This window comes from Schistocerca gregaria, chromosome 6 (assembly GCF_023897955.1).
Source record: "Schistocerca gregaria isolate iqSchGreg1 chromosome 6, iqSchGreg1.2, whole genome shotgun sequence".
Classification (NCBI taxonomy): Eukaryota; Metazoa; Arthropoda; class Insecta; order Orthoptera; family Acrididae; genus Schistocerca; species Schistocerca gregaria.
Window position 1 is genome coordinate 527,465,513 of NC_064925.1, and position 144,179 is coordinate 527,609,691.

Consider the following 144,179-nt stretch of genomic DNA (forward strand, 5'->3'; position numbering starts at 1 on the left):
ACAGAGCATGCACAATGTCGGCACTAGTACCGTGTATATCCACCTTTCGCAGCAACGCAGGGTGCTATTCTCCCATGGAGACGATCGTAGAGATGCAGGATGTAGTCCTTTGGAACGGCTTGCCATGCCATTTCCACCTGGCGCCTCAGTTGGACCAGCGTTCGTGCTGGACGTGCAGACAGCGTGAGACGACGCTTCATCCAGTCCCAAACATGCTCAATCGGGGACAGATCCGGAGATCTTTCAGGCCAGGGTAGTTGACTTACACCTTCTAGAGCACGTTGGGTGGCACGGGATACATGCGGACGTGCATTGTCCTGATGGAACAGCAAGTTCCCTTGCCGGTGTAGGAATGTTAGAACGATGGGTTCGATGACGGTTTGGATGTACCGTGCACTATTCAGTGTCCCCTCGACGATCACCAGAGGTGTACGGCCAGTGTAGGAGATCGCTCCCCACACCATGATGCCGGGTGTTGGCCCTGTGTGCCTCGGTCGTATGCAGTCCTGATTGTGGCGCTCACCTGCACGGCGCCAAACACGCATACGACCATCATTGGCACCAAGGCAGAAGCGACTCTCATCGCTGAAGACGACACGTCTCCATTCGTCCCTCCATTCACGCCTGTCGCGACACCACTGGAGGCGGGCTGCACGATGTTGGGGCGTGAGCGGAAGACGGCCTAACGGTGTGCGGGACCGTAGCCCAGCTTCATGGAAACGGTTGCGAATGGTCCTCCCCGATACCCCAGGAGCAACAGTTTCCCTAATTTGCTGGGAATTGCGGTGCGATCCCCTACGGCACTGCGTAGGATCCTGCGGTTTTGGCGTGCATCCTTGCGTCGCTGCGGTCCGGTCCCAGGTCGATGGGCACGTGCACCTTCCGCCGACCACTGGCGACAACATCGATGTACTGTGGAGACCTCACGCCCCACATGTTGAGCAATTCGGCGGTACGTCCACCCGGCCTCCCGCATTCCCACTATACGCCCTCGCTCAAAATCCGTCAACTGCACATACGGTTCACGTCCACGCTGTCGCGGCATGCTACCAGTGTTGAACAGTGCGATGGAGCTCCGTATGCCACGGCAAACTGGCTGACACTGACGGCGGCGGTGCACAAATGCTGCGCAGCTAGCGCCATTCGACGGCCAACACCGCGGTTCCTGGTGTGTCCGCTGTGCCGTGCGTGTGATCATTGCTTGTACAGCCCTCTCTCAGTGTCCGGAGCAAGTATGGTGGGTCTGACACACCGGTGTCAATGTGTTCTTTTTTCCATTTCCAGGAGTGTATTTTCGACGTTAACACATTTCTCTTCTTCAGAAACGCTTTTCTTGTCATTGCCCGTCTACATATTATACCCTATCTACTTCGGCAATAACCACTTATTTTGCGGCCCAAGTAACAATTCTCATCTACTACTTATAGTGTAGTCGATGTACTTGAGGACAATATTGTGAAAATGGAAGAGGATGTAGATGAAGATGAAATGGGTGACACGATATTGCGTGAAGTGCTGGACAGAGAACTGAAAGACCTGAGTAGAAACAAGGCCCCAGGAGTAGACAACATTCCACAGAAACTACTGACGGCCTTGGGAGAGCCAGTGCTGACAAAACTCTACCATCTAGTGAGCAAGATGTATGAGACAGGCGAAATACCCTCAGACTTCAAGAAGAATATAAGAATTCGAAACCCAAAGAAAGCAGGTGTTGACAGACGTGAAAATTACCGAACTATCAGTTTAAAAAGTCACAGCTGCAAAATACTAACACGAATTCTTTACAGACGAATGGAAAAACTGGTAGAAGCCGACCTCGGGGAAGATCAGTTTGGATTCCGCAGAAATGTTGGAAAACTGACCCTACTACTTATCTTAGAAAATAGATTAAGGAAAGGCAAACCTACGTTTCTAGCATTTGTAGACTTAGAGAAAGCTTTTGACAATGTTGACTGGAATACTCTCTTTCAAATTCTAAAGGTGGCAGGGGTAAAATACAGGGAGCGAAAGGCTATTTACAATTTGTACAGAAACCAGATGGCAGTTATAAGAGTCGAGGGGCATGAAAGAAGAAGCGTTTGGCAAGGGAGAGAGACAGAGTTGTAGCCTGTCACCGATGTTATTCAATCTGTATATTGAGCAAGCAGTAAAGGAAACAAAAGAAAATTTCAGAGTAGGTATTAAAGTCCATCGAGAAGAAATAAAAACGTTGAGGTTCGCCGATGACATTGTAATTCTGTCAGAGACAGCAAAGGACTTGGAAGAGCAGTTGAACGGAATCGATAGTGTCTTGAAAGGAGGACATATGATGAACATCAACAAAAGCAAAACGAGAATAACGGAATGTAGTCGAAATAAGTCGGGTGATGCTGAGGGAATTAGATTAGGAAATGAGACACTTCAAGTAGTAAAGGAGTTTTGCTATTTGGGGAGCAAAATAACTGATGACAGTCGAAGTAGAGAGGATATAAAATGTAGACTGGCAATGGCAAGGAAATCGTTTCTGAAGAAGAGAAATTTGTTAACATCGAATATAGATTTAAGTGTCAGGAAGTCGTTTCTGAAAGTATTTGTATGGAGTGTAGCCATGTATGGAAGTGAAACATGGACGATAAATAGTTTCTGCAAGAAGAGAATAGAAGCTTTCGAAATGTGATGCTACAGAAGAATGCTGAAGATTAGATGCGCAGATCATAAAACTAATGAGGAGGTATTGGATAGAATTGGGGAGAAGAGGAGTTTGTGGCACAACTTGACAAGAGGAAGGGACCGGTTGGTAGGACATGTTTTGAGGCATCAAGGGATCACAAACTTAGCATTGGAGTGCAGCGTGGAGGGTAAAAATCGTAGAGGGAGACCGAGAGATGAGTACACTAAGCAGATTCAGAAGGATGTAGGTTGCAGTAGGTACTGGGAGATGAAGCAGCTTGCGCAGGATAGAGTAGCATGGAGAGCTGCATCAAACCAGTCTCAGGACTGAATACCACAACAACAACAACTTTAAGTGTCTCGCTTCCTGATCTAACACCCTCAACATCATCTGATTTAATTCGTCTACGTTCCATTATCCTTGTTTCGCTTTTGTTGATGTTCATCTTGTATGCAACTGTCCATCCCGTTCAATGGCTCTTCCAAACCCTTTGCTGACTCTGACAGAATTACAGTGCCATCGGAAAACTTCAAATATTTTATTTGTTCACTCTGAACTTTAATTCCTTCTCCAAATTTTGTCATTGGGTTCCTATACTGCTGGCCAAATGTACAGACTGAATGACATCGTGGATAGGCTGCAACCCAGTCTCACGGCCTTTTCAACCACTGTTTGCCTTTCATGTGCCTCAACTCTTATAACTTATGTCTGTTTGCTGTACAACGTGAAAACAGCTTTCCGGTTCTTTGATTTTACCTCTGCTACCTTCAGAACGTCTAAGCGAGTATTCCAGACAGCATTGTCAAAAGCTTTGTCTAAGTCTGCTAATGATATAAATGCAGGTCTGCCTTCCCTTAACCTATCTTCTAAGAAAAGTCGTAGGGGGAGTACTGCTTCACATATTCCAACATTCTTCCGGAAATTTTGTGGACATTTTTCTGGACTTTTCCCGGAATGTAAAGTCATCTTTCCCGAGGTTGGCTTCTACCAGTTTTTCCATTCTCCTGTAAAAAACACGTGTTAATATTTTGCAGCTGATAGTTCAGTAATATTCACACCTGCCAGAACCTGCGTGCTCTGGAATTGGAATTGTTGCACTCTTCTTGAAATCTGAGGGGATTTCGCCTGGCGCACACATCTTGCAGACCAAATGGAACGGTTTTGTCAAAGCTGGCCTCTGAAGGCTATCCGTAGTTCTGACGGAATGACGTCTACCCCTTGTTTGGACTTACATCTTTCAGTGCTCTGTCGAACTTTACGCGTAGTATCATGTCTTGCATACCATCTTCATCTAAATCCTCTTCCCTGTCAATAATATTCAAGCACACCCTCTTTTGTACAGACCCTCTACGTACTCCTTCCACCTTTAAGCTTTCTCTGTTTTCTTAGTATTGGTTATCGATCATAAGTTTATAAATTATTGAACATAGCAATATTACAACAAAACAATAAGTAGAAGCATAATACAAATTTTGCTTTGGGCGTTGTGTGGGTTTCTTCCGTCATAAGAAACTCTGAAATATTTGAGTCTTAACCGACCATCGTTGCGGCTTCCTTTTTTCTGTTGCAAAGTACTCCATGTTTGTAAATTTGTAATAAAGTTCATGATAACAAGAATGTGCTGGATGGGATGTTCATCTCAGATTATAATAATGAGCAGGCGCTAGGAAGGATGGCTTCGGTAGAGTAGTTTTCCCCCTTCCTTGTTCAGTATGCTACCAAATGATTCTGCTTAGTTCGTGTGAAACCTTATTGTACGATGGTTGAAATGGCTCTAAGTACTATGGGACTTAGATCTAGAACTATTTAAGCCTAACTAACCTAAGGGCAGAACACACAACCATGCCCTAGGGAGGATGCGAACCTGTGACTGTAGCAGCAGCGTATTGTATATGTTCTTATTCTATGTGTATGAGTAACAAATGTTGAAAACCACTCATCGACTTTGAATCACGTAAGATGCCATGTGTCTGATCATCCACTTTCTTCTACTTCTTCTTCTCTTCCTTGCTTTTTCCCATTTCTTTACGGGGTGATAAATATCCGGTCAAGCATTATCTTTAGTGATTTTCGATGTCAATCAAGTATTTATGTTTTGTAGTGTATAAAAATATTTCTGATTAGTAGAGAGAGTCGTGAAATAACAAAGCGTCATTGAAACACAATAAAATGTCAATAAGCATTCTTTTCGAAGTAATCATTTTTAACATTTACTGAGTTTCCATCGCTGCTTGGCAGAACCGAAAACTAGGCCATCAGACTGACTGACTGTCAGTCTAGCTCTATGGTTTAATTTTGCCTTGTGAGTTGCCTCTCCAGATGCTACTAGCATCTTCTTCTAATGTTGATGGTGTTAGGACAGCAACCAGCGACAAATTTACTTTCAGTTCCTTTATTCAAAGGGTACTGTTACCAGTTTCGAATCTTTGTGATTTATCGTCAGGCTGTTTTAGAGATTCATTGTCCTAAAATATAAAAAGTAACAATGAGTGACACAGACCAACAAAATGAAATCAATATAATTAAAACAGTTGCTCATAATAATGGATATAAATCCGTAATAATAGAATAACTTCACAACAAAATGCTGACAAAAATCACAGATCCACTTCACAGCAGTGACTTCAAGCTAAATCAGTGTGCCACAGAAGCCAACCCTAAATATGCTGCTCTCCCATACATAGACCCACTGTCATACCAAATAGCAAACTTATTTGAAAATAAAAATATCACAATCAGCTTTTCCACAAATAATAAATTACAACAAAAAGTAATCCATGATGTAAATACCTCCAAGAGTCCATACCGTAAATCAAAAATATACACGCACAAAATTCTGCATTGGACAGACAGACAGCCTAGCGGTCTACGGCGCTGCTGTCATGGACTGCGCAGCTAATCCCAGTGGAGGTCAGCCGGAACGGTAACTCAGCGTGTTCGGTCGGAGGGTTAGCTGCTAACCTGAGTTAATAGATCAACAACGAACTGAAACGGGTGTCTTTCGACGTCTGCCCCGAGCATATACAACGAACGAAAACGAACAAAATGAGATTTTTTTTTAAAAAAATTGCGGTCTAAGGCGCTACAGTCATGGACTGTGCGGCTGATCCCGGCGGAGGTTCGAGTCCTCACTCAGGCATGGGTGTGTGTGTGTTTGTCCTTAGGATAATTTAGGTTAAGTAGTGTGTAAGCTTAGGGACTGATGACCTTAGCAGTTAAGTCTCATAAGATTTCACACACATTTGAACATTTTTTTGACAGACAGGTAGAAGTTTTGAAATCAGATACAACACATTGATGCTTTAAGACTTGGTAACTTGAACAAATCTGCATTTGCAGCCCATATTGCTGAAGAAAACCATTCAGTGGGAAACATTGAGAACAAGTTAAAAATTTTACATCTAGCAGAAAAAGGAGCCACTATCAATATATTACAAAAACAGCACCCCAGACTATATCCTTAATGAACAAACAGAGTTAGCTAACACCCCTTTCCTGAAAAATTACCAAAAATTATTTTCCAACCTCCAAAGCAAATAATATCAGTACGCTTATCTGCAGATCAAGTAACAAATTTATATGTTACTATAATTCTCATGATACTAAATGTAATTAAATAATGTACAATTTTACCTATACAGTACTAAAAAAACAACTTTTTAATAAATGTAACAGTATCAACTCAAAAAATCAATATCTCTGTAGTAGTGCAAAAGGCATTTCAGTTGCGTAAGTGAATGTATGATCCTTTCCAAACGTAGGACATCTTCAAATGTTACGATATATCATAGAATCTTTGAAACTCATATGTTTGTAAGCTTTTTGCGTGTATCAAAACATGTGGTGCGCGGTAGAAATCTTCTCGGCGACAAATCTAATGTGGTCAGTGAGAAAAATTTAAGTGTGCAACAATAAGAATGCAGTGGGAATGTATTCACATCTGTTGGACAAATGTCATGAAAACGAACACCCCAAACAGACATTTCACATAAGTCACATGCAACGAAAATTTGTAACGCAACCATCTGTGTATGGCGTGCTTATAATTATGTAATTTATATTTTAGGACATATAACACCCACGATGCATATATTTTTTATTAGAGTGGAATATGAACGTGTGGATAACGTTCATTCAATTATGTAATTATTTATTAAAAAGATGATAATTATGTAAAACAGAGACAATATTTGTCTCACATTCTTTGTTAATCAATGTAATTTTTTTCTTTCGTTTTGTACCCTTTTGTCACTTCTTCTGATGTACATCGCCGACGCAAGACGCGAATCGATTTGAGGTCTGTTAAAGGAAAAACATTTAATGTAAAATTATTGTACTTTTATGTTCATTTGCTGGTAAAACAAACAGAGCCAAATGCGTTAAAACTATTTATGATTAATTATTGAAAATTTGCTTCCTGTTTTAATTATAATTTTTTGTTAATTGTTTTATCATAGCTGCAAGTAGCGCAGCCATTGTTAGTTGGGATTATATAGCAACTTCGTCTGTACTTCTAGTTGAAAATAGCATGGATCTGTGTTAAACTAATTTACAAAACAATTTAATAATTTTTTTTATCGGTGGCATCAATTTAATTGATTTATTGGGGAAAGGAAAATCTTAATTAAAAAAGGAAATCCTCTATCTTTTGTTGGCCGCCATTTTAACTTTTATCACAGCGGTAAATTTAAATTACTTGAAACTGCAAACTTTCAGTATTCCGATGTGTAAGAAATAAATGTGTACCGTTGGTACTGAACTCTATTTATAAACGAAAAAATTAATCGAATCAGACAGCATTTTCTAAGAACAGTGCTGATGGTATTTATTGTTGAACAAAATTTCACTGCTGATGTATGTGGCCAAAATTAAACTATGCAGGAATCACGAAGAAAAATATTTCTGGTAGCATACGTCAGTGTTGTGTTCGGGTGGTATTCTGTGGTTCCTTTTCATGATCAATTTGCTAAGAATAATAAAATCCATCGAAGACAGAAGATCTGTAATTTTAGTGATATGAACACAGCTTACAATCAACACTATTACACTAAGTCAGGTGGAATTCTTGTGCAATTTGAACAAAATAATTATTCGGGAGATGTTGTAGTTTGAATAATGCATTATACATGTGTATAATATTGTCAGTATCATTTACAAAATCAAATCAATGCAACTGCTAAAAAAACAGAGTGAATTCAAATCGCAGAATACCATAGAGTATCATATCATCCATATTCATTGCACTTGTCGATGTTGATGATACACAAAAACCGCCACAGACAATTAAACTGAAAAAAAAAACACCTCATGTCATAAGGAAAGCGTGTAAACCGACTGAAGATGAATCACAACAATTCGAAACCGGTAACGCTACCCTTTGAATAAAGGAACTGAAAGTAAAATTTGTGGTTGGTTGCTGTCCTAACACCATCAACATTCGTCTTCAAATAACAGCCATGGTCTCCATCATGTCATCATATGACAAAATTGCATCTTCTTCTAATATTTCAATGTTGAAAACTCCAATAATTAGCCTCGACTTTGCTTTCCAGCTGTGGAACTTTCGAGTCTCGTTAACCGCGACCCGCCCCGTGGCCGCCTGGCGCTTACCTGCCCCTTGTGGATCCAGCCGCTGCGCGCTGCCTCTCCCCCCCCCCCCCCCCCCCCCCCCCCCCCCCCGGGAACCTGTCGCTGTCTGCCGGCAGAGACGAAGCGGCAGGTGGAAGCCCCGGAAGCCACCTTGCTGAGGCGATGCGAGCGGCTGCCGCATCGGTTGGCCCGCGAGCAATTTAAATAAATTCGTTACAAACGAGCGGCGCCGTTACCCACTCGCAGCAGCCCTTGAAAGGACGCTGTTACTCTCGTGTGCCGGGGCACAGACGTCGCTTTCAGACAGCCACGTATCGCCGGTAATTTTGCGACAACGGTAGGCACCGGCTCGAGAAGCATTTCAAAAATAGATGCTTCACTAGAAGAACTTTTTTTGAGGAGCAAATTGAATACATTCAGCTGTAAAAGAAAGGGACGAACTACTACATCATAACAGCATTCTAATGCACGAAAAATAAGTACAGTTTTATGACAATCGCTGCAGATAACAAAAATATAATTGTGCACATTCTGGGGTTATAATTGAATTTAATAATAGCTACAGAAGCTGATCCTGGGCAGACTATTTACTATTTATTAGGTTGGTGCATAAGTTCGTAGCGTTTTTGCTTTGCCTGCTGGTATTCCGGTTGCTATATGTTTATTTATCGATTCTCGTAATGTTGTTGTTGTTGTGGTCTTCAGTCCTGAGACTGGTTTGATGTAGCTCTCCATGCTACTCTAGCCTGTACAAGCTTCTTCATCTCCCAGTACCTACTGCAGCCTACATCATTTTGAATCTGCTTAGTCTATTCATCTCTTGGTCTCCCTCTACGATTTTTACCCTCCACGCTGTCCTCCAGTACCAAATTGGTGATCCCTTGTTGCCTCAGAACATGTCCTACCAACCGATCCCTTCTTCTACTCAATTTGTGCCACAAACCCCTCTTCTCTCCAATTCTGTTTAATACCTCCTCATTACTTATGTGATCTACCCATCTAATCTTCAGCATTCTTCCGTAGCACCACATTTCGAAAATTTCTATTCTCTTCTTGTCTAAACTATTTATCGTCCATGTTTCAAATGGTTCAAATGGCTCTCAGAACTATGGGACTTAATATCCATGGTCATCAGTCCCCTAGAACTTAGAACTTGTAAGTAGGCTGTTTAGGTTTTCTTATTGGTAACGCCACATAGCACTCTGTATGAAAATCACTGGCTGTGCCGTGTGCATCTGTGGCTGGTTTGCATTGTTGTCTGCCATTGTAGTGTTGGGCAGCGGCAGCTGGATGCTAACAGCGCGTAGCATTGCGCAGTTGGAGGTGAGCCGCCAGCAGTGGTGGACGTGGAGAGAGAGATGGCGGAGTTTTGAAATTTGTAAGAATTGGTGTAATGAACTGATATATATATTATGACTATTAAGGTAAATACATTGCTTGTTCTCTATCAAAATCTTTCCATTTGCTAACTGTGCCTATCAGTAGTTAGTGACTTCTATAGTTTGAATCTTGGCAGTAGTGGCGCTCGCTGTATTGCAGTAGTTCGAGTAACGAAGATTTTTGTGAGGTAAGTGATTTGTGAAACATATAGGTTAATGTTAGTCAGGGCCATTCTCTTGTAGGGATTATTGAAAGTCAGATTGCGTTGCGCTAAAAACTATTGTGTGTCAGTTTAAACACAGTCTTGTAAAAATTTTTCTAAGCGGACGTTTCAAACTACTTAAACCTAACTAACCTAAGGGCGTCACACAACACCCAGTCATCACGAGCGTTCATGTTTCACTTCCATACATGGCTACACTCCATACAAATACTTTCAGAAACGACTTCCTGACACTTGAGTCTATACTCGATGTTAACAAATTTCTCTTCTTCAGAAACGCTTACCTTACATTTTATATCCTTTCTACTTCGACGATAATCAGTTATTTTGCTCCCCAAATAGCAAAACTCCTTTACTACTTTAAGTGTCTCATTTCCTAATCTAATTCCCTGAGCATCACCCGACTTAATATGACTACATTCCATTATTCTCGTTTTGCTTTTGTTGATGTTCATCTTATACCCTCCTTTCAAGACACTGTCCATTCCGTTCAACTGCTCTTTCAAGTCCTTTGCTGTCTCTGACAGAATTACAATGTCATCGGCGGACTTCAAAGTTTTTATTTCTTCTCCACGGATTTTAATACCTACTCCGAACTTTTCTTTTGTTTCCTTTATTAGTCGCTCAATATACAGATTGAATAACATCGGGGAGAGGCTACAACCCTGTCTCACTCGCTTCCCAACTGCTGCTGCCCTTTCGTACCCCTCGACTCTTATAACTGCCACCTGGTTTCTGTACAAATTGTAAATAGCTTTCCTCTCCCTGTATTTGACCCCTGCCACCTTCAGAATTTGAAAGAGAGTATTCCAGTCAACAATGTCAAAAGCTTTCTCTAAGTCTACAAATGCTAAAAATGTGGTTTGCCATTCCTTAATCTAGCTTCTAAGATAAGTCGCAGGGTCAGTAATTCAGTATTGCTTCACGTGTTCCAACATTTCTACGGAATCCAAACTGATCTTCCCCGAGGTCGGCTTCTACCAGTTTTTCCATTCGTCTGTAAAGAATTCGCGTTAGTATTTTGCAGCTGTGACTTATTAAACTGATAGTTCGGTAATTTTCACGTCTGTCAGCACCTGCTTTCTTTGGGATTGGAATTATTATATTCTTCTTGAAGTCTGAGGGTATTTCGCCTGTCTCATACATCTTGCTCGCCAGATGGTACAGTTTTGTCAGGATTGGCTCTCCCAAGGCCGTCAGTAGTTCCAATGGAATGTTGTCTACTCCGGGGGCCTTGTTTCGACTCAGGTCTTCCAGTGCTCTGGCAAACTCTTCACGCAGTATCGTATCTCCCACTTCATCTTCATCTACATCCTCTTCCATTTCCATAATATTGTCCTCAAGTACATCGCGCTTGTATAGACCCTGTATACACTCCTTCCACTTTCCTGCTTTCCCTTCTTTGCTTAGAACTGGGTTTCCATCTGAGCTCTTGATGTTCATACAAGTGGTTCTCTTATCTCCAAAGGTATCTTTAATTTTCCTGTAGGCAATATCTATCTTACCCCTAGTGAGGATTTCTACTAGCCCTCGTCTTTTTACCTACTTGATCCTCTGCTGCCTTCACTACTTCATCCCTCAAAGCTACCCATTCTTCTTCTACTGTATTTCTTTCCCCCATTCCTGTCAATTGCTCCCTTAAGCTCTCCCTGAAACTCTGAACAACCTTAGGTTCTTTTAGTTTATCCAGGTCCCATCTCCTTAAATTCCCACCTTTTTGCAGTTTCTTCAGTTTCAATCTACGGGTCATAGCCCATAGATTGTGGTCAGAGTCCACATCTGCCCCTGGAAATGTCTTACAATTTAAAACCTGGTTCCTAAATCTCTGTCTTACCTTTATACACTCCTGGAAATGGAAAAAAGAACACATTGACATCGGTGTGTCAGACCCACTACACTTGCTCCGGACACTGCGAGAGGGCTGTACAAGCAATGATCACACGCACGGCACAGCGGACACACCAGGAACCGCGGTGTTGGCCGTCGAATGGCGCTAGCTGCGCAGCATTTGTGCACCGCCGCCGTCAGTGTCAGCCAGTTTGCCGTGGCATACGGAGCTCCATCGCAGTCTTTAACACTAGTAGCATGCCGCGACAGCGTGGACGTGAACCGTATGTGCAGTTGACGGACTTTGAGCGAGGGTGTATAGTGGCCATGCGGGAGGCCGGGTGGACGTACCACCGAATTGCTCAACACGTGGGGCGTGAGGTCTCCACAATACATCGATGTTGTCGCCAGTGGTCGGCGGAAGGTGCACGTGCCCGTCGACCTGGGACCGGACCGCAGCGACGCACGGATGCACGCCAAGACCGTAGGATCCTACGCAGTGCCGTAGGGGATCGCACCGCCACTTCCCAGCAAATTAGGGACACTGTTGCTCCTGGGGTATCGGCGAGGACCATTCGCAACCGTCTCCATGAAGCTGGGCTACGGTCCCGCACACCGTTAGGCCGTCTTCCGCTCACGCCCCAACATCGTGCAGCCCGCCTCCAGTGGTGTCGCGACAGGCGTGAATGGAGGGACGAATGGAGACGTGTCGTCTTCAGCGATGAGAGTCGCTTCTGCCTTGGTGCCAATGATGGTCGTATGCGTGTTTGGCGCCGTGCAGGTGAGCGCCACAATCAGGACTGCATACGACCGAGGCACACAGGGCCAACACCCGGCATCATGGTGTGGGGAGCGATCTCCTACACTGGCCGTACACCTCTGGTGATCGTCGAGGGGACACTGAATAGTGCACGGTACATCCAAACCGTCATCGAACCCATCGTTCTACCATTCCTAGACCGGCAAGGGAACTTGCTGTTCCAACAGGACAATGCACGTCCGCATGTATCCCGTGCCACGCAACGTGCTCTAGAAGGTGTAAGTCAACTACCCTGGCCAGCAAGATCTCCGGATCTGTCCCCCATTGAGCATGTTTGGGACTGGATGAAGCGTCGTCTCACGCGGTCTGCACGTCCAGCACGAACGCTGGTCCAACTGAAGCGCCAGGTGGAAATGGCATGGCAAGCCGTTCCACAGGACTACATCCAGCATCTCTACGATCGTCTCCATGGGAGAATAGCAGCTTGCATTGCTGCGAAAAGTGGATATACGCTGTACTAGTGCCGACATTGTGCATGCTCTGTTGCCTGTGTCTATGTGTCTGTGCTTCTGTCAGCGTGATCATGTGATGTATCTGACCCCAGGAATGTGTCAATAAAGTTTCCCCTTCCTGGGACAATGAATTCACGGTGTTCTTATCTCAATTTCCAGGAGTGTATAATCTATCTGAAACCTGTCAGTATGTCCAGGCTTCTTGCATGTATACAGCCTTCTTTTATGATTCTTGAACAAAGTGTTAGCTATGATTAAGTTGTGCTCTGTGCAAAATTCTACCAGGCGGCTTCCTCTTTCATTTCTTTGCCCCAGTCCATATTCACCCACTATGTTTCCTTCTCTCCCTTTTCCTACTACCGAATTCCAGTCACCCATGACTGCCAAATTTTCATCTCCCTTCACTATCTGAATAATTTCTTTTATTTGATCATGCATTTCTTCAATTTCTTCGTCATCTGTAGAGCTAGTTGTCATATAAACTTGTACTACTGTAGTAGGCATGGGCTTCGTATATATCTTGGCCACAATAATGCGTTCACTAAGCTGTTTGTAGTATCTTACCTGCATTCCTATTTTCCTGCTCATTATTGAACCTACTCCTGCATTACCCCTATTTGATTTTGTGTTTATAACCCTGCAGTCACCTGACCAGAAGTCTTGTTCCTCCTGCCACCGAACTTCACTAATTCCCACTATATCTAACTTTAACCTATCCATTTCCCTTTTTAAATTTTCTAACGTACTTGCCCGATTAAGGGATCTGACATTCCACGCTCCGATCCGTAGAACGCCAGTTTTCTTTCTCCTGATAACGACATCCTCTTGAGTAGTCCCCGCCCGGAGATCCGAATGGGGGACTATTTTACCTCCGGAATATTTTACCCAAGAGGACGCCATCATCATTTAATCATACAGTAAAGCTGCATGCCCCGGCAAAAATTACGGCCGTAGTTTCCCCTTGCTTTCAGCCGTTCGCAGTACCAGCACAGCAAGGCCGTTTTGGTTATTGTTACAAGGCCAGATCAGTCAATCATGCAGACTGTTGCCCCTGCAACTACTGAGAAGGCTGCTGCCCCTCTTCAGGAACCACACGTTTGTCTGGCCTCTCAACAGATACCCCTCCGTTGTGATTGAACCTACGGTACGGCCATCTGTATCGCTGAGGCACGCAAGCGTCCCCACCAACGGCAAGATCCATGGTTCATGGGGGGGGGGGGGGGGGGGGGGGGTTGAGGGGGGGGGGGCCTTCGTTCATATGATTTTGAATTTATTCTATAGATGTTTGATAAAGAATCTAGGATAAACCTCTCCTTTTATCTCCCCTTTTTGTATGCTATTCTCAGTATTTGGATAATATAGGTGTTACTCAAAATACTACCAATGTAGATTTTATCATCAATAGTTGCCGTCACTGTCAAGATGACTCACTTCCCTACTTTAAGTTTCCACAAAGTTTGTTAATTGGGGTTTTCTGTCCTTGGGGCGTTACAAAGGAATTACCAGAGCAGCCAAGAGAGAAAGATAAATTAGAATCGTGGAGATTGTTGAACTGTGGAAGCCCGCTCTAGACTGCAGCTGACAAGCGTGGCTCGAGGCTAATCAGAAAACGAGCGCACACAGGGGCCAGATCTACGTTCTGAATATCTTGAAACATGAAGAAATCAGAGCGATTTGTTGGCTGAGATGGGCAGCACTGAAGTACTTGTGTGTCCCGTTCCAGTCACAAACTTTCCGCTCTCCTAAACACAGGGAGTCTCTTTAATGGAACATCAGAAACCGCGTTTTTACCCTGTCAGCAGGCAGAACAATGGGTGGCTTTCCCACTGCAATGAATACAGATGAGGGTGTAGAGGTGAAGATGCAAGTGAGGTCTGCTTTCGAATGTCGTGCGGGATTAGCCGAGCGCTCTTATGCGCTGCAGTCATGGACTGTGCGGCTGGTCCCGGCGGAGGTTCGTGTCCTCCCTCGGGCATGGGTGTGTGTTTGTCCTTAGGATAATTTAGGTTAATTAGTGTGTAAGTTTAGGGACTGATGACCTTAGCAGTTTAGTCCCATAAGATTTCAAACACATTTGAACATTTTTTTTGCTTTCGAATGTGAGGCTAGGACGTTTTCACAAATGCCATAATAATTTCACGACTGCTGACAGATTTCATACTTGGCGCGTATTTCATTTCACATTTTGACACAGTTACTGATGTGGTCATATAGGCACTTCACCTTGTTACAAGACTCAGTAAGACTGCAGTTCATTTCAACAACAGAAACGAGTTGAACTGTAATGTAATGATCCCAGCAACTAGGGCTTTGTAACAAAACATGACCAAGATGCAAGTTCCCACCTGTGATAGCACTATAAAGCGCGAAATTTATCAGCTGAAGCATGATGAAATTCTCCGCTTCATTGAATGCAAAGTTTCTGAAATTACAGACGGACAGACTGTGACGAGCTCAGAAGGATATTGATTGAGCATTATGAAGTATGTAGTATTAAAACAGATACTCTCAAAGATTTTAGATATAAGTTTGGGTTTAAGGACTACGGTAAGTTTTTCGCTAAACCATACTGTCCTCCACTGACTTATAAAACGCAGGCGCAACAACAAGTCGGAGAGATGTTGGAACAAGAGGCTTTGGACCAGCAAGAAGTAGTTATAACAGTGATGTATACCTGCAGGCTGAAGCGATGAATGAAAATTTGTACCAGGGCAGGGATTCGAACCAGGGGCTCCTGTTCATCAGGCAGCTACGCTAACACTACGCTACCCTGGCACAATTGCTTAGCACAACTGCACAGAGTACCATAGTATGCCGCCTTCTTCAATCCAAAGTCTCATTCACGCGTCAGCCCACTTTCCAGCTGTATTGGAATAAGACCTCAGCATGGGATCCTACCTGAAAGCCACGCATAAGAGCTTTAATCAAATGGAGCTGCATGGTTCCAGAGACCTACTCAAGTCCCAAATATCTGTGATGTATGTATGGCGTGAATAGGAATTTGCACTGAGGAGAGAGGCATGCTAAGGTAGTCGATGAAACTGTGTGAAGCCACTGTGCCAGAATGGTAGTGGTTAGCACATCTGCCTAGTGAGTATTTGAATCCCAGCCTTGGTACCAATTTTCATTAACCGCTTTAGTCTTCATACATGCACCATAGAGATTCGAGACTTGGGAGGGTCGAACCATATAGTTTCATTTGATTAAAGCAAATGTGACTGGGTTTCAGGCAGGATCCCCTGCTTTGTTCGATGCTGAGGTGCTACTCCAATACAGCTGGAGGGTCTCTGCAGTTCTGTTCGAGTTTAGGGGGAATACCAAGTGATCTGAAGTGTGAATGGGAATTCGGATTGAAGAGGGTGGCGTGCTAGGGTAGTCTGTGCAGTTGTGCTAAAACCACTGTGCCAGGGTGGAATAACGGTTAGCACTTCTGTCTAATGGGCAAGAGACCAGGATCGAATCGTGGCTTTGGCAAAAAATTTTATTCGTTGCTTCAGTGTGTATGTATACATCATAGATGTTTGAGACTCGAAAATGTCTCTGGAACCATACAGATTCAGTTACAACATTCCCTTACACATGGTTGCAAAAAAAAAAAAAAAAAAAAAAAAAAAAAAAAAAAAAAAAAACGGTACAGTCAGACTCGTGTTGGTGTTCCGCAAATAAATATAATTATTCTGCCTGAAAAAGACCATCCTGAGGCTCTAGAAGAGTTATTACACAAATTCCAAAGGAAGAGCGTGTTCTCAGCAGCAGGTCTGAGGGCGAGTTTTTGGAAACCTGAAATGGATCCCAGTTGACACTAGTATACTGCGTTTTTATAAGATGGAAGATTCTATCCTTTTAAGAAGCTACCATTTGGTCTGCTAAAATATTCCAGTGTGTTCACATGAACCCTAGCTCAACACTCAACGAAGAAGGTGAAAAGTTCCTCAACAAGTATATAGATGACCTACTTTGCGTATGTATTCCAGAAATTCAGGTATTATTTGCATGGAAGAACCACCATCGTATTCACAGATCGCAAGGCCCTAGAATTTCTGACGACAGCGAAACTCATGGCAGGCTATATCGTTGGGCTCTCTACCTTCAGGAATTTTTATTTGAAATTCGGCACATTCGCAATACGGACAACGTAGTTCCTGATGCAGTACTGTACTCACGCATCGGACTAATTCAGGGTGTCGGAGAAGAAATAAATAAAAACAAGTTTGAAATCCTGCACTTCAAAGACGTGTCGTACGGCAATTTCATTCGTGATGTGCTGCAAATCGTTGATGAAGAACAAGATAACGATCCGGTGCTACGAAAGATGAAGAAGTAGTTCGGAAATAAGGATTTCCTGAGCTGAGACAGTTTTATGTGCTGAGAAACAAAGCATTATTCCGCTGTAGAAATCAAAACGATTTTACATCGACGGTGTGTTTACCAGAGTTATTAATAAATAAGTTGCTATGGTGCAACCACCTAAGATAAGCACACTATAGTCCGGGCAAGTGCACTAGTAACCTAAAGGAGTCGGTACGCATTGAAGTAAGGACCAGTGCGTGAGGAAGGTACTGGCAGTTTGCTGAAATTCCAAAAGGCCTAATCTTCTTCTACAAAGGTACCTGTTCCCTTTTCTCCCATCCTGAAGGAATTACCTGACTATGCAGCCATCGACGTGTGGGGTACATTTCTGATATATATCCTCGTAGCCATCGAATTAGTGTCCACATATGTGACACTAACACCTGTGAGAAAGTCTATCAGATGTTCTGTGTCAAAGGCGTTCATCAGAAACTTCCTAGCTATGGTTGAACATGATAAAAATATGCTTTCAGCTAAAGGGAAACAGTTCGTTTCTAAAACGTGGAAAGCTACGTTATGAAGAAAAAAATTAAGGTGATTTTTACAGCCATGTACCACCCACAAGCGAACACAACTGAGAGAATTATACAAGACCTGGGAAAGCTACCTCGAACCTATCGGAATAAAAGGCACGACACATGGGATGAAGCCGGCCGGTGTGGCCGTGCGGTTCTAAGCGCTTCAGTTTGGAACCGCGTGACCGCTACGGTCGCAGGTTCGAATCCTGCCTCGGGCATGGATGTTTGTGATGTCCTTAGGTTAGTTAGGTTTAAGTAGTTCTAAGTTCTAAGGGACTAACGGCCACAGATGTCAAGTCCCATAGTGCTCAGATCCATTTGAACCATGGGATGAATTTGTCGGGGATGAACGAAAAGATCGCCTAGCGAAGTTTTACTAAACAGGAGTCTGGAGGACAGAATCGGAGATGCGATTCTATTCCCACTGCAGCAACCGTCAAGGCATAGATACGTGATTAAAGAAACAACTCCCATGATAAAGAAAGCGGCATTGCAGCGGCTGAGGAGAAGTAGATATTGGTAAGAAAGCACCGCTTCTCCAGTAAAGTAAAGCTACGCACACACACACACACACACAACATTTCACATAAACTATTAATCTCAGGCGCAACTACACAATTTGGAAATCGTAATTTTTGTGTAAATGTTTTGCCTAGATTAAGTTGTATATAGTTGCGGGTGACAACGTGTAAAGAAAAACAGACACAATAAAAACGTAATACAGCAGGAAAACCACACCATGTGGTAAGGACATATGAATATACTATTTTATGTGTTCCTCGAAAACCTGTAATTACGATTTAGAGACTAATATTTGTATGTATTTAAACAGTAAAGAACATTCCTTGTGTTTAACAGCCATAACAATAACAAAAAAAAACACTGATGATGTTGCAACTGCAGTGCAACATGTCTGGGACAAAAAACAAAATGGTGTTTTGCCATAGGCGGCCCCCACTCAAAAACATATGTTACAGCTTGAGGATGATTTTTAAGGCGGTTTTCCATCTGCCTCGGCGAATGCGGGCTGGTTCCCCTTATTCCGCCTCAGTTACACTATGTCGCCGATTGCTGCACAAACACTGTCTCCACGTACGCGGACACCATGATTACTCTACCATGCAAACATTTGGGGTTACACTCGTCTGGTATCAGATGTTGCCGGGGGTCCACTGGGGGCCGAACCGCACAGGAACCCTGTATTCAGTGTGGGGCGGAGATAGGGTGGGTGGACTGCTGTGGCCTGTCGTGGCGTTGTGAAACCACAGAGGGCTACGGCGGGGCGAAGCCTCTTCGTCGTTTCTAGGTCCCCGGTTGAATACACAACACTCACACCTATCAATCAGTATGATTTTTACTAAAAACTGTTATTTTGATCTTATACTACGTAAGTTACTGTTCACATTAATCTTTGTGCAAAATGATTCAAAACAAGAAAAATCATAAAGTGTTATTTGTTGCTGCCTCATTCAGTCAGCCACACAACTGTGAGCAACAGTTGCTCCATGACTTTTGCCTTACATTTACTCTGGAAAATAATTGAGTGTATTATGAAGTACTTGTTATGGTCAGAGTGTTTAAAAAATCAAGTAAACTGTGCATGTGAATAAATCATGTGTTGGTTGGTTAAAAAAGTAGAATTGATTCACATAACAAATTTGCAAGATTAAATATGTAAAGTACTATTTGTGACACAGATCCAATAATATATACAAACAAGCAGCAGATAAACAAGCAGCAAGATGATTATATTTTTTGACGGGTCCAGTATTCGGCGGTTATCACAGCAGTTCCGCTGGCTGCAGCAAGATCACAGATAGTGCGTGCCGCCGATAAGTTCCTGCAGACTAGCATATGTCGTTCCTCCTGTACGTCACCACACTAACAAGTTTCCTCCTGAAGCCGCACTTCCTGAGGTTGACTTTGCACCTTGACACCCCAACTCGCAGTCTGTTAAAAGTCTTCCAGGTCACGTATGGCAGGTGTGAACCTTCGGCTATTTCCTCCTTGACCGTTACGTGGTTGTCTTCAGCTAGGCAGTCTCGCCAAAGCTCCTCTCTGCGAGTTCTGGGAGATGAACGAATTGCCATAGTTTTCTGTAGGAAGCTTTTTCTTGACCTCAGCCTTGGCAGTTGCAGGTCATACACGGACAAAGGATGTCTAGGGTCGATTTCTTGTTTTGTCTCCTCCACTTCTGTTGCAGCTTGCCTTCGAATGCGTGGCGGTGCTATACCCATAAGCTTATTGACAAGAGTAGGTCGTAAGCAGCCTGTAACAATGCGTCCTCTCTCGTTCAGAGCTGTATCTACATGTTTAGCATCAGCAGTGTTTTGCCATACGGGTGCTGCGGCGGAGAAACATAGTGCCAAGGCAGATGAAAGCACTTTTAGCTGGGCACCCCAGGGGGTTCCTGTAAGTTTGCGGATGATGTTCTTCCGCGCTTTTACTTTGAGGCTCGTTTCTTCACAGTGGGCTTTGAATGTGAGGGAACGGTCCATCTTCACCCCACGGTATTTAGGAGTTTCGCAGTGGAGTAGTTGTTCTCCTCTTCAAGTGATGTTCAGTTTCCTTTAGGCTTCCCTGTTTCTAAGATGGGGTGCACAAACTTGGGTCTTACCAGGGTTCGGTTTCAGTTGGTTTTCATCGTAATACTTGGCCAAATTTTTAAGAGCTGTTGCCAGTTTCACCTCTACTTCCTCAAACGTTTCACCTTGGGTAGCGAATGCAGTATCATCAGCGTATATGAATGCCTTAGTTGAAGAGTACAAGGAAGGAGCCTCCACGAAGATCGTGCAAGGATCATTATTGACAAAGAGAGGGTAAGTTTTAGCACGATCGGGTGTACCGTGGAGGGAGGGAGAATCCTGGCAGCGAATCCTTCCACCACCAGAACTCCCCCGCCCCCAAAAAAAGCAGCTGAGGTAACTTATTTCGTCGCGCAGGACAACACCGTTGCGGCGGGGTGTCTGTCAGCTCAAGATTGCCAACAGAAGGATTTGGGACGGCCGATACGCCGTTGACAAAAGGCGCGTGCTAGAAGCGGCCTGCTGAGGCTTAGCGCGTGTAACGGTGACAGGTGGTTTGTCCCAGCTGAATCCTCTCGCCATACCTGCTGCCGGGACCTTCCGTCAAGTGAACCTACTGGCGGAGCCGGTCCTACAGATTTCGCACGCTATAATTAGCAAATATCCATCACATTACCTTCCATTAGGAGTGTGGAATGCACTCAACGACTGCGATGTGACTTTCAAAAAATGGAGCACAGCTATCAGTCGTCCTTGCCTGTCAGTCTTTATTAAAGCAAATCCAGATTTCGGCAAGTGCCTAGCTGTTATCAACGCACTATTTCATAGTTTCAGTACATGTCCTATTACATACTAGTGCTCCATAATTTTGAAATTAGTAAATACATATCATCTACATCTACATCTACATGGTTACTCTGCAATTCACACTTAAGTGCCAAGCAGAGGGTTCATCGAACCATTTTCATACTACTTCTATACCATTCCACTCTCGAATGGCACGTGGGAAAAAGGAACACGTAAATCTTTCCGTTCGAGCTCTGATTTCTCTTATTTTATTAAGATGATCTTTTCTCCCTACGTAGGTGGGTGCCAACTAAACATTTTCGCATTCGGAAGAGAAAGCTAGTGATTGAAATTTCGTAACTATATCTCGCCGCAAAGAACACCGCCTTTCTTTCAGTGACTGCCACGCCATCTGGCGATCATATCAGCGACACTCTCACACCTATTGCTCGATAACACGAAACTAGCTGCCCTTCTTTTGCACGTTTTCGATGTCCTCCGTCAATCCTACCTGCTAAGGATCCCACACAGTGCAGAAGAGGACGGACGAGCGTAATGTAGGCTGTCTCTTTAGTGAGTTTGTCGCGTCTTCAAAGCGCTCTGTCAGTCTTTGTTTCGCCTTCCCCACAATATTATCTATGTGGTCTTTCCAATTTAAGTTACTCGTAATTGTAATTCCTAGGTATTTAGTCGAATTGACAGCCATTAGATTTCTGCGATTTATCGTATACCCGAAATTTATCGGATTTCTTTTAGTACCCATGTGGATGACCTCGCACTTTTCTTTGTTTAGTGCCAGTTGCCACTTTTCGCACCAATTCTTTCTAGATCATTTTGTAATTGGAACTGATCGTTTGATGATTTCACTAGACTGTAAATTACAGCGTCATCTGCAAACAATCTAAGGGGGCTGCTCAGATAGTCACCTAGATCATTTATGCAAATCAGGAACAGCAGAGGACCAATGGCACTACCTTGCGGAACGCGAGATATCACTTATGTTCTACTCAATGATTTACCGTCTATCACTACGAACTGTGATCTCTCTGAGAGGAAATCACGAATCTAGTCACAGAACTGAGACGATATTCCGTATGCACGCAATTTGATTAATAGTCGCTTGTGAGGAACGATATCAAAAGCCTTATGGAAATCTAGGAACATTGAATCGATCTGAGATCCCTTGTCGACAGGTCTCTACCCCACATGTAGATCATAACATACTTCTTATAGCATGAGTATTTAACACATTGCAAGTGAATGTAATACTATGACAGATATAATCAGACAATGTTTTTTAACCTTCAGGCGTCATTAGTTTTAAATTTAATTCAGGCACAGAAAAACACGGTATACACAGCAAATGTTTAGTGCAAAGAAACTAGTATATTATATAAAAGAAAAAGAAAAACTCTTTAGCCTAGAATTGTTATATTTAACGCATGTCTGGTGCACTGATTTATAAATCTGTCCATATTATCAATTTTAGTGAGATGTAGTCTGCTGCTTTCTTTGGAACTACAATCATCACATTTTGCTTGAAGTCTGAGGGTATTTCACCTGTTTCATAATCCAGTTCCAAAGAAAGCAGGTGCTGACAGGTGTGAATATTACCGAACTAGCAGTTTAATAAGTCACGGCTGCAAAATATAGAAGAATGGAAAAATTGGTAGAAGTCGACCTCGGGAAAGATAAGTTTCTACTGCAAAGAAATAAAGGAATACACAAGGCAATACTCAGCCTATGACTTATCTTAGAGCATAGGTTAATGAAAACAAACCTATGTTCGAAGCATTTGTAGACTTAAACAAATCTTTTGACAATGTTGACTGGAATACTCTCTTTGAAACTCCTAAGGTAGCAGGGATAAAAAATACAGGGAGTGAAAGGCTATTTGCAACTTGTACAGCAACGAGACGGCGGATGTTAGAAGCGTGAAAGGGAAGCTGTGGTTGAGAAGAGAGTGAGGCAGGATTGTAGCCTATCGCCAATGTTAATCAATCAGTACATTGAGCAAGCAGTAAAGGAAACAAAAGAAAAATTGGAGTGGCAATGAAAGTTCAGGGAGAAGAAAAAAACTTTGAGCTAAGCCAATGACGTTTCAATTCTGTCAGAGACAGCGGACTTGGAAGAACAGCAGAAAGGAATGGACAGCGCCTTGAAAGGATGATATATGATCAACATCAACAAAAGCAAAACAAGGATAATGGAATGTAGTTGAATCAAATCAGATGACACTGAGGGATTATATGACGTAAGGAGACAATGAAAGCAGTGGAAAGATTTTGTTATTCGAACAGCAGAATAACTGGCGATGACTGAAGTAGGGAGGATGTAAAATGTAGATTTGCAATGGCAAGAAAAGCCTTTCTATAGAAAAGAAAGTTGTTAACTCTGGATATAGATTTAAGTGTTAAGAAGTCTTTCTTGGAAATATTTGTATGAACTGTAGATATACATGGAAGTGAAACACGGACGATATATAGTTTAGGCAAAAGGAAAACATAAGATTTTGAAATGCCGTGCTACAGAAGAATGCTGCAGATTATACGAGCTAATCACGTAACTAACGAGGAGGTACTGAAAAGAATTAGAAAGAAAAGAAGTTAGTGGCACAATTTGACTAGAGGGGATTATTTTATAGGACACATTAACATTTTATATTAAATTTTCATGTTCTGAAAATTACTTACCTTGAAGAGTTACAGATCTGTTAAATTACTCAAAAGATTTTACGTATGTGATCAAACTAAGAACATGCTCCTAGCTGCAATAAGGTAATATAGTTTTTAAATACTATAGACGACAGGTATGTTTCGGCTTATTGCCATTATCAAGTGACCTGTAAAAATAGCACTTTATTGAACATAGATAACTGCTGAATGACGCGCCTCTCTCTAGTACAGGTGTAGCCTACAATGAAATAGTTAAAACTGAAGGGGAATTACTATCATCATTGATAAAATTTGCAATATGGGAACGAAATATAAATGCCAAGTTATAGGCAAAAAAGGAGCAAAAGTTAAAACAGAATACTCTTAAATGTGAGGAAAAAAATAACTAGAGAGACTTACTTGCTTAAACGTAAGGAGGGAGATAATGTATGGCTGAAAAGTCACCGAAAAAGTGCTAAGATATGGGAAATTAAGAAGTTTTATCCGTTATACTAAGAACCGTACATTATAAGAAACATCCCACATTCCATGGTAGTAAATGCAGTACACACAATTAGGGGGAAGGATGTATGGAAAAGCAGTATGCATGATGGGGAAGCACACAGACCGCCTTACGCAAGGATTAGAAGAAACATCAGCAAAACAAGGGACAAAGTAAGCATATGTAATAATAATAATATTAATAACAATTCAAGGTATTGTGATCAGTGGACAAAGTGCCAGGCGCGTGGTATGGAAAGGATTATGTAGCAGAGGATAGGCGACCCATCACATACGATGGTTGCCCAGAAAGTAATGCAGCACATTTTTTTTCGCCAGTTCTTTATTGAACATAATGAGAATCACACAAAAGAATGGTGTTTTATCTACGCACCCTATTTTTCTACGTAATGACCAACCCGTTCTATGACCTTCCTCCAGCACGAAACAAGGGCGTGCATGCTGTTCAAAATGGTTCAAATGGCTCTGAGCACTACGGGACTTAACATCTGAGGTCATCAGTCCCCTAGAACTTAGAACTACTTAAACCTAACTAACCCAAGGACACCACACACATCCATGCCCGAGGCAGGATTCGAACCTGCGACCGTAGCGGTCGCGCAGTTCCAGACTGAAAGTTTCGAGAACATACCTTCACCGAAGAGTCAAGCAGTATATTGCTCCCTCCTACGTATATCTCGCGAAGAGACCATGAGGATAAAATCAGAGAGATTAGAGCCCACACAGAAGCATACCGACAATCCTTCTTTCCACGTACAATACGAGACTGGAATAGAAGGGAGAACCGATAGAGGTACTCAGGGTACCCTCCGCCACACACCGTCAGGTGGCTTGCGGAGTACGGATGTAGATGTAGATGTAGATGTCTAGAACCGTTCGGCCACACGGGCGGCGTGTATGCTGTGTCGGTACCAATCCTTGTCCGTGGCCCAAGCAAGTGGAAATCCGAGGGGGCTAGGTCACGGCTGTCATTTGTTAACAGCCGTGGACGGTCCTCCTCGACCGTTGCAAATCGTGGAGCTCCGCCGAACCGCCTCCTAATGACCTCAACCTCCGTGCCGAGAGACTAACTGCACTAACCACAGTTTCTTCCTCGGAAGTGAGAAATTCAATAATGGCAGTTTGCTTGTAACGTACATCACCTACAGAAGCCATTCTGAAACTCTCTTTGAAGCTACGCTATTTGTCGGAAGTGACGGAAATTGGCGCGCTCATTCAGCAGACATCAAACAATACATACGTAACATTTCGCATTCGTAGCATTGTTTTCGGCTGAGAAAAAACCGTGGTGCATCAATTTCTGGGCAGCCCTCGTATAAAAACTAAACTGTAAAGGTGGATTCATATGTTTACTCAAACAAACTAAGCTGGATGTACTCGTCGACTTCATTGGCATATGTTAACAAAAATCCGTGCATACAGATCTGTTTTTATGAGAGGAGTGCAAACAAATATAAACCTGAAAAGTGACTTGTATACCCGAAGTAGGATTGTTGAACCAAGTCCAATTGATTCTCTGATGTGAGCGAAAGTCTGGAGCAGGCAGTTTGTTATCAACTTGGTGCTTAATTAACTAAATTCTTTGAGGAGATGGAAGCACTAATGATAAATAATAAATAGGGAGTGAGGTTGACCAGTAACAAAGTCTGGAGCAGGCAGTTTGTTATCAACTTGGTGCTTAATTAACTAAATTCTTTGAGGAAATGGAAGCACCAATGATAAATAATAAACAGGGAGTGAGGTTAACAAAGTTAATTATAAAGAATATTCGGATTGTCAAGCTGCGGAAAACAGATGTAAATTTAGTGGCGTATGGTTGTAAAGAAATATGTTGATCGTCAGGGTAGCTCAGACTGCCAAAACGGAGAACGTACACCAGTGAAGAGGGGCCAATGAGAACTGTTTAAGATAAGAAGAATAGTGAGTAAACAATTCTGTGCCTTATCAGCGGCAAAAAGAAATGCATGTGAGAGCATATCGGAATTACGTCACTAAGGAAGGCTGTTGGGATTAAGAGAAGGAGAAGATACTATTAATCGTTGCTTTAAGACGTACGATTTGATGGAGAGATGTAAAGGAGTATTGTTTAATGAAGATAACCCAGTGCGCTTACTACTACTGTAGCCGAAGCGCGAGATTTAAGGGAACGTAAGTCGTAGTAAGCATGATCGTATTCATATTTTGATTTTTCAAAATAAATAAATAAATAAATGTGTGTGAAATCTTATGTGACTTAACTGCTAAGGTCATCAGTCCCTAAGCTTACACACTACTTAACCTAAATCATCCTAAGGACAAACACACACACCCATGCCCAAGGGAGGACTCGAAACTCCGCCGAGACCAGCCGCACAGTGCATGACGGCAACGCCTGAGACCGCTCGGATAATCCCGCGATTTGACTTTTCACAGAAACTGATTTACCCAATTAGAATTGATGCGTAATGTTATATAGAACACACTTAGTAAATGGCTAGTCCAGTGAATTGAGGTCACAAAGAAGAACGGTACAGAATTTTAAATAAGACTGGAGTTATTGTGTTGCTGTTTAACTCTGAGAATATCTGATTCGGTTTCGTACCAACTAATGATTGATAACTTGCCTTTCGTGGAAGCTTTTATGTAACTCGTAGATGAAGTGTAGTGAGAATTGGATAACATACCGTAATTAAAGTTTCACATAATTTTAAGTTCCGATTTAGCCTTACGTCCCCGAGAGAAAGGTCTGTAAGACCGAGTACTACCAAACAGAATGAAGAGAAATGGTAGTTTTAGACGATTAGTATTTGCATTAGCAAGAGTAATGACAAAATGGAAGTAGTAAAAACGATGTACAAGCAGTACAAAAATGTAAGAAAGGAAAGAATGACTTTGCGGCTGTAAACATTGAATACGAAGAATGTCAGTAACATGCTTTAAGCAAGTATTCATCATTTTGATTTGCAGCTCCTTGTGTTTCCAGTTAAAAATTGTTGAATGTGAGGTCCGCCAGTTATGCAAAACGCCGTTTTCTTCAGTACCCATAAATGTTTCGGCACCACTGTGCCATCATCAGTGGGTTTTCGTTTTTATTTGTTCTGCAATGTGAACATTTTTGTTAAATGATTATAAAATTATGTACATCTTTAGTTCAAACAACAAATCTTTTCTTTTGTAAATACCTTTACATTTGGTGTGTATGAATTTTCTGGATTCCATTCTTCGCATCATGTTTTACTACGTTATTTGTCGAAAATACTTGTTATACGTACGTGAGAATCACAACACCTCATCATGATGCGATGAATGGAAGTGCTTGCCTCACGAAAACGTTAGTAAAAACGAACATGGGCGCGAAAACATCGCGAAAAACTAAATTACGTTATAGAAGATAGGTTAACTCCCAGCAAAAAACTTTCTCATCAACATCGTTTGGTTGCAGATGACAAGCTACCTGTAGTAATTAACACACAAGGAATCCAGAAAATTCATGCTCACAAAATTTAAAGGTATTTACAAAAGAAACAATCTGCTGTATGAACAAAAGATGCACATAATTTTATAATCATTTAGCAAAAATGTTCACACTGCACAATAAATAAAAATGAAAACCCACTGATGATGACACAGTGGTGCCGAAATATGTTTGGGTACTGAGGAAAAAAAACGATGTTTTGTATAACTGGCGGACCTCACATCCAACAATTTTTAAGCAAATAGTTTAAGATAAGTGCAGATTTATGTCTTGAAAATCATTATTATGTCGATGTCGTACTAGTAGCAAAGACACCAAAGCCATAGCCCGTTAGCTTAAAATTTCGCCACACTGTCCTAACGGAAACATTCGTCGTACGTCACGCATTGATTTCTGGGGTTATTTCACGGAATGTTGCTTGTCCGTTAGCACTGAAAACTCTTCATAAAAGCCGCTATGTTTTCCGTGGCGAGAGGTAATGCCCCAAATTTGGTATTCTCGGCGCACTCTTGACACTGTGGATCTTGGAATCCTGTGCTCTCAACTATTTCCGAAATGGAATGTCCCATGTGAGTGTCCCATTTCGGGAACCTCTTGACATGAGTCACCTGGGCACGAATGACAGCTCAGCCAACGCACTGCCCTTTTATCTCTCGAGTACGCGATACGACCGCCATCTATATATTTCGCTATCCCATGACTTTTTTATCACCTCGGCGTAATAATGTAGTTGTCGCTCTGTGTATAAAGAGGTAAACTCCTCGCTGCGAACCACTTGTAAGCCAGCTCACACATCTTACCGACTGTGTCTGTAGTCAGCATAATTTTGACATTAATAAACATCACAGGTCTTGTTGAGCCTTGTATTGTCTTTGATAATTAACACTGGCCACGATGGAAAATACCTTATTCTTATGTTTTTTAGAGTGGGAAATCCAAATATGATACTTAAAAAACTGTATCACCTACCATTTATTCACATTTTACAGTTAAATTTACTAAATTAAGCGATTTTTAAATAATTTACCAGCTTTTATATAGTTAAAATAATTTAAGAAGGAGGTGTATTGAATGTAGATGACGTTGGTAGCACTGCTGAAAAACATTAGCTGGCACCAAAAGGTCGATTCTATTTTTGTGCTAACAGATGGTGTTTGGTTTACTGTCAACCTAACCTCACTTTCCCGTTTCCTCTACATGTGCTCAGTACAATGTCTAATCGTGGTTGTAAAACTGTGCCGACAGTTGTTGTTATATTTGTGGTGAATTTGTGATTAAAGAATATCAAAGAAACATTACAGACTTAGTGAAAAAGGTTTACCTATCATACTTTGGATCTAAACGTAGTGATCAAGATAAATCTTGGGCGCCGCGTAACGTATGTCATGTGTGTATTGAAGATCTGAGAAAATGGTCCAAAAAGAAAAAAAAACCTTTAGATTTGCTGTTCCTATGATATGGAGGAAGTCAAGAAATCATTTCGATGATTGCTACTTTTGCAGTGTTAATATTACTGCTCATAATTCGAAAAACAAGAAGGTAATAAGCTTCCCAAACTTTCCGTCCGCCATCCAACCAGTAGCGCATGGTGTAGATTTGCCGTTTCCTCAACCACCAGATGATTTAAATTCTATTCCAACGGAAGAATTTTCTGATGTACTATCTGATTTAGATGAACCAGATGATGACGAATTCCATTGTAATTTAGAAAGTCTAGAGCCGAAACTGCTTACTCAGACCGAGCTTAACGATTTGGTTAGGGATCTGGACTTAACGAAAGAAAAAGCTGACTTGCTTGGCTCTAGGTTAAAAGAAAAGAAGTTATTGGCAATTGGAACCAGCATATACGCGTATAGAAAGAGAGAGCAGCAATTTTCCAAGTTTTTTTCAAACAAGAAGGTGATTTAATGTACTGCTCAAACATTCAGACATTCCCGGTTTGATAAATGAGTTTGGTACTGAATACAAAAAGGAAGTCTGTAGGCTGTTTATTGATTCATCCAAAACTAGTTTAAAGGCTGTTTTATTACACAATGTTAACATGTATGCATCTATACCTGTTGGACATTCTGTACATATGAAAGAAAGCTATGAAAACCTAGAAATAGCGCTACATAAAATAGGCTATTCTGCTCATGGTTCGAAGATATGTGGCGATCTAAAAGAAACATGCACGCTCCTTGGTCAGCAAGGTGGCGTTACTAAATTTCCGTGTTTCTTGTGTGAATGGGGCAGGAGCGCTAGGGATCAACAATAGTGCAGAAAGAACTGACCTGTGAGGGAGTCTTTAAAACCTGGTGTGAAGAACATTCTACGCAAAAATTTTGTAGATCCAAAAAAGTACTCCTGCCTCCTCTACATATAAAGTTAGGCCAAATGAAACAGTTTGTAAAGGCTTTGCCTAAAGATGGACCATGTTTTAAGTATCTCTACCAAAAGTTTCCACACCTTTCAGAAGCTAAACTAAAAGAAGGCGTCTTTGTCGGACCCGACATTAGGAAATTGATGTTAACTTTGAATCCACAATGACCTTAAATGAGAAAGACGCATGGGCCTCATTCAAGCAAGTCGTTACAAAGTTCTTGGGACATGAAGAAGACTCAGAATATGTTTCTATTATAGCTACGTTGTTAAAAAAATTTAAAACTTTATGATGTATAATGAGCCTGAAAGTTCACTTTTTGAACAATCACCTTGATTACTTCCCGGACAGTGTGGGAGATGTTAGTGAGGAGCAAGGAGAGCGTTTTCACCAGCACATTAAAGTGATGGAGAAACGCTACCAAGGCGGCTGGAACACCAGCGTGAAGGAGGCACTGTTGGTCGCTTCACCGAGAAGTTCAGCAAGCGACTCATCGTAGAAAAAGCTACACAAGAAGCTTCAAAGAAAAAAGAGAAAGAGAATACAAACCAATTACAACTGACAAGTGAAACCTCTGTTAACACATATTATTATTTTAAGTAGATTACTGTAAACACAAACGATGCTTATGTTCTAACAAAGCGTTTCATTAATTTCCCCATTTACCGTATAGTATAGGATAATTATACCATCATCATCATCATTTAAGGCTGATTACGCCTTACAGCGTTCAGTCTGGAGCATAGTCCCTCTTATAAAATTCCTCCATGATCCCCTATTCAGTGCTAACATTGATGCTTCTTCTGATGTTAAGCCTATTACTTCAAAATCATTCTTAACCGAATCCAGCTACCTTCTCCTCCTACCCTCTACTGCTGAACCCATGAGTCTCTTGGGTAACCTTGCTTCTCCCATGCGTGTAACATGACCCCACCATCCAAGCCTGTTCTCCCTGAATACGACATCTATAGAGTTCATTCCCAGTTTTTCTTTGAGTTCCTCATTGTGGACACCCTCCTGCCATTGTTCCCATCTACTAGTACCTGCAATCATCCTAGATACTTTCATATCCGTAACCTCAACCTTGTTGATAAGTTAACCTGAATCCACCCAGCTTTCGCTCCCATACGACAAAGTTGGTCGAAAGATTGAACGGTGCACAAATAACTTAGTCTTGGTACTGACTTCCTTCTTGCAGAAGTGAGTAGATCGTAGCTGAGCGCTCACTGCATTAGCTTTGCTACACCTCGCTTCCAGTTCTTTCACTATGTTGCCATCCTGTGAGAATATGCACCCTAACTACTTGAAACCGTCCACCTGTTCTAACTTTGTTCCTCCTATTTGGCACTCAATCCGTTTATATTTCTTTCCCACTGACATTACTTTCGTTTTGGAGATGCTAATCTTCATACCATAGTCCTTACATTTCTGATCTAACTCTGAAATATTACTTTGCAAACTTTCAATCGAATCTGCCATCACAACTAAGTCATCCGCATATGCGGGACTGCTTATTTTGTGTTCATATATCTTAATCTTATCCAGCCAGTCTATTTTTTTCAACATATGATCCATAAAATATATTAACAACAGTGAAGACAGGTTGCAGCCGTGTCTTTCCCCTGAAACTACTCTGAACTATGAATTCAATTTACCGTCAACTCTAACTGCTGCCTGACCATCTATGTAAAGACCTTTAATTGCTATTCCATAATCTCGTAGAACAGACAGTAACTTCCTCCTAGGAACCCGGTCATATGCCTTTTCTAGATCTATAAAGCATAGATACAGTTCCCTTTTCCGCTCGCAACAATTCTCCAGTATTTGCCGTAAGCTAAAGATGTGATCCTGCGAACCTTAAAGAGGCCTAAACCCACACTGATTTTCATCCAATTTGTCCTGAACTAATATTCGCACTTTCCTTTCAACAATACCTGAGAAGATTTACTCACAACGCTGATTAAAGAGATACCTCTGTAGTTGTTACAATCTTTTCTGTTTCCATGTTTAAAGATTGGTGTGATTACTGCTTTCGTCCAGTCTGATGGAACCTGTCCCAACTCCTACGCCATTTCAATTATCGTGTGTAGCCATTTAAGACCTGACATTCCACTGTATTTGATGAGTTCCGACTTTTTTCATCCACCCCAGTCGCTTTATTGCACTGCAGTTCTTATACTATATAATAAAAAAGCATATTGTTCGAAAACTATGGGTAATACAAAAAACTAAGACTAGATTTGGATTCAGCTCATAAAAATCTATAAAGATCATCTATAAAAGTAGAAAAAGTTTAAAAAAAATTTTTTGGCCATTGTAATTTAATAAGTGATGAATAGGTGGGGCCAAGAATTGAACCTCGTGGAACACCATATATAATGTTTCCCACTCCTAACTCGGTTTTGTTTTTGTGATGTTAGCCGCTAACGTCAGTCCACAGGTCTATTTCGTATGACGCCGTCCAGTGGAGAGGGTTGCCAGTGAGATGGTATCCGATCGGACCCGTGAACCACGTTTGAAGCAAGATAAAGGGTGCACGTTTAGTAAGCTCGGGTGAGCGCGCACAGCGAACAAGTGATTTGACGCCCGTCGCCGGGCGGATGTCGGCTGCGCGGCCGGCGGCCAGGGGGCCGTTGGCCGTGGCAGGTGCAGCGCGCCGCCGCCAGATGACTTCTGGCGCCACATCCGCCACCTGTCTGCTCCACAACAACCCAACCGTCGCCACCCGCAGACACCAGCCACCAGCCACCATGCCAGGGTCCCCGCGCCGCCACTTACCTGACCCGGGCTAAGCGCAGAAATCCCCGTATCCAAGTGATGGAAATCATCTCTCATTCTCGCCTCCTCCTCTCTCCCGCCCCCCCCCCCCCAGAAAAAAGCCTTACTATTAAGTCTAATTTCTCCGATTTTCTCGTTGTGGTAATTTTTGGGAGGACGTAATATGTCGGTTTCACATCAGTGCGTATTTACAGGAACGACTGCAGCATGACCGAGCTCATCACCCTTAGCTACAGACTTCTACATCTACATCTACACTCCTGGAAATTGAAATAAGAACACCGTGAATTCATTGTCCCAGGAAGGGGAAACTTTATTGACACATTCCTGGGGTCAGATACATCACATGATCACACTGACAGAACCACAGGCACATAGACACAGGCAACAGAGCATGCACAATGTCGGCACTAGTACAGTGTATATCCACCTTTCGCAGCAATGCAGGCTGCTATTCTCCCATGGAGACGATCGTAGAGATGCTGGATGTAGTCCTGTGGAACGGCTTGCTATGCCATTTCCACCTGGCGCCTCAGTTGGACCAGCGTTCGTGCTGGACGTGCAGACCGCGTGAGACGACGCTTCATCCAGTCCCAAACATGCTCAATGGGGGACAGATCCGGAGATCTTGCTGGCCAGGGTAGTTGACTTACACCTTCTAGAGCACGTTGGGTGGCACGGGATACATGCGGACATGCATTGTCCTGTTGGAACAGCAAGTTACCTTGCCGGTCTAGGAATGGTAGAACGATGGGTTCCATGACGGTTTGGATGTACTGTGCACTATTCAGTGTCCCCTCGACGATCACCAGAGGTGTACGGCCAGTGTAGGAGATCGCTCCCCACACCATGATGCCGGGTGTTGGCCCTGTGTGCCTCGGTCGTATGCAGTCCTGATTGTGGCGCTCACCTGCACGGCGCCAAACATGCATATGACCATCATTGGCACCAAGACAGAAGCGACTCTCATCGCTGAAGACGACACGTCTCCATTCGTCCCTCCATTCACGCCTGTCGCGACACCACTGGAGGCGGGCTGCACGATGTTGGGGCGTGAGCTGAAGACGGCCTGACGATGTGCGGGACCGTAGCCCAGCTTCATGGAGACGGTTGGGAATCGTCCTCGCCGATACCCCAGGAGCAACAGTGTCCCTAATTTGCTGGGAAGTGGCGGTGCGGTCCCCTACTGCACTGCGTAGGATCCTACGGTCTTGGCGGGCATCCGTGCGTCGCTGCGGTCCGGTCCCAGGTCGACGGGCACGTGCACCTTCCGCCGACCACTGGCGACAACATCGATGTACTGTGGAGACCTCACGCCCCACGTGTTGAGCAATTCGGCGGTACGTCCACACGGCCTCCCGCATGCCCACTATACGCCCTCGCTCAAAATCCGTCAACTGCACATACGGTTCACGTCCACGCTGTCGCGGAATGCTACCAGTGTTAAAGACTGCGATGGAGCTCCGTATGCCACGGCAAACTGGCTGACACTGACGGCGGCGGTGCACAAATGCTGCGCAGCTAGCGCCATTCGACGGCCAACACCGCGGTTCCTGGTGTGTCCGCTGTGCCGCGCGTGTGATCATTGCTTGTACAGCCCTCTCTCAGTGTCCGGAGCAAGTATGGTGGGTCTGACACACCGGTGTCAATGTGTTCTTTTTTCCATTTCCAGGAGTGTACATCTGCATCCATACTCCGCAAGCCACCCGTCAGTGTGTGGCACAGGGTACTTTGTGTATCTGTGGTGTGCGTACTGTAAGACCTTCGGTACACACACCATCAGATTATTTGACTTGTCGCTCTAACGAAGTAGGCGAGTGTTAGCAATGTGTCTCGTGGTCATATCGTGGCGTGTTTATCTTCTGCCTTTAGGTCAGATCATAGAAATGCCCCTTGCACCCTTAGAGTAGCAGATTGACGGTGACCAACTTTAAAGAGAACTTGATTAAGGCATCTGACATTCCACGCTCCGATCCGTAGAACAACAGTTTTCTTTTTCCTGATGACGACGTCCTCCTGAGTATTCCCCGCCCGGTGAGCCGAATGGGCGACTGTTTTACCTCCGGAATATTTTACCCAAAAGGACACCATCAACATTTAACCATACAGTAAAGCTGCATGCCCTCGGGAAAAATTACGGCTGCAGTTTCCCCTTGCTTTCAGCCGTTCGCAGTATCAGCACAGGAAGACCGTTTTGGTTAATGCTACAAGGCCAGACCAGTCAATCATGCAGACTGTTGCCCATGCAACTACTGAAAATGGTGCTGCCCCTCTTCAGGAAACACACGTTTGTCTGCCCTCTGAACAGATACCCCTCCATTGTGGTTGCACCTACGTTACGGTTATCTGTATCTCTGAGGTACGCAAGCCTCCCCACCAGCGGCAAGGTCCATGCAAGGTTCATGCCTATCTTCAGGTGCCTGAAGTATTTTCCATGCAATTTTTCCGTTGCCCATCTTGCATCTGCAAGGAAATCCCGAATATAGTCTCAGATCTGGTCCCGTGATTGGTAAGCTCGTCTTTAGTTCACAAGACGTCAGTACGGAGCTGTATAGAATGCCTTCCTGAAGTCTAGGAACACGGCATCATCCTGGGCGACTGCGTCTGCGGCACTCTAGACCTCGTGGGACGAACATGGAACACACACCAGTGACGGCTGATGTGTAGAGCACAAGAGCACGTTAACACCCTAATTTTTGGTATCTTGTGGACTTTTTTGGATATTTTTCTTTGAATATTGTTAAACGTAATGCAGATGCGGCTATCTTAATCACACTGCACTACATCTACCGCGCTATGGTGCACTGTTGCTCTAGACACTGTGAACCTTAGCATCAGTGTCGCGATCACAAATACCGTTGTGCACGGTTTAAGGAGTCTTTGTGCATGCGCGAGTGTTATGACGATTTGCCTTATAGGCCAAACACATACGGATTTGATAAAAAATGTGCGCGGTTCAGGGCGTGCACAGCTAGCCCTTACTAGTCAACGGTGGCACATTTCTCAAATATACCAATTCACTCACTATATAGTAAAATTAGATTGGACATCAGTATATGCTATACTGATAGAAAATCCTGTTTTGTGGGATTCTGAATGTAATACAGTGTACTAAGTTTTGAATTTTATTATACGGTAATCCATTTGAGGCACTGAGAACAATAAAGCACATCATCGTCGATTGTGAGACTGTAGCATTTATTTATGCTTCTGATATATGTTGGCCTTATGGTGCATCAGATTTACCTGTACTATAGGCCTACATTGCATCCATATATGAACATTCACGAAAACCTGTCTCAGTGTCTTCTCTGATATTCGCTTAAATATGGGGTCGAAGACGCTGTGCTTTTGGCTCTTATGGAGTCAGCGCCTCATTTGTACTCTAGTCAAGTGACATTGTTGGTGGATAGTACTACTTCAATTTAATCATTTTCGCAAACGGCAGTTTGATTTTGAAAATCTGTTTCAACTGTTAACAGTAAAGAAAATTGCCTAGAAAAGTTAGCCGCAAAGGAACTAGGGCTCCCCAGGCCAGATCAGTCGTCTGGGAAATTGACGAAATCAAATAAGAGTGACTACGAGCGAACCTTTACCAAAGAAGTGTATAATAAGCACGACTTGTTGTGTAGGTGCAGTGAAAGCTCAATTTTCAGTCTGGAATTTAATTCGTTACTAATACATGCATTAGTTATCTTACACTTAAGTCCGAAAAGATAAAAAAAAAAGCATGAAAACTCCCACTTACACGAAAATCCGAAACAGAGAGTAGTGGACGCTTAAACATTATGTCTTTCTTGCCACAAACTCTACTTAACTATTTACAAAACAACACTTATCGCTTCTTTCAAATGGTTCAAATGGCTCTGAGCACTATGGGACTTAACATGTCAGGTCATCAGTCTCTTAGAACTTAGAATTCCTTAAACTTAACTAACCGTAGAACATCACACACATCCATGCCCGCGGCAGGATTCGTACCTGAGACCGTAGTGGTCGCGCGGTTCCAGACTGAAGCGCCTAGAACCGCTCGGCAACACCGACGGTGCTTCTTTCATCTCGCGTGATGATTTGTATTTGTGTAAAGCCCCAACTTGAACCGTAGTTCGTAGTCCCATGTCAGACTGTAGTTCCTAGTAGCTTGCAGTGGGCAGCGATTGTTAAATAGAAACGAAATTACTTCAGCCCCCAAGGAAGCGTAGCAGACCAGCCAATGTGCTGTATATTTTTAAACGATTTATCAGATAGTGTCAGCAGCACTCACAGTTTATACTTCAGAAAAGAGGCACTTTGTCAGAAGAGAGTACATGTTTCGGCTTTCCTGCGGCCTCACTTCTGCTATGGTACGGGTAACAATTGTTTCCCAGTGTGGGAGTAAATTGGTGCGGTAACTGCAAACGCACTCCAAAACTAAAGTACGCGGGACAGTACGAATCTTCTACATCTACAGAAATACCCTGCAAATCACTTTTAAATGCCTGACAGAGGGTCCATCGAACCGTCTTCACAATTCTCTGTTATTCCAATCTCGTGTAGCACGCGGAAAGAATGACCACCTATATCTTTCCGTACGAGCTCTGATTTTCCTTATTTTATCGTGGTGATCGTTTCTCCCTATGTAGATAGGTGTCAACAAAATATTTTCGCATTCGGAGGAGAAAGTTGGTGATTGGAATTTCGTGAGAAGATTCCGTCGCAACGAAATCCGCCTTTCTTTTAATGATTTCTAGCCCAAATTCTGTACCATTTCTGTGACACTCTCTCCTATATTTCGCGATAATACAAAACGTGCTGTCTTTCTTTGAACTTCTTCGATGTACTCCGTCAGTCCTACCTGGTAAGGATCCCACACCGCCCAGCAGTATTCTAAAAGATGACGGACAAGCGTAGTGTAGGCAGTTACATTTTCTAAGCGTCCTGCCAATAAAACGCTTCCTTCCACACAACATTTTCTATGTGTTCCTTCCAATTTAAATCGTTCGTAACTGTAATACGTAGGTATTTAGTTGAATTTACGGCTTTTAGGTTAGACTGATTTATCGTGTAACCGAAGTTTAACGAGTTCCTTTTAGCACTCGTTCGATACAGTTCCGCACTGTCGCCTGATAAACAAAGTAAGAGCCTACGGAATATCAGACCAGCTGTGTGGCTGGATTGAAAAGTTTTTAGCAAACAGAACACAGCATGTTGTTATCAATGGAGAGACGTCTACAGACGTTAAAGTAACCTCTGGCGTGCCATAGGGGAGTGTTATGGGACCATTGCTTTTCACAATATATATAAATGACCTAGTAGATAGTGTCGGAAGTTCCGTGCGGCTTTTCGCGGTTGATGCTGTAGTATACAGAGAAGTTGCAGCATTAGAAAATTGTAGCGAAATGCAGGAAGATCTGTAGCGGATAGGCACTTGGTGCAGGGAGTGGCAACTCACCCTTAACATAGACAAATGTAATGTATTGCGAATACATAGAAAGAAGGATCCTTTATTGTATGATTATATGATAGCGGAACAAACACTGGTAGCAGTTACTTCTGTAAAATATCTGGGAGTATGCGTGCGGAACGATTTGAAGTGGAATGATCATATAAAATTAATTGTTGGTAAGGCGGGTACCAGGTTGAGATTCATTGGGAGAATCCTTAGAAAATGTAGTCCATCAACAAAGGAGGTGGCTTACAAAACACTCGTTCGACCTATACTTGAGTATTGCTCATCAGTGAGGGATCCGAACCAGATCGGGTTGACGGAGGAGATAGAGAAGATCCAAAGAAGAGCGGCATGTTTCGTCACAGGGTTATTTGGAAACCATGATAGCGTTACGGAGATGTTTAACAAACTCAAGTGGCAGACCCTGCAAGAGAGGCGCTCTGCATCGCGGTGTAGCTTGAATGCCAGGTTTCGAGAGGGTGCGTTTTTGGATGAGGTATCGAATATATTGCTTCCCCCTACTTATACCTCCCGAGGAGATCACGAATGTAAAATTAGAGAGATTAGAGCGCGCACGGAGGGTTTCAGACAGTCGTTCTTCCCGCGAACCACACGCGACTGGAACAGGAAAGGGAGGTAATGACAGTGGCACGTAAAGTGCCCTCCGCCACACACCGTTGGGTGGCTTGCGGAGTATAAATGTAGATGCAAATGTAGATGTAGAATGACCACACACTTTGCGTTATTTAGGGTCAAATGCCACTTTTCGCACCATTCAGATATTTTTTCTAAATCGTTTTTCAGTTTGTTTTGATCTTCTGATGACTTTATTAGTCGATAAACCTCAGCGTTATCTGCAAACAACCGAAGATGTCTGCTCAGATTGTCTCCCAAATCGTTTATATAGATAAGGAACACCAAAGGGCCTGTAACACTACCTTGGGGAATGCCTGAAATCACTTCTGTTTTACTCGATGACTTTCCGTCAATGACTACGAACTGAGACCTCACTGACAGGAAATCGCAAATCCAGTGACATTACTGAGACGATATTCCACAAGCACGCAATTTTACTACGAACTGCTTGTGTGGTACACTGTCAAAAGCCTTGCGGAAATCCAGCAATACGGAATCGATCTGAAATCCTTTGTCAATAGCACTGAGCACTTCGTGTGAATAAAGAGCTAGTGGTGTTTAACAGGAACGATGTTTTGTAAACCCATGTTGACTGTGCGTCAATAAAGGTAATTCATAATGTTCGAGCAGAATATGTGTTCTAAAATCCTGCTGCATATCGACGTTAACGATATGGGCCTGAAATTTAGTGGATTACTCCTATTACCTTTCTTGAATATTGGTGTGACCTGTGCAACTTTCCAGTTTTTGGGTACGGATCTTTCGTCGAGCGAACGGATGTATATGATTGTTAAGTATGGAGCTAATGCATCAGCATACTCTGAAAGGAACCTAATTGGTAAACAGTCTGGACCAGAAGACTTGCTTTTATTAAGTGATTTGAGTTGCTTCAACGAGCATATTTACTTCTACGTTACTCTTGTTGGCAGCTGTTCTCGATTCGAATTCTGGAAAATTACTTCGTCTTCTTTTGTGAAGGCATTTCGGAAGGCTGTGTTTAGTAAATCTGCTTTGGCAGCACTGTGTTCGATAGTATCTCCATTGTTATCACGCAGAGAAGGCATTGGTGGTTTCTTCCCGTTAACATACTTCACATACGACCAGAATCTCTTTGGATTTTCTGCCAGGTTTCGACACAAAGTTTCGTTGTGGGTTGTTCGGTTGGTTTGGGGGAGGGGACCAAACAGCGAGGCCGTCGGTCCCACCGAATTAGGGAAGGATGGGGAAGGAAGTCGGCCGTACCCTTTCAAAGGAACCATCCCGGCATTTGCCTGAAGCGATTTGGGGAAAGCATGAAAAGCCTAACTCTGGATGGCCGGACGCGGGTTTGAACAGTCGTCCTACCGAATGCGAGTCCAGTGTGCTAACAACTGCGCCATTTCGTTCGGAGAATCTCGTGGGTAAAATGCTTAAACTGCACAGAGATGCGTGATGAAATTCTTTCAGTGTATGGGCCAAATTCAATGTCGCGTCCAGTGAAATGGTGACATAAATTTTATCAAGGTCGGACAGACGTAAGTGATGTTGATCGGCAAGGTGGGCCGTCAGGTCAGTATCTGACACACATGACGGTGTCCAGGAAATCGAGATCTCATCCGCAGCAATCGTACATTTTCCAGCGAGGAGGACGTTGACACAGCGCTTGTTGAACGGCGCCATGACAAGGGAGTGAATTTGAGGAACTAAGCGATTGATAGAACGTTCAGACCGCTCATTACAGGGACATGGTGACTGTGTTGAAAAGCAATGTCAAATGTTTGCATCACTTTGATGTGCAGTGCTCTACTGAACAAAACTTACTTGGCCCGCCATAATAATTTGTAACTTTCTTTTTGCTGTCCTCCCATGTGTACAGTACATGGAGGTGTTGTTAATAGGAATGTATCATCGCTGAAAGATCGCAACACGATGCAGAATAACCTACAAAGATTTACACTTAGTTTATTGATCAATAGCCCTGTTTAGACGTACATCCGTGTGAGATAACGCTCATATCGACAAACGATGTAATCAAATTCTGCAGCTTGTCACATCGTATAAACACCTAGGAAAAATCTACATCTATAAGCATACTCCATAAGCCACTGTATGGTGCATGGAGGAGGGTGCCATGAAGCACTATTAGCCATTTCCGTTTCTGTTCCAATCGCAAGTAGAGAGAGGGAAAAACTACTATATACAGAGCCCGACAGAAAAATGTGTACACAATTAAGGGCCGAAAAGTATTTCTTATGTGTTTATTTTACATTTAATAATTAAAACACATGTTGTACAACCTTCAGTTTAGCACATGGTTACTTTAAATGTTCAAGATATTCACCGTACACATAACAGAACGACGAGCGGTCGCCGCAAATAAGTTGAGTCAATGGTACAGTGGAGATCGCTGCACATGTCACTGTAATCTCCTGGTGAAGTTCCTCCAGCGTGCGTGGCTTACGTCGATAGACGTTATCTGTCACAGTTGCCCACAAGTAAAAGATGTCGTTATCCTGAAGGAAGTCTTCACAAGACGTGCGCGATGGGGGCGCGAATTGTCGTCCAAGAAGACGAATGCCTCCTCGCTAATATGCTGCCGATACGGTTGCGCTATCGGTCGGAGGACAGCATTCACGTATCGTACAGCCGTTACCGCGCCTTCCATGACCACCAGCGGCGTACGTCGGCATCACATAGTGCTACCCCAAAACATCAGGGAACCTCCACCTTGCTGCACTCGCTGGACAGAGTGTCTAAGGCGTTCAGCCTGACCGGGTTGCCTCCAAACACGTCTCCGACGATTGTCTGGTTGAAGACATTTGCGACACTCATCGGTGAAGAGAACGTGATGCCAGTCCTTAGCGGTCTACTCGGCATGCTGTTGGGCCCATCTGTACCGTGCTGCGTGGTGTCGTGGTTGCAAAGATGGACCTCGCCATGGACGTCGGGAGTGAAGTTGCGCATTGTGCAGCCTATTGCAAACAGTTTGAGTCCTGTGACTGCACGAAAAGCATTATTCAACATGGTGGCGTTGCTGTCAGGGTTCCTCCAAGCCATAATCCGTAGGCAGGGGTCATCCACTGCAGTAGTAGCCCTTGGATGGACTAAGCGAGGCATGTCGACATTTTCTGCATCTCTGTATCTCTTCCATGTCCGAAAAACATCGCTTTAGTTAGTCCCAGACACCTGGACACTTCCCTTCTTGGGAACGCGATCGAACCGCGGTATTGACCGTCTAGGCACGGTTCAACTACAGACAACACGAGCCGTGTACCTCCTTCCTGGTGGAAGGACTGGAACTGACCGGCTATCGGATGCCTTCCGTCTAACAGGCGCTGCTCATGCATGGTTGTTTACGTTTTTGGGCGGGTTTAGTGACATCTCTGAACAGTCAAAGGGACTGTGTCTGCGATACAACACTCACAGTCAATGTCTATCTTCAGGAGTTCTGGGAACTGGGGTGATACAAAACATTTTTGATGTGTGTACTTTCACGAAACTTCAATCACCAATTTTCTTCTCAGAATGCAACAGTATTTTGTTCACTCCACCTACTTATGGGGAATGACTATCTTAATAAAATAAGAGAAGTAGTAGCTGACACGGAAAAATGTAAGTGCTAGTTTTGCCATGTGCTATGCAAGAATGGAACGGTGGGGTAATACACTCCTGGAAATTGAAATAAGAACACCGTGAATTCATTGTCCCAGGAAGGGGAAACTTTATTGACACATTCCTGGGGTCAGATACATCACATGATCACACTGACAGAACCACAGGCACATAGACACAGGCAACAGAGCATACACAATGTCGGCACTAATACAGTGAATATCCACCTTTCGCAGCAATGCAGGCTGCTATTCTCCCATGGAGACGATCGTAGAGATGCTGGATGTAGTCCTGTGGAACGGCTTGCCATGCCATTTCCACCTGGCGCCTCTGTTGGACCAGCCTTCGTACTGGACGTGCAGACCGCGTGAGACGACACTTCATCCAGTCCCAAACATGCTCAATGGGGGACAGATCCGGAGATCTTGCTGGCCAGGGTAGCTGACTTACACCTTCTAGAGCACGTTGGGTGGCACGGGATACATGTGGACGTGCATTGTCCTGTTGGAACAGCAAGTTCCCTTGCCGGTCTAGGAATGGTAGAACGATGGGTTCGATGACGGTTTGGATGTACCGTGCACTATTCAGTGTCCCCTCGACGATCACCAGAGGTGTACGGCCAGTGTAGGAGATCGCTCCCCACACCATGATGCCGGGTGTTGGCCCTGTGTGCCTCGGTCGTATGCAGTCCTGATTGTGGCGCTCACCTGCACGGCGCCAAACACGCATACGACCATCATTGGCACCAAGGCAGAAGCGACTCTCATCGCTGAAGACGACACGTCTCCATTCGTCCCTCCATTCACGCCTGTCGCGACACCACTGGAGGCGGGCTGCACGATGTTGGGGCGTGAGCGGAAGACGGCCTAACGGTGTGCGGGACCGTAGCCCAGCTTCATGGAGACGGTTGCGAATGGTCCTCGCCCATACCCCAGGAGCAACAGTGTCCCTAATTTGCTGGGAAGTGGCGGTGCGGTCCCCTACGGCACTGCGTAGGATCCTACGGTCTTGGCGGGCATCCGTGCGTCTCTGCGGTCCGGTCCCAGGTCGACGGGCACGTGCACCTTCCGCCGATCACTGGCGACAACTGTGGAGACCTCACGCCCCACGTGTTGAGCAATTCGGCGGTACGTCCAGCCGGCCTCCCGCATTCCCACTATACGCCCTCGCTCATAATCCGTCAACTGCACATACGGTTCACGTCCACGCTGTCGCGGCATGCTAATATTGTTAAAGACTGCGATGGAGCTCCGTATGCCACGGCAAACTGGCTGACACTGACGGCGGCGGTGCACAAATGCTGCGCAGCTAGCGCCATTCGACGGCCAACACCGCGGTTCCTGGTGTGTCCGCTATGCCGTGCGTGTGATCATTGCTTGTACAGCCCTCTCGCAGTGTTCGGAGCAAGTATGGTGGGTCTGACACACCGGTGTCAATGTATCCTTTTTTCCATTTCCAGGAGTGTAGTCTGAAAGTAGATTTATGAACCCTCAGTGAAGCACTTTAATATGAATTGTGTAGTAGTCTTGAGGAAACAAATGTCTATTTATTACAGGAGCCTACAAGAAACTATTTTATGCATGGATAAGTTATGTTTTTGTCCACATGTCACACATTTGTGTTACGAAAGCCTCTTCTACTGCGAATGATAAAGGCGTATATCATGATCGTACTAAGATACAGTAACACCCAGCTTTTATACAAACGTTCCCGTGAGTATCAGTGGTACATTTCACGCAGCCTGGGTGAGCCAGAAGGTGCAGACGCGAACGTGTGGCGGGTGAGATGGTAGTATAGGCGTCTCGCCGTCGTTTCTGCCTGCTGCTGCTGTTGCCACTGAGTGATGTCACTTGTCACCAATGCGGCCCCTCCAGAGAATGGCAGCCGGGTGCGGTAGGTGCTTAATTACCCATGCCGCTTTTCCCGGCCACCTTCATTCTTTTAAATACAATGAGCCTGTCCTCCCTTTGACGCTGACTTGGAAATTTCTTGCCAGGATGGGCCAAGAGGTCACCGTTTTAATTAATAGCTCAAGGATGATTACGGAAAGTGAAACTGACGAAGCCATACCACTTTCCCCCCGACGGTGGAGTTGTAAGCTCGGCAGCGGACTACAACGCATATCGTACCACAAAGCTGCTCTTCTATACCATAAAGCTCTCTTATACAGTTTTGAACGTTGGTGTGTTGAAAGTACCTGGGCATGTTAAAGCTAAATATCTAAAGAATATGTTGCAAAAGATCCCCAACCTATCTGCAGATACTTCTGCACAATACACATCATTCCAAGTATCAGACTGCAATGAAGATTCCAAATTTACTACAGACTTTCTAGTTACATATTTAATTCCTCTCACTTCATGCATACTTCATGAATCATACATATTTAGCACTTCTGTCATCTGTCAAATGTAATCAGAGAGAACTGATGGTGGCACACTACCGCAACGCGTTATCCATTTGAAGAAATAAAATGCAATCTACATAGATAGTTTTTGTACATATGCGTCATGGCCGGAGACCTTTACGTTGTCAATGTTATTTCTCGTACTTCTGTTCCAAGTATTGGAGTAGTTTTATGTGTTACTGCCGGCGTCTGAATTTCAGTATTTCTAAGCACAGTCACAAAATGAAATAAAGGAACTAATAATCACGAAAGATGGAAAAATCCGAACAACAGAACTCTTACCATAACTCAGGTCATTAGAGAGTAATCAGGAACGCCATCTTCCGATTTCCTTGGATGATTCTTTCAGTGCAGAATGATTTGAGCAATCAATATATCCCAATGACATCGTGTACCGTCGCAGGTGCACGAGATAAGCATCACAGCCACTTGAAGAAATATAGCGACTAGCCACTTCTTGTGCTGTGTTATTTATGACAAAAAACGTTTCAGGAGTCCACATATCTTCAGTTACAGTTACACATTTATGTCTTGGTCAGCATAACGTTTTTATCGAGTGCCTTTCGCGTGTTGCAGCTGCCCTTTTCAAAATAAAATAATCACTTAGGTGTCAATTTTCCTGAGTTACGTATTTACGCCTAATTAGGAGACAGCGGCACCTTACTCTGTTCTATAATTTTTGGCTCCTTTTTATCACTTCATATGCATGGGATAAACGCTTTTACAATCACTGATGCATTGGCGCAGTGCAGCATTAGCTATATGCTCGACCAATGTGTTTGCTTGTATAGAAAATCATACCTAAAGTTACAATATTCACTGACCAAAGCTACTTCTGAAGTTAGTTATGTTTGTAGACATAATACTGCATCTTAAAATTTAGTACATCACACTGTATGATTAAAAATTGGCTTAGCATACAATGTATGTACCGTAATGAATCGCACTACAAACCACAGAATAAAAAAAGTGCACCTACCTATAAATTCGGTCCGAGTCATTTTGCTCTGTTCTAACCTTGTTCCTCCTATTTGGCACTCAATCCGTTTATATTTCTTGTCAGTGGAGAAGAAATATAAACAGATTCAGTGCCAAATAGGAGGAACAAAGTTAGAATAGGTGGACGGTTTCAAGTACTTACGATGCATATTCTCACGGGATGGCAACATAGTGAAAGAACTGGAAGCGAGGTGTAGCAAAGCTAATGCAGTGAGCGCTCAGCTACGATCTACTCTCTTCTGCAAGAAGGAAGTCAGTACCAAGACTAAGTTATCTGTGCACCGTTCAATCTTTCGAGCAACTTTGTTGTATGGGAGCGAAAGCTGGGTGGATTCAGGGTACCTTATCAACAAGGTTGAGGTTACGGATATGTAAGTAGCTAGGATGATTGCAGGTACTAGTAGATGGGAACAAAGGCAGGAGGGTGTCCACAATGAGGAACTCAAAGAAAAACTGGGAATGAACTCTATAGATGTAGCAGTCAGGGCGAACAGGCTTAGATGGTGGGGTCATGTTACACGCATGGGAGAAGCAGGGTTACCCAAGAGACTCATGGGTTCAGCAGTAGAGGGTAGGAGGAGTCGGGGTAGACCAAGGAGAAGGTACCCTTATTCGGTTAAGAATCATTTTGAAGTAATAGGTTTAACATCAGAAGAGGCACCAATGTTAGCACTGAATAGGGGATCATGGAGGAATTTTATAAGGGGGCTATGCTCCAGACTGAACACTGAAAGGCATAATCAGTCATAAATGATGATGATGATGATGATGATGATGACCTATAAATTCAAGATAAATCTATAACTCAATACAGGGTGTTACAAAAAGGTATGGTCAAACTTTCAGGAAACATTCCTCGCACACAAATAAAGAAAAGATGGTATGTGGACATGTGTCCGGAGACGCTTAATTTCTATGTTAGAGCTCATTTTAGTTTCGTTAGTATGCACTGTACTTCCTCGATTCACGCTTAATTTCCGTGTTAGAGCTCATTTTAGTTTCGTTAGTATGTACTGTACTTCCTCGATTCACCGTCAGTTGGCCCAATTGAAGGAAGCTAATGTTGACTTAGGTGCTTGTGTTGACATGCGACTCATTGCTCCAGCATCAAGCACGTCAGTACGTAGCATCAACAGGTTAGTGTTCATCACGAACGTGGTTTTGCACTCAGTGAAACGTTTACAAATGGCAGATGCCTATTTGATGTACGGATTAGCACGGGGCAATAGCCGTGGCGCGGTACGTTTGTATCGAGACAGATTTCCAGAACGAAGGTGTCCTGACAGGAAGACGTTCGAAGCAATTGATCGGCGTCTTAGGGAGCACGGAACATTCCAGCCTATGACTCGCGACTGGGGAAGACCTAGAACGACGAGGACACCTGCAGTGGACGAGGCAATTCTTCGTGCACTTGACGGTAACCCCAATGTCAGCGTCAGAGAAGTTGCTGCTGTACAAGGTAACGTTGATCACGTCACTGTATGGAGAGTGCTACGGGAGAACCAGTTGTTTCCGTACCATGTACAGCGTGTGCAGGCACTATCAGTAGCTGATTGGCCTCCACGGGTACACTTCTGCGAATGGTTTATCCAACAATGTGTGAATCCTGATTTCAGTGCGAATGTTCTCTTTACGGATGAGGCTTTATCCCAACGTGATCAAATTGTAAATTTTCACAATCCGCACGCAATTGTGCAATCACGTCATCAACACAGATTTTCTGTGAACGTTTGGGCAGGCATTGTTGGTGATGTCTTGATTGGGCCCCATGTTCTTCCACCTACGCTCAATGGAGCACGTTATCATGATTTCATACGCGATCTCTACCTGTGCTGCTAGAACATGTGCCTTTACAAGTACGACACAACATGTGGTTCATGCACGATGGAGCTCCTGCACATTTCAGTCGAAGTCTTCGTACGCTTCTCAACAACAGATTCGGTGACCGACGGATTGGTAGAGGCGGACCAATTCCATGGCCTCCACGCTCTCCTGACCTCAACCCTCTTTGACTTTCATTTGTGGGGGCATTTGAAAGCTCTTGTCTACGCAACCCCGGTACCAAATGTAGAGACTCTTCGTGATCGTGTTGTGGACGGCTGTGATACAAAACGCGATTCTCCAGGGCTGCATCAGCGCATCAGGGATTCCATACGACGGAGGGTGGATGCATGTCCTCGCCAACGGAGGACATTTTGAACATTACCTGTAACAAAGTGTTTGAAGTCACGCTGGTACGTTCTGTTGCTGTGTGTTTCCATTCCATGATTAATGTGATTTGAAGAGAAGTAATAAAATGAGCTCTAATATGGAAAGTAAGCGTTTCCGGACACATGTCCACATAACATATTTTCTTTCTTTGTGTGTGAGGAATGTTTCCTGAAAGTTTGGCCGTACCTTTTTGTAACACCCTGTATAAGTGGTAGCTACACCATTAACAAGGACGTATTAATGTTAGGATCAGCGTTCTTCTTTCATGAACTGCTATTCAGCATCTATTTCTTCGCCACACAGTGTTTTAGAAATAATAGCCGATCTATTGTAACGACAGTTTTCAGTAACGCATGACTGAACTTACTTTTTCAACGCAATTTTTGCAAAATTGTGATTTTCATCGTCTTCATCATCGTCATTATTCCCGATCTTTGCATTTCGCAAGCAAACCACTTGCCTACGTAGCTATCCAGTCCAGATTGACTTATGCCAGTGGCTCTCCTAACTCCCAATCTCCACAGAAGCTTCCTAGGCTAGCACTTCAGGAAGAAAGGATGGTTCAAATGGTTGAAATGGGTCTGAGCACTATGGGACTTAACATCTTAGGTCATCAGTCCCCTAGAACGTAGAACTACTGAAACCTAACTAAACTAAGGACATGACACTCATCCATGCCCGAGGCAGGATTCGAACCTGCGACCGTAGCAGTCCCGCGGCTCCGGACTGCAGCCCTAGAACCGCATGACCACGCGGCCGGCAAGAAAGGATGGTGCAAAGAAATGGTTAAGACACAGACTACGCGACTATTCCCAAAATGAATGTGTCATCATGCAGTACAGTGAGCACCTATTTGAAACATTCTGACCGATTGAAACCGTGTGGGAAATAGGAGGGTGGTACTGGCAGAAGTGAAGCTATGAAGTCAGATCCTAGATAAGTAAATTTCCCATGAGAGGGGTCCAGGATACAGTTACAATCTGGCAGAAAGTTTCAAGAGTGCACACAACGGGGTGGGGTGAAATATTTATTCTGAATCTGCCATCATTCACGTCATACGCTCAGCTTACGGATGCGATCGGTCCACCTGTCCACACCTTACCTGGTATTCTAAACATATTTTGACAGTCAGACGATATTCAGTAGCTAGTTTTCGTAACAGATCATAGTCCATTCGAAGCATATCCTTGAGCCGTATTCGCCTGCAGATTTTTCTAGTGTTGGGAATATCTTTATCTCTGGCCTGATGTCTTCGTCGCACATAGAACTAATCTCCTCCAACCTTCGATTTCCCTCAAAAATTTCTTTTCTGTGGTTTTAGTTTCTGAAAATGTACTTCGCTGTTATAGCGAAGAGTTGGGACGGTCATTGTCTTGTAGAGTTTGATCTCGGTGTCTGTGCGCTAAGTTTTCGTTAGTATTCCTCTGTCTGTATCGCGCATACGTGAGAAATTATCGTTCTGTCGATGCCTCGGTTGTATACAGATGTGATATTAAACTTCCTGGCATATTAAAAATGTGTGCCCGACCGAGACTCGAACTCGGGACCTTTGCCTTTCGGGGGCAAGAGCTCTACCATCTGAGCTACCGAAGCACGACTCACGGCCGGTACTCACAGCTTTACTTCTGCCAGGTTGTGGCTAAGCCATGTTTTCGCAATATCCTTTCTTTCAGGAGTGCTAGTTCTGCAAGTTTCGCAGGAGAGCTTCTGTAAAGTTTGGAAGGTAGGAGACGGATACTGGCAGAAGTAAAGCTGTGAGTACCGAGCGTGAGTCGTGCTTCGGTAGCTCAGATGGTAGAGCACTTGCCCGCGAGTGGCAAAGGTCCCAAGTTCGAGTCTCGGTCGGGCACACAGTTTTAATCTGCCAGGAAGTTTCATATCAGCGCACACTCCGCTGCAGAGTGAAAATCTCATTCTGGAAACATCCCCCAGGCTGTGACTAAGCCATGTCTCCGCAATATCCTTTCTTTCAGGAGTGCTAGTTCTGCAAGTTTCGAAGGAGAGCTTCTGTAAAGTTTGCAAGGTAGGAGACGGATACTGGCAGAAGTAAAGCTGTGAGTACCGGCCGTGAGTCGTGCTTCGGTAGCTCAGATGGTAGAGCACTTGCCCGCGAAAGACAAATGTCCCGTGTTCGAGTCTCAGTCGGGCACACAGTTTTAATCTGCCAGGAAGTTTCATATCAGCGCACACTCCGCTGCAGAGTGAAAATCTCATTCTAGATGTGATATTGATTGAAATGGTAACATTGTCATCGGGATCTAGCGATCGCAATACTTTTGGTGAAATAAACGTTTATTCCGGTATTGGTCTCAAAAAGTTTTTTTTTTCTTTTAATTTGATAGGTGCCTATGTCAGATATAAAATACTTGGCTATGAACAGCACGTCAATGTGAATTACAGTATCGTAAGCAGAAGACTAGTTTTTATATTACATACTGTGATATAAAATATTTTTACGTCCTAGTTCCCTTTCTCTGAAAGCCATAGCTGTAGATGAAGCTTTTGGCATGTGACAGTTGTGCGTTTGGTTATGTAATGCAGCAGACTGACAGCTTTCTGTACATTATTCTCAAGGAGGGAGACAACAGCTCGATGATCATCAAACAGCAAATTATTAATGATGTTGAAGTTGAATACTTGCTGGAGATATATTTTTTCTATTGCAGCAGTATATCGTCTAAGCACAGGAGTAATAAGACTAGGTCAGGCAGATGCCTCGCCCAGCGTACTGATTGGAAATAATGGGCCTTATAATCTATTCGTTTGAAATGCCTGGGACAATGGAAGTTTATTTGTATAGGCTTTGAAATCGCACATCACTTGTTATGGAAGACGCTCACTTTCAACCAATTTTCTGCAGCTTACTGTGCTCCATCCTGTCGAATTCCTCAGTGTAATGAATTAGTGCAATATAAAAGATTATAACTGCTTCTTCCTTCTGTAAGCTGTTTGCACAGTTCAGCGTGCATCTATCCATGAATAACCTTTATGGAAACCATTTTGTTCATCTGTTAATAAATATTACATTATCTTTTAAATTCTTGTAGCCATGATCCTTGCTTATATTTTATACCACATATTCTACAGACTCTCCCTATTCTCTATATGGATTGTCGTTTCCCGTACATGTTCATTGAATGCAACAGTCTACATTCTAAAGCTGGCCGCGGTGGCCGAGCGCTTCTAGGCGCTGCAGTCTGGAACCGCGCGACTGCTATTGTCGCAGGTTCGAATCCTGCCTCGTGCATGAATGTGTGATGTCCTTAGGTTAGTTAGATTTAAGTAGCTATAAGTTCTAGGGGACTGATGACCTCCGATGTTAAGTCCCATAGTGCTCAGAGCCATTTGAACCATTTTTTTCTCATTCCAAGAAGTAACGATCACGTGATCATGTTTGGAGAATTCTAAATTAAATTTCTCTGTACTAGTAGCCTTAATATTTTTTTTTAGTCTGAATAGGGCATCTTCAAGTTCTTCAGATGTTATGCTTCAGTGTGGTCTATGTTTCCATGAACTTCTTTCTCACTGTGATCTGTGGGCAAACTTTTGTAGTGTTGCAGTATTATATAGATGTTGATTTGAGCTGTTTATTTCTTGCGTTTACTAAGACATTCATCGTCACCAGTAACGATACAGGGTACGAATGGTTGGCGTTGTTGACGAGTCAATTGAAGACGAACAAGTAGAAATGCACGTGTGGCCACCCGCTGATTTTCCGTGATTTTGGGTTAGAGCATCAGGTATCCATACACCCGATTTTTGAACCTTCCCTAGTCCATTGCAACTGTCGCACAATGGTGAAATGATCACAGTTAATCACATTTACCAGTTCTCGAGTACACTGACTGGGATCATTGCGGATTAACACTTTTAAACGATCTTCGTGCAACCCCGAAGGTGTTCCTGAACGTGAAGAGTTACTACAGTCAAAACGGTCGTGCATAAAACTAGAAAAGTTTTTCTATTCGTGCTCTGCCCAGTGGCATTATCCCCACACACGGTGCAAAAGTTTCTGACTGACTCCATTGCTGTCGTAATTCTACTGAACTCAAACAGAAGAACATGCAAGATATACTCCAATATTTCCTCATGGCACTCCGTTTTCTAGTGTCCACAGATCCACTCACTCTCTCTAAACGACAAAATGAACTCAGATAACAACAATGAACAACAAATAAAAAATGACAGTCGGTAAATAAATCCATAGCAACTAGTATACTAATATCCAAAACAAAAATGCTACGAATTTATATATCAGCCAGTTATATCAGGATGAAATCAACCGTTTTTAATACAAACTAAAGTGGTACACTCATAATCGTGTTTCAGCTGTGAAAAGTTTCCGAACACTTTGCTTTATCTCTCTTAGTTCCATGGAGCATGTCAGATCTCACTGTTATTGCAAAATACTTAACTTGAAAATAGTGGTCCACCTACACTGGCTATAATTAAATTTTAAACACGGTAAAAGATACGGTTTACTTTACCTTTAAGTAGAGTGTCTATGCAGACTACAGCGACGAATAGAAATTTGTATCAAGGCTGGGATTCGAACCCACGCCTTGGTACAAATTTTCAATCGTCTCCACAGTGTAAACGTTTGAGACTTGGAAAGGTCTCTGAAACCATACAATTCCATTTGCTTAATTAGGATTCACCAATTCCGCTCCTTCTGTCAACACAAGTTCCAGCTAGCTAATAGCTATTGAATCTGATTCGTGGTATCTGCCTACCTATCACGTCCGCAAAATCCATGTCCCATCCCTCATTTGCAACACCAGAAAATCTGCTAAAAATTCCATGTCAGTGAACCGAAAAGTACTTGCAAATTTCTACAAAATTTCAGCACTGCAAGAAGAAGTTTGTCTGCAGTTATTGTCCACCAAGTTCCCGACGTCAGAAACCAGCAGCGCCGTCAAACACCTCCTCCCGTGTCACACAGGGACCGCGGTTAGCCTTTTGTGCCCCGAGGGGCTGCCGTTCGCCTGTCAATAACTAGAGCCGAAAGCTTCTCTCAAACTTATTTAAACATTCAGGGCTTTCAGCCAGTGTAGCCTGAGGCACGGGAGATTGGCTTTTGACTCAAAAGCGAACACTCTCATTGGTCATTCCCTCTCTGCCACTAATAGCACTTCCCTGGCAGGCAATCTTGCAATATTGTTTCCATTTTAATGGTACTGCAGGAATACCTATCGTCACTGCAAAGTTTGTAACCCTTTAGCCAGCGTAGCAGAGTCGAAGCCCAACATTGGGTATGCACTGTGATCTCTGTATGCTGATCTGTGAGCCGGCGACAAAGGCGAGCTACAATAACCTAGGGGACAGGAAGCGTCTACCTTGGGAGTGCTACGGATACCGCTTCTTGCTTCTCCCACAACTCATATCGCACCCCAAGGCAAAATTATCTGCAAGGTAGAACACGATAGGGTTGAAAATTTTAGTAAAGGGAGAAATGACAGAGGAAGTCATATAGTGTTCAATTTTGGATCCAGTCCTATTCCTCATACAGGTGTGAGCGTGTAGGTGCTATTCTGTCATTCAGCGCAATGGATTAATCTGAGATGTGCCCTTTACCCTGTGGCTCCTGCAAGATGCAATTTCCACCCTCACACTACTACAGAAGTCAGACAGACTCTCCTAACGTTCTAAAGAGAAATACCTGAAAAACTTTCAGCAATAAATATCTTCTGGAGTAGTCCACCGTAAGGAAATGACTCAAAAATTCAGTTCTTACGTAACTAGAGGGATACTTGGGTACTGGAGTAGTGCTAGTTATTGTAAGAAAAACATGAAACTAACGAGAATTATTATTTATTTTGCAATAATTCTGAGAAATCACAATGGCACTTTTAGTTATGAACTGAACAAGTTATATCCGGGTTCTTTTCGGAATGTGAAGTTACCTCTGACGGATAGGATTCGCTAATGAAATTTCTATACAAAGTTTAAGACTGTTATTGACTTAGCAGAATGGCTGAGAGCCACGCCTACTCAATTTGAATAATTATCCGTTAGAATGTTGCTAGGTACGGTCGAGGCTGTCGCGTGTGAAATGCAGTGAAGTGTACTGTTGTGGAGGAAATATGGGGATCGCGAGAGCTGTAGCGCACAATACCATAATCTGCAATGATTGCTGTCTGCGCCGCTCGCTGCTGATAAATAAGATAACTCTGGTTCTATCTGGATTGACCTTCGCCAATCAAACTCTCCGTAAGCCTTGATGAAGTCAAGGACTCCTGTTCGCCCCTAGTCTAACTACTGGCGTGGTACACTGGTCAGATAACCAGTCCACCGCGATGCCACTCAAAAATTTGCTCGCACTCGTTTAACTATAACTCTGTCCGTTCACACCGCACAATATGTGTAGCAGCCAACACAGTGAACAACGCTTAATCGCAAGGACTCAGTATAGAGTCGCACTCCGATTCACTCTCGACAAAGGTGCTCTCCCAGTGAAGTACTGAGGAGAAAATTGTTCCTCGCTCTTTGAGTACACATACGAGCGCACATGCTCTCGTGTTCTCGTTCCAAGAGCGACAACGGAACGGCCCCTCTCCATGCCAGACGTGAAAGGGTATATCTGTTGGTCTCTTGCATTACTCCTTCAGCTCAAGGCGTCAGGAATATCGTCTGCCAATCAGCATTGCTCTTCTAAAACTGGAGAATGACGTTTCGTTTCAGGCGATCGGTCCGGAAATCTGTAGCATCGGCGTTTGGTGTTTGCCAGCTCCATGTGAAAGCCTCTGAAACTGCGTGCTGTGTTTGTAAAGAATGCCTAGGCTGCTCGCTCCCACACAATGTAGCGGAACGAACGGAAAGCCCCTGCGACAGTTGTGTCTTGAATTTGTGTGTGTATGGCAGCCTCGAGTATTTCAATCTCCGTGTGCACTTGCGATTTACTAGTTATTTGCATATCGTTTACATGAATTCATACAACATTGACTTTATCTTATCAAGTTTGGGTTCGAATGAAGTGTCTTGATGTGTGGAATATGATTGTGAGGGTGGAATATGTAAGCAATGAAGGTCAGGAGACCACGACGTCTTACACAGTTTGTAACTGCATGTATTTTATGTTTAGTATCTTAATATGTAAACATACCAGCGTGTTAGTTGTTTTTCTCTGTATCAAACAGTCTTTCCACAAATACAACTTGATGTTTTCTGCACAGCCATAACTGCACCACTAAGTCGGCTGCACCAGTCAGTGTAGACTAACTGTTTTATGTCCACGCCTCCACACCTAAACACCTGACCTGGTGCTCTGGGGAAAATAAGTATTAATTGCTTTATCTTACCACATGTTCTCGGAGGTATTAACCGATCTAAGAACATACAACTTGTAATAGCTATAATTATTAGTCTGTATATGATGTAACTGGTGATGTAACGTTGTTGAATACGCTTTCCCCAGTCAGCAATAGAAATATCCGCACTTATGCCCTTTACACAATGTATATAGGAAAGATGTTCCACTTAATATTCAATAAGTGGAATTGGTATTTTTCTTTTTCAGACAATGGTAGTGTTATATATTATTAGAGAGAAAGCAACAGAACAGATTCTGAATTGTGTTTTTCAAACAATTGTTAAGTGGTTACCTGAAAACGTAATTTTGAGAAAATGTATTGTATTCCGTTCTCTACACAAATAGAGCCATATGAAGAACCAATGTAGAACATGTACAAGAGATAGTAAATAGGATAGAATGCCAAATATTTTTGGGTGTGCATGTTGATGAAAACATACTGCTGAGGTTCTCCAACATTTATATTCAGCTGCTTCTTCTCTTCGTATTATTGTTAGTCATGTAAACAAAAGAATCAACCTCTTTGCATATTGTGCATATTTCCATTCAATAATACCTCACGGGATAAGTGTCCAGGCTAGCTCATCATCTAGAAAGGGAGTACTAATTCCATGAAAAGGAACAGTAAGAGTAATAATTAATGTGCACCGGCGGACGTCATGTAGGTACCTCTTCAAGGATTTAGGGTTTATAACTGCGTCATCACAATGTATGTACCCAATAATGAAATTCGTTGTAAGTAATCCATAACAACAGTAATCCATAAGAGTAGTGATGACAACCTCTACAACACTGAAGGAAAGAATTATCTTTATTGCTCATTATTAAAGTTCTGAGTGGCTCAAGAGGAGATCAATGTGCAGCAATAAAAAACTTTGAATCATTTGGTCAATAACGTAAAATGTCTGACACGTAGAACAGCGGGTTCCAACAACTCCTTCTATTCCATGGACGAATTTCTATTTAAAAACTGTTACTCAGTATAAAAAAGAATTGTATTGATGCGAAGTTGATCGAGTAGGACTAGAAAGTAATGCGGTCATTAATGATAACGCTAATCACGTATATACAACCTATAAATTGACTTGTTCCACAAAGATTAAGGGAAGGCAAACCTACGTTCCTAGCATTTGTAGACTTAGAGAAAGCTTTTGACAATGTTGACTGGAATACTCTCTTTCAAATTCTAAAGGTGGCAGGGGTAAAATACAGGGAGCGAAAAGCTATTTACAATTTGTACAGAAACCATATCGCAGTTATAAGAGTCCAGGGACATGAAAGGGAAGCAGTGGTTGGGAAGGGAGTGAGACAGGGTTGTAGCCTCTCCCCGATGTTAGTCAATCTGTATATTGAGCAAGCGGTAAAGGAAACAAAAGAAAAGTTCAGAGTAGGTATTAAAATCCATGGAGAAGAAATAAAAACTTTGAGGTCTGCCGATGTCATTGTAATTCTGTCAGAGACAGCAAAGGACTTGGATGAGCAGTTGAACGGAATGGATAGTGCCTTGAAACGAGGATATAAGATGATCATCAACAAAAGCAAAACGAGAATAATGGAATGTAGACGAATTAAGTCGGGTGATGCTGAGGGAATTAGATTAGGAAATGAGACACATAAAGTAGTAAAGGAGTTTTGCTATTTGGGGAGCAAAATAACTGATGATGGTCGAAGTAGAGAGGACATAAAATGTAGACTGGCAATGGCAAGGAAAGCGTTTCTGAAGAAGAGAAATTTGTTAACATCGAGTATAGATTTAAGTGTCAGGAAGTCATTTCTGAAAGTATTTGTATGGAGTGTAGCCATGTATGGAAGTGAAACGTGGATGATAAATAGTTTGGACAAGAAGAGAATAGAAGCTTTCGAAATGTGGTGCTACAGAAGAATGCTGAAGATTAGATGGGTAGATCACATAACTAATGAGGAAGTGTTGAATAGGGTTGTGGAGAAGAGAAGTTTGTGGCCCAACTTGACCAGAAGAAGGGATCGGTTGGTAGGACATGTTCTGAGGCATCAAGGGATCAGCAGTTTAGCATTGGAGGGCAGTGTGGAGGGCAAAAATCGTAGAGGGAGACCAAGAGATGAATACACTAAGCAAATTCAGAAGGAGTAGGTTGCAGTAGGTACTGGGAGATGAAGAAACTTGCTCAGGATAGAGTAGCATGGAGAGCTGCATCAAACCAGTCTCTGGACTGATGACCACAACAACAACAACATGTTGTTATGACAAGAATAACGAAGAATGTTGTACGTATTTTCAGTGTCGGGCGGTACTGTACCCTTTCAAGCTAACTTCGCAAAAAATTTGTTTAATGTATTGTTCGTTGAGCATATCTGCAAAATGAGATTCTGAATCTGTTACACTTTAAATTTCAGTAGGCACCCCCACAAGACACGTCAGCCACCTTTCCACTGAACGAATATTAAAATACCTAGTCTAAGTGATATGGTGTAATGGTAACACTCTGCAAACTCTTTCGGTGTTCAAACTCTCGTCCACCTAACCAAATTTAGATTGTCTCAGATCGATTAAGGAAGATGCCAGAACATTTCCTCTGGAAGAAAGATTATTCGCTTTCCCTGTTTTCCCCAACACGAGCTTCTGTTCCGGCTTCGATGATTCGTGGCCTGTTGGACAACCCCCTTCCCTTCCTCCCTCTTAACGAAATCTCCACATTCTTTTGCTTAACGGTGATTGCAGCGTAGCCCGTTTATTGAGCTATCGAGGTCACCGCGACTGTAGTTTACACTGGAGTAAAAGCTACACTTTTCAGTAAGTCTTCTTTTTTACGATATTGTTTCAAATACGAAACAATTCACAGTCCCAGTAGCAATGCTTGCAAAAGTATAGCGATTTGTTCTTTCTTGTTTCATTACTGAACAAAGCAAATCGGTAATAAGCAAAGCAACAAATGTAAAACACACTCTTTAAACTGTCACATGGCATAACGACAGTAGCAGTCCATGATCAACCGTCACAGACCAGGGAAAGGTAGGTTTTACTGAACTGTTGCTCAACAAAGAGCAGTCCGAATTTCCTCATGATTTCGTATTATCTATCTACATCTAGTTCACATTTCAGTGGCCTCCAATTGATTCCCTTCTTCTTCTTCTTCTTCTTCTGTTTTTCTAGTTCTTCCCCTCCTACTTTGCACTTCTCGTTTTTATCTCCTACTTCTTCTTCTCCTCCAGTAATTACCTTTAATTCTAGTTACTCCCCCTTCTGTTGACTTTCCCTTTTCGAACATTAGGAAATACTTCGAACAAACGGTCTATCAACACATAACTACCACGGATTCACAAAACATCATTCTTGTGAAATACAACTGGCTGCTCATTCACACCAGGTAAGGACTGCTATCGGTAGGGTGTCTCAAATTAATTTCATCTTTCTACACTGAAGAACCGAAGAAACTTGTACACCTGCCTAATATCGTGCGATGTGGCATGGACTCGATTAATGTCTGAAGGAGAGCTGGAGGGAACTGACACCATTAATCCTGCTGGGCTGTCTACAAAACGGTAAGAGTACGAGGGGTCGGAGATCTCTTCTGAACAGCACGTTGCAAGGCATCCCAGATATGATCAATGGTGTTCATATCTGGTGGGTAGCGGAAGTGTTTAAACTCAGAAGTGTGTTGCTGGAGCCACGCTGTAGCAATTCTGGACGTGTGGGGTGTCGCATTGTCGTGCTGGAATATCCCAAGTCCATCGGAATGCACACAATGGAAATGAATGGATACAGGTGATCAGACAGGACGCTTACGCACGTGTCACCTGTCAAAGGCGTATCTAGATGTATCAGGGGTCCCATATCACTCCAACTACACACGCCTCACACCGTCACAGAGCCTCCACCAGCCTGAACAGTCCCCTGCTAACGTGCAGGGTCCGTGGATTCTTAAGGTTGTCTCCATACCCGTGCGCGTCCATCCGCTCGATCCAATTTCAAACGAGACTCTTCACACCAGGCAATATGTTTTCAGTCATTAACAATCAAATGACGCTGTTGACGGGCCCAGGCGAGGCGTATAGCTTTGTGCCGTGATATCATCAAGGGTAGACGAGTTGGCCTTAGGCTCTGAAAGCCCATATCGATGATGTTCCGCTGAATGGCTTGCACGTTGGCACTTGTTCGTGGCCCAGCACTGAAATCTGTAGCAATTTGCAAAAGGGAAGCACTTCTGTAACGTTGAATGATTCTCTTCAGTCGTTGTTGACCCCGGCCGCAACGATGTTTTACCGTATTCCTGATATTCACGGTACACTAGTGAAACGCTCGTACGAAACCACGTTCAAACTCACATTAATCTTGATAACACGCCATTGTAGCAGCAGTAACCCATCTAACAACTTCGCCAGACACTTGTTGTCTTAGATATGCGTTGCCCACCGCAGCGCAGTATTCGGCATGTTTACATATCTCTGTATTTGAATACGCATGCCTATACCAGTTTTTTTGGCGCTTCAGTGTAGATTTGTAAAAATGGTTCAAATGGCTCTGAGCACCATGGAACTTAACATTTGAGGTCATCAGTCCCCTAGAACTAAGAACTACTCAAACCTGACTAACCTAAGGACATCACACACATCCATGCCCGAGGCAGGATTCGAACCTGCGACTATAGCGGACCCGCGGTTCCAGACTGAAGCGCCTAGAACCGCTCGGCCACTCCGGCTGGCCGATTTGTAATACGTTCCCCACAAGTGGTTTCTAATCAAATCGCATGTCCATGAAGCATCGCCTCAGTTGTGCGATTGAGTTCGGTATTTCCTGTCAGAAAGCTCGCAGTTCGTAGTAAATAGTGGAAAGTCATCGCGTGATGGAGAAGTGATATGTGGGGTTGGTTTGGGTTGTTTGGGGAAGGAGACCAAACAGCGAGGTTATCGCTCTCATCGGATTAGGGAAGGACGGGGAAGGAAGTGTGCCGTGCCCTTTCAAAGGAACCATCCCGGCATTTGCCTAGTGCTATTTAGGGAAATCACGAAAAACCTAAATCAGGATGGCCGGACGCGGGATTGAACCGTCGTCCTCCCGAATGCGAGTCCAGTGTACTAGCCACTGTGGGGCTCCCAGTAAAGTGTTACAGACCCTCTTTTGTTCGTAAACTACGCAAACGTTTCAGGAGACAATCTCAGCCAGCCTCTTAGATTTTTTTCAGGTGATGCTGTCGTTTACCGTCTAGTAGAGCGATCAGAAGACCAAAAGAAACGGCTAAATGATTTAGACAAGATATGCGCGTGGTACTAAATGTGTCAGCTGACCTTCAACAACAAAAAGTCTGAGATCTTCTTGACGAGTACTAAAAAAATCACATTAAATTTCGATTACACGATAAACTACACACTTTAAATACGAAGGAAATACAATTAGGAATAATTTAAATTGTGTCAATCACATAGATAATATTCCGAGGAAGGTGAACAAAAGACTACGATATATTGGCAGAATACATAGAAGATGCAACAAATCTACTGAAGTGTCTGTCTACACTACGGTTGTCTGCCTTCTTCTGCAGTATGTCTATTGCAGTGCTGCATGGGATCCTAACCGGATAGGATCGACGAAGGATGACAAAAAAATTCAATGCAGGGCAGACCTTTTCGTATTATCGCGAAATAGGGGATATATAGTGACTCTGATATGATACTGGATTTCGGGTGGCAATCATGAAAGGCATTTTTAGTTACATCGAGATCTTTTTCAAGAAATTTCAGTCACCAGTTTTCTCCTCCGAATGCACAACTTTTTTCTTGGCTTCTTCATACATATGAACAAATAACCATTGTAATAAAATAAGAAATATTAGAACTCGCACGGAGAGATTTAGATGTTACATTTCCTTCGTGTTATCCGTTAGTGGAAAGGTTGAGAAGTAGTCTACAAGTCGCTCTACCAAGCACTCAATCTACACTGCAGATCAGTCGTGTGGATGTAGATGTAGATGTGCTTCTTCATTTGTTGGCTGCCCATCACAAAACTGCGTCCGCAAGGAAACGGCTCCCAGGGGACGTGTCCCGGCTGCCGCACCCTACTTACATCACTGACTGTAGGGGCCAAAGATCACTTCCTTACAGCGGACTGACCTTTCGATTCGGTAAAAGTGCTGTTATGGAGTCGGCGACTGTTGCGTAGCGTGCCGATGTTGGTAACAGCTCGCATAATGAGAGATGGGGCCTGAATAGGACGAGTCGTGAGTCGGTTGTCAGAGGGAGTGAGAACGCCCTATCATAATTTTCTATGATAAGTAAATCAAATTAGCTGGTATTTTCTTCAGTTAGGTTAGACTGTAACCATATCGTCGTAATGTTTTGCAAAATCAGAAATAAGAAGTACAACCTCGGACTACACTACGCACAAGTCTATCACGGCAGTCATATTCTCACGTTGAGATTCTCTGGCTCCGCCAACAAGCAAGAAAATTGTCAAATTCCAACCGAACACAGGCCTCAGACTATCCTACACGTAAAATGTGTCAGCCAAACTAGGTTTGTTACCTTCGCCAAATCTCAACCAGACAATCGCATTCCACTTTAACCTAGGACTCGGACTTCTTTGCAGATCAGTACGCCAGCACATCTGCACTACTGGCCATTAAAATTGCTACACCACGAAAATGACGTGCTACAGACGAGAAATTTAACCAAGAGAAAGAAGATGCTGTGATATACAAATGATTAGCTTTTCAGAGCATTCACACAAGGTTGGCGTCGGTGACGACGACTACAACGTGCTGACACGCGGAAAGTCTCCAACCGATTTCTCATACACAAATAGCAGTTGACTGGCGTTGTCTGGTGAAACGTTGTTGTGATGCCTCGTGTAAGGAGGAGAAATGCTTACCATCACGTTTCCGACTTTGATAAAGGTCGGAATGTAGCCTGCTGCGATTGCGGTTTATCGTATCGCGACATTGCTGCGCGCGTTGGTCGAGATCCAATGACTGTTAGCAGTATATGGAATCGGTGGCTTCAGAAGGGTAATACGGAACGCCGTGCTCGATTCCAACTGCCTCGTATCACTAACAGTCGAGATGACAGGCATCTTACCAGCATGGCTGTAACGGTTCGTGCACCCACGTCTCGATCCCTGAGTCAACAAATGGGGAAGTTTGCAAGACAACAGCCATCTGCACGAAAAGTTCGAAGACGTTTGCAGCAGCATGGACTATCAGCTCGGAGACCATCTCTGCGGTTACCCTTGACGCTGCATCACAGACAGGAGCGCCTGCGATGGTGTACTCAACGACTAACCTGGGTGCACGAACGGCAAAACCTCATTTTTTCGGATGAATCCAGGTTCTGTTTACAGCATTATGATGGTCGCATCCGTATTTGGCGACATCGCGGTAAACGCACATTGGAAGCGTGTATTCATCATCGCCATACTGGCGTATCACCCGGCGCGATGGCATGAGGAGTCATTGGTTATACGTCTCGGTCACCTTTTGTTCGCATTGACGGCACTTTGAACAGTGGACGTTACATTTCAGATGTGTTACGGCCCGTGGCTCTAACCTTCATTCCATCCCTGCAGGATAATGCACGACCGCATGTTTCAGGTCCTGTGCGGGCCTTTCTGGATACAGAAAATGTTCGACTGCTGCCCTGGCCAGCACATTCTCCAGATCTCTCACCAACTGAAAACGTCTGGTCAATGGTGGCCGAGCAACTGGCTCGTCACAATACGCCAGTCACTACTGTTGATGAACTGTGGTATCGTGTTGACGCTGCATGGGCAGCTGTACCTGTACATGCCATCCAAGCTCTGTTTGACTCAATGCCCAGGCCTATTAAGGCCGTTATTACGGCCAGAGATGGTTGTTCTGGGTGCTGATTTCTCAGTATCTATGCACCCAAATTACGTGAAAATCTATCACATGTCAGTTCTAGTATAATATATTTGTCCAATGAATACCCGTTTATCATCTGCATTTCTTCTTGGCGTAGCAATTTTAATGGCCAGTAGTGTAGTTGTTTCCGATACCGAATAAATAGGAAAATCGACAACCAGCCTTAAAATTCTTATTAACCCGAATATTAAAGTTACTGTGGTGTCCTCTGCATCAAAAGCAAATGTACACAATGAGGAACTTCTGCCAAAAGCAATCATTAAACGCAACGATTCCCATTGATTATTGTATACTGTCACCCAGTTGGCTACGGCCAATGCCAGCGAAATGCCAACAACAGAACGTAATGCAAGTGTCAGAACCATAACTGCACTTTAACCTTCGATTCTTTCAACTGTTCCGCTGGCAGACTTACAGTGAGATGACAAAAGTCATGGAATAGCGACATTCGTACAGACAGGTGGCGGTAGTATCGCGTACAAAGGGTATGAAAGGCAGTGCAATAGGCAGAGCTATCGTTTGTAGCCGGCCGTAGCTGGGCGCTTCAGTCCGGAACCGCGAGACTGCTACGGTCGCAGGTTCGAATCCTGCCTAGGGCATGGCTGTGGGTGATGCCCTTATGTTAGCTAGGTTTAAGTAGTTCTAAGTTCTAGGGGCCTAATGACCTCAGATGTTAAGTCCCATAGTGCTGAGAGCCATTTGAACCATTTGTCGTTTGTACTCTATTGATTTATGGGCAAGGTTTCCGACGTGATTACAGGTGCGCGATGGTTATTAATGGACTCTGAACGCTTAGGACTTTCCATTTCGGAAATCGTTGGGGAATTCAATATTTCCAGATCCACATTGTCAAGAGTGTGCAGAAACACCAAATTTAAGGCATCACCTCTCACACCGCTAATGTAGTAGCGAGACTGAGAGCAGAGACGTTTTCGTAGAGCTGTCAGTGTTAACACAAAGGCAACACTGAGTGACGTAACGGCAGAAATCAATGTGGGACTTGTGATTCTTCAATTTCTCCAGGCGTATTTTATGACGAAATAAATCTCGGGTGAACAGCCTGGTATGAGTGGGCATCGGACACAATATTTCGGCAATCGACCACGTTGCCATCATCAGGTGCGCTGATGTACATCGATTGCCGAAATATCGTGTCATATGGCCACTCATACCAGGCTGCTCACCCAAGATTTATTTCGTCAATTTGGGACTTGACTACGAACGCATCCGTTAGGACAGAGCTCTGAACTTTGGCGTTAAAAGGTTATGAGAGCAAACTAACTACGCATGTGCCTTTGATAACAGCACAACATCGCCTATAGCGTCTCTGCTGATCCGCCACCACGTCAGTTGGACCCTAGACGAATGGAAAACCGTGGGCTGGTCAGATGAGTCCCCATTTCAGTTGGCAAGAGATGACGGTAGGGTTCGAGAGTGGCGCAGATCCCACGAAGCCAATGTGGCAGTGGCTTCATAATGGACTGGATCCCCTGGTGCAACTGAATCGATCATTGACTGGAAATGGTTGTGTTCGGCTACTTGGAGACCATTCGCAGCCGTTCGTGGACTTCATGTTCAGAAGAGAAGGAATTTTTATTGATGGCACCACGTCAGAGGGCCACCATTCTTCGCGACTGGTTTGAAGAACGTTCTGGTTGATTCGAGTGAACGATTTGGCCATCCAGATCGTCCTGCATGAATCCTATCATACACATGAGACACAATCATGAGGTCAGATCGTGCAAAAAATCCTGCATCAGCAATACTGGATGCCTATACAGGGTGGTCCATTGATAGTGACAGGGCCAAATATCTCACGAAATAAGCGTCAAACTAAAAACTACAAAGAACGAAACTCGTCTAGCTTGAAGGAGGAAACCAGACGGCGCTATGGTTGGCACGCTAGATGGCACTGACACAGGTCAAACGGATATCAACTGCGGTTTTTAAATAGGAACCCTAATTTTTTATTACATATTCGTGTAGTACGAAAAGAAATATGAATGTTTTATTTGGACTACTTTTTTCGCTTTGTGATAGATGGCACTGTAATAATCACAAACGTGTAAGTACGTGGTATCACATAACATCCCGCCAGTGCGGACTGTATTTGCTTCGTGATACATTACCCGTGTTAAAAAATGGCTGTGAGCACTATGGGACTTAACATCTGAGGTCATCAGTCCCCTAGAACTTAGAACTACTTAAACGTAACTAATTTAAGGACATCACACACATCCATACCCGAGGGAGGATTCGAACCTGCGAAAGTAGCGGTCGCGTGGTTCCAGACTGAAGCGCCTAGAACCACTCGGCCACTCCGGCCGGCACCCGTGATAAAAAGGACCGTTTACCAATTGCGGAAAAGGTCGATATCGTGTTGATGTATGGCTATTCTGATCAAAATGCCCAACGGGTGTGTGCTATGTAGGCTGCTCGGTATCCTGGACGACATCATCCAAGTGACCGGACCGTTCGCCGGATAGTTACGTTATTTAAGGAAACAGGAAGTGTTCAGCCGCATGTGAAAAGTCAACCACGAGCTGCAACAAATGATGATGTCCAAGTAGGTGTTTTAGCTGCTGTCACGGCTAATCCGCACATCATTAGCAGACAAATTGCGTAAGAATCGGGAATCTTAAAAGCGTCGGTGTTGAGAATGCTACATCAACATCGATTGCACCCGTACCATATTTCTATGCACCAGGAATTGCATGGCGTCGACTCTGAACGTCGTGTGCAGTTCTGCCACTGGGCACAAAGGAAATTACGGGACGATGACATATTTTTTGCACATGTTCCATTTAGCGACGAAGCGTCATTCACCAATAGCGGTAACGTAAACCGGCATAATATGCACTATTGGGCAACGGGAAATCCACGATGGCTGCGATAAGTGGAACATCAGCGACGTTGGTGGGTTAACGTATGGTGCGGCATTATGGGAGGAACGATAATTGGCTCCAGTTTACGGACTGTAATCTAGATGGTGTAATGTATGCTGATTTCCTACGTTATGTTCTACCGAAGTTACTACAAGATATTTCACTGCATGAGAAATGGCGATGTACTTTCAACATGATGGATGTCCGGCACATAGCTCGCGTGCGGTTGAAGCGGTGTTGAATAGCCTGACAACATGCGTCAGAGAACTGTCAACGCATGTGCGAACATTACGGAAGGCGAACTACTCGCTGTTGAGGGGAATGTCGTTACACGTATTGGCAAATGCATTGGGGTTGACGGACATCATTTTGAGCATTTATTTCATTAATGTGGTATTTACAGGTAATCACGCTGTAACAGCAGGCGTTCTCAGAAATGATAAGTTCGCAAAGGTACATGTATCACATCGGAACAACCGAAATAAGATGTTCAAACGTACCTACGTTCTGTATTTTCATTTAAGAAACCTACCTGTTAGCAATTGTTCGTCTCAAATTGTGAGCCAAATGTTTGTGACTATTACAGCGCCATATATCACAAAGCGAAAAAAGTGGTCCAACCAAAACATTCAAATTTCTTTATGTATTGTGGTGTGCTTACTGTAAGACCTTCGGTGCCCACACCATCAGATTATTTGAGTTGTCGCTCTAACGAAGTAGACGAGTGTGAGCAATATGTCTCGTGGACTTATCGTGGCGTGTTTATCTTCTGCCGTCAGGTCCGACGATAGAAATATCACTTGCACATTTAGAGGAGCAGATTGATGGTGACCAACTTTAAATAGAACTTCATTGCATTTCATACACATTTATTAAAATAATAAAAAGCATAGAAATTATGTAACTTGATTCTGGGTACTGTTTACAGTTGACAATCTGAAGTTCCCTTGGTCTTGGTATGTTAATCTTATTCTCACATATCTCTAATACTTGACAAAGTGTCTGTACATTTATCTTCATGGCTATGTACAGGAATGTGATAATCGTATTAGGTGCAGACTGAAACTTGACTATAGACTGGTACAGACTAATGCAGACTGGTACAGACTGGTGCAGACAAATGCAGACTGGTTAATCGGAGGTCTGTGCACTCGTTATAATACCTCGCGGGTTCAGGTATCACTGCGCGAGTGTGATCCGCGAGGAGAAAAGGTTCTACGTTAGCGTCAATCTCATTGGCTGTATTACACATTAATACGCGAATCAGCGGAAGCAGAATTTGGTCCGTCTCTAATGCAGCGCCATCTCGTAGTGTGGAGACGGACGAGCGCTGCGCCTGCGCTGTTGTGCTTAGCGGGGAGCGCTCTAGTGGGGAAGTTGTGTACGCGCTGACTACGCGGAACTATGTACACAACAGCTATTACACGAATATGTAATAAAAAATGAGGGTTCCTATTTAACACAACGCAGTTGATATCCTTTTGACCTATGGTAGCGCCATCTAGCGGGCCCCCTTCAAGCTAGACAAGTTTCGTTCTTTGTAGTTTTTTCGTTTGTTGATTATTTCGAGAGACATTTGGCCCGGCCACGATCAATGGCCCGCACTGTAGAGGCAGTATGGTTCAATGTTTGTGCAGGGGACTGTTTTAGTCCACGCCACGTCGAGTTGCTGCCCTCAGAGTACAATGAGGAGCTGGTGACCGGGCGGCATTCACGAGCGGAGGCGCCGCTTCCGGGCGGTGAATAATCGCCGGCCGAGTTCCCGCACGCTGCTGAGTAACGCCCGGCCCGGCCCAGCTGCCCGGCCGGCGGCTTGGCCCGCTCCACTGTGCTGCCGGCTCGTCCTGGTGGCGCGTGGCGGGAATGCGCGGGTCGCGTGCCGGCCTGCCTGCCCTCGGCTGCCCGCCCACGACATTGGTAGGCCGCGCCGGCCGCCGCGGGCCCTGCCGGCAAGCTAATGCGACGCCGCGTCACTCACCCGGGACCGGGGTGCGGCCCGAAGCCGTCTCCAGCCGGCACACTCGCCGACCGTGTATTCCGCACACAGTCGTTTCGACTCTTTTGCCGAAGGGGAAAGAAAAATGACCATCTGGTAACTTCCTGGCACATTAAAACTGTGTGCCGGACCGAGACTCGAACTCGGGACCTTTGCCTTTCGCGGGCAAGTACTCTACCATCTGAGCTACCGAAAAACGACTCACGCGCGGTACTCACAGCTGTACTTCTGCCAGTATCCGTCTCCTACCTTGCAAACTTTACAGAAGCTCTCCTGCGAAACTTGCAGAACTAGCACTCCTGAAAGAAAGGATATTGCGAAGACATGGCATAGCCACAGCCTGGCAGAAGTAAAGCTGTGGGTACCGGTCGCCGGCACGGTTAACTCAGCGTGTTGCGACATCCGCCACGAGCAGAAGCAACGAACAAACACGAACAAAATGAGCTTTTTTTTAGAAAAAAAAGATGGTAGAGCACTTGCCCGCGAAAGGCAAAGGTCCCGAGTTCGAGTCTCTGTCGGGCACACATTTTTATTATGCCAGCATGTTTAATATCACATCTGTATACAACCGTGATATCGACAGAACGATAATTTCTCACGTATGCGCGATACAGACAGAGGAATACTAACGAAAACTTAGCGCACAGACACCGAGATCAAACTCTACAAGACAATGACCGTCCCAACTCTTCGCTATAACAGCGGTGTACATTTCCAGAAACTAAAACCACAGAAAAGAAATTTTTGAGGGAAATCGAAGGTTGGAGGAGATTAGTTCTATGTGCGACGAAGACATCAGGCCAGAGATAAAGATATTCCCAACACTAGTAAAATCTACAGGCGAATACGGCTAAACGATACGCTTCGAATGGACTATGATCTGTTACGAAAACAAGCTACTGAATATCGTCTGACTGTCAAAAGATGTTTAGAATACCAGGTAAGGTGTGGACAGGTGGACCGATCGCATCCGTAAGCTGAGCGTATGACGTGAATGATGGCAGATTCAGAATAAATATTTCACCCTGCCCCGGAGTGTGCACTCTTGAAACTTTCTGCCAGATTATAACTGTATCCTGGACCCCTCTCATGGGAAATTTACTTACCTAGGATCTGACTTCATAGCTTCACTTCTGCCAGTACCACCCTCCTATTTCCCACACGGTTTCAATCGGTCAGAATGTTTCAAATAGGTGCTCACTGTACTGCATGATGACACATTCATTTTGGGAATACTCCCGTAGTCTGTGTCTTAACCATTTCTTTGCACCATCCTTTTTTGCCGGCCACGTGGTCATGCGGTTCTAGGGCTGCACTCCGGAGCCGCAGGACTGCTACGGTTGCAGGTTCGAATCCTGGCTCGGGCATGGATGAGTGTCATGTCCTTAGTTTAGTTAGGTTTCAGTAGTTCTAAGTTCTAGGGGACTGATGACCTAAGATGTTAAGTCCCATAGTGCTCAGAGCCATTTGAACCATTTGAACCATCCTTTCTTCCTGAAGTGCTAGCCTAGGAAGCTTCTGTGGAGATTGGGAGTTAGGAGAGCCACTGGCATAAGTCAATCTGGACTGGATAGCTACGTAGGCAAGTGCTTCGCTTGCGAAATGCAAAGATCGGGAATATTGACGATGATAAAGACGATGAAAATCACAATTTTGCAAAAATTGCGTTGAAAAAGTAAGTTCAGTCATGCGTTACTGAAAACTGTCGTTACAATAGATCGGCTATTATTTCTAAAACACTGTGTGGCGAAGAAATAGATGCTGAATAGCAGTTCATGAAAGAAGAACGCTGATCCTAACATTAATACGTCCTTGTTAATGGTGTAGCTACCACTTATACAGGGTGTTACAAAAAGGTACGGCCAAACTTTCAGGAAACATTCCTCACACACAAAGAAAGAAAACATCTTATGTGGACATGTGTCCAGAAACGCTTACTTTCAGTGTTATAGCTCATTTTATAACTTCTCTTCAAATCACATTAATCATGGAATGGAAACAAACATCAACAGAACGTTCCAGCGTGACCTCAAACACTTTGTTACTGGAAATGTTCAAAATGTCCTCCGTTGACGAGGATACATGCATCCACCCTCCGTCGTATGGAATCCCTGATGCGCTGATGCAGCCCTGGAGAATAGCGTTTTGTATCACAGCCGTTCACAACACGCTTTTTTTTCTTTTTTTTAATTTTTAGAAATCCCCTTAGGAACATGGAACTACAAAAAAAAAAACTAAGTGCCACCGCCACTTTTCATCCTATAACAAAAAATCTGATCCACTTCAGGCGTTGGCTTCTGACTAAACCTACCCCAGAGAGCTGCCTATATACCAGGGGAAACTTGGGAAATCAAGGTTAGAGCTATCCTTACAAACAAAACAAAATCTTCCTTTTTCTGAATTTTATTTTCATTCTTATTGTTCTTTTTCTCTTTCCTTTTTTATTTTTTGTGTGTGTAATTTATCAGAGGCCTTCTGTTGAGTCACGTCTTCTCGAAATTGATGTGTTCCGTTCAATTGTTCAGAAATGTTCATTGGTTCAAAAAGGAAACCTTCTTCTCTCTAGGCTTAACACATTCCAGCTGCGAGGCGCATCGTGGAAACCACTCCCAAGGAAGTTCGAGAAAAATTGTCTGCATTTTGGGTGACGGACAACGACAATGACGGTCATTGAGGTATGTCCAAAAATCGAGTACAGAGTCTACAGTTTGTCCAAATAGGTAGTGAATGGCATGTCCGCCAATCCAATTCGCAGCATTGGTCTTTGTCCGAGAAAAATAGTCACGTTCCGGAAATAATAATGAAGGGGGAGTAATCCGGTCAGGAATGTCCCGCCTTAGAAAAGCCACAATACGAAGAATCAAGTGCCATACCTCCGCTGCCGGTCCGCAAACAAAGCGATGTTCGTCATTGTCTGGCAGTCCACACGTGGAACATAGAGGTGATTGGACGAGGCGGATACGATGAAGGCGAAATTAGTTTATTTGCTTACCATTGACAGTTAGGTACCAGACAGATTGAACATTCGTGTCAAGGTAACAGGAGAACACAGCGCGCCATACATAACGCCAGTCAACCTGGGGGAACTTTCGTTCAATCGGATTAGGTGGACGACCTAATTGGAGGACATTGTATACTGCCGTTGTCTTGAGTAAAAGCTGTCTTGGTAAGGAGAGGCGTAGATAACTGAGTTCAAGAAAGAAGTATCATATATAATGGAACTTGGCCGGAACATCCGTCTCGGGCAAGTGCTCTAGCAAACCAACTGAGCTACCCAAGCACGACTCACGCCCTGTCCTCACAGCTTTACTTCTGTCAGTACCTCGTCTCCTACCTTTTAAACTTTACACAAGCTCTCCTGCGAACCTTGCAAAACTAGCACTCCTGAAAGAAAGGATATTGCGGAGACATAGCTTAGCCACAACCTAGGGGATGTTTCCAAAATGAGATTTTCACTCTGCACCGGAATGTGCGCTAAGCCATGTCTCCGCAATATCCTTTCTTCCAGGAGTGCTAGTTCTGCAAGGTTCGCAGGAGAGCTTCTGCAAAGTTTGGAAGGTAGGAGACGAGGTACTGGCAGAAGTAAAGTTGTGAGAACGGGGCATGAGTCATGTTTGGGTAGCTCAGCTGGTAGAGCACTTGCCCGCGAAAGGCAAGGGTCCCGAGTTCGAGTCTCGGTCCGGCACACAGTTTTAATCTGCCAGGAAGTTTCATATCGGCGCGCATTCCGCTGCAGAGCTAAAATCTCATTCTGGAATGACCATTTTTCCTCGTACTCGGGTTCCTCGCCGAGCCACATATCGATGTAGCGTCTGAGATACTTTGGCGGACTCCTCAGATGGCGCAAGCTGAGAGTACAATAGGTGTGCACTCTGGCAGAGATCTCGAGCTGCCATTACAACTCAGAAAGGCTACCAAATAACCAAATTTTATTATACACTCTCAGCATAGTAAGAAGAATATGTGACCTGAACCCGTCGTTTCATGTTCGCATGACTGTGTTAGGACAATGGGAGCAATAACATCTCGGAACGACATACTGCAGTTACGATGAGCTATGATCCTAACGATGCAGGCTGGTGAGCTGTGATCTACATCTACATCTAAATCCATACTCCGCAAGCCACCTGGCGGTGTGTGGCGGAAGGTACTTTGAGTACCTCTATCGTTTCTCCTTTCTATTCCAGTCTCGTATTGTTCGTGGAAAGGATTGTCGGTATGCCTCTGCATGGGCTCTAATCTCTCTGATTTCATCCTCATGATCTCTTCGCGAGATATACGTAAGAGGGAGCAATATACTGCTTCACTCCTCGGTGAAGGTATGTTCTCGAAACTTTAACAAAAGTCTGTACCGAGCTACTGAACGTCTCTCTTGCAGAGTCTTCCACTGGAGTTTATCTACCATCTCCTTAACGCTTTCGCGATTACCAAATGATCCTGTAACGAAGCGCGCCGCTCTCCGTTGGATCTTCTCTATTTCCTCTATCAACCGTATCTGGTACGGATCCAACATTGGTGAGCAATATTCAAGCAGTGGGCGAACAAGTGTAATATAACCTACTTCTTCTGTTTTTGGATTGCATTTCCTTAGGACTCTTACAATGAATCTCAGTCTGGCATCACACTTATCTCCATTGAGATTCAATTGCCATTCCCTGCACCATGCGTCAATTCGTTGGAGATACTCCTGCATTTCAGTACAATTTTCCATTGCTACAACCTCTCGATATACCACAGCATCATCTGCAAAAAGCCTCAGTGAACTTCCGATGTTATCCACAAGGTCATTTATATATAATGCGAATAGCAATGGTCCTACGACACTCCCCTGCGGCACACTTGAAATCACTCTTACTTCGGAAGACTTCCCTCCATTGAGAATGACATGCTGCGTTCTGTTATCTAGGAACTCCTCAAACCAATCACACAATTGGTCTGATAGTCCATATGCTCTTACTTTGTTCATTAAACGACTGTGGGGAACTGTATCGAACGCCTTGCGGAAGTCAAGAAACACGGCATTTACTTGGGAACCCGTGTCTATGGCCCTCTGAGTCTCGTGGACGAATAGCGCGAGCTGGGTTTCACATTATCGTCTTTTTCGAAACCCACGCTCATTCCTGCAGAGTAGATTTCTAGTCTCCAGAAAAGTCATTATACTCGAACATAATACGTGGTCCAAAATTCTACAACTGATCGACGTTAGAGACATAGGTCTACAGTTCTACACATCTGTTCGACGTCCCTTCTTAAAAACTGGGATGACCTGTGCCCTTTTCCAATACTTTAGAACTCTACGTTCTTCTAGAGACCTACGGTACACCGCTGCAAGAAGGGGGGAAAGTTCCTTCGCGTACTCTGTGTAACGTCGAACTGGTATCCCATCAGGTCCAGCGGCCTTTCCTCTTTTGAACGATTTTAATTGTTTCTCCATCCCTCTGTTGTCTATTTCGATATTTACCATTTTGTCATCTGTGCGACAATCTAAAGAGGGACTCGTTATATACCGCTCTCCTCCTTAAATGAGGTATAACACGGTCTTTCTACACTGAAGAACCAAAGAAACTGGTACATCTGCCTAATATACTGTACGGCCCCCGCGAGCACTCAGAAGTACCGCACCACAACATGGCATGGACTCAACTAATGTCTGATGTAGTGCTGGAGGGAATTGTCACAAGGTATCCTGCAGGGTTGTCCGTAAATTCGTAAGAGTACGACGGAGTGCAGATCTCTTCTGAACAGCATGTTGCAAGGCATCCCAGATATACTCAATAATGCCCAAGCCTGGTGCCAGCGGAAGTGTTTGAACACAGAAGAGTCTTCCTAGATTCGGTCTGTAGCAATTCTGGACGTGTGGGGTGTGACATTGTCCTGCTGGAATTTCCCAAGTCCGACGTAATGCATAATGGACGTGAACGGATTCACGTGATCAGACAGGGTGCTTACGTACGTGTCACCTGTCAGAGCCGTATCTAGACGCATCAGGAGTCCCATATCGCATCAACTGCACACGTCCCACACCATCAAAGAGACTCCAACAGCTTGAACAGTCCCCTGCTGACGTACAGGGTCCATGGATTCCTAAAGTTGTCTCCAGATCTGTACACGTCCATCCGCTCGATACAGTTTGAAACAAGACTCGTGCGACCAGGCAACATGTTTCCAGTCATCAGGAGTCGAATGTCGATGTTGACGGGGCCAGGCGAGGCGTAAAACTTTGTGTCGTACAGTCGTCAAGGGTACAAGAGTGGACCTTCGGCTCCGAAAGCCCCTATCGATGATGTTTCGTTGGATGACAATTGTCGATGGCCCAGCATTCAAATCTGCAGTAATTTGCCGAAAGGTTGCACTTCTGTCACGCTCAACGATTCTCTTCAATCGACGTTGGTCCCGTTCTTTCAGGATTTTTTTCCGGTCGCAGCGATGTCGGATATTTGATGTTTTAGCGGATTCCTGATATTCACAGTACACTCGCTAAGTGATCGTACGGGAAAATCCCCACTTCATCGCCACCTCGAAGATGCTGTGTCCCATCGTTCGCGCGCACCACGTTCAGACTCACTTAAATCTTGATAACCTGTCAATCTAGCATCAGTAACCAATCTAACAACTGTGCCCGACATTGTTGTCTTATAAAGGCGTTGCCGACCGCTGCGACGTATTATACCTGTTTACAAATCTCTGTATTTAAATGCGCTTAGATATAGCAGTTTCTTTGTCGCTTCACTGTATAAGGAAACAACATTCACAATGCGATGCCAACAGCGTAACCGTTCGTTACATAGAGAATGCAGAGGGCGTTTATCCAATTCTGCTAAATGCAGTTGCCCTGAAATCCTAATCATTCGTACACTCAAGTATAATGATTTTGTTAATACCTGTACATCTGTACACATTACTGAATTAATCTCCCCCTCTGAATTTTTCTGTCTGTATGGGAAGGCTAATCTCAGGAACTACTGTAGGGATTTTTATACGGTTTTCACTAATACATTAACTGATTGACGAAGAATGTTTGCATTTATATTTTATTACCACCACAACAGACAAGATGTCTGGCTGTAGATACTTAGTGATACCCATGCAGGTCTATAGGTGAATGTACATTCAAGTGTTACGAACTACACTCATGGAAATGAAAAAAGAACACATTGACACCGGTGTGTCAGACCCACCATACTTGCTCCGGACACTGCGAGAGGGCTGTACAAGCAATGATCACACGCACGGCACAGCGGACACACCAGGAACCGCGGTGTTGGCCGTCGAATGGCGCTAGCTGCGCAGCATTTGTGCACCGCCGCCGTCAGTGTCAGCCAGTTTGCCGTGGCATACGGAGCTCCATCGCAGTCTTTAACACTGGTGGCATGCCGCGACAGCGTGGACGTGAACCGTATGTGCAGTTGACGGACTTTGAGCGAGGGCGTATAGTGGCCATGCGGGAGGCCGGGTGGACGTACCACCGAATTGCTCAACACGTGGGGCGTGAGGGCTCCACAGTACATCGATGTTGTCGCCAGTGGTCGGCGGAAGGTGCACGTGCCCGTCGACCTGGGACCGGACCGCAGCGACGCACGGATGCACGCCGAGACCGTAGGGTCCTACGCAGTGCTGTAGGGTACCGCCCCGCCACTTCCCAGCAAATTAGGGACACTGTTGCTCCTGGGGGATCGGCGAGGACCATTCGCAACCGCCTCCATGAAGCTGGGCTACGGTCCCGCACACCGTTAGGCCGTCTTCCGCTCACGCCCCAACATCGTGCAGCCCGCCTCCAGTGGTGTCGCGACAGGCGTGAATGGAGGGACGAATGGAGACGTGTCGTCTTCAGCGATGAGAGTCGCTTCTGCCTTGGTGCCAATGATGGTCGTATGCGTGTTTGGCGCCGTGCAGGTGAGCGCCACAATCAGGACTGCATACGACCGAGGCACACAGGGCCAACACCCGGCATCATGGTGTGGGGAGCGATCTCCTACACTGGCCGTACACCTCTGGTGATCGTCGAGGGGACATTGAACAGTGCACGGTACATCCAAACCATCATCGGACCCATCGTTCTACCATTCCTAGACCGGCAAGGGAACTTGCTGTTCCAACAGGACAATGCACGTCCGCATGTATCCCGTGCCACCCAACGTGCTCTAGAAGGTGTTAGTCAACTATACTGGCCAGCAAGATCTCCGGATCTGTCCCCCATTGAGCATGTTTGGGACTGGATGAAGCGTCGTCTCACGCGGTCTGCACGTCCAGCACGAACGCTGGTCCAACTGAGGCGCCAGGTGGAAATGGCATGGCAAGCCGTTCCAGAGGACTATATCCAGAATCTCTACGATCGTCTCCATGGGAGAATAGCAGCCTGCATTGCTGCGAAAGGTGGATATACACTGTACTAGTGCCGACATTGTGCATGCTCTGTTGCCTGTGTCTATGTGCCTGTGGTTCTGTCAGTGTGATCATGTGATGTATCTGACCCCAGGAATGTGTCAATAAAGTTTCCCCTTCCTGGGACAATGAATTCAAGGTGTTCTTATTTCAATTTCCAGGAATGTATTTTCTGAAGATATTTGTCTTGATGCAGCATCGTATGAAAAACGTGGAAGAGAATCCCTTGAAACATGGTGCTTCAGAAGATTGCTAAAGATTAGATCGGTGGATCAGGTAACTGGCGAGGAGGTACTGAATCGAATTGGGATGAAAAGAAATTTGTGGTACAGCTTCAATAAACGAAGATACCTGAGGATAGAATACATCCTGAGGGATGATAGAATAATTAATTAGGCAATGGAAGGAGAGCAAAGCTTGCGTATAATAAGAAGGGTAAAAGGACACAGGTTGCTGTAGTTATGCAGAGATGAAGACCCTTGCACAGAATATCATGGAGAGCTGCTACTTCCCACCTTTACGGTGTTGCTGTTTTAATGCTCAATGCTGTAATTTCAAATGTTTGAATTCCTGTGGGACCAAACTGCTGAGGTCATTGGTCCCTAGACTTACACACTACTTAAGCTAACTTATGCTAAGAACAAGACACATCCGTACCCGAGGGAGGAGTCGAACATCCGGCGCGAGGGACCGCACTATATAATTTCAGTACATACAAGTACGCGAAGCACGTTGGGAAGTCCCAATGATTAATTTTACGAATTAACATCCTTCACCTTATTTCTGTATAGTTTTTTCAAAACCACTCTGTAACCTTATTAATAAATCACTATTCAGGTGAAGATACTCAGTCCATTTAAATGATTAATGTTGCACGAATATATGCACACAGTTTAGCATTGGTGATTGGAAATATAAATAGTTCTGTTTACTTTAATATCATAGGATGACGCCGGCCAGAGTGGCCGAGCGGTTCTAGGGGCTTCAGTCTGGAACCGCGCGACCGCTCCGACGGCAGGTTCGAATCCTGCCTCGGTCATGGATGTGTGTGATGTCCTTAGGTTAGTTAGGTTTACGTAGTTCTAAGTTCTAGGGGACTGATGACCTCAGTGCTCAGAGCCATTTCAACTTTTTCTGAAAGCCAAGATTCAATCAAGTGCATACAGTGAACCGATAACTGTTTTTCGACAGATGTGAGGACCTCAGCCAATCGCTGCGGGTGTTGCATACCAAGAGTACGTAGCACGTTGTAAGCCTTCAGTGTGTGAGGAGCTTAAAGGATTCCTTTTAGAAAGGATAAAATCTGTGAAGGGAACACAAAAACCCGACGCATCGTGGAACGTAGCCACTGAGAGTCGGAGTATGCAACAGATGAACATGTTTCAACTTTATAAGGAAACCCATGCTTGGCTCATGACATTTAATTTCTTGTAGGTGTCTGTGGAGCCATGTCTCTTGGGTGAAACACAGAAACACACTTATAGTGGGAGAGCATTTCTGTCCACTGCCCCACTCTAAGAGAGAACTGAGCAGCACCGCAGCAGTTTGTTTAGAAAAAGGGAGACTGTTCCAATAGCTACAAACTTTTCATTAGTCAGAACTTAGAATGTATACTGCTGTTAACTACTGAGATTCTGGCGTCGGCAGAAGCAACTAAATTTTTTGGAGGAGGGTCTAACAATACCACCACTTGCAAAGCAGGTTAGAAATCGGATTAATAATATTGCTCACGCAACATATGTTCGCTTTATCGGGTAACAACAAAGTTATTGACTGTGGATGGTATCGTCAGAATGGAAATAATGAAGTCACTGTAAAAAAGTCATTAATTTTGGCACTTATCTTGAATGGATTCCCACGTTGTTATGGCTCATCTTGTTGATTCTAGGGTGATTCCTCTTTGACTGCTAGAAGGTCCAGATCTGTATTTTAGCAATATCTGAAGACCTAACAAATGCGTTTTTCAGGAAATTCTTAATGATCAAACAATGCCAGATCATAACAATGGTATGGTAGAAATAGTTTTTGACTTGGTGTTCAGGATCCACATTTTTATTTAACTTCTTGTAAATTTACATCTACTTCTTCTTAATTGTCACATTATCAAGAAAACAGTTTTGTATCAATCTTCATATATTTAATTTCCACTTTAACCAAACACAAGACTTGACTGTTCTCTTACAAAGCGAAATAACAACTTAACTTCTGTAAAGTGAAACAAAGACTGCTCTCTGCGCATTCGCGCCAAAACGTTTACAAGTAAGTCAAAGATTGTGACAGACTCACAGAATTGACTACACACAAGAACCATATCACTGTAATATATCGATACATCGGAGTACCTATACATTAATAAAACCAAACGTGAATATTGTCACAAAAATATGTCTGTTACTATGAGGAAAAGTAACTCGATATTACAGGTATCGAGAGCTGGGGTTGGAGTGCCGTAATGGTCACATAAACAAAAAACCATTACAAGGGGAAGACACATCGTCTCAGATTACGATAGTACACCTCTTCATCCTAGATGTCCAGGGGAGATGAATTCACTTTAATACTGCAGGGGGAAATGTCTTCACTTTAGAGCTGATTGCAGATGACGGGGGCTAGACTTCTCATCCACTACTGCACCCACCCTTTGCAACTGAGTATCAGCAGAGTGCAAAGCAAGGGCAGCATTCTCAAAGATCGTGAAGAGAGGACCCAAAGCTATTTGCTTGACGCCAAAGTTTCGCTTTTCTGAAATAATCATACAGCCAGCTATCTGCACTCAGTATACACTCAGGCGAGAGAACTGGTGCTTGTACGTTCTTCTCTGGATCTTTTCTTTGGGCTACCAACTTATTCAGCAATAGTTGGCGATTTTCGTGGACAGTTTTGGTATCATTCCTATCACTAACCCACCCACTTGTGCTAAGGTCTTTGTACCCTTTTACCCTTTAGTAGTCATTCAGTGGCTAGAATCATATTAACGCATGTAGCAATAAATCGGATTGTTATAATGACCCTTAGTTTATTTAGTAGCTTTATGGAAACCTTTTTTAATATATCTGTGATTGTTGTGGTCCCCATATTTCATGCTTAACTGGGACACCCCTGCTTAATTAAGATGTTTAGCTATCCGTTGTCCGATTCTGATTTTTCATTTCACATGATCTCATGGGGAGTTATCTGTTCCCTATATAGGTCACCCGGTTCAGATCTCGTAGCATCTCAGGGACTCTTTTACCAATTCACACTGTCTGATACTCATTCTCCAAAGTGATCCCAGAAATAATTTCTTCCTGAAATAAGGAAATGTGAAATAACATAAGCAAAGGCTGAAGTACCCTTCAGGGATAACAGACAGCACCCAAGGCCAATAACACGTTTCCGAGCGATACTGATAGCTGCTGTGTTAGAGAAAGGGTACTACGAGGGTCACTCCAAAAGAAATGCACACTATTATTTTAATCCATCTTTTATTCTACATGTTTGAAAGCTTTACAGTGTGTAGATACATCCTATAGGAACAGTATTTTCATTACTCCACAAAATTTACATCCCTCTCAACTGCCTTACGCCATCTTGGAACGAGCGCCTGTATACCCGCACGGTAAAAATCTGGACCAACCTGTTGGAGCCACTGTTTGGCGACGTGCGCAAGGGAGCCATCATCTTCAAACCTTGTTCCACGAAGATAGTCTTTCAGTTTCACAAAGAGATGATAGTCACATGGAGCCAGATCATGACTGTAAGGGGGGTGTTTCAATGTTGTCCAGCCGAGTTTTGTGATCGCTTCCATGGTTTTTTGACTGACATGTGGCCGTGCATTGTCGTGCAAGAGCAAAACATCCTGCTTTTGCCGATATGATCGAACATGACTCAGTCTAACTTGAAGTTTCTTCATTGTCGTCACATATGTATCAGAATTTATTGTGGTTCCACTTGGCATGATGTCCACAACCAAGAGTCCTTCGGAATCGAAAAATACCATAGCCATAACTTTTCCAGCACAAGGAGTGATTTTGAATTTTTTTGTTTTCGTGGGTGAATTTGCATGATGCCTCTCCACTGATTGCCTCTTCGTCTCTAGAGAAAAAATGATAGAGGAATGTTTCATCACCTGTCACAATTCTTCCAAGAAATTTATCTTCACCATTCTTGTACTGTTCCAAAAGTTCGCTGCATATCGTTTTTCTTGTTTCTTTGTGAGCTGCTGTCAACGTCCTGGGAACCCACCTGGCACAAACCTTTTTTTAACGCCAACACTTTCACTATTCTGCAAGCACTTCCTTCCCTATCCCAAAGTAGTGTGACAATTCGTTCACTGTGATCCGTCTGTCAGCAGTCACCAATTCGTTAACTCTCTGCACATTGTCTGGAGTGTGTACAGTACGAGGCCTGCCGCTGCGAGGACAATCCTCAATACTGCCGTGCTCGCTTTCATCAGGTAACCTGCTTGCCCACCGACTGACAGTACTGCGATCCACAGCAGCATCTCCATACACCTTTCTCAACCTCTTGTGGCTGTTTCCCACTGTCTCGTTTTTACAGCACAGGAACTGTATGACAGCACGTTGCTTCTGACGAACAAGTCTAGCAGCCATCTCGAAGACATGCTGTGACGGCGCCACTCAGGGGAACAGGTTGAACTAAGTTTGAAAACAAGGGGAAGGATGTATCTACACACTGTAAAACTTTCACACATGCAGAATGAAAACTGCACTTTTACAAAAATATTGTGCATTTCTTTTGGAGTGACCCTCGTACTATAGCCACAGAGAATCGAGTAGTTGGGCCTGCTCGTGACTGGGATGTTGTCTGACTTAGCGCTGGCCGCCGGCGTAACAGGCAAAGCCCAGCAAGGACAAGAGCAGCGATACCGGACTTCATCGCTGCGTCGTGCGGTGCGCTACGCATGTCACGCATCATTTCCGAGGTCGTGCATATACTGGGCTTTCCTAGTGCTAGTAAGTCAAGGGTGTCTCGCTGGTACTTCAATTTGCAGCTCTCCTCAGGAAACGTACGGCAAGCTTGCCTGCAACATCCATTTGGGGCGACTGCACTGCTGCTCATAAACCATTCCTCTGCGCGACGGAATTTCTGTACACCATCTCTCTGCGTTTAGTGTCATACAGTTACCCCAAGTGAAAGTGTTTGAACTGTAATGTTATGTGAGCCTCACTGCCTTTTTTTATATTACTGACTATAACAATACCTGAAATTATACAGTGCTATTAAATGTCCACCTACAAAATACCTCCATCCACTTTCTACTGGATTTGGATTGGCTGATGGAAAAAAAACACAGAAATTTGTTACATGAAAGGGCATTAATGAAGCTCCTCAACGTAAATAAAGGTACTCACTCTTGCGTGTATGCAACTGCTGAAGAATTTTTCAGTCCAAAATGTTCTTTTCAAGGCCAAATTTATCACCCGCTCCGCTTTTTATTTGCCAGCTCAGCAAATCAATATTATTTCCGGCATAATTTTGTCGTGGTACATGAAAATAAGTGGCATCGATTAGCAACGATGAAATAGAAAAAAATTTAAAAGATCTTAAATATGTCAAGTCCAACAAATGCAAGATAATTAGAAAGGCGTTTCGAACAACAGCATGAAATATTTTTAATTTCGTTTCGCGTCCCTCTTCGGGCGCCAATATAAAATGACTTTTTTTTAATAAGATGAATATTTATACAGGGTGTTACAAAAAGGTACGGCCAAACTTTCAGGAAACATTCCTCACACACAAAGAAAGAAAATATGTTATGTGGACATGTGTCCGGAAACGCTTACTTTCCATGTTAGAGCTCACATTATTACTTCTCTTCAAATCACATTAATCATGAAATGGAAACATACAGCAGCAGAACGTACCAACGTGACTTCAAACAATTTGTTACAGGAAATGTTCAAAATGCCCTCCGTTAGCGAGAATACATGCATCCACCCTCCGTCGCTGATGCAGCCCTGGAGAATGGCGTATTGTATCACAGCCGTCGACAATACGAGCACGAAGAGTCTCTACATTTGGTACCGGGGTTGCGTAGACAAGAGCTTTCAAATGACCCCATAAATGAAAGTTAAGAGGGTTGAGGTCAGGAGAGCGGGGAGGCCATGGAATTGGTCCGCCTCTACCAATCCCTCGTCACCGCATCTGTTGTTGAGAAGCGTACGAACACTTCGACTGAATTGTGCAGGAGCTCCATCGTGCATGAACCACTTGTTGTGTCGTACTTGTAAAGGCACATGTTCTAGTAGCACAGGTAGAGTATCCCGTATGAAATCATGGCGGTGAATCGAGGAAGTACAGTACATACGAAACTAAAATGAGCTCTAACAAGGAAATTAAGCGTTTCTGGACACATGTCCACATAACATCTCTTCTTTATTTGTGTGTGAGGAATGTTTCCTGAAAGTTTGGCCGTACCTTTTTGTAACACCCTGTATATGTGTTTAGAGAGAGAGACAGAGAGAGAGAGAGAGAGAGAGAGATTGGTTTTTGATTGAGATTTTTTCTTTAAGTCGTAAATGGTACTTGAATTTTGGTTGCTGCCTCCTTGAATGATCAGCTTCTGCACCAATTGGTGACGTATTACGATTTGGAGAAAGTTATTGTTCTTTAAAGTTTAAAATACGACTCTGTTAGTTACTTGGCCGTAATGCGAATAGCTTTGAGCCCAAGTTTTCGTAGCTTTCGATACCCAAGGGACCATTGTTGTAAGTAAATAAGATCAAACAGCAATCTGCTTTTCGTTTGGAAAGGAGATTGCTTAGCACACAAAATTCCTTCAAACTACACGTCCTGCTACATCAAAATTGGTCGGTGGAGTTCAGCACCATACTATTGTACAAGAACATAATCCAATTATTGTAATTAAGAAATTATGAGAGGTTGTTACTTATTGAATGAAAACTATAGAGAATGCATTTCTGTTCCTGTATTTTAATGAAATTTGTACACTTACAGTTCTGTCGATTGATAGACGGCGACGACAATGAAGTTCACCTCCTTTTCCAAAAACAAAGTGTTTCTATTCTTCACTTCCAGAAAATTTGTATACATAACTGTTTGGCAACTCTTACGCATACTTTACTCTGTTTTACCACTAAAATATCAGTTTTCATTAAATGTAACAATACGCTCTGAGCGACGGCCTAGCAACACGTCCTCTTTACACAAGATACAGATTAACAGTTCTGTATTTTTTTAAATAAATCGATTGTCTTTTTTTTTTAGTCCTTACTCATAGATTCACAACTACTATCGTTGCGGGGATTGCACGCTAAAGAGTTTGTTGCTGTCCAGCTGCGCTTCACTTCACTTCAAGTACTTTTTGAATCAGATTTACATTTACGGTGTTTACATACATTACTGAACTTCTCAGAATAAAACCAGCCACAAATTAGCTTAAAAAAGAGGCAGTGAGGCTCACATAACATTACAGAATTTTTTCCAAATATTCGCGAGTCGTGTAACGGGACATGGATACCAAACGGGATTGACCGAGTAGAAAGTGGGAAATCGCCTGAAGCCCACACAGTGGGCTGACTGGCCCATCAGGTCGCATCGTTAAGCCTGCAGACGGATTCGATTCGGGACCGGAGAGCCTCTCCGTGCCACCGAACTGCCGCGCTAATGCGCGCTCCCATCCGGGGGTATGTGCCACTTCAGTGTATTTAGCCGTTTCTATTATAGACGCGATATTAACTACTTCCTTTATTGCTACGGCAAATACCTAGTATCGTCACAAGCAGCTTTAAACTGGTTATCTCAAATCCTCAGTAACAGCAGCAGAAAAAGGAAACCAGAAGGCATTGGTTTTACAAGGAAAAATATTATGCGCGAAACTATTACCAGAATTCTGGAAGAGTCTTCGTGAACGAAATTTAAAAATACACAACTAGGCCAGACTATTTATAGCACAGAAACCATGTTTGTCCAGCAACAAAGTATATTTAAGACATCAAATAAAAAAAATACTGCAATATTCCTTCTTGCATTGCTTTCGTAAGCGTTCATTCTTTTCCTGGACTGAAAAAAAAGTACATTATGCACTGTGTGAGTAGTATTGTATTTTAACTAAGAAATTTTTACTGAAACAAAGTACTGTATAAAATGCCTTAGGGATAATGGGCACATAATGAATAGTATGCTCCGTACAGGTGTCTCACTCAGGCACGAGGTGTTGACAGAGTCGCTCTATTAGATTTGGAGTACGCACCCAATTAATGAAGTACGAGAACAAGTGGTGGCGTTGACGGTGCATTGAGCTACAGAAACTCTTCCAGGAGCAATACATGCTCTCTCCCAAAACACCGCGCACGCGATTTTTAAGCCTGGCATTCACTGTTCGTGACTAGTGTTTATGACTACACTCCATGAACTGCTGTAGTTAGCATTTCTTTGGCGTCTAACGCCCACACCTTGTTCTCAGCCACGTTTCGTTCAAAGGACATTAACGGTCCTCCCAGTATGGTGGCGAAAAAGGTACGGCATTTGCGATCCGACGTGTTATATGGTCTTCAGCAAAAGCAAAAGGATCCAGAAGGTACGTAATTTCAGTCCGTCTGTCGCAACTTCGTACAGCAGTGACCCCCAGACTTTTTGGAGTATATACAGCTGGATAACTCTAGATACTTCGGTACAGTGTCTTTAAAAAACATATTCTTCACATTTATCGTCCTGTTCGTTAGATTCGTGTGCTTGCGCCGAATAAAGAATTGCGCTGCAGTAACGTACTGGGAATATATAATAATATCTTTGTGGAGCGATTATAGATGCAGTTACCACAAAAACTAGCCGTAAGCAATCGAACAGCAAAAATGTCAGAAGAGCTAACAGGATGGTTTAAAGGTATTTTAATTACAGAACAGAAATCTTAGAGATAAAAGTGCCACTGTTAGCACATAAAACGAGAAACAGTCAGTGGTACCGCACAAAGTTATCATGTCTGGTAAAACTATGATCTGATTGACTGTACATTATGGTTTAAACTTACATTAACGATGCCCACAACAATAAATTGCACTTTGTTCCACACATTATAATGTACAAAGAAAAAAAAAATGCACTGGTCACGTACCGAACCTACGTCCTTTCATTCATTAACCATTAAAGTTACCAGGAGACTATTATTACTGTTGCAACCTGGCCGCTAATATACATTCTATCAATACGAATACACTTGTTACTGTTTCCTACAGCCTACTGTAGGTTGTAGGTCTAATTTTATTCGAACACCTTTTAAAACTATTGTATTCTCCTGTACTTTCATAATTATTCTCCTAATGTGATAAAACAAATTGTAGACAACATTTTATGGGGTAGATGTCACAAAAATATAAAGCATGCGTAATCATATATGCACGTTTATCAATTCTATTTACTAAGGTAGCGCGCATATATATTTGAATTCAATGCTTTATTTCGTATAACAAAAGAGCCATTGGGCGAATTTTCGTAGTACCGAGTAGCAAGGAAAAAGAAGGAAGTCGATATAGAGCTTTAAATTATCGACAGATTTGTCCTTGCTGACTATTGGACAGGACAAATTTAACGCTAAGTTCGAAAACATGTGTTCAACACCAACACCGCAATAAGAACTGCGAAATTTGCTTTCGCTAATAATAAAGGATAGCAGGGCACAAGCAGTGTTTCATGCTCGCCACAACAAATGCTTTTCGACTCATTAAGCTCAAAATTCGTTGCCTTAGACGCTTGAGTGCACTTCTTTAATACACACGGCTAAATATACTGCAGACCTCAATGTATCACCAGCGGCGCAGTGGGCCCAAAATGGCGGCCACTGGCAAGTTGGCCGAACTTTCACTACACAGAGCTTTAGCCACTACGTAAAATTTGACAGAGCACTGAAAGACTTAAGTCGAAACAAGGCCCCAATAGACAACATTCCATTAGAACTACTGACAGCCTTGGGAGAGCCAGTCTAGACAAAACTCTACCATCTGGTGAGCAAGATGTATGAGACAGGCAAAATACCATCAGACTTCAAGAATACTTTAATTGATCCAATCCCAAAGACAGATGTGAAAATTACCGAACTATCAGTTTAATAAGTCACAGCTGCGAAATACTGACGCGAATTCTTTACAGGTGAATGGAAAAACTGCTAGAAGCCGACCTCGGGTAAGATCAGTTTGCATTCCGTAGAAATATTGGAACACGTGAGGTAATACTGTCCTTACGATGTATCTTAGAAGAAAGATTAAGGAAAGGCAAACCTACGTTCCTAGCATTTGTAGACTTAGAGAAAGCTTTTGACAATGTCGACTGGGATACTCTCTTTCAAATACTAAAGGCGACAGAGATAAAATACATGGAGCGAATGGCTATTTACAATTTGTACAGAAACCAGATGGCAGTTATAAGAGTCGGGGGGGGGGGGGGGGGGCATGAAAGGGAAGCAGTGGTTGGGAAGGGAGTGAGACAGGGTTGTAGCCTCTCCCCGATGTTATTCTATCTGTATATTGAGCAAGCAGTAAAGGAAACAAAAGAAAAATTCGGAGTAGGTATTAAAATCCATGGAGAAGAAATAAAAACTTTGAGGTTCGGCGATGATATCGTAATTCTGTCAGTGACAGCAAAGGACTTGGCCAAGCAGCTAAACGGAATGGACAGTGTCTTGAGAGGAGGATATAAGATGAACATCAACAAAAGAAAAACGAGGATAATGGAATGTAGTCGAATCAAGTCGGGTATTGCTAAGAGAATTAGATTAGGAAATGAGACGCTTAAAGTAGTTAAGGAGTTTTGCTATTTGGGGAGCAAAATAACTGATGATGGTCGAAGTAGAGAGGTTATAAAATGTAGACTGGCAATGGCAAGGAAATCGTTTCTGAAGAAGAGAAATTTCTGAACATCGAGTATATATTTAAGTGTCAGGAAGTCGTTTCTGAAAGTATTTGTATGGAGTGTAGCCATGTATGGAAGTGAAACACGAACGATTAATAGCTTGGGCAAGAATAGAATAGAAGCTTTCGAAATGTGCTGCTGCAGAAGAATGCTGAAGATTAGATGGGTAGATCACATAACTAATGAGGAGATGTTGAATAGAATTGGGGAGAAGAGAAAATTGTGGCACAACTTGACTAGAAGAAGGGATCGCTTGGTAGGACATGTTCTGAGGCATCAAGAGATCATCAGTTTAGTATTGGAGGGCAGCGTGGAGGGTAAAAATCGTAGTGGGAGATGAATACACTAAGCAGATTCAGCCGGCCGCGGTGGTCTAGCGGTTCTAGGCGCTCAGTCCGGAGCCGCGCGACTGCTACGGTTGCAGGTTCGAATCCTGCCTCGGGCATGGATGTGTGTGGCGTCCTTAGGTTAGTTAGGTTTAATTAGTTCTAAGTTCTAGGGGACTGATGACCACAGATGTTAAGTGCCATGGAGAGCTGCATCAAACCAGTCTCAGGACTGAAGACCACAACAACAGCCACTACGTATGCTGCCGGGAGCTGGCGCGTGTTGGGTGCGCACATAACGCTGGCCCGCTGCGTCAGCCTACAGTACGTGTGTGCAAAGTGCGCAGCGGGCGACGTCCGAGCTGCTCGGAGCCGCCCTGCGACTTGTGCCAGCTTCTGCTCGCACGCAAAAAATGGGTTTGAAATCGTGTGGGACTTAACTGCTGTCATCAGTCCCTAAGCTTGCACACTACTTAACCTAAATTATCCTAAGGACAAACACATCCATTCCCGAGGGAGGACTCGAACCTCCGCCGGGACCAGCCGCACAGTCCATGACAGCAGCGTGCTCGCACGCAGTTTCAGTGCGGTATCAAATGAAGGCAACAGTTTCCCACTTACACTGCACTTATGGAGATCTCATGTCGTTGCGAAATTAGAGTCGGCTCTTTAAGCCGTAATCGATTACGAAGGTACATAAAAAGCACACTGCATTATCACCACGAAACGGCAACACGATATAGCGAACGTACTTATTACAAACTGTGGTGTTCTTCACGGACTGACAGATATTCTGCACACTTGAGACAGGAAAATTGTTCAAAGATATAACGTTGGTCAAAGAATAAAGCTGATAACAAACAAAAGATTTTAGGTATTCATGCTGGATGCCAAAATAAAATCTAGTGGGAAGATAACAGTATACGTTAAAAACTAATGGAAGTGGGAAATTATGTCTACATCTATACTCTGCGATTCACGTTGTAGTGCACTGCAGAGGGTGCGCCCCCTGTACCAGTTATTAGGGCTTTTGCCGATCCATTCGTGTTTGGGGAGCGGGACAAACGGTGCTGTAACTACGAGGGTGAGTCAAATGTAAACCTTAAATATTTTTTTAAATATTATTTATTGTGCATAAGTGGTACAAAGCTATGTCACTTTTCAACATAATTTACCGCACGTTCAATGCAAGCCCTCCAGCGCTTACAAAGTGCATAAATTCCTTTAGAAAAATATTCTTTTGGTAGTCCGCGCAATTCATGCGGCGCGTGGCGTACCTCTTCGTCGGAACGGAACTTATTTCCTCCTATTGCATCTTTAAGTGGTCCAGACATATGAAAATCACTTGGGGCAAGATCTGGTGAGTATGATGGATGAGGAAGACACTCAAATGCAGGTCTGTGATTGTTGCAACTGTCGTACGAGCTGTGTGGGGCCTTGCATTCTCCCTTTGATTTGGCTGCAGGCCGCAAATGATTTTTTACGAGATCTGTTGACAGTGGTTCCTCTAGGGATGTAATGCTGCAAAATGACGCCTTTTTCGCCCCAAAAGAGAGGCAGCGTATCCTTCCGTGCTGATGGTTCTGTTCGAAACTTCTTTGGTTTTAGTGATGAGGAATGGCGCCATTCCTTGCTCGCCCTCTTCGTTTCTGGTTGGTGGAAGTGAACCCAGGTTTCGTCCCCAGTAACAATTCTTGCAAGGAAGCCATCACGTTCTTGTTCAAAGCGCCGAAGAAGTTCTTCACAAACATCAACACGCCGTTCTCTCATTTCAGGAGTCAGCTGCCGTGGCACCCATCTTGCGGACACTTTGTGAAACTGGAGCACATGATGCACAATGTGGTGTGCTGACCCATGACTAATCAGTAAACACACTGCAATGTCATTCAGCGTCACTCGGCGGTTTTCCGTCACTATGGCATCAACTGCTGCAATGTTCTGTAGAGTCACAACTCGTTGTGCCTGACCTGGACGAGGAGCATCTTCCACTGAAGTCACACCATTTGCGAAATTCCTGCTCCATTCGTAGACTTGCTGCTGTGACAAACATGCATCATCGTACTGAACCTTCATTCATCGATGAATTTCGATAAGTTTCACACCTTCACTACGCAAAAAACGAATAACAGGAAGCCCGCATCTCGTGGTCGTGCGGTAGCGTTCTCGCTTATCACGCCCGGGTTTTCGGGTTCGATTCCCGGTGGGGTCAGGGATTTTCTCTGCCTCGTGATGGCTGGGTGTTTTGTGCTGCCCTTAGTTAGGTTTAAGTAGTTCTAAGTTCTAGGGGACTGATGGCCATAGATGTTAAGTCCCATAGTCTTTAGAGCAGTTTGAACCATTTTTTTTGAATAACATTACGCTGTTCTTCCCTGGTGCAAGTCGCAAGTGGGGCGGCCATCTTTATGCAGATACTCGACGGTATGTGTGCATCTGCGCTATGCTGCCACCTACAGGCCATTCGGCAGGCTGTTTGTAGCACGCTCACCAACTTAAAGGATAACGGAGCGAAATTTCGATTTTTTATTACAAATTTAAGGTTTCCATTTGACTCACCCTCGTAATGTTTTCCTCACAATCACTTTGGGATACGAGGTTTTGAAAACTCGTCAGTAGACTTTCTCGGTACAATTGCCGTTTATCTTCATGAGTTTACCAGTTCCGTTCTTTCATCATCTCCGCGACACTCTCCCACCGGTCAACAAATCTGTGACCATTCATACCGTCTGTCTCTATTAATGTTCAGTATCCCCTGGTAGCCACATTTGGTACGGGTCCCATATCTACACTAGAGCAGTACAGTAGGATGGGTCGAACGAGCGATTTGTAACCAATCTCCTTTGTAGACTGATTACATTTCCCTCGTACTCCACGTATAAACCGAAGACTGCTACTTGTTCTACCCACGACTGAGTCTGTGTGATCGCACCACTTCGTGTCTGTACTACGTGTTACACCCAAGTATTTGTATGACTTGAGATTCCAATTGTAAGTCGCTACTATTATACTCATAGGATACTATGTTTTTTCGTTTCGCAGAATGTACAGTTTAACATTTTTAACATTGAAAAAAGGCTGCCAATAATTGCACCAGTTGAAATCTTATCAAGGTCTGACTGACTATTTGTACAGCTTCGTTCAGATTATACTTCGTTGTAGATTACTGCAACATCTGCGAAAAGTCTCATGTTACTATTAATATTGTCTCCAAGATCATTAACTAACATCATGAACAGGAAGTGACCAATACATTTCCCTGGGGTATATCGGAAGTTACTTCTATACAATTCAGTGACTCTCCATCCAAGATAAGATTCTACGTTCTCCCTATCAATAAATTTAAACGTTTCGCTCAGACAATGGACGAAACATATTAAGAAACTACGAATGGGGTTGCTACTTTTATTTTGACAAGCAGGAAACAGAATGCGAAAAATTTGTCGAGGTACCTTTCGTTTTGTACATGCGTTTCTTCGTTGATGAGTGAACCAGGCTGATTTTCAAAATAAGTAAAAATTTCGATCTCGTCTAGAATATTCATCTTCTCTTCTTGCACCACATGATGAAACATTTGTAACTTATAGTGGTTGTTACGGCACGAACGTTTGTTGAAGATGACCAGAGTGGAGAGCAGGATTAAACCAGTCCCTAGATTGACTGCAACAACAAGTTCAGATGCAGTTCTTAAGTCACGAGTACCGCCGAGACACAAAGCGCCCAACAGGATGAGTAATAATAGCCTTGAAACTCGCCGCGTGGACTATGATTCACGGCACCAATACCTGTGTTACTTGTTTTAACTGGCGCTCGTCAGCCACACGCAACCAGATGTGCGCGGACATTCCCTAGAACTTAGAACTACTTAAACCTAAGTAACCTAAGGACATCACACTCATCCATGCCCGAGGCAGGATTCGAACCTGTGACTGTAGCGGTCGCGCGGTTCCAGACTGAAGCGCCTGGAACCGCTCGGCCACACCGGCCGCCTCAGATAACCTTGATGAATGTCATTACACGTGATGACAGAACGCACGAAACGTTTTGTCGAACGCGAATGGGTGTAGAACAGGCTGCCAGAGCACTGAGAATAACAACAGACATCTCTTTTACTTCAACATTTCTCATACAGTTGCTTGAAAACTATAAGTCTGTAATTCAACAGAAGGAAAGGAGTTCGAAGACAACCTCTATATATGGTGACATTGTTAAGATGTCTGAATTAGCGAAGGACTAGGATTTTGTAGAGAGTGTTGTTCCTCTCCTCTGACCATTTTAAATTTCATGCGCGCTCCGGCAGTCAGGTACTGACAAGGGAACCTCCCCATCGCATCCCTCTCAGATTTAGTTATAAGTTGGCACAGTGGATAGACCTTGAAAAACTGAACACAGATCAATCGAGAAAACAGGAAGAAGTTGTGTGGAACTATGAAAAAATATATACAAACTGAGTAGTCCATGCTCAAGATAGGCAACATCAAGGACATTGTAAGCGCAGGAGCGCCGTGGTCCCGTGGCTAGCGTGAGCAGCTGCAGAACGAGAGGTCCTTGGTTCATGTCTTCCCTCGAATGGAAAGTTCACTTCCTCTATTTTCGCAAAGTTATGATCTGTCCGTTCATTCACTGACGTCTCTGTTCACTGTAATAAGTTTAGTGTCTGTATTTTGCGACCGCACCGCGAAACCGTGCGTTTAGTAGACGAAAGGACGTGCCTCTCCAATGGGAACCGAAAACATTTGATCGCAAGGTCATAGGTCAACCGATTCCTCCACAGGAAAACACGTCTGATATATTCGATACGACACTGGTGTCGGCATGTGCGTCACATGACAGGAATATGTTGTCGACCCACCTAACTTGTACACTTGGCGAATGGGTAAAAAGATTCTTCTACCATGCACGATTTAGGTTTTCTTGTGGATGTGATAATCACTCCCAAAAAAGTGATCGCATCGGACGGACGGACGTACAGATAATAACTGTGTGAAAATAAAAAATTAAGTTTTTTCTCGAGAGAAGACTTCAACCTAAGACCTCTCATGCCGCAGCTGCTCACGCTAACCACGGGACCACGGCGCTCGAGACATCAAATTAACCTTCATGTTGCCTGTCTTACGCATGGACTACTCAGTTTGTATATTTTGCTTATTTTTTTGATATTTCCACACAACTTCTTCCTGTTTTCTAGATTGATCTGTGTACAGTTTTTCAATGCCTATCCACTGAGCCAACTTATAACTAAATCTGAGGGGGGTGCGATGGGGAGGTTCCCTTGTGAGGAAGGTAGAATGGAGCAGGTCGTACCTGACTTTTCAGAGCCTTATAAACAGGAGGATATTGGCCTCTTTTATGCTCTGATAGGACCATTTTCCCACTGGTTCTTGCTATACACAGTCGGAGGAAGACTGTGATGAAAATGAGGTGAAGTGAGGTAAGGCAGCAATAGCCAGGCTAATAGGAAATTGATTCCTGGAACCTAAGATATAAGTAAAGACTGAGCGGCTACCAAAACTGAGGGTCCATACCTGACAGTAGAAATCATACACAAGCAACTTGAAAGCATTCATCAAGACAGTAATGCATGGAAAAGCCTAGAAAAGGACATTAACACAGTGGTTGTCTAATGGCTGCGAGTTAGCGTGCGGAGAGTGCCTTTAAAAACATTCATTCTAATACTATCATAGTCGTGTTCGTACTGTGTGGCCCAGCAGCGTACTGCATGACATAACACCGTGTCACCTCGCTAGTTATTGGTTCCATGAAAAAAATAGAAATATATTATTCTCATACCAAGTTAATTAGTCACATGTTCGATTTGTACGATATTTGTAATGATGTGCAACGAGCCATCTTACAGAAACTTCCTGGCAGATTAAAACTGTGTGCCCGACCAAGACTCGAACTCGGGACCTTCGCCTTTCGCGGGCAAGTGCTCTACCAACTTTTTTTTAAATTAATTTTATTTTTTAAAGTCCTTCAGCTTTATTATTATTTTTTCTTTTCTTTTTTTTCTTTTCATTTAGTTCGTTGTGTTTGGTCGCTGCGGACGTCGCAAGACATCCTGTTCAAGTTCGGTGGTTGATCCTTCCACTCAGTTTTTTTTATTGCAGAGGCCAACCGGCTCTCTGACCGAACACGCTGAGCTACCGTGCCGGCCAACTGATCTACCGAAGCACGACTCACGCCCGGTATTCACAGCTTTACTTCTGCCAGTACCCCGTCTCCTACCTTCCAAACTTTACAGAAGCCTTCCTGAGAACATTGCAGAACTAACACTCCTAAAAGAAAGGATATTGCGGAGACATGGCTTAGCCACAGCCTGGGGGATGTTTCCAGAATGAGATTTTCACTCTGCAGCGGAGTGTGCGCTGATATGAAACTTCCTGGCAGATTAAAACTGTGTGCCCGACCGAGACTCGAACTCGGGACCTTCGCATTTCGCGGGCAAGTGCTCTACCAACCTTTTTTTTTTTTAATTAATTTTATTTTTTAAAGTCCTTCAGCTTTATTATTATTTTTTCTTTTCTTTTTTTTTTCTTTTCATTTAGTTCGTTGTGTTTGGTCGCTGCGGACGTCGCAAGACATCCTGTTCAAGTTCGGTGGTTGATCCTTCCACTCAGTATTTTTTTATTGCAGAGGCCAACCGGCTCTCTGACCGAACACGCTGAGCTACCGTGCCGGCCAACTGATCTACCGAAGCACGACTCACGCCCGGTACTCACAGCTTTACTTCTGCCAGTACCCCGTCTCCTACCTTCCAAACTTTACAGAAGCCTTCCTGAGAACATTGCAGAACTAACACTCCTAAAAGAAAGGATATTGCGGAGACATGGCTTAGCCACAGCCTGGGGGATGTTTCCAGAATGAGCTTCTGTAAAGTTTGGAAGGTAGGAGACTAGGTACTGGCAGAAGTGAAGCTGTAAGGATGGGGCGTGAGTCGTGCTTGTGTAGCGCAGTTGGTAGAGCACTTGCCCGCGAAAGGCAAAGGTTGCGAGTTCGAGTCTCGGTCGGGCACACAGTTTTAATCTGCCAGGAAGTTTCATATCAGCGCACACTCCGCTGCAGAGTGAAAATCTCATTCTGGAAACATCCCCCAGGCTGTGGCTAAGCCATGTCTCCGCAATATCCTTTCTTTCAGGAGTGCTAGTTCTGCAGGTTCGCAGGAGAGCTTCTGTAAAGTTTGGAAGGTAGGAGACGAGGTACTGGCAGAAGTAAAGCTGTGAGTACCGGGCGTGAGTCGTGCTTCGGTAGCTCAGTTGGTAGAGCACTTACCCGCGAAAGACAAAGGTCCCGAGTTCGAGTCTCGGTCGGACACACAGTTTTAATCTGCGAGGAAGTTTCATATCAGCGCACACTCCGCTGCAGAGTGAAAATCTTATTCTGGAGCCATTTTACAGTTTGTTTTCATATTTTATTTGCTGTCTTTCAGACATTTTCTGTCACTGAACAGGTGATACAAGATGTTGGTTGCAGGACTGGGCATCCCTTTTTGTGCTAAAGCCAACCTTAATGTCGAGTAATGAATATCATTTTTGTTCTGGTATTGTAATTATGTATATCATTGTTCTTTATGGGCTGCGGTGGATTATTTACAACAAACTTCGTGAGGCGATAAATATATTGTGAAACAGTAGTTAAAATCCTAAATCTTGAAACGAATATCTACAAGATGATCGTGAACGAACACCCCATGTTATTATTATACCGCACTGCTGAGCTATGAACAGTTCCCTTCTAAAAGGTGAGTTACTCCAGAAAGTTACTCCATATGACAGTACTGAATGAAAATATAAAAAATATGTCAAGTTAATGATTTGTGTCTCCTCAAGACTTGCAAATGTGGCTGAACGTAAATTGTTTTAGCATTTTCAAAATGTGCTTTTTCCAGTTTAAATTATCGTTAGTACTGAACCTAAAATTTTTGAAGCTTCCACCTTATTTATTATTTCCACGCCATGTTTTACACTTATGACTGTTGTAGATGGCTTATCTCCAAGTGTACAGAAGTGATTATGTAGCGTCTTTTTGAAATTCACAGAGTACCATTCAGTAATGGATTTAAGAACATTGTTTAGCCTTGCTTCTGTTGCCGTGCGTATGCTTTGATTGATTACAATACTAGTGTCATGTGCAAAACGAACACATATGGCTTGTTGTATATTAGACGGCAGATCGTTTACATATATGAGGAACAACAGCGGAACTAATATTTGCCCTTGAGGAAGTTATCGTTTGGTGGTACGAGATCGCACCAACAGTTCCTGTTGCACCAGCTGCTCATTACCACCACTACTACCACCACCACTTCGCTCCATGCAGATACTGTCGAGGATTTTCAGAACTCCGTCGTCGATTAATTCTGCGATTTCACGTACCCCAGTCAATTCTTCCTCGATTTTATGTACCTCAATAAATGCAGCCCAGCTACATTAGAAAAAAGATTTGGAGACTCAACCATCGTGCACAGAACGTAATAGTCACCAGTAGGAATATTCTGTGACTTATCGAAAGCATCTGATTGTGTGAACCATGACATTGTGTTGGAGAAATTACAATTCTATGGTATAAATGGAACAGCATATGAGTGGTTTAAGTCATATCTACAGAACAGGAAACAAAAAGTCTCTTTATATGCTTCAAGTAATTCACAGGAGTTTGCCACTTCATCTAACTGGGGTGAAATTACATCAGGTGTTCCACAAGGTTCGATCATGGGTTCCCTCCTGTTCTTGATATATGTGAATGACCTCCCTTCTTGTGTGAAACAAGATGCTGAACTGACACTGTTTGCTGATGATACAAGCATAATTATTAATCCAGTAAAAGAAAGTCCTATAGAAAATGATACAAATAAGGTCTTTGGAAAAGTTATTAATTGGTTTTCTGCGAATGGGCTTGCTCTGAACTTTGAAAATACACAGTACATCCAATTTTCTGCTGCAAAAAGTATAATTCCTTCAATAAACATAACACATCAAAAGAAGTCAGCAGCCAGGGTAGAGCATACTAAGTTTTTTGGTGTACATATAGATGAGAATCGTAATTGGAAAATTCATATTTTTGATCTCCTAAAGCGACTAGGTTCAAAAAAATGGTTCAAATGGCTCTGAGCACTATGGGACTCAACTGCTGAGGTCATAAGTCTCCTAGAACTTAGAACTACTTAAACCTAACTAAGCTAAGGACATCACACACATCCATGCCCGAGGCAGGATTCGAACCTGCGACCGTAGCGGTCGCGCGGTTCCACACTGTAGCGCCAGAACCGCTCTGCCACCAGGGGCCGGCAAAGCGACTAGGTTCAGCAACTTTTGTAATCAGAATAATTCCCAATTTTGAGGATGTAGAAATTAGTAAGCTAACATACTTTGCGTACTTCTACTCTCTGGTGTCATACGGAATAATAGTCTGGAGCAACTCAACACTTAGGCAAAAGGTATTCACTGCTCAAAAGAAAGTAGTTAGAATAATGTGTGGGGTTCATAGTCGCACATCTTGTAGCAATCTTTTTAAAAGGTTAGGAATTATTACAACTGCTTCACAGTACGTTTACTCAGTAATGAAATTTTTTTCTCAACAAAACGGTCCAGTGGAAAATCAACACCGACATTCATGATTAGAATACCAGAAAAAAGGAAGACCTACACTGTCCTTTACTTAAGCTATCTTTGGCACAGAAAGGGGTAAAATATGATGCTATAAAACTTTTTGACAAATTATCCGATGAAATAAAATGTTTGACAGACAGTAGTAGTAGTTTCAAAAACAAACTTAAATCATACCTCCTTGACAACTCCTTCTATACCATAGATGAATTCTTGAATATGATTAAATGAATCTGGAGATATAATATACGCATTTTGTGCCATTTAAGGAAATGGGATAGATAATAGAAATATTTAGGTATAACACTATAATGTAAACAAAAAAAACCTTGTTTCCTGTGCTCATTTCTTGTGCATTTGACACGTTCCACATTATAACGGTTTTCCGTGCTATTGATCAATGGAACACGTAACTAGCTAACTAACTAACTAACTAACTAACTAATAGCCAGCTGTAGTACTGACGTAGAGCAAGAGTAATTGACCTGGTCAGTAGACACACTATCGTTATATTGCAAGGTTTCAGCGTGAGTTATTGCACAATTCTATGAGCGGGTGCTACAGACAGGCATTCTGAAATCCTAAGTGGGTGACCAGTTTTTTCGAACTCCTTCCAAGGCCGCGCCTTACTCTTCTAGTTCGGATGAAACCCTCGCTAGACACAGCGTGTATGAGTCTCAAATCCACAATGGCCACATTCAAAATATGTATATTTGGTTTCACGTAAAGCAAATCTTACAAAATGTTAAACATTTGGGTGCCTCAAGACAAAGAAACGTTCTGGCTTACACAGGGCTTCTGAATACACAGTCGGAAAATGTTAGTACACATGGAATGACGACGTCGATTTTCATCCAGTGATGGCGTATGCCACTTGGGGGATAGGAGATGTACTGATAATGGGTCCAACGTCGTTAGCCAACATACAGCGTAGTGACATCTATGTCTACCCCTCAATAGGGCATGCTCATAAGTAGAACGCTTAGTGTGGCGCAAACATGTGAAGCAAACAAGCAACCATTACACGGAGACCCCAACTGAGCGAGTTTGAAAAGGGTCAAATTGTGGCCTTCCCAGGGGCGAGATGGTCCTTTCGGAGAATTACCACACAAGTCGTCTGTGTTGATTGTGCAACGATACTGGTATCAGTGGTCACGAGAACATTCTGAAAACTGTAGACAAGGTATGGAAGTCCATGAAGCACAGACGACCAGCAGGAGCGTTGTACTGTAAAGGAAGCAGTGGCAGATTATACAGCTACCACAGCACAGATAAGAGGGCATGTGAATTCATAGGTTGTAATATTAATGCATTAACTTGTTCTGAAAGCGGTGCTGATATTCAAGAGAATAAAAGCGTGTTAAAAGCTGTGAGCTATCTGGGGAAGTTAACCTTGCATTATTGAGCAACTGTTTCACCAGGTATCCATCTAGCTTACCAAATTCCCAACCAGACTAACATTAATTATAATCTTTTAGTACTCATCTTACGATTATATATATATATATATATATATATATATATATATATATATATATATATAAGGACAATTTAAATAAAAAGAAATAAATCAGTTTATATTTGGACATTTATTTTAACATTGATCATTGTTCCGTTAAAATTTCAGCATGTTAAACTTTATTCATAACTAAACTGGTGCCTTATTTGGGATTGTGAAAATGAGAGTTTGTAATCTTACGGAACATATCAAATATGGAGCCAAGATTGGGAGACTGCACACAACACTGCATTCATAAGATAACAGACGAAGAACGTTGAAACATATGCAAGAGGAAATAACCACAACCAACCGATTCAATTTTCACCCAAAGAAGTTACGTTCGTAGCGCAATCCTGTCCGTCATGAAATTACCACACCCTGGTATACTAAATTCATACTAACTCTCTGTGAAATCTTCCCATAAAGAATAGCTGAGGTCTACTTTGATGATTATACTACATGCTTCACGTGGTCAACTTGGTTTTCACAAAGAGTGTAACAACACAATAACTTTGATAATTAAAATAAATTACATCGAAACACAAATTACAAAAGAAAAACCTCAAACTGGTTACTATCGTCTTACTATTAACCTGATGGGTCAAACAATTGTATAAGCACGTGGTACAGGTCTCACAAAGTACACCCCACGTGGATTGAACATAAAGAAAAGTTGCTATATTGAAAAATATTGTCAAGACGAGACATTATAATCACACGCACATTCCCATTTAAGATTGATCTTAGTTAGAGTTATGGATCATCCATACGTGGTTCCACTTTACTCACAAAGCAGTGACAAAGCAACTACTGGAAGATATTCTGAACTTCACCCTCAAATTACACTGCGATGCAATTTAAGATAACATTAGATATTTTAGATCTAAACCTGAAATAAAGGTGACTAAATTTTCAGTTAGTCTGAACTTAAGAAGTCCATTGTTCTACGGACTTAGCAGACACGCGCTTTGCTGGAGATCTTACCACTTCAGACGCTCGCCGCAGACAGACTGCCTGGGCCCCTACCGAGGGTGCTTAACAGATACAATCGGAAGTGACCAGAGAGGCCGCTTCCTATACCAACATGACAAGGGACGGACAGGACCATACTAAGAATAGAAACCTCTCTGCTTTTAGAAAATGTAGCCACCTCTTCTGACGTTGGTCCTATTGTTCTCTAGCAGACAGGCTTGTCTGCTACCATCAAGCATGCAACTAGAAATACATTTGCTCATTCATCCTTTCACACAGAAGGGTAGGGGGATAACAGTCTCTTATCATATACAGTATATAAAAGAAAGCGGATGTAGGTTCTGTGTGAGACTGTGTGACATGAATTACATATAAACTGTGTTTTAAAGTGTAGTAGTGTGACAGATCGTACTTGTTTATGTGTAAAAGTAACACGTTCCACATCTCAGTCTCCTCCCAGATAGTCAGAAACACCACAGTAAATTAAGAAGAGGAGTTAATGCCGTAAATGACAATAGATTTAAGAAATTAACATGAAAGGAAACTTCCTGGCAGATTAAAACTGTGTGCCCGACCGAGACTCTAACTCGGGACCTTTGCCTTTCGCGGGCAAGTGCTCTACCATCTGAGCTACCGAAGCACGACTCAGGCCCGCTCCTCACAGCTTTACTTCTGCCAGTATCTCGTCTCCTACCTTCCAACACAGTTTTAATCTGCCAGGATTTTCATATCAGCGCACACTCCGCTGCAGAGTGAAAATCTCATTCTGGAAACATGAAAGGAATCCAATAGAGACCTTTCAAGGTGTCAACGTGAACAGGTGCGAACTGATTATTGGCAGTGGGAATACGTGCTCGCACAGCTCCAGCCCGCCTTCCACTCACGTTCCAGCGTTCGCGCGCACGGTTCGATTGGTGCCGTCGGAGGATCACTGGAAGATGGAACGGCGCACCATGTTATTCAGCAATGAAAGCGGACTCTGCCTGCACGCAAGTGATGGTCGCCTGCGCGTACGACGTATCCCTGGTGACCGCTGCCTCGTAGAACGCATTCGTCCGAGACACACAGTCCGCACCCCATCCTTTGTGATCTGGGGTGCGACAAGCTACAACTCTCGTTACCTTTGGTGTTTCTGAAGAGAAAGATGACCAGCGCTCGGTATGTGCACAATGTTGTCACACCCACCCGTTATTTTGCCGTATTTGGAAGAGCAAGGTGACGTGTTGTTCCAACAGGATAATGCTCGCCTGCATACTGCCAGTGAAACTCAACATCTACATCTACATTATTACTCTGCTATTCACAATAAAGTGCCTGGCAGAGGGTTCAATGAACCACCTTCATGCTGTCTCTCTACCGTTCCACTCTCGAACGGCACGTGGGAAAAACGAGCACTTAAATTTTTCTGTGCGAGCCCTGATTTCTCTTATTTTATCGTGATGATCATTTCTCCCTATGTAGATTGCTGCCAACAGAATGTTTTCACAATCGGAGGAGAAAACTGATGATTGAAATTTCATGATGGGTTCCGGCGCAACGAAAATCGTCTTTCTTTTAATGAATGCCACTCCAATTCACGTATCATGTCTGTGACACTATCTCCCCTATTTCAGGATAATACAGAACGAGCTGCCCTTCTTTGTACTTTTTCGATGTCATCCGTCAGTCCCACCTGATGCGGATCCCACACCGCACAACAGTATTCCGGAATAGGGCGGAAAAGCGTGGTGTAAGCAGTCTCTTTAGTAGACCTGTTGCACATTCTAAGTGTTCTGCCAGTGAATCGCAGTCTTTGGTTTGCTCTACTCATAATATTATCTATGCGATCGTTTCAATTTAGGTTATTTGTCATTGTAATCCCTAAGTATTTAGTTGAATTTACAGTCCTCAGATTTGTGTGACGTATCGCGTAATCGAAATTTAGCTGATTTCTTTTAGTACTCATGTGAATAACTTCACACTTTTCCTTATTCAGGATCAATTGCCACTTTTCGCACCATACAGATATCTTATCTAAATCATTTTGCAAGTCGTTTCAATCATCTGATGACTTTACAAGACGGTAAATGACAGCATCATCTGCAAACAGTCTAAGAAGGCTACTCAGATTGTCTCCTATGTCGTTAATATAGATCAGAAACAATAGAGGACCTATAACACTTCCTTGGGTAACGCCGGATATGACTTCTGTTTTACTCGATCACTTTCCGTCTATTACTACGAACTGTGACCTTTCTGACAGGAAATCATGAATCCAGTCGCACAACTGAGGCGATATTCCATAGGCACTCAGTTTGGATACAAGACGCTTGTGCGGAAAGGTGTCGAGAGCCTTCTGGAAATCTAAAAATATGGAAACAATTTGACATGCCCTGTCGATATACCTCATGAGTATAAAGAGCTAGTTGGGTTTCACAAGAACGATATTTTCTGAATCCGTGCTGACTATATGTCAATAAATCGTTTTCTTCGAGGTACTTCATAATGTTCGAATACAGTATATGTTCTAAAACACTACTGCAAATCGACGATAGTGATATACGCCTGTAATTCAAGGGATTACTCCTACTTCCCTTTTTGGGTATTGGTGTGACTACAGCAATTTTCCAGTCTTTAGGTACGGATCTTTCTGTGAGCGAGCGGTTGTATACAATTGCTAAATATGGAGCTATTTTATCAGCATACTCTGATAGGAACCTGACTGATATACAATCTGAACCGGAGGCCTTGCTTGCCTTATTAAGTGATTTAAGCTGTTTTGTTACACCGAGGATATCTACTTCTTTCTTTCGCCTCATGGCAGTTGTTATTGATTGGAATTCAGGAATATTTACTTCGTCTTCTTTGGAGAAGGAGTTTCGGAAAACCGTGTTTAATAACTCTGCTTTAGTGGCACTGTTATTATCAGTGACTTCACCGTTGATATCGCGCTCTGCAAGAGGTGCAGCGGCTTCCCTGACCAGCATGACCTCCCGACTTGTCTGCAATCGAGCTTATTTGGGGTATGATAGATCGAGAAGTGACTCATACGACTCGTCAACCAACAACTCTTACAGAACTACGTGAACAGGTCGATCAGGCGTGGCATAACGTGTCCCAGGACAGAATTCGCCATCTGTACGATCGTCTGGACACCAGAGTCATCGCCTGTATTCCAGCCCTTGAAGGCTACACCACGTATTAAAATGGGTCAAGGCCTAGTGCCTCGCAACCGCTTGTAATATTGATTTGTAAATGTGATCGTTTCATGTACTCCATATGAACTTTGCAACAATAAATCTGGGGTGAAATAGCAATCTCTAAAAGTATTTACTAATTTCTTTCCGGCAGTGTATGTTAAGATAGAAGTCTGCCACAAGTGAAATATTTTAGGTTCTTAGAAATTTTGCTGAAGGAAAAAGACAACTATGCTGGTGAAGTGAGAAGTAGGCTGTCTTTTGGAGAAGTGTAAGGTTTGCTTACAGCAAAAAGAATTTCGATGTAACTAAGAAACATTCGCAAATAAATTTATTTGGACTCTCTATAGTAAACACTGATGAGCAGACCAGTATGTGTTGCTGCTTAATAGTGCATTTTAATGTACTTTTGGGACGCCATATGAAACGTCCCCTTGGAAAAATTATGAATGATCGTGCTGGTAAACTTCTATGTTAGTTGATTTTCAAAAAGCTGAACAAAAGTCAACGTTCTCAAACAGTTTTCTCTTCACTTATTCTGATCAACACTAAACTGACACACAATATTTTTAGCGCAACGCAACTTGACTATCAAAAATCCCTACAAATGAATGGCCCTGACTAACAATAACTAACACCGTTCATGAATCACTTGCATCACAAAAATCTTCGTTACTCGAACTACTGCAATACAGTGAGCACCAATACTGCTAGCTAAATAAAAGACTAACTACTGAAGGCACTAACTACGGATAGGCTTAGTTAGCAAATGAAAGATTTTGATAGAGATCAAACAATGTTGTTTTACCTTAATAATACATGACATCCATCTTTACAAATTTCCTTTTTCTGGCAGACACACGTCCAGATCGTCCGCTTATAGTAACCTCTAAAAACTCGGGCATCTCTCTCTCCACATCCACCAGTGCTGGCGGCTCACCTCCAACTGCCCAACGTTAAGCGCTGTTCACATCCAACTGCCCAACACTACACTAGTGAATATTTCAACAATGAGTCCAACCAGCCACAGACTGCACACAGCGCAGTCAGTGATTTTCATACAGAAGACTATATGGCGTTACCAACAGAAAAACCGAAACGGCCTACTTACACATACAGTAGCTGTTATGCGTAGCACGGATTCGGTAAGTCCTTCATAGTTTCCCGGAGCTGCATGGCACCAGGAGCTCTCGGGCACGCACCGCCATTCCCATATATTAGGGGTAGATGGAATTGTATGCCAGGCAGGGACTCGAACCTGGAACCATTGCCTTCTGCGAGCTTCGACGTCACGACCCACACTCACAGCTTTGCATCGCCCATTGTCCAGCACACAGTTGTACTCTGTCAGGAAAGCGAAAATTCTGGACATCATAGCACGATTCTAAGTTTGTGATATGGTGTTGTAACCGCAGAAAAGCCAAGTCTAAATGCAGTTGTTCTCAGACGATACACCAGAAATCATACGGGGAGATAGAGTTAACAGGGGACGCCAGGCGTGTCAGAGGGGTCACAAAAGATAACGACGCAGCCAGATAGCCGAGGCGGCGGTCCAAGCGGCCAGGCAGCTGCGCGCGATAAGCAAGGAAGCAGACTCAGCTATTAAGATAAAAAGGGCGCTCTGGGCAGGTCCCTTAATAAGCAATAACTTACAGTATCAACACTCTTGGCTAGAGGGAGAAGTCTGGGAGCGGAGAGAGAAAGAAAGAGGGCCCTAGGTGGGGACCGCACTACGTCATGAGGAGCCAATGAAGGGCTCAGGACGCAGTGCGTGACCATACAGGGAGAGGCCCCTCTACCCCTCCACCCAGCTTCTGAAGAAAAGTACTGAAGTTAATACTAAAACAATCCCTAATAAGGAAAAGTTGCACTCGACGCTACGTCATGCCAAGCGCTGGCGGGGTCGAAGGGGAAGAGCTAACAAAACTCGGAGGCACGCCGCTCCGGTGATCTCTCTCTCTCGGGTTTAGGCAGCGACGGTAGTCAGCGTGAGTAGCAGCCGACTTGGGCTGAGGGCGGGCTGCAGGCAGACAGTTGGAGATAGTCGCCGATGAGCGTTTAGGCAGCGACCGCGGGACTCTGACGTAGGGTGCTAGTGTGGGCAGCAAAGTGCTGGAAAGTTCTATCAGGCAGCCAGAACGGTGGAAGTCAGTCACCGTCTCTGTAATGGGCTTGGCTATTCTGTAGGTACAATCACTACGCAGTTAGGGTGATCTGTATTCTTTATGAATAAATTAGAACTTTTATAACGTCCATACGAGTTTACTTCTACCAACATCCTAGCCTTGTACCTTCACACCAGGGAATTTAACATCTTAGCCAGATCAAAAGTCTCCCTCTCAATTAGGTCAACCGGCTAATTCCCGTTTACGAACCGTGTCGCTCAATCCCTCGCAAAACCCACGCTTGGGACGCGACATAAATGAAAGTTTTGGTGCCAGGTGTGGGGTACCACAAAGGCATATAGGCAAAAAGGAGATAGGAGCCAGTAGATTTTGCTACAGCGACTGTGGCAATTAGCAGGAAGTTGTGGCGACTCGCAACTTTCAGCATTAGTAGCCCCACTACGACAGAGTCCAGAGAAGTAGTCCTCGCGGGTGCAGGGCAACGCAGGATAGCGGCAGCACGACGCGGAGCGACGAGGCACAGAGGTGCCTAAGCAGCCAGCGTTCGAGACCGGGGGTCCGGGCCGAGCAGCGGCAGCAGCCGTAGCAGCGGCAGCCGAGGCGAGCGACGGGGTCGGCACAGCCCAGCAGAGTGGCGGCCGACGCATCGCGGCAGCGCGGAACAGCGCGGGCATAGAGAGCACAGAGACAGCGCGGAGCAGCGCGGCACAACGCGGGACAACGCGGATCAGCGGAACAGACGGCGCACCACAAGAGAAGCGGTACATATAAAATTATATTAAGAATTTTGTATCTTGTAAAGTGCTAACATAGTTAAGTTGGTAAGATGGCCCAAACTAACGAAGTTCCGTCATCCTCCAGTAGCGGTAAGATATCAGTGAAAGAAGCCTTGTGTATAGTTCCAAAAGTGTTCGAAGGAAATAAGAGAGATCTTAGGGAGTTTATTGAAAATGTAGACGCTGCATTTGAACTTGTGAAACCGGAGGAACACGAAACGTTACTGAAGTTTGTTAAAGCCAAAATAACCGGAGAGGCCAGATCGAGGCTGCAAGTAAGGGAACGCACGGGGACATGGCAGGAAGTAAAACATGTTCTAGAGGAAAATTATGCGAGTAAGCGTACCATTGACTACTACGCGTGCAAGATATTTCAATCGAGACAGGGACAAGGAGAGCCAATTGCGACATGGGCAAGCCGAATAGATGAAATGCAAAGGGATTTCAGGGAAGCAGCAAGCAGAGTTACGGCTAGGGAGAACTTAAAGGGCGCAATAGAACTGGTTGATTCACTAGGAAGAGCATGCTTTATACAAGGGTTAAGCAATGATAGAATACAGACGATAGTAAGAAGTAGAGGCGATGAAATCACGCTATCAGCGGCCGTGGAACTAGCATTGCAAGAAGAAAGTGCAATACTGTCAATGAAAGAGCGGGGACTAGCCCCAAGAGTAACTTTCAACCGGGGAAAGGAAACGGTGAAGAATACCAGAGATATTAGAGATTTGAAATGTTTCAATTGTGGATTGAGAGGGCACATGGCAAGCAAGTGTAGAAAGAATAGGCCAGAGGGAAGAGTACGGATAATGACGGGCAAAGAGTTTACGAATTTTTGTTACGGGTGCGACAAGCCAGGACATACAGACGCGGAATGCCGGGTAAGATTAAGAAAAATTCAGCCGATAGATACAAGAGACTTTAGAGGAAATCATAGGGAAGCTGATGGAGGGTTACGAGAGTGGAGGTGCCCACAATGTAATCTACCAGGGAACTGTGGAGTTCCGTGTACGAGGGTAAAAGACGTTGCTTGTTTCAAGTGTAAGCGGCCGGGACATTACGCGAAAGATTGTCACGCAGGGCCCTGTCACGCATGGAGAAAAGGCAGGGTGCCAGTATCGAGCAAAACCGGTAAAGTGGTGCAGGGAAACTAAGAGGCGGCAAGGCCGCGCAGTCGGGCCTTGTTGCGATAGGTAAACCCTCAGTTAGGGTAATCGACTGTGCAACAGAAAATGACGTTTTGGTTTTATACTGCATAGAATTAAAAAGATATTTGAAGTTGCTAATAGACACTGGAGCACAGTTGTGTCTGCTCAAGAGAACGAGTATTCCGATAAATAGTACACTTGCAATTAATGAAGCGGAAAGGCTTCGGCTAAAAGGTGTAACCAGTGAGGCCGTCAGCACAATAGGTACGGTACAGGTACACTTAAGTGTGGACGGTTCTGAGCAAGTAGGGCAAAAATTTCACGTGTACGGGAGAGGATTAGATATTCCGTACGACGGACTGATAGGCAGAAATTTCTTGACAGAGCATAGAGTTAAGTTAGACTATGCAGGTAAAATAGTGAGACTAAAAGGGCGAGATATACCCTTAGTAGTAGAGGAAGAGCCAAAGGGACATGAGAACGAACAAGATTCAGAAGTAGGCGGGGAAATAGGGCCCCGAGAGGAAAAAATAATGTTATTAAAGGTGGAAGGAAATGTAAAAAGTGGAATCGAAAAGGAAATGATTATTCCTAGGCAGGAGATTGCACAAGGGGTACATGTACCTGAAGAGTTAGTAAAAGTGCGAAATGGGAAATGCATAGTAAGTGCATTAAACTTGTCAGAAGACAGAGTGCAGTTAGGAAACGTCAGGTTAATGACGGAAGAATTAGAAAAAGTAGGGAAAATACGCGAAGTAAAATGTTGTACTAATGTCATAGGAAAGACAGAAAGTCGTACTAGTGTGTTGCGAAGGCAATTAAGAATGGATCATTTGAACGCTGAAGAGAAAAGCGCTCTAGCAGAGGTTTGCGCGGAATACGGAGATGTATTTCATCTACCAGGGGACAACCTGTCCTATACTTCCGCAGTGAAGCACAGAATACCGATTGCACCGGAACACGCGGGAAAGGTAGTAAACGCTAGACCGTACAGGATCCCGGAAGCGCAAAAGGAAGTGCTAAGGGAGCAAATAGAGCAGATGCTAAGAGATGACATAATTGTCGAGAGTAAGAGCGCTTGGAACGCACCGTTACTGTTAGTTCCAAAGAAGCTAGACGCTAGTGGCAAACAGAAATGGAGAATCGTAGTGGACTACAGACGATTAAATGATATCACTGTAGGCGATGCATTTCCACTACCGAATATCTCCGAGATACTGGATCAGTTAGGGCAAGCTAAGTACTTCTCGACGCTTGACCTCGCAAGCGGGTACCATCAAATATTGACGGACGAGAACGACAGAGAGAAAACGGCATTTAGCTCAAACTATCAGCATTACGAATACAAACGAATGCCGATGGGACTGAAGGGAGACCCAGGATGTTTTCAGAGACTGATGAATACAGTCTTGGCAGGTTTACAAGGAGTGAAATGCTTTGTATATCTAGACGACATAGTATGCTATGGGAAAAACCTGCAGGAGCATAACGAAAAGCTCCGGGAAATATTTGACAGGTTGCGAGAGCACAATTTGAAGCTGCAACCAGACAAGTGTGAATTCCTGAGGAAGGAAGTAATCTTCCTAGGTCATTGCATCACTGACAAAGGAATATCACCAGATATGGCGAAGGTGGAGAAGGTGAAGTTCTTCCCACAGCCAAAGACAACTAAGGAACTAAAAGGGTTTCTCGGATTGATAGGTTACTACCGCCGTTTCATTGCTAACTTCAGCAAGATTGCGAAACCTCTCCATGAGCTCTTAAAAAAGGGAGTGGAGTACCGATGGAGCGAACGTCAGAACAATGCGTTCGAAGAACTAAAAGAGAAATTAATAAACCCTCCGTTACTTCAGTACCCTGACTTTACGAAACCGTTCATCATTACAACGGATGCGAGTAACGCAGCCTTGGGTGCAGTGTTATCGCAAGGTAAGAAGATTGGCGACGACTTGCCCATCGCATATGCATCCAGAGCATTGAACAAAGCCGAACTAAATTATAGCACAACGGAAAAAGAGTTGTTGGCTATAGTTTACGCAGTAAAACAGTTCAGACCATATGTATATGGCAGAAAGTTCACTGTAGTGACAGACCATAAGCCACTAACGTGGATATTTAGTGTCAAAGATCCGAGTTCGAGACTCCTGAAGTGGAGACTGAAACTCGAGGAGTATGATTATGAAGTAATATACAAGCCAGGAAAGTTAAATAGTAATGCGGATGCGCTGAGTGGAATAAGGCATGAAGGGAAGGAAGAGATAGATGCGAAGCAGAAGGTGGAGACAGAGATCTCGGCAGCAAAAGCAAATGGGGAAGAAAGTTCCATAAACGTGCGGCGAGCACAAGTGTCGAGTGAAATAGAACAGGAAACGGATAGTGGTGAGGAAATTAGTCCCGAAGAAAAAGAAAATATACTAAAGGAAATGCATGACAATCCCTTCGGAGGTCACCAAGGAATGCACAGGACACTCGAAAGAATTAAAGCAACAAGCAGTGGCGCGGAATGAAGCGTGACATTGAAAATTACATTAGGAAATGCCCATCGTGTCAAAAGAATAAAAACACGCAAATGAAAACTAGGATGCCCTTAGAAATTACAGACACAGCAGAAACAGTATTCGGAAAGTGTGCGATGGATATAGTGGGTCCACTAGATGTATCTAATACAGGAAAAAGGTACATGTTAACATTCCAAGACGATCTGAGTAAATTTACCTTAGCAATCCCAATTGACAAACAAGATGCCGAAACAGTAGCTGAGGCATTTGTGGAAAACGTAGTATTAAGGTATGGAATTCCATCAGTATTATTAACAGATCAAGGGTCTAACTTTCTGAGTGATGTATTTAAAAGTGTATGTAAATTGTTGAAGGTAAAGCGTATAAATACTACAGCGTACCACCCTGAATCAAATGGTGCACTAGAAAGAAGTCATAGAACTATTGTAGAGTATCTCAGACACTTTGTAACAGGAGATCAAAGTTCTTGGGACAAATGGGTACCGTATGCAATTTTTGTGTTCAACACTACACCACACAGCAGCACAGGATACACACCATTTGAATTACTATACGGAAGAAAGGTTAACATACCAGGAGTACTGCAGCAAGAAACACAGCAGGTAAGTTACAATTATGAAATGTATGTAAATAAACTAAGAGCGAGAATGCAGGAAGCCCACAGAGTGGCCAGAGACTCGATTATAAGAAGTAAGAAAATCAGTAAGGAACAGTATGACATGAAACAAAATCCAAAAAACTTCAAGGTAGGAGATAAAGTATTACTGCACGATGAGTCGGTGAGACGGGGTAGATCTCGGAAATTAGATTCACAATGGAGAGGTCCATTTGAAGTAGTAAAAGTGGAAGGTCCTAACGTAGTAATAAAAGTTAAAAGAAATAAGGAAACAAAAGTACATGCCAACAGGCTGAAGCAATTCTTTTAAATTTCAGGTGTGGCACTCAAGTGGCAGGTCGTGAAATTCGTCATAGTGATAACAGCATACTACATCACTGCATCAGAGCATGCAACAAATGAGTACCAAGTGACGCCATTTCCGAGTTCATCAGGACTATATTACGATAATAGAGGACAGGTAGAAATATACAGTACCACATGGAGAATAGTCACATACGTAAATCTAGATATAATAACAGAAAGGTTTCAGAATGCAGAGAGGTATGGTAGGGCAGCGGTACAAAGGTGCCGAGAAACACTAACACAATTAAATGTAGGATTAATAGAATGCAGGGTACTAGACCAACAAGTAACCCATCATGTGGAAAAAAATCACAGGATTGCAACTTTTAGTACAGCAGCTAACGAAACACGAGACCAGAAGGAAGAGAGGAGTATTCAACTTCGTCGGGCAGGTAAGTAAATTACTGTTCGGGACGTTGGACGAAGCAGATGCAGCATACTATAAGGAAAGAATAGACGCTATGGAGAAAAACTCAGAAGGGTTGTTGAGGCTAACAAAGGAACAGGTGGCAGTGGTAAGAGCCACATTGGCGGGAGTAAACAGGACGGTATATACACTAGAGTCAAATGAGCACGTTCTGAAGACAGGTATGCAAAGACTAGAACGATTCATGAAGGAATACGTGAAGGAAACCGATATAGGGTTTAAACGTGTAGCGTCCTTCGCCACAGTAACAGAGCAAGTATTACAACTATCGGCAGTGTTTGGTCAGATCGAAGAGGAATACGAACAAATGATAAATGCCATTGTAAATGCTCAGAAGGGAATACTACAGCCTCATATAATTAATCCAGTCCAAATTGTAAAATACCTAAGTTTAATACGGGAAGAACTAAAAGGTGTAAAGTTTCCTGTTCCTCTTACGGAGTCCTCAGGTTATCTATTGTTAAGAATAATTGATTTAGATGTTTTCATCTCGGGTAGCATACTAGGATATGTAATTAATATTCCATTAATAAATAATAACAATTTCAATTTGTATAGAGTACTCCCACTACCAAAAGAAATTTCAAACATGAAAGGTAAATATGTGTACATACAGCCAGAGAAAGAATTCTTACTAATAGATGAATCCAAAAGGCAGTACGCGAAACTTTCTGCGGAGGAACTAAAATGCAAGGAGCTAAGTAAAAATAGGAGACTGTGCAAACAAGCATTCGCCTTGCTGTCAACATTCGACCACGAAGAGTGCGAAGCCAAATTGTTGCAACCGGTAAGAGAAATTCCGGAAGATTGTGTGCGAAAAATAGTCGCACTGAATCAGAGCCTTTGGACTCATCTAAACAGTAACGAATGGCTATATGTAGCACCGAAGGAAGTAGGCTTAACAGTATTGTGTGGAAGGGAACCACCAAAGGACCTAGTAATGAAAGGGGTAGGAAAAATTAGTTTTTACAGTAAATGTGAGGGGTATGGCACTAGAGTGTTCATACAAACAGATAGAGTGATTCAGAGTAATGTGACGAAGAAAGACATAGTTCCGCAGATCAATCTAGAATTCGATTGTTGCGTGGTGAACAAGGAAAAAAGGAATGTCTCAACGTTAGCATTAGATTTGCCATTCGACCAGGTAATAACACAGTTAGACGACTTGAAAGTCGCAGGAAAAAGACTGGATGATGTCCAGAAGATGGTAGAGAGACAAGAGGAGGAAATGAAGTACTCCAGGTACTTCACACATTACTCCATAACTACGTATGTAGCCATATCAATAGTTATTCTAATCATAATAACATGCAGTTGTAAAAACTGTAAATGTTGTAAAGACTGTTTTAAAAGTATATGGAAATATTTTGAAGACAGTGATTGTTGTGGAAAAGTATGTATAAGAAATACCATAGTGAACCAATACCCAGAGACTAGTTCAGCTAGAAGACACAGTAATAAAGAAACTGAAGAGATAGTAATTTATGAAAGATGTGGAAAAGACCTAGGTGATACGGTCGCTTTCAGAAACAGACGTTAAATAACTGTATTTGAAATGTGTAATTGAAATGTAACTGTATTTGAAATATGTAATTGAAATGTAACTGTATTTGAAATGTGTAATTGAAATGTAACTGTATTTGAAATGTAATTCTAATTGAAATGTGAATGTATGTATCAATGAAAGTGTCTTTTGATTTTAATGCAAATGCTTTTGACATAACTGAATGTTAGGCATGTATAATGTAATTGTATTATTGTGTGTTTAATGAATTTGACTTTACTAAATGAAAATGAAAAATATAACATATCAGATGCTAATGTAATAAACAAATCTGTAAAGCATGTAATGGAAAAAAATAAAAGAGTCACAATTGACGCTACTCTGAGGAGTAACGCCAATTTCCCTGGCGGGGGAGGTGTTGTAACCGCAGAAAAGCCAAGTCGAAATGCAGTTGTTCTCAGACGATACACCAGAAATCATACGGGGAGATAGAGTTAACAGGGGACGCCAGGCGTGTCAGAGGGGTCACAAAAGATAACGACGCAGCCAGATAGCCGAGGCGGCGGTCCAAGCGGCCAGGCAGCTGCGCGTGATAAGCAAGGAAGCAGACTCAGCTATTAAGATAAAAAGGGCGCTCTGGGCAGGTCCCTTAATAACACCAGAGTCATCGCCTGTATTCCAGCCCTTGGAGGCTACACCACGTATTAAAAATGGGTCAAGGCCTAGTGCCTCGCAACCGCTTGTAATATTGATTTGTAAATGTGATCGTTTCATGTACTCCATAAGAACTTTGCAACAATAAATCTGGGGTGAAATAGCAATCTCTAAAAGTATTTACTAATTTCTTTCGGACAGTATATGTTAAGACAGAAGTGTGCCACAAGTGAAATATTTTAGGTTCTTAGAAGTTTTGCTGAAGGAAAAAGACAACTATGTTGGTGAAGTGAGAAGTAGGCTGTCTTTTGGAGAAGTGTAAGGTTTGCTTACAGCAAAAAGAATTTCGAAGTAACTAAGAAACATTCGCAAATAAATTTATTTGGACTCTCTATAGTAAACACTGATGAGCAGACCAGTATGTGTTGCTGCTTAATAGTGCATTTTAATGTACTTTTGGGACGCCATATGAAACGTCCCCTTGGAAAAACTATGAATGATCGTGCTGGTAAACTTCTATGTTAGTTGATTTTCAAAAAGCTGAACAAAAGTCAACGTTCTCAAACAGTTTTCTCTTCACTTATTCTGATCAACACTAAACTGACACACAATATTTTTAGCGCAACGCAACTTGACTATCAAAAATCCCTACAAATGAATGGCCCTGACTAACAATAACTAACACCGTTCATGAATCACTTGCATCACAAAAATCTTCGTTACTCGAACTACTGCAATACAGTGAGCACCAATACTGCTAGCTAAATAAAAGACTAACTACTGAAGGCACTAACTACGGATAGGCTTAGTTAGCAAATGAAAGATTTTGATAGAGATCAAACAATGTTGTTTTACCTTAATAATACATGACATCCATCTTTACAAATTTCCTTTTTCTGGCAGACACACGTCCAGATCGTCCGCTTATAGTAACCTCTAAAAACTCGGGCATCTCTCTCTCCACATCCACCAGTGCTGGCGGCTCACCTCCAACTGCCCAACGTTAAGCGCTGTTCACATCCAACTGCCCAACACTACACTAGTGAATATTTCAACAATGAGTCCAACCAGCCACAGACTGCACACAGCGCAGTCAGTGATTTTCATACAGAAGACTATATGGCGTTACCAACAGAAAAACCGAAACGGCCTACTTACACATACAGTAGCTGTTATGCGTAGCACGGATTCGGTAAGTCCTTCATAGTTTCCCGGAGCTGCATGGCACCAGGAGCTCTCGGGCACGCACCGCCATTCCCATATATTAGGGGTAGATGGAATTGTATGCCAGGCAGGGACTCGAACCTGGAACCATTGCCTTCTGCGAGCTTCGACGTCACGACCCACACTCACAGCTTTGCATCGCCCATTGTCCAGCACACAGTTGTACTCTGTCAGGAAAGCGAAAATTCTGGACATCATAGCACGATTCTAAGTTTGTGATATGGTGTTGTAACCGCAGAAAAGCCAAGTCTAAATGCAGTTGTTCTCAGACGATACACCAGAAATCATACGGGGAGATAGAGTTAACAGGGGACGCCAGGCGTGTCAGAGGGGTCACAAAAGATAACGACGCAGCCAGATAGCCGAGGCGGCGGTCCAAGCGGCCAGGCAGCTGCGCGCGATAAGCAAGGAAGCAGACTCAGCTATTAAGATAAAAAGGGCGCTCTGGGCAGGTCCCTTAATAAGCAATAACTTACAGTATCAACACTCTTGGCTAGAGGGAGAAGTCTGGGAGCGGAGAGAGAAAGAAAGAGGGCCCTAGGTGGGGACCGCACTACGTCATGAGGAGCCAATGAAGGGCTCAGGACGCAGTGCGTGACCATATAGGGAGAGGCCCCTCTACCCCTCCACCCAGCTTCTGAAGAAAAGTACTGAAGTTAATACTAAAACAATCCCTAATAAGGAAAAGTTGCACTCGACGCTACGTCATGCCAAGCGCTGGCGGGGTCGAAGGGGAAGAGCTAACAAAACTCGGAGGCACGCCGCTCCGGTGATCTCTCTCTCTCGGGTTTAGGCAGCGACGGTAGTCAGCGTGAGTAGCAGCCGACTTGGGCTGAGGGCGGGCTGCAGGCAGACAGTTGGAGATAGTCGCCGATGAGCGTTTAGGCAGCGACCGCGGGACTCTGACGTAGGGTGCTAGTGTGGGCAGCAAAGTGCTGGAAAGTTCTATCAGGCAGCCAGAACGGTGGAAGTCAGTCACCGTCTCTGTAATGGGCTTGGCTATTCTGTAGGTACAATCACTACGCAGTTAGGGTGATCTGTATTCTTTATGAATAAATTAGAACTTTTATAACGTCCATACGAGTTTACTTCTACCAACATCCTAGCCTTGTACCTTCACACCAGGGAATTTAACATCTTAGCCAGATCAAAAGTCTCCCTCTCAATTAGGTCAACCGGCTAATTCCCGTTTACGAACCGTGTCGCTCAATCCCTCGCAAAACCCACGCTTGGGACGCGACAATGGACAGTTAACCTGCTAGATGTTGCCGAAAGGGATTCAGGTCTTCTTCAATAATGTTTATGCACTCCACAGCTGTCATGGAGCCATCAGTTACCGCCGTAGGCGTGGTGGAAACGCATAGCATAAATGCCGGCGCCGGTACGTAATAATCTACCCTTTGTCAAAGTCGCTTATGTCAGCGATTTCACCATTTTCAGCCAGGATCATCGCTACAGTAATTTCCCACCAGCCTCCGCTCCGTTTATATTTTATCTGATTAAAAGTATCCCCGGACATTAATATTGGGTGTCCATCCTTCGCCTTAATGACAGCTTGAGCGCTGCTTTCAAAGAGGTGTCTGAATGTCTGTGGAGGAACGGCAGTCCATTCTTCACCAACAACTGAAAGCCAACGTTGCGGTCTGGAATAAAGTCGACGCTCTAGCTTGTGTTCCATTGGGTTCAGGTTGGTTCTCTGGGCAGGCTAATCCATCTCAGAAACGTTGTTGTCCACAAACCACTGCCTCACAAATGCATTGTCATGGTGATACTTTCATCCTCTCCGAACTGCTCCCCTACTGTACGCAGTACATAATATATATATATGTTGATACCCTTCCACATTTACAATTTTCTGAAGTGCAATAAGAGAGTTACTCCGTAACCACACCATACGTCCATGCCGTGAAACCAAATGTTCCGTGCTTCACTGTTAGCACCCAGTGGCGTCCCTCGCCACATTACCCCAAGCATGTAGCTCATAAAGAGCTGTCCGCCCATTGCAACCTGTTCTTTTTAACTCCCTAAGCACAGTCGTTCTGGTAACTGCACGCTGGCAGCACTCTGAAAATCACTGTGGTTCCTTCCGCTGATTTCACGCGATTTCTTACTACCACTCTCCGCTCAACAGCCCCTGTCCGTCAGTACACATTCTCATTTTTGCTGCAGTTGCTCCTTCGCGTTTCCACTTCACATTCAGACCATCAGTAGTCGACTTTGGAAGCTTTAGAAGAGTTTAAATGACCCATATGGGTTCTTTACTCAGAAAACATTCAGTGGCTAGACCACGTTCGAAGTCAGTGATCTGTCTTGACCAGTCGATTCTGCTATTACTGCTCATCTGTTAGCAACAGAATACGCCCCGCCTCTTTTTATAATGGTGACATCTATTCAGTTCATATGGTGAGTTCCGCATTACAAAAAGGTGACAGGAGATTTTGATCCCACAGCTTTGCTTACCTAGTCATTTGCCCCTTTTTGCCGGTTTCAGTCTCCCGATGGGCATCAGTGATGGTATGAAGGCTTTCACGACCGGATGACATACCTTCTAGTAAACCTTCGAGGATGTAAGGCCGTGGTCCATGGAACTCTCCAGCTCCTAACGTTTCGTCCAGAGCTGCGCTGGACATCTTCAGAGGGGTGTTTCTCCTCCGTTGAGTCTTGGCGGCAAGACTCACCCGAGGAGAAACACCCCCCTGAAGACGTCCAGCGCAGCTCTGGACGAAACGTTAGGAGCTGAAGAGTTTCATGGACCACGACCTTACATCCCGGAAGGTTTACCAGAAGATACATCAGTGATGGTGTTTCGACTTTACAAGGTATGTCTGTAAATGATGGACAGTGTAAGAGAAAAAAGAAAAATACTACAATGTTACTGGAAAGTGGTTGTGGAGAAAATCCTGAAAATGCAACTCACTGTTTGAATGAGAAACGAAGTAATATAAAAAACTAGTAGAGGGAATACAATTACGTGAATGATAAGAACGAGAAAAACAGCTGGTTGGGACATTTATTTTGAAATAACTGCCTTCTGTGGAGTGTGAAAAAAGGTAAGATTGCAGGGAGGAGGGGTGAGAAATGCTGCGAACGCTGAATGACACCTGAAATGGGCGGAGCTACGAGAAGAGCAAGGAAGAGATAGAGGGCAGAAGACAGGGAACAGTGTCTAGTCGACGCTTGTCGTAAGGCAAATCAGCCAAAAAAAGAGAGGAATGTGATTTGGTCGAAGCAGTTACTTCCAGCTATTTTCTTACCAACCATTTATAGTGAATTATTCTTTGCTACAGTCTGAGTAGTTGGAAAATTACGGTATCGGACATTAAGAAGTAGCCAGTTACAGAGGGCCAACTTACTCACAAGATACATGCGTCGATAACTAAATTTCTGACAGTGTGCCCACTACGCATGACCTATCCATTCTCCACTACTGTTATATGATCTGTTCCTTCCAAAACGTTCTATTAGTAACGAAGAGGTTTATATGAGGACACTTTTGTACGATCCCGTTATTTTCTTCCACTCTAATTTCAAGTTGTATGTCCCTACGGGTTCATTGCATTCACACTACAGCTGCAGTCACTTGTTTATCACGCGCTTTTATGAGTTTACCATTGCCCGTTCATTACTGTACGATCGATGTTTCATTACGTAACAGTTCTCCCGGAAACGAAATATAATTCTGAGCTTCAGGATTCTGACTGTACTCACACTCATATGAAATGGTCTGAGCAATAGAACGTAAAGACCCTAACAAAGGATAATTTGAATTTGAAGATCAACCAGCAGTTACACTACTGGCCATTAAAACTGCTACACCACGAAGATAACGTCCTACCGCCGCGAAATATTACCGACAGGAAGAAGATGCTGTGATATGCAAATGATTAGCGTTTCAGAGCATTCCCACAAGGTTGGCGCCGGTAGCAAAACCTACAGCGCGCTGACATGAGGAAAGTTTCCAAACGATTTCTCATACACAAATAGCAGTCGACCTGCGTTGCCTGGTGAAACGATGTTGTGATGCCTCGTGTAACAAGGAGAAATGCGTACCATCACGTTTCCGACTCTGATAAAGGTCGGATTGTAGCCTATCGCGATTGCGGTTTATCGTATCGCGACATTGCTGCTCGCGTTGGTCGAGATCCAACGACTGTTCGCAGAATATGGAATCGATGGGTTCAGGAGGGTAATACGGAACGCCGTGCTGGATCCCAACGGCCTCGTATCACTAGCAGTCGAGATGACAGGCACCTTATCCGCATGGCTGTAACAGATCATGCAGCCACGTCTCGATACCGGAGGACAGATGAGGACGTTCGCAAGACAACAATCATCTGCTCGAACAGTTCGAAGACGTTTGCAGCAGCATGGACTATCAGCTCGAAGCCCATGGCTGCGGTTACCCTTGACGCTGCATCACAGACAGGAGCACCTGCGACGGTGTACTCAACGACGAACCTGGGTGCATGAATAGCAAAACGTCATTTTTTTCTGATGAATCCAGTTCCTGTTTACAGCATCATGATGGTCGCACACGTGTTTGGCGACATCGCGGTTAACGCACATTGGAAGCGTGTATTCGTCATCGCCATACTGGCGTATCACCCGGCGTGATGGTATGGGGTGCCATTGGTTACACGTCTCGGTCACCTCTTGTTCGCATTGACGGCATTTTGAACAGTGGACGTTATATTTCAGATGTGTTACGACCCGTGACTCTACCATTCATTCGATCCCCGCGAAACCCTACATTCAGCAGGATAGTGCACGATCGCACGTTGCAGGTCCTGTACGGGCCTTTCTAGATACAGAAATTGTTTGACTGCTGCCCTGGCCAGCACATTCTCCAGATCTCTCACCAATTGAAAACGTCTGGTCAATGGTGGCCGAGCAAATGGCTCGTCACAATAAGCCAGTCATTACTCTTGATGAACTGTGGTATCGTGTTGAAGCTGCATGGACAGCTGTACTTGTATACGACATCCAAGCTCTGTTTGACTCAAGGCCCAGGCGTATCAAGGCCGTTATTACGGGCAGAGGTGGTTGTTCTGGGTACTGATTTCTCAGGATCTATGAACCCAAATTGCGTGAAAATGTAATAACATGTCAGGTCTAGAAGAATATATTTGTCCAATGAATACCCGTTGATCATCTGCATTTCTTCTTGGTGTAGCAATTTTAATAGCCAGTAGTGTATTGTAGTATAAACAAACATACTTGCGCTGTTCGCTTTTTAACGCTGGTGTGAGTATCAGCAAAATCTTTCACTCTTATGAGCGATCGTGAGAAGCACAAAAAACGGTTCAAAAGGCTCTTAGCACTATGGGACTTAACTGATGAGGTCATCAGTCTCCTAGATCTTAGAACTACTTAAACGTAACCAACCTAAGAACATCATACAAATCCATGCTGGATGCAGGGTTCGAACCTGCGACCGTAACGGTCACGCGGCTCCAGACTGTAGCGCCTAGAAGCGCTCGGCCACCACGGCCGGCTGAGAAGCGCAGGCACTGTAAGCGTACTCTGGCCCAACTGGCAATATTCCGTAATATCGGAAAACTAATTCTCTTTCTGACGCACGATGTGCGGAGCACGAACTCCCTGGACCTGCCCTACAGGCCTGCTCATGCTCGACTGGCACACTCCTTCGACGCAAACCATCCCCCGACTCCAATGTCTTCCTTCTAGAACGAGGGGCATCCGCATCTGCGTTGCCGCTGCGGCGTAGCGAAGGAGCGTAGAGGCCCATTCGATCGTTCCAGTATAGGATCAATATCTGTACCCTTGAAGAGCTTGCGCAGTGACTTAAGAAAATGATTCTAAAGGGCATGAAGCGAAGTGAGCAGTCAGCAGGTGAACACGGCTCAATTAATGCCGGTTGACTTGGAAGGGGAACGCAGCAGGAGTTTTGCGCAGCTGCTGGAAGCGAGCAACAGAGGCGCCGGGCGATCAGACGTGGCTATTAACAGGCGGGAACCGGTCTGCGGTATCGCCAACAAGCGTCGCAATTTGCCGGACAAGCTCACCTTGGTGCCCGCAAGGAAGCTCCGCTCTCGATGACAAACTACGCACGTCCTCGTCACAAAAAATGTCATCAGCTGATGAGACAGGTTAAGCCTAAGGTGGTTGTTGGGACACATACACTATGTGGTCAAAAGTATCCGGACATCTGGCTGAAAATGACTAACAAGTTCGTGGCGCCCTCCATCGGTAATGCTGGAATTCAGTATGGTGTTGGCCCACGCTTAGCCTGGATGAGAGCTCCCACTCTCGCAGGCATACGTTCAAACAGGTGTTGTAAGCCATAATGAGATTTTCACTCTGCAGCTGAGTGTGCGCTGATATGAAACTTCCTGGCAGATTAAAACTCTGTGCCGGACCGCGACTCGAACTCGGGACCTTTGCGTTTCGCGGGCACACAGTTTTAATCTGCCAGGAAGTTTCATATCAGCGCACACTCCGCTGCAGAGCGAAAATCTCATTCTGGAAACATCCCATAGGCTGTGGCTAAGCCATGTCTCCGCAATATCCTTTCTTTCAGAAGTGCTAGTTCTGCAAGTTTCGCAGGAGAGCTTCTGTAAAGTTTGGGAGGTGGGAGACGAGGTACTGGCAGAAGTAATGCTGTGAGGACGCGGCGTCAGTCGTGCTGGGGTAGCTCAGTTGGTAGAACACTTGCCCGCGAAAGGCAAAGGTCCCCAGTTCGAGTCTCGGTCCGGCACATAGTTTTAATCTGCCAGGAAGTTTCAGATGTTGTAAGGTTTGTTCAGGAATGGCAGCCCATTATTCACGGAATGCTGCACGGAGGAGAGGTATCGATGTCGGTCGGTGAGGACTGGCATGAAGTTGGCGTTCCAAAACATCCCAAAGGTGTTCTATAAGATTCAGGTCAGGACTGTGCAGGCCAGTCCATTACAGGGATGTTAATGTCGTCTAACCACTCCGCCACAGGCCGTGCGTTACGAACAGGTGCTCGACCTTGTTGAAAGATGCAGTGGCCATCCCCGAATTGCTCTTCAACAGTGGGAAGCAAGAAGATGCTTAAAATGTCAATGTAGGCCTGTGTTGTGATAGTGCGACGCAAACCAACAAGGTATGCAAGCCTTCTCCATGAAAAACACGATCACACCGTAACGCCACCGCCTCCGAATTTTACTGTTGGCCTACACACGCTGGCAGATGACGTTCACCGGGCATTCGCCATACCCACAAAAAAAATGGCTCTGAGCACTATGGGACTCAACTGCTGTGGTCATTAGTCCCCTAGAACTTAGAACTACTTAAACCTAACTAACCTAAGGACATCACACACATCCATGCCCGAGGCAGGATTCGAACCTGCGACCGTAGCAGTCGCACGGTTCCGGACTGCGCGCCTAGAACCGCGAGACCACCGCGCCATACCCACACCCTTCCATTGGATCACCACATTATGTACCGTGATTCATCACTCCAAACAACGTTTTCGCACTGTTCAATCGTCCAATGTTTACGCTCCTTACACCAAGCGAAGCGTCGTTTGGTATTTACCGTCGTGGTGTGTTGCTTATGAGCAGCCGCTCGACCATGAAATCCAAGTTTTCTCACCTTCGGCCTGTCACAGCATTTGCAGTGGAACCTGATGCTGGTCTGGAGTGATGTCTGGCCATTACACACTATGACCTTTGCGAGGTGCCGGGACTAGCAGTGTATTTAACGCTAAATTCTTCTAGAATCTTCATATGTAAATGATGCTCTAAGCCTCCCTATTTTAACTCCGACTTTTGCTGTTGTACATGGATTAAGAAGAAACGCGAACTGACTGTAATCGACCCTGCAAGTGGAGTAGAAAATACTTTGGCACCAGCAATAATTTAATTTGATAGAAATTAATTAAATAAAGGAAAGTTTCGTTAACGTAGTGAGAAATGAAAGGGTTGCTCAACCGATTAACAGTATGAAAGTTCTGACCAAAATAACAATTTGATTTATTATGACTAAACTAAAACTAATAAACAAAACACATGAAACATCTACAATACATCAAATTGGATGAAATTGGATACTCAAATAAATGCTGTGAAGATGAAGTTGTCCATAAACTAGATTGTGACATTTATGATGAAGTGGTATGTGGAGTCAATTCCTTGCAACTCAAATCTTAAGAGAAACACCCAGCCAACCCAACATTAATTGCTGCTACAGTGTGAGAACTCAGACAATGAACATCCAAGACAGAATCAGGTAAGAAAAGACGGCAACAGGCGCGCTCTGCTGAGCTATGATTATCATAGAGCAAATTCCCTAATCTGCCGATGCTGCGGACACACATTACCAAGCTGTCTTCTTAACTGCAAGGACACGATCTGGCGTACCGGAAGCGATGGCTGGTTGCTTCGACGTCCCGTCGTGGTGATGATAATGTCGTGAATATAGCCCGAAACAAATTATCCTGGTCTGGTTGTTCCAGACTAAACACTTCCTATCCATACAAATGCGCCTCTGAGGGAGACGAAGAAGGCCCGCCACACAATCACTAACGGTACAGTAATTGATTTTAACAAAAGAAGTCACACAGTAACTCCGATACAGTCAACTTCAGCCAAAACTGCCCAAGACAGAGAACATAGGCCGCTTGTACGCAGAACGCTCAATTGCCAACTGTAATCGGAAAGTTACGTTGAAGTCGAAACTTCAGCATCTTCGTCAAACAGTTACAATTAAATAAAAGTATATTAGGCAGCCAACGGAAGGCAGGCTGTCCAGAGCAGCGAGAGCTCAGTCTTGTAACCTACTCCGACCCAATGGCGAGAGCCGACTCCCTCAAGAGCACCTGTACAATCCGAACACAGAACATTACCGCCCCCACGACAGTGGCCGTGGTTAAACGTTCCAATGAGCAACTCGAAAACCGGCGGAAAATTCCACTCTACTGCTGAAGCACTACCATTCCACCAGTGGAGATTCTTGGCGCCAATTTCTGCGCCGATTTTGCTACGTCACGGAGCTATGCCCTGAGCAAGCCAATCTCAGTTACGATTTTGCAGAAAACGCGGGAATTTGCCCGCCAAGACTGCCTGGGAACACAAGTCATACCCACGCCTCGCTGGTAGCCCGCCAGAAAGTGTTTTCACTAAGTTTCTGCGAAGTAACGGAATCTCTAGCCCAGCTGCCCCTTCTGGCCACTATGGGCGTGTCGCTCCCGCTCTTACGACAATGTCGCCGTCTGGAAAGCACCCACTCGACTCTCTCACACCCGTCGGCTTAACTCTTTCAATCTCAGCGGAACACGCCTGTCACTGGACCACCCGGGTGACGAGAGACGCTGCGTGGGAAGTCCGCGTGTGAAAGAAAATCAACTTTTCACCACATGCAATTGGAGAGGAAAATCGAGGTACTCGGAGTAAGATAGAAATATGAGAGGGGATCATGCCACTCTCATCCTCTTCAATTGCCGGCGGTCTCTGTCAGACCAACAGATGAGTTCAGCCTGTACGCTTTTATGCTGTACGTGTCCTTTCACGTTTCCACTTCACTATCACATCGGAAACATTAGATCTAGGTGTGGTAACAACGTTCGATACCACACTTGTTGCGGTTGTAGTTATCGACCACGGTCCGTATTAGCATTGTTGGATCCGCGAGTCCCGACCAGCGCCGCTCCGCGGCTTGTGTCAAGTTCCTGGCGAGCTCTCGTCCACACTTGCTCCTGACGTCAATTAGTTAAGCAGCATAGCTTTCAGCTGATAGGAAGCAACCTCTAAAAAGGCGCTTAGTAACGTATGACCTCTGTGAGGCCTCAATAGCTATCTGTTTATAATTATGTGTATGCAGTCAAGAACAATCCTAAACAACTAGTTAAGTACAATATATATTATTTTTACCAACGACTTCTAATTATTTTAGTCGTTGCAGATCCAGACCATGCAGCCAGCACCTTATCGACGTTAAGGACAAACCTGCTGTGATTTATATGTTTCTTTTTAGCATTGGCCTCTAGTCAACATTGGCGATGACTCGTTCGTCATCATCGTAACACTAGGGATGTTTAGGAGTATGGAAATCTCGCGTACAGACGTATGAAACAAGTGACACCGAATCACCCTACCATGTTTGAAGTCCGAGAGTTCCACGGAGCGCCCCATTCTGCGCTCTCACGACGTCTGTTAGGCTACTGAGGTCGCTGATATGAAGTACCTGGCAGTAGGTGGCAGCACAATGCACCTAACATGAAAAACTTATGTTTTTGGGCGCGTCAGGATAGTTTTGATCACATTGTGTACTTCCCCCTTACTTTGGACAGCATTTAAAACACTGGGAAGTGTGTTGCATACTTCTGCGCAGTGCTGCCATCTGTTGGCAGCCCTTCTGAACTTTGAAAAAAAAAATCGAAGCACTGGACTTCTCATTGTCTAGAAGGCTGTGACTGTTTAAATGAGCTGCCGCGTGTGTTTTTGCGCCGTAACCATTGTAGATTAAAACTGAAGAAACTGCAAAACGGCGGGAATTTCAGGAGATGGGACATGGATAAACTGACTAAACCAGAGGTTGTACAGAGTTTCAGGGAGATCATAAGGCAACAATTGACAGGAATGGGGGAAAGAAATGCAGTAGAAGAAGAATGGGTAGCTTTGAGGGCAGCAGAGGATTAAATACATAAAAAGACGAGGGCTAGTGGAAACCCTTGTGTAACAGAAGAAATAATGAATTTAATTGATGAAAGGAGCAAATACAAAAATGCAGTAACTGAAGCGGGCAAAAAGGAATACAAACGTCTCAGAAATAATATCGACAGGAAGTGCAAAATAGCTAAGCAGGGATGGCTAGAGGACAAATGTAAGGATGTAGAGGCTTATATCACTAGGGGTAAGATAGATACTTCTTACAGGAAAATTAGAGAGACGTTTGGAGAAAAGAGAACCACTTGCATATATATCAAGAGCATTGACTGAAACCCAGTTCTAAGCAAAGAAGGGAAACCAGAAAGGTGGAAGGAGTATGTAGAGGGTCTATCTATAAAAGGGCGATGTACTTGAGGGCAATATTATGGAAATGAAAGGGGGTGTAGAAGAAGATGAAATGGGAGATATGATACTGCGTGAAGAGTTTGACAGAGCACTGAAAGACCTGTGTCGAAACAAGGCCCCCAGAGTAGACAACATTCCATTAGAACTACTGACAGCCTTGAGAGAGCCAGCCCTGATAAAACTCTATCATCTGGTGAGCAAGATGTATGAGACAGGCGAAATAGCCTCAGACTTCAAGAATACGATAATAACTACAATCCCAAAGAAAGTAGGTGTTGATAGATGTGAAAATTACCGAACTATCAGTTTAATAAGTCACAGCTGCAAAATTCTAACGCGATTTCTTAACAGACGAATGGAAAAACTGATAGAAGCCGATCTCGCGGAAGATCAGTTTGGATTCCGTAGAAATGTTGGAAGACGTGAGGCAAAACTGACCCTACGACTTATCTTAGAAGAAAGATTAAGGAAAGGCAAACCTACGTTTCTAGCATTTGTAGACTTAGAGAAAGCTTTTGATAATGTTGATTGGAATACTCTCTTTCAAATTCTGAAGGTGGCAGGGGTAAAATACAGGGAGCGAAAGGCTATTTACAATTTGTACAGAAACCAGATGGCCGTTATAAGAGTCGAGGGATATGAAAGGGAAGCAGTGCTTGGGAAGGGAGTAAGACAGGGTTGTAGCCTCTCCCCGATGTTATTCAATCTGTATATTGAGCAAGCAGTAAAGGAAACAAAAGAAAAATTTGGAGTAGGTATTAAAATTCATGGAGAAGAAATAAAAACTTTGAGGTTCGCCGATGACATTGTAATTCTCTCAGAGACAGCAAAGGACTAGGAAGAGCAGTTGAATGGAATGGACAGTGTCATGAAAGGACGGTGTCAGATGAATATCAACAAAAGCAAAACGAGGGTAATGGAATGTAGTCGAATTAAATCGGGGGATGCTGAGGGAATTAGATTAAGAAATGAGACACTTAAAGTAGAAAAGGAGTTTTGCTATTCGGGGAGCAAAGTAACTGATAATGGTCCAAGTAGAGAGGGTATAAAATGTAGAATGGCAATGGCAAGGAAAGCGTTTCTGAAGAAGAAAAATTTGTCAACATCGAGTATAGATTTAAATGTCAGGAAGTCGTTTCTGAAAGTATTTGTATGGAGTGTAGCCATGTATGGAAGTGAAACATGGACGATAAATAGTTTAGACAAGAAGGGAATAGAAGCTTTCGAAATGTGGTGCTACAGGAGAATGCTGAAGATTAGATGGGTAGATCACATAACTAATGAGGAGGTATTGAATAGAATTGGGGAGAAGAGAAGTTTGTGGCACAACTTGAAGACGGGATCGGTTGGTAGGACATGTTCTGAGGTATCAAGGGATCACCAATTTAGTATTGGAGGGCAGTGCGGAGGGTAAAAATCGTGGAGGGAGACCAAGAGATGAAGAAGTTTGCACAGGATAGAGTAGCATGGAGAGCTGCATCAAACCAGTCTCAGGGCTGAAGACCACAACAACAACAACCATTGTTTCTTGTGTGTCGAAACGGTTTTCGTTGTTTTCTTACTACTAAAAATGTCCGAAGTAAGCATTTTTCCCATTTCATGTTTCTTAGATATTTGCAAACAATAACTACGCTTTCTATAACCCATCTTCCTTTTGAAGTTTTTTTTAAGTGTAGTTACAGTTAGTGAGAGGCAAGTGTGCCAGTGACCATTGTGTGACCCTGTAGCGCCTTTATGTTGCGATATGTAGTCCCCATATTTCAAAGAAACACAAGTTTCTCTGTAAATTTTTGGGCTAATAATACAGGGCATGTTATTTACATTTATTACCTACATTTTCATTACTGTAGCTGCGAGATAGTGAAATCCTGGACTTTTTATTTTCGCTGCTAGATAACCCTGAATATGCAGAAATTGAAGCTGATGACCGTGATGTTTACGAGAACATTTCAGATTGTGGCTATTTGTCTACTACACTCCTGGAAATTGAAATAAGAACACCGTGAATTCATTGTCCCAGGAAGGTGAAACTTTATTGACACATTCCTGGGGTCAGATACATCACATGATCACACTGACAGAACCATAGGCACATAGACACAGGCAACAGAGCATGCACAATGTCGGCACTAGTACAGTGTATATCCACCTTTCGCAGCAATGCAGGCTGCTATTCTCCCATGGAGACGATCGTAGAGATGCTGGATGTAGTCCTGTGGAACGGCTTGCCATGCCATTTCCACCTGGCGCCTCAGTTGGACCAGCGTTCGTATAGGACGTGCACACCGCGTGAGACGACGCTTCATCCAGTCCCAAACATGCTCAATGGGGGACAGATCCGAAGATCTTGCTGGCCAGGGTAGTTGACTTACACCTTCTAGAGCACGTTGGGTGGCACGGGATACATGCGGACGTGCATTGTCCTGTTGGAACAGCAAGTTCCCTTGCCGGTCTAGGAATGGTAGAACGAAGGGTTCGATGACGGTTTGGATGTACCGTGCACTATTCAGTGTCCCTTCCACGATCACCAGAGGTGTACGGCCAGTGTAGGAGATCGCTCCCCACACCATGATGCCGGGTGTTGGCCCTGTGTGCCTCGGTCGTATGCAGTCCTGATTGTGGCGCTCACCTGCACGGCGCCAAACACGCATACGACCATCATTGGCACCAAGGCAGAAGCGACTCTCATCGCTGAAGACGACACGTCTCCATTCGTCCCTCCATTCACGCCTGTCGCGACAGCACTGGAGGTGGGCTGCACTATGTTGGGGCGTGAGCGGAAGACGGCCTAACGGTGTGCGGGACCGTAGCCCAGCTTCATGGAGACGGTTGCGAATGGTCCTCGTCGATACCCCAGGAGCAACAGTGTCCCTAATTTGCTGGGAAGTGGCGGTGCGGTCCCCTACGGCACTGCGTAGGATCCTACGGTCTTGGCGTGCATCCGTGCGTCGCTGCGGTCCGGTCCCAGGTCGACGGGCACGTGCACCTTCCGCCGACCACTGGCGACAACATCGATGTACTGTGGAGACCTCACGCCCCACGTGTTGAGCAATTCGGCGGTACGTCCAGCCGGCCTCCCGCATGCCCACTATACGCCCTCGCTCAAAGTCCGTCAACTGCATATACGGTTCACGTCCACGCTGTCGCGGCATGCTACCAGTGTTAAAGACTGCGATGGAGCTCCGTATGCCACGGCAAACTGACTGACACTGACGGCGGCGGTGCACAAATGCTGCGCAGCCAGCGCCATTCGACGGCCAACACCGCGGTTCCTGGTGTGTCCGCTGTGCCGTGTGTGTGATCATTGCTTGTACAGCCCTCTCGCAGTGTCCGGAGCAAGTATGGTGGGTCTGACACACCGGTGTCAATGTGTTCTTTTTTCCATTTCCAGGAGTGTAGATGCATCTCACTAGAAATGTGGACAGATAGTTTTTATAGAACAGGTAGGAACCGACGATGTTTTACATCGGAAAACAGCTGCGTCGCGAGTGAAACTAAAGTGAATTAATAACAAAGTGATGAAACTGCTGAATCTATAGATTCGGACTGGGATGATGTTGTAACACTACTTGAAGTACTGAATTTGTGTATTTTGACAAATTATTTGGCGCGATTCTATGATGCAGCAGATCTGCTTTCAAACAAATCTGAATGTGAAACTGAAAAATAGTGGACAATGGAGAGACCTCACAGTTCAGGAACTAAAAGGTTTTCTGGGCTTGGTAATAGCAATGGCATTCGTCAGTTACCTGAAGCAGCCAGTTACTGGAGCTCAGACACGGATCTAAATGTAAATGCAATATCCTAAGTTATGCCAGTTATTCGTTATAAGAAAATAATAGAGAACCTTCATTGCAATGATGCAATGATAATTTGTTTCAGCCAGCGAAACATGATTCAAGTTATGACAAGTTGTATAAAATGAGACCATTTATGTCGGCACTAAACAAAAACTAATTAAAAGTTTACCACATTTCACTTCACTGGCTGTTGGTGAGCCAATGGCAGCATTCAAAGGTAGAACAAATCTTAAACATTTCTTTCTCATGAAACCCAACAAAAGAGGTTACAAAATTTGGTGCGTAGCTAGTTCAGACACAGGCTTCATTTCCAATTTTGAAGTATATACCGGTAAATCTGATGCCAGTGGAGGGGATTCAAAGACGGCCAGATGAGCGTAAAGGCTGTGTTATAATTGTGTAAATGTTATTTTGTATCTCAACAGAATTGTTGTTTTTGATCATTTCTTTACGACTTCTAGACTAATTAAAGTATTCCGAAAAAAAGACTTTATAGCTGTGGTACTGTTAGAGGAAACAGAAAATTTTGTCAAGTAAGGTACCTCATCCAAGCTTTGAAGACTTCACATTTGCGGTCAAATCTGGTGTTTCTGCTGTTAAGTGGCAGGATAGGAAACCAGTCTGTCTCTTTTCCACCGCACACAATCCGAAAGATGTGTTCATCAGAAGAAAGCTAAAGGATGGATCAACAATTAGCATTTGATGTCCTGAAGTAGCAGATGTCCTATGGGCGGAATAGATCATTTTGACCAGCTTAGAGAAAGATACGTGGCTGGCATGCAATCACTGAAATGGTGGCACCGACTGTTTCATTTTTTTGTTAACTTAGCCATTGTCAACTCATATACTATTTAAACTCTCAAGACGAAAAACAGACCAGCCGTCATTTCAAATGAGATTGGTAAGACAGCTGATAAATGGATTTTCATCCAGAGTGAAGAAGATCCATCAGCTGCTTTCTGTTCCAGTAAAATAGGTGTCACTACCATGCCAGAGGAAGTCAGGCTTATGAATGTTGGGAGTCATATTTAAAGGAACTAAAGACCAGGAGGCGGTGTGGGTTTCACAGTACAAAAGGACTGAAAAACAGACAAAATATGTTTGTACTTTCTGTAATGTGCCACTCTGCATTTCACATTGCTTTCACAAATTTCATGTAAAGTAACTACATTCACTAACTTGCAAAATGTATTTTTATTGGAAATGATAATGGATTAACACGTATATGTAATGGCAAAAATGACAAATTTATTACCCCACTGAATAATGTTAAATAATCGTGCAATTTTTTTAAAGAATGATATGTGTTAAAAAAAATTGAGTAACATATAGTGACACAAATCAGACCGTGTATCAGCTGAAGTAAACTAAGAAGTTCTAAAAAATTAGTAAAAACCACGAAAGGGTAAAGTTCGATCGTCATTTCGGTGCCGGCACTCACGACTGCAGAGAGTATCGCACTACAATCGATAAGCCGCGCTCGACACACTCGTAGTGCAGCTGCTGTATGGGTTGGCAGTGTCAACTGTACCGAGATACGCCAGGGACCAATGCTGCCAACCCATGGCCATCACGTGTGTGGATAACGATTGGTCGATGCCTCGTTAAATACCGGAGCACTGATTACAACGGACAGTTCTCTTCAGTGCACTGAGTCGTATACAGTCTCCACTTAACTGCTGAGTCTACAAGTTGCAGTGTGCGTCCGTCGTCTCCCGGACTTAGGCCCCGTTGGAATCGTAGGCAGCTCTGGGCTCTACATAGGTATCACTCAGAGGAACAATGACAGGACTTTATTATGTTACAGCAATTGTAATAATTTCAAACATCTAACTGTGCTGGACATTTCACAGGAAGAAGCATCATTTAAGGTTAATATTTCTTCATATTTAATAAATATCTTTTTATTACTATGTTCCAATGTGTGTGAATTCCTAAGGGACCAAACTGCTTAGGTCATCGGTCCCTATACTTACACACTACTTAAATTGAGTTAAACTAACTTATGCTGCCGGCCGGTGTGGCCGTGCGGTTCTAGGCGCTTCAGTCTGGAACCTCGTGACCGCTACGGTCGCAGGTTTGAATCCTGCCTCGGGATGTGTATGATGTCGTTAGGTTAGTTAGGTTTAAGTAGTTCAAAGTTCTAGGGGACTGATGATGGTTCAAATGGCTCTGAGCACTATGGGACTCAACATCTTAGGTCATAAGTCCCCTAGAACTTTGAACCAATTAAACCTAACTGACCTAAGGACATCACACACACCCATGCCCGAGGCAGGATTCGAACCTGCGACCATAGCAGTCCCGCGGTTCCGGACTGCAGCGCCAGAACCGCACGGCCACCGCGGCCGGCGGACCGATGACCACAGATGTTAAGTCCCATAGTGCTCAGAGCCATCTGAACCATTTAACTTATGCTAAGAAGAACACACACAGACCCATGCCCGAGGGAGGACTCAAACCTCCGGCGGGACATTTTATTACTAATTGTTGGGAATCTTTCTGACTGAAGACAAACCAGCCTGTCCTCCTCCATTCCCAACAGTCATCAACTTTAGCATACTAAATTAAAATCAGCTACCTAGTTATGACTAACAACCTGTATCGTTCGCCTCTGTCACACCAACCACTCCAACCAGCAAACTGTTCTAGCAGTTCCGTACCAGTTGCAATGTTGAAATTTTCCATTTTTTACATTTTCATTCACCTTCATCTACGGAATTTCCCCTTTCCAACCATTTTCTAAGAATCTGAGCAGTTGAACAATGTAAAATTGGTCAGTTATTTAGAAGATGGAGATTCAAAAGCTTTCAAAGTACGTGAGGAAGAGAATCCATATAGAGAAAATGTAGCCATTACTAAACTGGGGTGCATAGGTCACATGAAAAAGCGATTGGCTACATAGCTGTGACGACCGAAAATTGCATACAAGGGAAATAATTTAAAAATTGGCAGAGTATTTGATTCAAAGAATAGACTCACAGTATTTGATGCTAAGAATAGATTCACAGTATTTGATGCTAAGAATAGACTTACAGTATCTGTCATAGATAAAATCCAAAATTATTACGTCATGGCCATCAGGCAAAATGTTAATTGCGTAGGAAACATGAGAAAAGCTGTATGGGCAGATTTGTTTCACCCTCCTTCAACAGACAATAAAGCTATTCATGGCCTATATCCTCCAGAAAGTGATTCTTGGAACAATACAACAGAGCATAGCAAAATCATGAGAAATTTATTCACAAACCGGCTATATCTTTTGCCATAGAGAATATCTTGAAAGAAACGTCCACATATTTGTCAGATGTAAGACTATTGAATAAATGTCTTTATGGCTGCTCACAGAGTCCTGACGAGTCCATAACAGTGCAATCTGGGCCAGAATTCCCAAGACGGTGTTTGTGGCAATTAGTACACTGCATTTTAGTGTTTCTGATGCAGTGGTAATGTTTGGTGAAGGAGATATTGCAATGTGTGATGTGCTGAAAAGACTGCTACAAACTGTTACTCTTTTCACAATGAAACAAATTAAGATAAAGAAAGAATTATGGCACGAGAGAGAGCTATTACAGACTTTGGAACAAGGGCAAGACAACGCAGACGAGCAGGGGAAAGGACACTGCAAGATGATGGAGGAGGATGCAGACAAGCCACCTTATGTAGCTGGAACGTATTGACAACAATCGCCGTTTCCCGTAAGTTGCATTTTTTAAAGAATAAATTGCCCCTTTTCTTAGCTTCTACTTGCTAAAATTTGTTAAAAATTATAGGATGCACTAGTGTGAGTATTTTGGATATTTTGAGACTGAAGTTTTCCTATTTTGTAAATATCAAATAAATTAGAACCTTATTGAGAAATGTGGACAGTTTCTTATTTCGATGTTCACTTTTTACAAAAATAATTATTATCTTAAAACTAATCAATATTTTCAGAAAACTGTCTGTTGAAGTGGGAATAAATGTGTAACCTACAAGTCACATTTTTCACCAATTTTTACTCCCAATAGTTTCCAATAAAAGGCATCTTTCGTATGAATAAATTTTACATTATTTAAGATAGGGATGACAAATATGCCCAGACCCCATTAATTGCGAAATCAGAACGATGGGTCCGTGCCAGTATCAAGATGCATCAACACAGAGCATCAAGACTTGGGAAGGACCCGACCGGCTGGATAAGCGAGGTATTCCTCTACATAGATTCTGTTTCCCAGGGACGCCTAGCCATAACGAGCCTCCACGTGTATAAATAACTAATGGACAAACGAAAAACATCTCATTACTAATTGATATAGTCATCTTTTGTTGCCTTTTTCGTTGTTTCTTTTATGTAGAACTAGCTATGTAAATTCATAAGGTAAGAAGAAAAATTACATTAAAATAAAATAAAAAAGTGAAGTGTCAGACTATGACGTCAAAGGTCACAGGTTCAATCAATGGAAAGCCCTCGGATTTTCATATTTTACTTACCACTTCCTTCACTTCTGGTAATGCTCAGGAGCGGTCGCCTTAGAATTACTCAATCTGAGGGTGCTCCATGGCCAGACACAAACTTCCATATGTCGTTAACCATGTGTCTACAACCTGCACTTGTACACACGTTGCGTATATTGCCATGCAGGGAAGACTTTTTCATTGAAAGTCGCTTGCTGGTGTCGGCATAGTACATGTGCCTGTGTTGTTCACGATAACAATGCACGATAAGATGCATGTCCAAAGGATTACCGCATCGTTATTTATGGTCTGCCCTCCACACCTGTTATGTTACACTGTACTCTGCACAGCGTCACCACCTACCAACACTGAGGCGGTATGCCGACTCTCCTTTGACTCAGTTCCTGGAGATGCAATGATCGATCTCCTTGCTGACCTCACAGAGAATCAAGTCCATGATGCTGTCAATATGGGTTCTAGAACCAAGATCCTCTAGAGTTTTATTGGACGATTCGTCCCTTACTGGCGACGGCATGGTCGGAAATTTGTCGGTAACCCATGTCGTCTATCGTGCAGATCTCTGACGGTTTTTTCAAAGGACTCCTCATTCCCATTCGCAAGCCAAGAGGTACATCACTGATATGCGATTACCTCCCCTTGACGTTGTTCAAAGCGACACGAAAATCTTTACTCGGCTGTTGGCTGTACAGCTTAATCGGATGATCCGCTACATGGTTTCCCCTGATCAAATCACTTTGTGCGGTGCCAGTAACATCCGTACTTTCCTCCGTCGCTATCGAGACATAATCTTGCTCATGCTCGTCGTGTGCGTGTGGTTTTCGTCAGGCGTTCGTTCGTGTGAAACCCAACTCTCGCTATTCGTCCACGAGACTCAGAGGGCCATAGACACGGGTTCCCAGGTAGATGCTGTGTTTCTTGAATTCCGCAAGGCGTTTGATACAGCCCCCCCCCCCCCCCGGGCGTTTAATGAACAAAGTAAGAGCATATGGACTTTCAGACCAATTGTGTGATTGGATTGAAGAGTTCCTGGATAACAGAACGCGGCATGTCATTCTCAATGGAGAGAAGTCCTCCGAAGTAAGAGTGATTTGAGGTGTGCCGCAGGGGAGTGTCGTAGGACCGTTGCTGTTCGCAATATATATAAATGACCTTGTGGATAACATCGAAAGTTCAGTGAGGCTTTTTGCGGATGATGCTGTAGTACATCGAGAGGTTGTAACAATGGAAAATTGTACTGAAATGCAGGAGGATCTGCAGCGAACTGAAGCATGCTGCAGGGAATGGCAATTGAATCTCCATGTAGAAAAGTGTAACGTGCTGCGAATACATAGAAAGAAAGATCCTTTATCATTTAACTACAATATAGCAGGTCAGCAACTGGAAGCAGTTAATTCCATTAATTATCTGTGAGTAGGCATTAGGAGTAATTTAAAGTAGAATGACCATATAAAATTAATCGTCGGTAATGAAGATGCCAGGCTGGGAATCATTGGAAGAATCCTAAGGAGGCCGGCCGCGGTGGTCTCGCGGTTCTAGGCGCGCAGTCCGGAACCGCGCGAGTGCTACGGTCGCAGGTTCGAACCCTGCCTCGGGCATGGATGTGTGTGATGTCCTTAGGTTAGTCAGGTTTAAGTAGTTCTAAGTTCTAGGGGACCGATGACCACAGCAGTTGAGTTCCATAGTGCTCAGAGCCATTTGAACTTTTTAGCCAATCCTAAGGAAATGCAATCCGAAAACAAAGGAAGTAGGTTACAGTACACTTGTTCTCCCACTGCTTGAATACTGCTCACTGGTGTGGGATCCGTACCAAATATGGTTGATAGAAGAGATATAGAAGATCCAACGGAGAGCAGCACGCTTCGTTACAGGATCATGTAGTAATCGCGAAAGCGGTACGGAGATGATAGATAAACTCCATCGAAATACTCTGCAAGAGAGACGCTCAGTAGCTCGGTACGGGCTTTTGTTGAAGTTTCGACAACATACCTTCACCGAGGAGTCAAGCAGTATATTGCTCCCTCCTACGTATATCTCGCGAAGAGATGGTGAGGATAAAATCAGAGAGATGTGGGATACTCTGATACTACCGTCGTCATCCTAAAACATATCCTTGGCGGAGCGACGTCCCGTCTACTCTGCAACTCCCTCCCATCTTGATCCGTTGTCATGGAACCGTTGCTCAACGGCCTCTGTCAATGCCTGTCTGTGGTGACGTCTTTTGCTTCTCCGATTATGTGGACGATCTTGTCCTTGTTCTACGTGGCGGCGCTGAGGTCAGGATGACTTTGTCACGAGTCACCACCTACGGAGAAGCTTCTGGTAGCTGCATTAACGTCCGCAAATTAAACGCTACAGCTACAGTTGCGGGCCTTCTGAGCAGAGTGTTGCTCCAATGCGTGTAGCTGCTACTATCCAATGTTTAGCATTCGCTTTCGCGGATGACCTGCAGCGCACGATTGCCCTCAATTCTGTCGCCTACTGTCCCAATTGAGATCCTGGCTCCTAGATCATCGTTTACGAGCCCTAGATCTTCTGCAACGGACACAATATAGTACTGTATATTCGGCGTCACGTATCACCCAAATGGCAAAGACACTCTCCATTCCACCATCCCTAGCCCGCCGGATGCGGCGTTTCGTTAGTACGTTTTCCACGGCTTGCTGTTCAAGATACAGTATGAACCTCGACCCTCCTGCGGCACAAGAATGGTTTAGACCCCTATCATGTCGCTGCCAGAGTGATAGCCCCTTCTGCCAGCTCTCAAATTGTGCGGTTGCGCCGTTGTTCCACGTGTCTCAACAGCCTGCTGCTGGAGGCCCTTGCTCCACACTGTCTCTCAGCCGCTATTCCACTTTCAGGCGTCCCACCGCCTTTCTTTAACTTCCGCCATTTCTTCCTTCAACTGAGCTGCGTCCATACTGTGCTACTGCCGACGCACTTGATATATATAAAAAGCACATCTGCGGCTTTCTCCTGCAGAACGAGACACCGAATGTGGCTCAGGGGAAGCATCCCCAATTTGACTGGCGTGCCGTACGGGGATCAGTGTGCGCTACTTATCATGCCATTTATGTCCTATCTGCATGGTACCTTACGGTCAATGAGAAGCGACTATGCCAGCCTAGACTTCACAGGATTCACCTTGCAGACACGACAGTGCGTGTCGCCTGTGACGCTCTGGAAACGGACAAGCATTGTCTGGCGTGCGGATCGGCGATAGGTGTCTGGTTCTTGGTGCGAGGGACGCTGGCCTTTATTACCCGTACGACGCCTCATCAGATACGTCCTCACCTGCTCCTCTTTCCGGACTCGGGATATTTCCCACAAACGAAGAATACCTCCGTAAAGTGGATTTGTGGAGACGCAATTAACTATTTGTTTGTTGACGGTGAGAAAAATGTCCTTATTTTTTTTCACTTCGTTAATGAACGAAATTGTGCCGTTGTCGGCAATGTCAAATGCAGCCAGTTTTTCTTTAATTTTCCTTGTAGTGTTATTAACCCATCCCATAGTTCGGGAGTTGCTGCGATGAGATGTTGATCCGCACATTCTCCACTGTTCTAATGGCTCTGAGCACTATGCGACTTAACTTCTGAGGTCATCAGTCGCCTAGAACTTAGAACTACTTAAACCTAACTAACCTAAGGACATCACACACATCCATGCCCGAGGCAGGATTCGAACCTGCGACCGTAGCGGTCGCTCGGCTCCAGACTGTAGCGCCTAGAACCGCACGGCCACTCCGGCCGGCACACACTCCACCTTTACAAGGGAACCTCCTCATCGCACCCCCCTCAGATTTAGTTATACGTTGCCACAGCGGATAGGCCTTAAAAACTGAACACAGATCAATCGAGAAAACAGGAAGAAGTTGTGTGGAACTAATAAAAAAAATAAGCAAAATATACAATCTGAGTAGTCCATGCGCAAGATATGCAACATCAAGGACACTGTGAGCTCAGGACCGCCGTGGTCCCGTGTTACCGTGAGCAGCTCCGGAACGAGAGGTCCTTGGTTCAAGTCTTCCCTCGAGTGAAACGTTTAATTTTTTATTTTCAGACAATTATTATCTGTCCGTTCGTGCGACCGCTATGGTCGCTGGTTTGAATCCTGCCTCGGGCATGGATGTGTTTGATGTCCTTAGGTTAGTTAGGTTTAAGTAGATCTAAGTTCTAGGGGACTGATGACCTTAGAAGTTAAGTCCCATAGTGCTCAGAGCCATTTGAACCATTTCGTCCGTCCGTCTGAAGCGAGGTAACTGCGCCGTAGTATGGGGACGTTACACCTAAACAAACATCGAAACACACGACGTCAGTCGACTACAGCGCACGGAAGAGAGAGTATTCCTGCTAACGAGGCTCCCTGGCTTGCAATTGACTGTTCGCTACTTTGGACGAGAGTGCATTAAATACGTCCTTTCGTCTACTAATCGCACGGTTTTGCGGTGCGGTCGCAAAACACAGACACTAAACTTCTTACAGTGAACAGAGACGTGAACGAACGATCGGACAGATCATAACTTTGCGAAAATAAAGAAAGTAAACTTTTCACTCGATGGAAGATCTGAACCAAGGACCTCTCGTTCCGCAGCTGCTCACGCTAACCACGGTATCACGGCGCTCCTGAGCTCATCCTCTCCTTGATGCTGCCTATCTCGCTCATGGACTAGTCAGTTTGTATATTTTGCTTATTTTTTTCATAGTTCCACAAAACTTCTTCCTGTTTTCTCGATTGATCTGTGTTCAGTTTTTCAAGGCCTTATAACTAAATCTGAAGGGGGTGCGATGGGGAGATTCCCTTGTTAGTACCGATTATTATGTGAACACTGTCCGCCCCGATAGCTGAATGGTCAGCGTGACGGACTGCCGACCTGAGGGGCCCGGGTTCGATTCCCGGCTGGGTCGGGGATTTTTCTCCACTCAGGGACTGGGTGTTCTGTTGTCTTCATCATCATTTCTTCCCCATCCGGCGACCAGGTATCCCAATGTGGCGTCGTCTGTAATAAGACCTGCACCAAAGCGGCCGGACCTGCCACGTGTGGGGCCTCCCCGCCAATGACGCCAAACGCTCATTTCCGTTACATGAACACTGGAATGTTCTTCTCTAGGAAACTACTCATCAATATTACCACCGAGTATGGCGAATTGACCTTCCCTCCTCCTTGCGACGTCGATAACCTGCTACGCTCGATGCTCAAAAATAAAATAAGATAAAGTAAAAAATTAAAAAAATTAATGGGTGACCCCTTGCGACAAGTGGAAAATCCGGGTTCGTGTCCCAGCAAAGCGCAAAGTTTCATCGTCGTCATACGGTTGTACTGATGACGGTTGTCCATATTCGCAACCGTGGATACATTTCATGTATAGATCAAGGCAGTCGGATCGATACACTATTTCCCTCTTTCCGGAAAGCATTTAACTCACCATAATATCTACGCTTACTAGCAAAAGTACGATATTATGTGGTATAAAGTGAGATTTCTGGCTGGCTTGACGGTTTTTTGGTAAGTACCTCTGATAGAGGCTCACAGCCAAGTGTAGAAGTAATTTCGGATGTGCCCGAGGCAAGTCTGTTGCGATCTCGCTATTCATATTGCATATTAATGAAGCTGCTGGCAATATTAATAGACTTTTTTTGCAGATGACTTTGTTATCTGTAATGGAGTACTGTCTGGAAGTGGTTGCACGAATATCCAGTCAGATCTTGGTAAGATTTAAGACCGGTGAGAGAAAGTTTGCCAACTTGCTTTAACTGTATAAAAATGTGCACTATGCATTTTAGAAAAGACTGTATCTTATGACAGTCAATCAGAGAGACACAGTTGGAATCAAAATTAAAATACCCGCAGCCACCTCTTTTGTATTTAGTTTATTTACGCAACCAGTTTTGGTGTCTCGTTGCACCATCCTCCAGCAGCTGGACCAATGTAAACTGAGAGGAGTCCAATCTCGTGTTCTGCCATAACAGGAGCGAATATTAAATAACCGGTGTCCATAGAGCTCTCTCTGGTTTACATGACACTATCCCTTCATTCATCAACCGGTGGCTGTTGCCCCTTGCTTTCGTCAAGTGTGTGGGACACGTACCAGATAGGGCTAACAGAGGATTTTGTACATATGCATAGAAGGGCAGCACGAATGGTAACAGGCTTCTTTAACCTGTGGGAGTGTGTCACATAAATGCTGAAAGAACTGAACTGGCAGACACGTGAAGATAAACGCAAACTATGCCGGCAAAGTCTACTTATAAAGTTTCTGGAACTAGCTTTAAATGCTGACTCTAGACATGTACTACAGTACCCTTCGTATCGCTCTCGCAGGGATCGTGAGGAGAAGCGTAGATGAATTATGGCGCGCACAGCGGCGTTTAAACACTCATTTTTCCTTTTCCGCACTACGTACGAGAACGGAACGCAATGAAGCCCTAATAGCTGGTACACTAGGAAGTACCCGCTGCCAGGCACTTCACAGTGATTGTAGAGTGTGGGGATATAGAAGTAAATGTCAGCAAGACGCCGACACCGTATGCTTGTAATTGGACAGCAGGTTCCTGGTAGTAGCAGCCTTATTCGTCTGAGGACACTTTTATAAGGATATTAAGTATGGCATGGTATTAAAGTTTCTGAGAAGAAGGAAGAAATATAATTCCTATATGTATCTATCAGATAGGCCCCACAGTTTGACAAGGTTGGTGCTTGTAAACACCTGTGGACTTACTGCAGGAACTATCCCGACATTAGTGTGAAATTAAATGGTAAGCCACGGAAAACCTAAACCAAGATAACCAGATAGAGAATTTGTGGCCAGCTCGCCTGAAACAGAGCAACCTCATTCCGTTTATCCCTAGCGCACACCACTGATTTGTTCGTACATTCTTGCAGTGAAGTTGTTCAATGACATAAAAGGTGTAAGTAGGCTGTTTAGGTTTTTTTATTGGTAACACCACGTAGGTGGTATAGGTATAGGTTGATGTTAGTCAGGGCCATTCCTTTGTAGGGATTATTTAAAGTCAGATTCCGTTGCGCCAAAAATATTGTGTGTCAGTTTAAACACAGTCATGTATAATTGTTCTAAGGGGACGTTTCACCAATGAAACGTCCCCTTAGAAAAATTATTGAATTACTGTGCTGATAAATCTCTTACATTATTTGATTTTCAAACAGCTGAGCAAAACTGTACGTACTGAGACATTTCGCTCTTTACCTATTCTGATCAACACTAAACTGACACACAATATTTTTAGCGCAACGGAATCTGGCTTTCAATAATCCCTACAAAAGAATGGCCCTGACTAACATTAACCTATACCTTTCACAAATCACTTACCTCACAAAAATCTTCGTTACTCGAACTACTGCAATACAGCGAGTGCCACTACTGCCAGCTAAATAAAAGATTCAAATTACTGAAGGCACTAACTACTGATAGGCATAGTTAGCAAATGAAAGATTTTGATAGAGAACAAACAATGTATTTACCTTAATAGTGTTGAAAAGTCATAATATATATAGTAGTTCATGACATCCATTCTTACAAACATACTGTTTCTGGTGGACACACGTCCAGATCATCCGCTCTCAAAAATCCCCCATCTCACTTCCCCACATCCACCACTGCTGGCGGCTCACCTCCAACTGTGCAACGCTACTCGCTCTTAACATCCAGCTGCCCAACAGTACAATAGCGAACAACAATGCAAACCAGCCACAGACTGCACACAGCACGTCAGTGATTTTCAAACAGAGCGCTACGTGGCGTTACCAATAAAAAAAACCTAAAGAGCCTACTTACAAAGGTATTGCACACTTTATTCGTTTCTCACACCAATCAACCTTATCACCTCACACGGTACACGCATTACCTGTTTGACTTAATGACCATAAATATGATGTATGGATTCTAGTTTTTGTACCAAGCCTTCCCATTTGCTTCCCTGAAAACTGAGTGAGCATCCCTCCATGTTGGGTGTTATGTGCAACTCAGATTATCTATTGCAGAGTTTTTATGTAAAGTTTTCAAGAAAAGAAAAAAAACGTAACTGTGTAACAATGTGTTGTGAAACGATGGGGGTGTTTTATTTTTATGTATTTGTGTAACATTTTTGATCAAACCCCTATTTCATGTTATCTAAGCATCCTTCGATGTATAGAATGTATTGCTTAATAGATACTTCGCAACTGCCTTTTTAAACATGTTGGTTTTTGTAATTTCTTTAATCTTCTCGGGAAATTTAATGTATAGTTGTACTCCTTGGTAGAAACTACTGCTTTATATCATTCTCAAGTGAGGGACGTTAAGAATTCTGTATTCTGCCATTATAGCGCCCAACACAGTAAACCTACCGGACAAAGGAGACGTACCGTTTAGTGTGCAACCCGAAAGACGTGTAGTTCCTGTTGACTCTTCACATCACTGAGAGGCGAAGTTTCGTTAAAGGCAGACTGAGGTATTCCTTGGTACGAACGGTTTCGTCCATACTACTAACACAGTCTTCAAACTATTATATTAAGTAAGAATGTGATTCTCAAAAAGTTAAATAAACGAAATGGAAGAAAAATCAGAGCTGGTACCATTGAACATTTGTATCCACAAGAAAATACGGCATAAACTACTTTTTTTCTGTTCTATGTTGATGTATTTTTTGAACAGCTTGTAGGTACAAAGTACAGAAATTAAAAAGCAGAATTGTAACAGTTGCCGCAGAATATTTGTTTTTTCCTCAACTAAGAATTTCACCTGTTATACAAGTAAGTAAACATGTAATACTTCTGTACGTTACTAATATGAATGATAAATTTGTTGTAGATAAAGTTTTTTGCTCAAAATTAAACTGAATACATAATAAAATTCGACCATAGATGTAAAACATATAATTTTCTTCACTTTCACTATCCACACAAAAATACTTTCTTTCTGTCCACTTTGCGTTTTAATATAACTGTCTCATTCCGTCAGGCGAAGGTGTGTCTGGATTGAATGTGAACGCCTCGTAGTCATTTTCAGTTTTTAAACTGTCTCGAGAACCACATACAGACAATCGTGCGCGGATGGTCGGTCTCTGTCTCCTAGATGAGACTTTACACTACTGAACAGGTACATCAATGTACACAAATTACAGAATACATGCAAAAATACGCCTCTATTTTTTGTTCGAAATCGGCAGGCTCGATTTCGAAAACAAATTCAGCAATTTTTAGCTTGCAAATCCAAATACAAGCCCTCTCGTTTGCGAGACAACTGCAGAGTGAGTACGTAAATATGGCAGGCAGTGATGCGCAGGGAGCGCCAAGTAGCGTACCTGATCATATCTATGCATGTGAAAATTCCTGGCACTTTTAAGCTGTTTCCCTGACACGGACTTGAATCCAGGAACTTTGCCCACTCGTTGGTTCCAATCCTTGTGTAGTGAACAATTTTAATGTGCCAGGAAGTTTCACTTCAGCGCACACTCCGCTGGCAGAGTGAAAGATCCTTTCTGGTATCCTGAGATGATTCCTTTTTATCCGCGACGTGAGCGCGACTCAGGTGCGGGGCCAGTGGGAAGCTACACACACACACACACGTGTCAGCTGCTGACGCGACACCTGCTGTGAGTCAGCGACGGAGCGCGCCTGCTGCCGCTGCCGCTGCTCCCAGACTCTGCAGCCGGGAGAGGGATCGGCGCAGTCAGCGCGGCAGCAGCCTCTGATGACGTCACCCCGCTTGCCACACCTGCGTGCCGCAGGTAGCGGCGAGTGTCAGGTGATGAGGAAGCGCTCTTACGCTTCAGCTGTTCTGCTGTCTTGTCACACGAAATGGAGCTCCCCGCCTGTCTCCTCCCTTAAGATAACTTCACCAACAAACAAAAACATACAACTGTTGTGAGTTTGACAAACTTGCAACTGTTGTGAGTTTGGCAAACTTACAGCTGTTGAAAACTGTTGACAACAGTATCAAACTCTTCTACACACACATTCGACGTTTTCGTATTTTGTTACAGAAAAGCGATGGAAATGGATTCTGACTGTAAAGACTTGCCATTTGTTGTGATCGGAGATGATGCTTTTGTTGTTTCAGAGAACATAATGAAACCATTTGCATGTGGCAACAGATAGAAAAGAATGTTTCATTACCGAAAATCTCACGCTGCAAGAATTATGGAGAACTTTTTTGGAATATTGTAAGCAGATTTTCGTTGTCTTACGACAACTGTGCACTTTTCACAGTTTTCTTAGAAAAAATAAAGAAAGTGCCATAGTTTACTCAGCACCTGGCAGTTTTGATGTGGAAGATCCAGTAACAAGTTCGGTTTGGGGATACCAGTTGAAGGATGCCTCCATAAAATAAATGTCTTCAGAAAAAGGGAGGCAGGAACGCAGAAAGAACTGCAAAGAATATATGCGAGGAATTTGCAGTCTACTTTGTATCGGATGTTGGTAAAGTGAAATGGCAAGACAAATATGAGTAAATAAATATCAAGTGAAAAGGCAACTGTAATTAAAAATTTGCTAACAAAACCCTTATCGCTTTAGTTATTAAAAATGTAAGCCATTAATGTGCAAACTGCTTTGAATCAGATG